At 40.9% G+C, this 144,179-nt stretch overlaps 8 protein-coding genes, 1 long non-coding RNA gene and 1 other non-coding gene across 11 annotated transcripts in view; 6 read left to right on the forward strand and 4 right to left on the reverse strand.

Annotated features, from left to right (window-relative positions):
• LOC145447200 (sodium-coupled monocarboxylate transporter 2-like) overlaps window positions 1-11,413 on the reverse strand; it is a 22,402-nt gene extending 10,989 nt beyond the window's left edge. Inside the window, exons 1-7 of the mRNA XM_080325609.1 lie at window positions 10,491-11,413; window positions 9,478-9,588; window positions 8,429-8,519; window positions 8,025-8,142; window positions 7,896-7,963; window positions 7,215-7,366; window positions 5,337-5,477 (exon numbers count right to left, since the gene is read on the reverse strand). Coding sequence (XP_080181735.1) covers window positions 5,337-5,477; window positions 7,215-7,366; window positions 7,896-7,963; window positions 8,025-8,142; window positions 8,429-8,519; window positions 9,478-9,588; window positions 10,491-10,648 — 839 coding nt within the window. The 5' untranslated portion in view covers window positions 10,649-11,413. The remainder of the gene's footprint in view (window positions 1-5,336; window positions 5,478-7,214; window positions 7,367-7,895; window positions 7,964-8,024; window positions 8,143-8,428; window positions 8,520-9,477; window positions 9,589-10,490) is intronic.
• Window positions 11,414-20,260: 8,847 nt separating this feature from the next.
• On the forward strand, window positions 20,261-28,818 carry LOC145446925 (uncharacterized). The gene is made up of 8 exons (XM_080325299.1): window positions 20,261-20,644; window positions 22,232-22,531; window positions 24,574-24,740; window positions 24,809-24,956; window positions 25,023-25,168; window positions 26,262-26,469; window positions 27,803-27,905; window positions 28,515-28,818. Exons 1-8 carry the CDS (start codon window positions 20,431-20,433, stop codon window positions 28,651-28,653), a joined length of 1,425 nt encoding a protein of 474 aa, XP_080181425.1. The 5' UTR covers window positions 20,261-20,430; the 3' UTR covers window positions 28,654-28,818.
• A 6,657-nt stretch (window positions 28,819-35,475) lies between these two features.
• Trnap-ugg (transfer RNA proline (anticodon UGG)) lies at window positions 35,476-35,547 on the forward strand. Its single transcript has one exon. It is a non-coding gene; the product is annotated as a tRNA-Pro (tRNA).
• A 7,175-nt stretch (window positions 35,548-42,722) lies between these two features.
• On the forward strand, window positions 42,723-56,344 carry LOC145446859 (octopamine receptor beta-2R-like). Its single transcript, XM_080325232.1, has 7 exons — window positions 42,723-43,657; window positions 48,491-48,663; window positions 48,737-48,884; window positions 48,947-49,092; window positions 52,451-52,661; window positions 55,589-55,691; window positions 56,119-56,344. Exons 1-7 carry the CDS (start codon window positions 42,901-42,903, stop codon window positions 56,246-56,248), a joined length of 1,668 nt encoding a protein of 555 aa, XP_080181358.1. The 5' UTR covers window positions 42,723-42,900; the 3' UTR covers window positions 56,249-56,344.
• Window positions 56,345-65,213: 8,869 nt separating this feature from the next.
• On the reverse strand, window positions 65,214-89,381 carry LOC145447202 (TNF receptor-associated factor 4-like). The gene is made up of 9 exons (XM_080325612.1): window positions 88,083-89,381; window positions 80,136-80,187; window positions 74,700-74,804; window positions 72,953-73,108; window positions 72,133-72,300; window positions 71,910-72,065; window positions 67,133-67,246; window positions 66,438-66,725; window positions 65,214-66,108 (listed from the first exon to the last, which is right to left on the reverse strand). Exons 1-9 carry the CDS (start codon window positions 88,295-88,297, stop codon window positions 65,869-65,871), a joined length of 1,494 nt encoding a protein of 497 aa, XP_080181738.1. The 5' UTR covers window positions 88,298-89,381; the 3' UTR covers window positions 65,214-65,868.
• Window positions 89,382-93,780: 4,399 nt separating this feature from the next.
• Window positions 93,781-101,154, reverse strand: LOC145447211 (lysophospholipase D GDPD1-like). The gene is made up of 8 exons (XM_080325627.1): window positions 100,827-101,154; window positions 99,964-100,006; window positions 98,658-98,793; window positions 97,870-98,040; window positions 95,534-95,623; window positions 95,311-95,447; window positions 95,133-95,244; window positions 93,781-94,337 (listed from the first exon to the last, which is right to left on the reverse strand). The coding sequence occupies exons 1-8, from the start codon at window positions 101,083-101,085 to the stop codon at window positions 94,200-94,202; spliced, it is 1,086 nt and encodes a 361-aa protein (XP_080181753.1). The 5' UTR covers window positions 101,086-101,154; the 3' UTR covers window positions 93,781-94,199.
• A 5,567-nt stretch (window positions 101,155-106,721) lies between these two features.
• On the forward strand, window positions 106,722-108,603 carry LOC145446919 (uncharacterized). Its single transcript, XR_013917389.1, has 2 exons — window positions 106,722-107,279; window positions 108,155-108,603. It is a non-coding gene; the product is annotated as an uncharacterized LOC145446919 (long non-coding RNA).
• Window positions 108,604-114,699: 6,096 nt separating this feature from the next.
• On the reverse strand, window positions 114,700-120,598 carry LOC145446446 (uncharacterized). Its single transcript, XM_080324742.1, has 3 exons — window positions 120,313-120,598; window positions 116,147-116,385; window positions 114,700-114,929 (listed from the first exon to the last, which is right to left on the reverse strand). The coding sequence occupies exons 1-3, from the start codon at window positions 120,499-120,501 to the stop codon at window positions 114,881-114,883; spliced, it is 477 nt and encodes a 158-aa protein (XP_080180868.1). The 5' UTR covers window positions 120,502-120,598; the 3' UTR covers window positions 114,700-114,880.
• A 643-nt stretch (window positions 120,599-121,241) lies between these two features.
• Window positions 121,242-128,524, forward strand: LOC145446445 (uncharacterized). 2 transcript variants are annotated; one of them, XM_080324740.1, is made up of 11 exons: window positions 121,242-121,457; window positions 122,629-122,716; window positions 122,782-122,914; window positions 122,980-123,176; window positions 123,240-123,374; window positions 124,272-124,362; window positions 124,424-124,589; window positions 126,608-126,704; window positions 127,232-127,444; window positions 128,028-128,166; window positions 128,235-128,524. In XM_080324740.1, the coding sequence occupies exons 1-11, from the start codon at window positions 121,390-121,392 to the stop codon at window positions 128,477-128,479; spliced, it is 1,572 nt and encodes a 523-aa protein (XP_080180866.1). In that variant the 5' UTR covers window positions 121,242-121,389; the 3' UTR covers window positions 128,480-128,524. The 2 variants fall into 2 exon arrangements, with proteins under 2 accessions (XP_080180866.1, XP_080180867.1); XM_080324741.1 differs by having other exon boundaries at window positions 121,243-121,457; window positions 127,235-127,444.
• Window positions 128,525-138,211: 9,687 nt separating this feature from the next.
• Window positions 138,212-144,179, forward strand: part of LOC145447206 (somatostatin receptor type 2-like) — a 22,546-nt gene continuing 16,578 nt past the window's right edge. The window contains exons 1-3 of the mRNA XM_080325622.1: window positions 138,212-138,777; window positions 140,577-140,799; window positions 143,957-144,109. Coding sequence (XP_080181748.1) covers window positions 140,639-140,799; window positions 143,957-144,109 — 314 coding nt within the window. The 5' untranslated portion in view covers window positions 138,212-138,777; window positions 140,577-140,638. The remainder of the gene's footprint in view (window positions 138,778-140,576; window positions 140,800-143,956; window positions 144,110-144,179) is intronic.

A 144,179-nucleotide genomic window follows, 5' to 3' on the forward strand; every position in this document is an offset into this window, starting at 1 on the left:
TTCAGGCAGCACCTTGAAATCTGAAATCCTGTACTTAGCCCTATCGGCTATCGCACAATAGCTTTTGAAGCCAGATTATAATTTAATGCAGTTGGAATTTAATTTTTTATTGAATACCGGGGGATCGCTGTATCGTTACGTCGGCCTACATCAGGGGTGGTTAACCCACCGCCGTACGGCCGCATGCGGCCGTAGAAGGAAATCTGTGCGGTCGTGGACACGCAATTCAAGTAGTTTGTGTTGGCGGCCGTCGGTATGAAAATTCAATTTACGAATTGACTCCAGAATTTTGAGAGATTCCATTGATCTTGAAATTTTCTTCGCGCTGTACGCGATTCAGCGCGACTTCATTTTTCGATTTTTATGATAACGTATTTTGCAATCTGTGCCCCAGAGTACAGATGCGAACAGCGGAGGAAAATTAAGCACCTCACATAAAAATACCAACTTGGAATCGTGTGCTCCTCACGAATGAAATTTGTTTGTGGTACGTTTGGGAGATTCCAATATCTTACCACTATACCGACAATCCTGATTGGAGGACAAGAAATTACAACATGCAACTAAGTGACTAATAACAATTTGCCGACCCGAATATGCATCATTATTTATAACTTGCCCCAAAATTTCGAAAACACACCCTCGATCAATTCTACCGGTGAATTTGATCACATGAGCCGAGGAAGGATAAATACTGGATAGTAATATGTGACACTACTATTATTCATGACGAATTTCATTCTTGAATCTGAAAAATATTTCGCGATTGGCGGACCAGGACCACTACCAGTAACTATATTCATTACCGGACCACTAGCGATTGCGATGCTTATAGTAAGGCTATGGTTACCATACGTCTTCCTTTAGGAGGATTTGTCCTCCTTTTTCAGGTTTTTGAATATGTCCTCCGACGACTCCTAAATGTCCTCCTTTTTGAGATTTTGTCCTCCTTTTAAAGATTTTGTCCTCTTTTTTGAGAAATGTAGGGCAAATTCGACCGATATACAGTAAATCAGCACTGAAGTAACGCTCCGGCGGCTATTTCGGGAGCTGAGCCGGAAAGTTGACTTTTTTTTTAGTCAAAAACCTAATAATGTGAAAGAAAAACTGTAATTTAGGCACTGAGCAAGAAAGTTGACCTTCTTATTTTAGTCAACCGGCCATTATTTTTGAAAATTTTGAAAAATGTCCTTTCCCGATTCCGAAGTATGGTAACCAGTGGCGGCTCGCGACAATATCGGGTGGTGGGGCAAGGGATGCAAGCGATTTTTTATCAAGATGACGTCACAATGGCGTTTACCAACGTAAACAAGTAACTTAATGATGGTACGGTAACATGAATTTCCCGGCAACAGTGATTTTAACGTATGTGCCACGAGAGGTCCGCCGGTGAGCTGTAACTTGAAGTGTGGTAGCTGCGTAAACGGCGTACGGAACAAAGATTCAACACGGTTCATGTTCGCACTAGACCTGACTAATTATCTGCAGAAATGGAAATGACCATAACTCGAGAGATCGATACGCAATTGTTACCTCATAGATTGGGCCTGTCATATTGAATCCAAAACATCATTCTGAAGAACTAAGAATAGCAGCCTCGGAAATTCGGTCTCGGTACAGCATAGGAGATTTTGGCCTTGAAACTGGAGACTGCAACACGACACATACGGCTTTATTACTGTCTATAGGTCTGCTGCGAAATCGCCTTGGAAAAATATATTACCGAATAAATAGGTGGATGAAAGCCATGAACTTAGTACACTGTTACATGACATCATCGAGAAGTGGCCTCATGGCCCTTTTCGGTATGGTGCACTGTTGAAATTAAAAGCTTCTTGGAGGTACAGAACTTCAATATACAATTAAATAGTATATTCATATTGAAATGAACCCGAATATTTTCGGCTGACACTCGTCAGGGGTAATCGCCAGCAACTAGTAGAGAATTGGAAAGAACATTGTATATCAACAATGTTCTTTCCAATTCTCTACTAGTTGCTGACGATTACCCCTGACGAGTGTCAGCCGAAAATATTCGGGTTCATTTCAATATGAATATACTATTTAATTGTTGAAATTAATGCGAACAGACCAACACCGAATTTTGCGTAAAATTTACTGAGGAATAGGCTGATCAAGTGATCAGCTGTTAGTCGCCATCGAAAACGAAATAGCTATCGCGCTTGACAGGGGGTTGTAAGCAAATGGCTTGAAGGCCACAATTTCACGGTGAAATTGACACTGGAGAATATAATATCAAAGTAAATATTTGAATGCAAACTGAGAATGATATCATCATCTCAGTTAACGTTACCGCAGATACACCGGCTTTTGCGTGAAATCCGCAATGCGTTGTAGGCTAAAGTGTCAGATCGGACCACATCTCTGCCATACTCGACCTTGATAACGAAATTACTGCCCTAATCATTGAGTGTCAACCTTGAGACTTGACACAGCGTTCGATACTAAAATCAAGACATACCGTGCAAAAGCTTAAGACGGATCTAGGTAAGGAGCATCGTTAAATCAATAGAGACCAATACCGGCTTTGCGTATAATCTGTTAGCGATAAATGACGAGTCAGCTCTCACTCGAATTAGGAAACGAAATTACCACTAACACAGTTCAGTGACAAACTTAAAACTTGGCACAGCGTCCGATACTAACATTAAGACTTACCGTGCCAAATGTCATAACCGATCTCAGTATTGAACATCGTCAAAATCAATGGATACCAATACCGGCTTTTGAGTAAAATATGTTTGCAATAGGGGAGATGTGGTACCGATGGATCAAAAATTGGAAAATGATCGCTGGCCCCAAAATGTTCAGCCGAAAACAGCAGGTCTTTTGCTGGCTCAGCACTTTGATACAAGCTCTACCTATCGCGCACATATACATGAATATCCGTCTTTTCAAAAAATATTTATGGACGTTCAAAATTTGTTGCTCGAACGTGTCATCGGTCCCCACCCGGTGGGTCCAATGGCACAGGACCCGGGGACCTATGACACATATACCCTAAATACCTCAGATGTAACAACTTTTCTTGCTCAGTATTATAATCTAAGCTACAGTAAGCCAAAGAAGAATGTTTGATCGCAACCGTCAGGAAATAGAATAAATATTAACTCAAATGTTGTCATAAAATCACGTTTCGATTTAGGCTCGGACTTATAAATTTGAGGGTACATACATATTGCCCGAAAATCGACAGTGTGACTTCCAAACACCTCGTTATAACGATAAAACATCATATGCAATTATTACATAAAGATTTTCTGTTCGTAGGCATGTTTCATTTGTTTTATGATTAGTATGCTTGATTATTTTGCTTGATTTGGCTATTGTATCGTCGGTCCCCACCCTACGAATTTTATACATGAATCGAAAAAAATTCCACTCAAGGAAATTACTGAAAAATATAATAGGTGCCATTATATAACCTGATACAAGCCCTGCACTTCACAATAAAAATGATTGCTGGTTTGTTCGTGTTGAAGGTTACAAAGAAAAATGTATATGTCGATATAAATTTACTTTACACTCCCCAAAACAAAAAACATCTGTGAGAGACCCCATAGCTCGCGCACGTCGAATTTTTTTGTATGTGAGGAAAGATTTTGCCAGCAAGCAATTGTGGACAAGTTCACGGAGTGTAATCATGGAATTATCATAGAGAATTTTCAAAGTATTTTCGGTCCCAGTGATCCATCGGTACCACATCTCCCCTACATGACGGATCAGCACACACTCAACTTCGGAAACGGAATTACTACCCTAAACTTTAAGTAGAAACCCTGAAACTTGGGGCAGTGTTAAATACCACCATCACCACATGACATACCAAGTTTCAAGAGTTTTCATGGTGTGAAACACCATCAAAATCGACCTATACCAGCAAAGGTCGACTAAACGCATATGACGGTAACCGAGTTCAGCTCTAGATACGATTGTTACATCACACCTTAGGGGCACGGAGCTATTGTGCCCCGGTTGCTCGGTAATTTTATGAATAGGAGAGAGTAAATCACCGTTTCTTTATTGTGCGCGGCTTTGAGAGAATAGACAGTGAAAGCTTGTTTTGAGCGCTACCGGGGCATGCCCCGGCTAGGCATTCGCAAAGCGAAAACACAGAAGAGAATTCGATTTTCGCAGAGACTTCGCTAGATATGGGCATTTACAAGCGAAAGGACAAGAAGAATATGATTTTCGCTGTGATTTCGGTATATATAGATTGGTGTGCGTCTATAAATGGTGAAGAATTGTTATTGAACAGAATTTTAGGTGGGGCAATGCCCCAGTTGCCCTATAGGACGAGCCGCCACTGATGGTAACCCTAAGTAAGGCGATATGAAATAGTCGGTTAGTCCGGAGTTCACTGGGAATGGTCATGAACTGAACAGTTTGACACGGGTATTTGGTTTCCCGTTATAGTTCATTGCGACTATATCCTGAAATGCGGTCGTAGGCTACATAAGTAATCGAAATGCGACCGTGAATAGCAAAAAGGTTTAGTGCGTAGCGGATCGACAAACTCTCCGATCCGACTCCGATCCTGTTATTCAATTCTCTGGTCCGGCTCCGGCCGTATCAGGAAAAGTACTGATCCGGCTCCGGTCCATGCTCCGTCCTACACGGTACGGTGATTCCGTGAATTTATAAATATGGCTCGTTTATTTTCGCACTGGCTTGGCGGTTACTTGCGTGAGGCTGGTTGGTAGTTATTTAGTTACAAAAGTCATCAATAAAGATTCTAGCCGGATCAAGAAAGTACTGATCCCACTCCGATCGTGCTCCAGCGGTACCAGAAAAGTACTGATCCGGCTCCGGCCAAAATTGAAAAAATTCGGTCGGATATCCGATCCGGATCCGGTTCAAGCTCCGCATTATTGCCCACCCTTGGCTTACATACACATCCATTGCGATTTCTAACATTCCATGCGGTTGTAGTAAGTATTATGCATTGGCATATCCAAATCAAATTCATTGACCTATACGTGAACCTAATCAAGACAGTCAATGTGTAATCCGTGTTATTCTTAGTATCCCCATTAACACCGGATCAACCACCGAACTGCAGAGAATCAAAATCGAGCTTGTCATTGATTTAGTGATCCGGAAACAATAGTTTAAGTTTACATCACTTCACATCACTAACACAATCTACGTTTTACTCCATTTTGATGGGCTGAGATCCAATTACAACACGTGGACCATTCGGCGGAGTCAAGTTGGTTCGGCACCGCTGGGCTACATGAGCGAATAGACACCGCTCGCATTTTCGTTATTGGAGAAGGCAATGGGTTATGTATCTCAGAATTTTATGTTTGTACATTTTCGCTTCCCTCTGAGTTTTCACGCTCAGCAACCTTTGAACTTGGGCTTGATTCGTTCCGAAAATCCCCACCCAGCTTATGAACATCCCTATCGTAATGCTGGAAAATGTGTAGCGTATTCGTGCATCCGTGTTGTAGCTGCGTAGAGGGATAACAAAAATGTATCTCGTTTAATTGATTAGATATATATGATCACTAGGGTTGTCCAAAATTTGGAAAATCTTACAAATCCTCCGTTGTAATGTCTTATTCTATAGATTATTGATAAAAAACGACACTGGGCCTAAAAGAAGCTCACAGGAAGGCCGTTAAGATTTCGTGCAAAGCGTTTGAAAGTAGCTGCCAAAGAATGGGCGTGCCACCGACCATCGAACGGCGAGAAGACTAGTAATCACGAAACCACGGCTCTTGATTGGCTGATCGGCTATGCTTCAATGACCACGGCTGCTGCAGCTTGCTGATTATGTGATCAAGGAGTCTGCTACCGGCGGCGATTCTGAAAGCGCATTGTATGTAGGTTGACAATTAATGATTTAGGATTGATTCAGGGTATGTTGAGGTACGAAATACATGATGAACAAACAACAGCTGCTTCACAAAAATGTCTAAAGCATGACCGGTTTAATGTGAGGGACTCCGACGTAGCCTATATGCCTTGTTTTCAACGAGGGAAAGCATAGGCGCTTATACAAGTGGCGACGGATTCCAAGTTTCAGAAAGGATCTATCGTTATTGAATACAAATATAAAACTTAACAATGACACTACTTTGTCTGTGTGATCTTATTGGGCTCAGGTTGTAGTACATAGTTGAAGTTTTAAAAGCTCTAAGGATCGGCTGAATCAGCGGGTTATGCTTGGCACTTATCAGATGCTTACATCAAATTGTATTCACTTGCAAGTCTTGTCAAAGTCCTTAATGCTGACGCGGAAAAGGGGTGTAAAAGTAAGCACATACTATGCTTTATATGATATGTCAAAGTCCTTAATAATCGTGCAGAAAAGGAGTGTAAAGGTAAGCACAGACAACGATGCATAGTGCACAGTATCCAGCATAGTTTGTATATCATATCAATCATAGTCTGTGCTTACATTTACACCTCGTTTCTGCGGCATCATTAGGGACTTTGAAAACACTTACAAGTGAATTCAATTTGCTGTTAACATCTGATAAGTGCCAAGCTTAACTGTCTGATTCAGCCGATCCCTAGAGCATTCAAAACTGCAACTATGTACTACAACCTGAGCCCAATAAGATCACACAAATTATATTGTCATTGTTAAGCTTTATATTTGTATTCAATAATGATATATCCTTTCTGAAACCAGGAATCCGTCGCCACTTGGATAAACGCCAATGCTCTCCCTCGTTGAAAACAAGGCATATAGGCTACGGCGGTGTCCTTCACATTAAAGCGGTCATGCTTTAGACGTATTTGTGAAGCAGCTGTTGTTTGTTCATCATGTATTTCGTACCTCAACATACCCTGAATCAATCCTAAATCATTAACTGTCAACCTACATACAATGCGCTTTCAAAATCGCCGCCGGTAGCAGACTCCTTGATCACATAATCAGCAAGCTGCTGCTGCCGTGGTCATTGAAGCATAGCCGATCAGCCAATCAAGAGCCGTGGTTTCGTGATTACTAGTCTTCTCGCCGTTCGATGGTCGGTGGCACGCCCATTCTTTGGCAGCTACTTTCAAACGCTTTGCACGAAATCTTAACGGCCTTCCTGTGAGCTTCTTTTAGGCCCAGTGTCGTTTTTTATCAATAATCTATAGAATAACACATTACAACGGGGGATTTGTAAGATTTTCCAAATTTTGGACAACCCTAATGATCACGGATGATTTAATTGATTATATATACGTACTTGGCATTCGTCCTTCCAGAAGCGGAAGCGACTTCTATCACTTTACCAAATCCCCCTCGTAGTGCACTCCCTTGGATGATCACCGACAACATTCCGATAAGCATAATGGCTCCTTGAAATACATCCGTCCATATTACTCCTCGAAGTCCACCCTTGGTGTACAGGATTCCATGAGTGAGTGTGAGATAATACATAATAACTATATGATTTGGATATTCCAAGTATAAATCGCAGAACAAAATTATATACATTTGGAGAGTTAATGTATTACAGCCGCGTGCGTGGATAGAGTTCACTGTTGGGTCGTCTGCAGGAATTGACAGTGAGTGATGAAGTGCTCACTGTGTGTCACTGTCACACAACATAGGCCTCACGTTTACAGCCGCGTCTCATACTTACTGGCCTAGCTCGCTTGAGACTGGCAGGAATTAATATTGCGTTAAGTTATGGATCCGTCCGTGGGATATAATAACCCCGTTTCAATAATGACCAGTTGACCACGCATAATGGATGAACATTGAACAATCTCTTAAAAGTCCTAGTATAGATTTCAATATCCGCTGTATTATGAAGAACACTCAGACGTGTCGTCGTGACGAATCCTGTTTAATTTATTAGGACAATAAGATTCACAGTATTCTAAGTGTTCTAGTATTTTGGGTTCCCCTCATGTTCACCTACCAATGCAGTATAAATCACACATATTAGTCCAGTAGAAAGCATTGCTGATATAAGATCGATGCCTGTAGCTGTAACAAAAATATACATAACTATGTGCATATGGAGATGGTCAACGTGCAAATTACTTGCCTCCGCTGAGAAATAATGCCGGTCCATAAATATTGATGCCCATATACAGCAAGTTTGTAAACAGGTAGAGGCTAGTCATAAGAAGTCGGATGGATCTGTGAAATCGCATATCCAGATACTGAAAAGAGAAGGCAAAAAAAATTGTAGAACTTTCGGATCTCAGTAGCATTTTAAGAGGTAAATGGGACACATGTTCAAAAACACTGATTTTTTATGGCCCATCGGAAACAATAAGTAATTTAAAATTATGCCTTCCATGTGACGATGATTTTCCAGCAATATGTTTTTCTAGCTATGCATTGCGATGTCGCTAAGTTAATCATGGCGCGATGCCTGTGAATTTCATGCGAAAATGACTCCTTAACTTCCAAACCTATATGTCAACCGAGACATAAATTAATTACCTCGTATGCACTTGAAATCTTCAAGTTATATAGAATTGGAACGAAAACGTAGGATATGACGAAGAATGTTAATGCCATGCTGACAAGCGTCCTGCAAATATACAAAATAAATAGATTTGTCATTGCGAGATTTTTCATTTCGAATAAAGTAATGAATAAATAACGATCGGTGCCCGATTCTAGGAAAATCGATTTACATCGTGGTTGGCGATAATCAGGTAGAAGTTGTTCAGAACCGGGGTCCACCCCCACTCACATTAGTAACGTGACAGTCGTGTTTAGACCATATACTGTTCCACTGGCAATGGCTTATGGCTCGTTATGTGAATGTGAAGCATAATAATGAGTGTATTATCATTGATCTATTTCGACCATAAAGTAAAAAACTTACGAGTTGTGGCGACAACCCTTCGATTACTTGCTTGAATGAGCAGAAGAGGCTTGTTTTTTTATCATGCGATTACTTGAAGACTGCCTATATAATTTGTTTAAAATAAATTGATATTTACTCAGATATATACTCCACAATGTTTGGAGCCCAAACTGAAACTTGATGGAGACCAAATGTATTATTTGGTTAATTTGACGTGGAACTACCCTATAATATAAATTCAAAGTCACGCACATATCTGAAATGAAGGCGAGATAATGTAGTGGAGTGGTATGAGCCACAGCTCCAACACCAATGGATTGCGGGTTCGAGTGGTACCGAGATTGACTCTAGAATCCCATTTCAAGTGTTTGAAGTTTTATCTAGGCTCCTCGTCGTCATCTGATACCCGTAAGCGCAGTCTTAAAAAAATGCATAGCAGTCGATGTGCTACAAGTCGACAAAAACGGATTCATGACGAAGAATATCGATCTGGTGTAAATGACCATAGTCGAAAGAACACCATGAGTACCACAAATAGACAAAAAGGGTGTTCTCTCTGCGCTATAAAAGAGGAATTCTACGCGTCAATAAGGCTGCGAGAGGGATTTGCAACTTTGTTGCATCTGCAAAGCATCAGTAGTTGCTGAGAGAACTATTATTTGGTATACACACGTACCATAGATAGGTGATCCCGTAAAGGTAGACATCATTCGGAACTCCTAGCACTACAATGCTTGATTGAAAACTTACTGCGAGGGACACTCCAGCCGGTATTGCAGACATCGTCCTATAAAAAGTATTCGTAGCTGCTTCAATAATGCTGAAGTTTAATTATTTTCTACAGGGAACCAAAACGTGATTACGCCCGACCAGTATACTGACTGTATATTTAGCACTGGGTGGGCAATCTATGCCCGCTGGTCACATGCGACCCCCGGAGCCCAAAGAAACGTTTTAAATATATTGATAAAATGCTTACTAAAAATCTAATTATTGCAGAGACTTGACTAAACCTTTTGTTAATATGTTTCACCATGACAGTGATAATAGTCTTACTATGATATCTATTCTAGTTTATTTTATTTCTAGCGTGACAGCCTTAACTCAAGACCCACCCATTTTAAATGGTTTCAATCGCTAAACATCACAGAAAGCACATACATGACACTATAGCGCGATTTGAAATTGGCAACTCCATTAGGTTCATCATTTTTAGTGCTGTACTTGGAAAAACCTATTCACATAGTATTACAGTGGCAGAATCAGCAAATCTATGAACAGATCGTTGCCAACAGATTTAACTTTCCATCTTGTACCAAACGGTACAGCCGACTTTCATCCCTAATATTGTCAAATTGGTTATTGCGGGCGACCAGCTTATAAAATCTAGTCAATGTTTCTGACGCGTGTACGTTATCATCAAATCAATGTTATGTTTTGTTACAATATTATGTGCATATATATTATCCCCGTATTTACTCGCTTACGATATAATTAAATAAAAATATTGCGTTTTGGCTAACAATCTCAATTTTATATAGTGCGGTCCGCAAATGGATTTAGATGTTGAATGCGGCCCGCGAACCAAAAAGTTTCCCACATCTGATTTAGCATGTATAATGTACAATGAACTAAGAACAATTTGTACGTAGAGTAGTAACATATTTTGAGGATCTTGTCAGGTTTTACCGTCCCGCCATCAGGTATCCCTCCGTGCCGTTCGACGAACGTCTGTCTTTTATTGCATAGAATATTCCGATCAGTAATGATATCAATAGCATTAGACCAAAGATGACGTAATCGCTTGCCGCGAGCGTCCTATCTACGGTTGGCCGAGTAGTCTCCATTGCGTTACGATTTCTGTAATGGCATTCGATTATTGACAAAGGGAATATCAGAAATATAAATGAATTGTAGCATGAAATGTCTATCCACGTTTCAAATGAGGATCTAAACAGGTCAGATGCCGCATGCAGAATACTATCGAATCTGCGTAGTCGCAATCGAAAGAAATTTATAACAATGGCACTAGCATCAAAGCATTAACAAAAATAATCTTGGCTTAACGGTATACGCGCCAACTGGCATTCCTGGTATCATTCTCCCGAGCTTGACCAGAGCTGCGTCATGCATGCTTCGATAACTCCTGATAAACAAATAAAAAAAAACACTGTGAAATGACTTGCTGTCAAGGCTTCACAGCAAACTCATGTAGGCTACTCTTTATTCAGTATGGTTGTATATATTGGATTTCTACTAGCTACTACCATGTGATGTCATACCTTAACTTGATATCTACAGTACTTAAGAAATTTATAGATCTATTCTTACGGTAACACTTTCATCGATAACGATTGATGAAATAAAATATTCACATGTGCAGAGAGGGTGTTGTTGTGTGACCCAACTATACTCTTAGCTTCATTTCACATCTATTCTCTTCTAATATTTCCTTCCCTTCCTTGAGTAGGCCTGAACAAAACTCTACCAAACATTGAGAACTCCAACTCCTTCCTTCCCACTTGAAACGAGATTTAAGTGGTATAAGGAGATCACTTTGTCCTTGGGTAGATTATTGTAATGAATTAGTGTCGCCATTGGAGCTTACTGACTTACACCTACCGGTATACGCTACATATATGCCCTTGTTACAAGCGACTGTTGTTATTATGATTAGCATGATTATTAACATTGGATTTGCAGTAGGGCTTGTTGCTGTTTCCCACTTTGTGTGCCGCGGAAAATAATAAGTTTTGTTAAAAGTGACCCCCAAATGAATGTAATATTTGTTTTTTGTGCTATGGGCCAGGGAGGATACTTAATTCAAAATATTACAAAGCATAAACTGTCCTGTATTGGGAAAGTCAAATATATTGCACAATAGAAATATAAATTTTGCGTTTTTACATTCGACAAAAATACCAACATGAACAAAGCTGAAAATAATGATTTTTCAGAAATGTAAAATCGGCGATGAAAGACAGACCCTTATTGTAGAATAACCTCTGTAGTTATATGAGACATTTAAATGAGTGACTTCATACTAAACACCACTGTCTGATTAGATTTAAGTTGTTATAGGTTTATAACTGCATACATACGCTTTACATATGGTTATTGGCATAGACGAATATAGTCGTTTTCCGTTCGCCATTCCATGTCGCAACACTTCGGCGCTAACCGTATAGTGTCGTGTTTATCGACACTATTCGCTATATTTTGACTTCGGGATGCGTTCATAGTTACCGAGGCACCGCTTTCGTTTCCAAGGAAGTCAATGATTATCCACATTCTCGCGTTGCAACTAGCTTCACTACCCCCTACCACCCTACAAGAAATTCGCAGTGCGAACGCGTAAATCAAACCTTGTGGCGAACTTATTTTGAAATCTACCGGAGTCTCAGAATCATATTGACCTGACGCCTTTCCTCCATGCACTATACATTCAATTCGATCGCTACTTTGCACGTTAACTAATGCAACGCCGCATGATCGATTTTCCACCTTTCCAACAAAAAGTATGGCGGGGCATAGCGTACGATTCTGGCTATTGAAACCGGGATCAGTTTTCTTACGCAAATTCGTCAGTAACAAAGGCGACGAACGATGTTCTGAAGTCGAACTTCTTGAAGCTAACCCGAGTTACGCATGCACGTGTCCGGTATCCTAAAGACCGCGAGTCAGACGTCTCGCTCAACGATTTGGCCCGTCTTCCTACTGGCAAAGAAACACCGTCGAATGTTCCAGAAACTGAGCCTTTTCAGACAAAATTGATGGCCACGACCAATGTCGCGAAGGCTCGAACGGTGAACTGAAGTCATCTGATGAACCGCCTCAAGAATCTAACCATACAGATGAAGCACCAGATCATTCAAGTATAGAAATTTAGATCTCGAGCTTAGGCGTTCAATTAGTCAGTGTTAGGCGAACGTCCGATCGGTACGATGACCCTGTTCGTCATTGAAGTTTTTGACATTTTTATATGTGAATTTACAAAACGCAAGGGGGTAAGTTATGTGGTGATCCGCAATTGGGCAATAATTACTTTCATCTGATTAGTTCCGTTGCACATTACATTGTCGCCTTATCGTTACCGTGTCATATTATTCTTTCTGTTCTGCTGTCGGTTGTGTTCTATGTTGCTTAAAGCCACATTGGCTACCTTTACTTTAACAAAGTAGACCAACACCACGAGTACACGTAGAGTTGCTTTACTGCTAAAAGTTGCCCACATGCTGGTTGCCTCGAAAAAATCACTATCCATGCAGGTATTACTTGTCAATGCCCAAAACGTAAGCTACTTACCTACCAAAGACGTACCACGCTGTTCACAGAATTACACTGTTATGATCTTTTTATGACCTCACAACGCCGGATTTTGTCTTTCTCCCGGAAATGTACAACATACTCAATTGCATACATTACATCCTGCTATACCGCTGAATATTTCGTGCAAGCATATCGCAATGCCATGACCAATAGGTTACAGACATTAGACACAGAGGAAAATGGAGACACTGTATTGAGATCTCCGAAACTACCCAATTGGATACCCCGGACTCAGCACGAATCTGAATGACTTCGAAGAACAATCAGTCCAGAGATTGGACGGGGGTTGCTCCGGATAAAAGACCACGAGTTATATCATGGAGAATACATACTACCTCTATATGTCTGTCAGGAGTCATGCTAATCTAGCTTGGTTCACGCTGTCAATTGATGCCCAACCACAGTCACGTGATGCCTCGGGCCTATGTTACCTTCGATTCCGTACCATCGTTTTTCAGTGGGATGCTTCAACTAAGCAACAGCTTCATTCGCAAACAATGAAATTGGTCGGTTGGATAGTTATAAATCAGCAAAACAGTGGCTTTAACCTGTGGATCACGACCACAAAGTTGGCATCTTACTCAGCGCCACTCGCATCCCCTAGTTCAGTTGGTGTAATGCAGTGACTCTCAAACGGGAAGCCTCGAACAGTCAAACATCAACAAAACAATCTGCATTTCTAATGTTGGTCTATTGACTGAACGTTCTTAAACTTTCGCCCCCACTTTGGGAACCACTGTTATAAACCTTGATCAATATTGAACCAAGTCACTATCTATGTTCGTGTGAGAGTCCACGTGGTGATTTCCCGGAAGGGCACAGCAAACGCATTGTTTGTACACCATGATGTGTATAAAAGAAATCTCAGAACCAAGAAGGAAAAATAATCTGTCAACTCAAACCAGATAATAAGAATTTGTTTCACTGATGCTTCGAAAGGAAATGTTACCGAACAATATATATTATATTTAAATTGAAGGGAGCGATGCGTACCGCATTCCCGCTTATTGCGCTGCTTGGCGCGAGCTGACATCCACGAATTTCAATTTATGATTTACCGTTAGATGCTGGTAGGGAAAATTGCCAACAGTATGGTAGACTGCCCCAATCTCTGTATGTAAAAGGCTGCCAGTATCCCGACTCTCAACTTCCACGAAAAAATCTCTTTCGACTTCACGTCATATCCCTGAACACCCACTTCGTCTTCAGACGTGGAGCTTTTGTCAATCTCGGACTCTTCCAGGAGGCCCGATCTTCAACGGGTTTTTCCGGGAATAATAATCGGCGTATATGTCCCTGACGTCCTACCGCCAGTGACAAATGAGTCTCTTCAGCAATACAGCATTCTCTCCTAAGGCGATCGTAACCCTAATTTCCGTCCTTGGCTCGAAGCTCAAAGTCTAGTAATGGCTGAGACAGACGGGATGGATTCCAAAATCATTTGATACTCCCGTTATTCAGCGATATTCATCCGCTTCACATATTCCACTTGGAATTTAGTGGTTACGATATAATGTGTCAGTTGGGACATTTTATCGCACGGAAAGATTACCTACTCAAAAATAGCATCTCATTACTATCCACGTAATTACGCATTTCTCCATTTGTGTAGGACAGTAATTACTTTCACAACAATTCGGTGCTTGTGATGTCACAGCGGTGCGTTAGTTGTTTACTGCTTAGTCAAGAGCTGAAACGCATCAGACAAACCCCTTACATAACGTATAATCAGAGCAGAAACATCACTTAGTCAGCCCCTCCCCCCTACCCAAAAAACACGTTAGTCTTGAGCGCCTCATAGAGTGATAAAGCAAATTTCCCCGTGAGGTTTGACCTTTTGATCGCTCTTTCTTTGCGAGATTTGTTGTACTGTTTAGTCAGCTTATATCGCCTAAGCGCGAAAATTGTCTATATTCATGATTGAACCGGTCAATTTATTAGGGAATTGCATATATATTAGGGTTGCCATACGTCCTCTTTCAAAGAGGATTTGTCCTCTTTTTCGACGCCTAAATGTTCTATTTTTTGAGAATTTGTCCTCTTTTTTGAAAACTTGGGTTAAATATATGTGAAAATTGGACTGAGATATAGGAAATCAGCACTCAAGTAACGGTTCGGCAGGTTTTTCGAGAGTTGAGCCAGAAAAACGAGCTTAGTTTTCTTAGTCAACCAACGGAAAACCTTATACAAAGTGGATATTTCAGGAGTCAAGCCGGAAAGATGACCTTTGTTTTTAGTCAACACCACTATATTCAAATAAAAAGTGGGTAACTTTGGAGTTGAATGAAAGTGATGATGATATGGTAACCCTTACCTAATATATATTGCTATCAATTTTTTATCCTCTCTCTGCTCACGTTATCAGATTTACCGGTACAGCTGAGTGAGGTGTTGTCTTGAAAATGCAGGGGTCGTTAAAAATAATTAAACATACTCGGGCGGAACCGTTGGTATAATAACTTCGTTACGTGATGTTATTTCGTGAGCTCATTTCTGCTAGGGTTACCATACGTCCTTCTTTAGGAGGATTTGTCCTCCTTTTTCAGGTTTTTGAAAATGTCCTCCGAGGACGTCTAAATGTCCTCTTTTTTGGCAATTCGTCCTCCTTTACAGCTTTTAGAGCTAAGATGACGGCTATGTGAAAATGGGCATAAATGACGCAAATTCGTGGTTCGAACGTAAGTGAAGGCCTTTTTTTAGTCAACCAACCACAAAGTCAGGAAAAAATTACCATTTTTCCGAATTTTACTCCACAATGCTGCGGCTGAAAATTTGGAAAAAGTGTTCTCGTTTCCCTATTCCAAAATATGGTAACCCTAATGTCTGCTTATGTCCAAAGATATTGAAATCGCTCAAACGTACTAATATAAAAAACGCACACGATTTGACTTTGGTATTTTTTCACTGATGGCAAATAATTTACTGTTCGAGATGGTATTTGTCTTGTTGGGGTTCAGATTGCCATGACAGGAACATTCGGCGTCATCCATTTCGGCGCCATCCATTTCGGCGCCATCCATTTCGGCGACTATGGACAATTAAACATATATGTATTGTACGTCGAAATTTTCAGTCAGCACACGGTCAGTCCTTTTCGGCCAAGGTTTTCTCGCTACCGATTGCTCTGGAACACTTCTCGGAGTCGCATGTTGCATATGGCCTAAAAGTTCATACGTCTTGGTGCGTCATGGCGCGGCAATGTCCGACTCCGAAATGCCCATTCCTATAAATCATGCGTATTTTGCTCGGGGAGGTGTACCAAATAATAAATAGAATTCGCACTATTAAATCGCGCGTAGCGCGAAGAATTTCTGAAAAAGTTGCAAAAATAATCAAAAACTTCTCTACAATTTATGTTAATTCACGAAATAATTTTGGGCCGTCTCCGAGCTCGCCCCCCCACCAACTGTGGGTGTGGGGTACGGCAGTTACGGTCCAGGCCAATACTTCTGGCCAAAACTAAACCTCACGGTCGATGACACTCATCTACTTCGCTGTGCTCATAATGTCGTTACAAGAAAGTGCAGAAAAAGACCCGATCTAGAACCTATTCGAGGCTTTGAATGAAAAAGCGAGGCAGCCAAAAGAATAGAGAGATATAAAGATCGAACACTGCTACATCTGACATTAGAGAGATGTGCCAAATTGAGAGACCGTACATGGTAGTTTCTATATTTTTTATCGACTGTTCATTACATGTTTACTTAGCATTGTACATTATGTGTCCTGAGTGGGTAAAAATAGTATAACCACCGACAATGCCACATTCATAATTTGAATTCCTTTTTTGTTATATATCGACCTTATTTACCACATTTTCCAGCACCACTGAGCAGTCCAATCTGCACGCTAGTGTGCCCCGGTACACCGGTTGAGAATCACTGTTCTAGGCATTGCGCTGTCTAGCTCTAGCCCGGTGGTTCCCAAAGTTGGCGCCAGCGCCCCCTGTGGGCGTTCACTAGCGTAAAGGGGGCGCTGGCGATGAAATGGGCGATTGGGGGATGCTGGTTATAAAATTGGGCGCAAATGGGGCGGTGTAGGCTTAGAAGGCAACTGCTCCGTAGTGTTGAAGCGGTTGATGAATAAAGCAGCTAAATATGCCGTAAAAATTATAAATCAATTCACTCAGAGCACTTTAGCGTTGTCCGTCTCTATTTAATCAGCTGGAAAAGTCCATTATTACTTGACAATGTTGATCCTGCTCGTCAACGGACAAATTTAGCAGTCGGCAGAATCCCTAGAAACCGCGGTTCATTGTGTGCTATGAGAACTACAAAGTATTTGAGCAGTTATTGCTCACTACGAAGTGTGATGGCTTTTTGAGAGAACTGCCTTGTGTGATTTTAATCTTTGCTTCAAATGATTGTAGAATATCCACAGTGTTCCGATCGAAACCTTCAACCCGACGTTCTGGTGGCGAGAACCGATATTCCTTCTAAGGTCTACTTGACGGGCATATTCTCCAAAATTTATGAGTAGAATATTTCCGTTCTTAGTACTAATGAAACCTGATTAAGACGAAAATGGCACTGTCCGGATTCAGTGATAAGACCGTGATATTTCACCGAAATTTTGCGAGACGTGAATTGTACCAATTATCAAGCTTGCATGAGCTACTGGCCCAGCTCGAATACCCGATTTTGACGGAGAAGCATAAATCAATCATCTTAAAAAAATGCACAAGGATATGGTGGTTTGATTCCGGGATATATTCCCATTAGAAATTCCTTACCGGATTATCAATACATTCTGTGAAGTTTCCGAGCATGAAATGAATGGAGAGCTGATTACTTTGTAGTGGAGGTAAAACAATTTTGAGTTCAAACTGAAGTTCAATATCTCGAATCTATCGTCCTGGATACATAATTAAATCAAATAAAAATACTCTCACTGGAGTCGGGTTGTCTTTTTTGTCGTTGCTCTTTCCCGCTCATATTTGATAGATCGTGTCTTCAGAACCACGACAAGGTTTCTGACTCACAGCAGATACCGACTTGATAGCACGGGACGTGGAGACTGGAGATTTCAGAATGAGATTGCTCTTATCCAGAGGTGGTCAGTAACGAAGTACTTCTACTTTTTGGAAGTACTCAAGTAGTTTTCCTCTACTTCTGGTACTTACTCAAGTAGATATGATTTTCTCTACTTCTACTTCTACTTCGTAATATTTTGTGATCTACTTACTTACTTTTCGCTATTTTCAGTTTGTCGTTTGTAGTTTAATCCCTCAATACGAAAGATAGCCTGAGGAATTTCGGGGCTGTTTTAACGGAGTACCAACATTTAATATTCATAAAAGTCCAGTAAAGACCAGAAATTTTTTTGCGCTTCGCGCACAGGAGACAATTATGTTTTCACGAAAGTATCAGTGATATAATTTAGGAACCGGATTGCTTGGTTCCTCTCACACCACATTGTCGCCCATATCAAATATTTCATCACAGTAAATATGGCTCACCATAACCTTTGAAACTACCGTTTCGCAATCTAGCAATTACCTCTCATATCGTAATCTAGTAGCCCATGACGTGTCCTGCTAATCTGGAAGATCGGGCTTTCTTAACGTTACACCTGTTTTAGCAGATCACCTTTGAAGCTTTATGGACAAAAGTTATGAACAATATTTTCATCTTTTTAGAAGTGGTATTTGTATATCAATTTCAATTCCGATTATCATACATTGAGTTCTAATTACTTTCAGTTATTTCGTCTGCAGAACATACATGTTGAAGTATAAAAGCAAGTGCAGCAATGTGTCTATTTTCCGAAAATAAAGGTACACTAAATATAATTTTTACGATCTACATTATTTGTTATTAACGTATACTAATCGCGCAAAGTGTTGAGACCGTATCCGATACAACTTCTCCGTATTGCTCTTCGCCTAAACTGGGGGCCTTATCATATCAGGCAGGGCACCATGCCATGATATTCTCTAAAACTGGGTCTTTTAGTAAACAAACGGTTAGTATTGCATTTTCATATCAATAGCATAATTTGCATCCCATGATGCGGACAAATGCTTATTCTGTCGAAAATTGATACATCCTGGGATGCATCAATATGAATCAGGCTCTCTGCACCTTCCGCATAGCACAGTCCATGCGAACGAGTTAAGACTGTTTCCAAAACTACTTACTTACTTGAGTATATTTAAAGTCAGTCAATTCTACTTCTATATCAAGTAGTTTTAGGTGGCTTATGGAAGAAGTACTTCTACTCGTACTTGAGTAGATTTTTTCGTCGCTACTTCCACTTCTACTTAAGTAGCTTTCTTGACTACTTTGACCACTTCTGCTCTTATCTAGGGTTACCATACGTCCCCCTTTGGGAGGATTTGTCCTCCTTTTTCAGGTTTTTGAAAATGTCCTCCGAGAACGCCTAAATGTCTTCCTTTTTGACAATTCGTTCTCCTTTACTGCTTTTACAGCTAAGATAATGGACAGATTCGTGTGAAAACGGGCATAAATGACGCTAAATATAGCAAAGACGGAAGCTCGAGTGGGAAATTCGTGGTTCGATCGAAACTTCTTTTAAAGTGATCAAATTTCACAGCAAAAAATAGCGATTATCGGATGTTTTCAGTCTTGATCAACGAACTTTTCTGATTTAGTCAAAGTGTCCTCCTTTACCGATTCCAAAATATGGTAACCTTATCTTATCAAAACTCCAACCCAATATGACGAGGATGATGATGATAATAATAATAATACATCAGCTTGAGCTGTAATAATTGCAAAACAGCATGTATTTGATTTAAGCGTGGTGAGCGGGTCGGGGGCGCTGGAACTTTATTCGTTGTCCAGGGGGCGGTGGCTCAAAATAATATGGGAGACACTGCTCGAGCCGATTAAACGTCAATCATTTCACAGGATATGAATCCCAAAGAACTTGCGAATATATTGACAAGGTGCCCTCGAGGTTTTGCTTACGCGTCGCGTATAGGGCCATCACTGCATATGAAGGATTACGACGTAGCGTACAATGAACACTTTCTACGCAATAACATTCCGAATACAGCATCACATATATACATATATAATGTAATGCTTACAGATCACTATAATATATTACAGTCATTGATCGTGATTTTAAAGGTTTAGCAATAACTGCTTTAAGCAACGTCGTGACGCTGATAATAAAAATCACCACATCATCTTCAGACATTATGCCATGACTCAATGCCATAGTAGCAATCGGATGCCATTCCCCAGTCTCACAATTAAGTCAACCGATTTTAGAGTTATTGAAATGTCTTTCAAAATCATCAACACTGAGGAGCTGCGATCGGGCCGTTGACATGCGTGTAAAAGTCGCTATTGCTGTCCTGGCACTGGTTTTATTGGAAGGTGTGGAATGTCAGCAAAAAAGTAAACGTAACAGGGATAACGTAAGATATGTGCGCGGTGAGAAAATCAACGACACCGGAAAAGCGGGCATCTTCCCGATTCGTGAGTCAGACGGAACCCATCAGGGGAAATCATTGTCAAGGTCCAACGAAGACGCGTTGAAAGGTATGCAACACATGTTTTGGACTGGCAGGGATTTCTATTGGCATTCGATAGTAAGTCCTATCCGTAGCGTAGCGAGCTCGTAAGTTAGGAGTCGGTATACATTGTTATCAAGTACAAGTGTAAAAAATCCACCATGTTTGCGATAAAACTGTTTTGTCGTGAATTCGCGACTATATGTGCAAATGGGACGAGTCTTTCCAGAAGCCGTCTCTTCACCTCACAAAGTTAGAAGTTAGTGCATGAATTTCATCCGCGATGTTACTTCATATTCTGTATGGAATAACTTGAACTCAATCTGATTCTGGTGATGTTGAGGACCTATCTATATCGATCGACATTAACTTGATAAGCTAAAACACAAGATCGCCATAATGTGCTAATCGTGGCACTTCTATTACTAGGACTAGTCCATTTCAATCATGCATACATACTAGGGATGGTGTGAACGTGAGATTCACGTTCGCGTTCTGCGTGTGAATCTCGGAGATTTAGAGGTTCACGTTCACAAACGAACCTTGGTAGGTTCTGCACTGTGAACCTTTTTTCATATACTACCATTTTCACGTAATTATAACATCTTTGGTTGAAATTCCTTGCATTTCAACTTCGCACCACTCTGGCATGGCGCTGGCAGCATAAAAAAATCAACACCAAGAGCGAAATACACTACATGTATAGTTAGTCGGCGAATGATGCTTATTCAACCTATCAATGAAAATCTAACAGGTGTACGGGGGTCAATCTTGATTTCATTTGTTTATTGTATCATGAAAACCAAATCCGTGCCATTGGGGTGTTGGCAAATGCTGTATAACTTGTTAATGGTGTAATATCGGTAGCAAGCATAGAAACCCGTTTTACACTCTGCTCAATGTCACGGTAGTAATACTCAGACGGCGAATACATTGCCCGGTCTGGCCTAGACCGTAAAGGCTTAAGTTTATATCCCCTTGCAAGCAATGTTCCCTCTAATTTTTGACGAGTCTGCGCGCACCCACCAACTCACTGCGCGCTCCCTTGGACAACAGTGCGTAACGACTAAAAAAAGGCATCACTTCGTATTTTTTGTGCACAGCTTAGAGAGAACATTGCTTGCAAGTCCTCGACGAAAAGCAAAGCGAGGGATAATATTGATTTTATGGGATTAATATATCATTTGATTGCCCCAGTATAGATACATTTGGCGACGATTGACGGCGTACTTCAGCAAGTGGTATTATATTGCCCGAGTTGTCGCTAGGTATCGTGTACACTGTACATTAATATCGGCTATCATTTCACTGAAATGTAGGGATGGAATTAGAAATATGACCTAACGTGACGTCATGAGGTTCACGTTCACAAAGAACCTTTCTAATAGGTTCGCGTTCACACGAACCTGAACCTTTCAGAGGTTCACACCATCCCTAATACATACATTGCAATTCTGTCAGAAAAACCATCGGTGTCTTTTAGTGCTTGTCCACTTAATTCTTTTAAAGAATGACTTCCCGCGAACATGCATTCAATTGACAGAATACCAACTTGCAACACGACCAATTCATCCGCGGAAATCATAACTTATACCAATTATGATTTTTGTGACAGCATCAATCAACAGATCAGACAATCCACGAAGTCCTTCATCCAACCCATACTTGTGCGACCACGTCAACCGCACTCAACTTTATACGCTATGCGGATATCCAATGTTCTACCGCAAGCAAGGTTGCGCGGCGATTTACTGCGACAAATTACCCTTGAAATATTGCGAAAACGAAGAGGGAATGATAACGTTTGGCACGTTGACGTTTCTAATCGGCTTCGTCATTGTCATTAGTAATCTTCTATTGCCGTACGCTTTGATACGAAGGAGAGAAATGAGGACAAATCCAAACTACATAAAAGGTAGGTGCTGTTTTCTTTCGTATTTATACAGACATTGTCGTGAAATAGCGTTTTCCTCGCACGACTCTGTTAGGCTGCATGATCATGCCCGTTACCAGAATTTTTCAATTTGATTCCAAATAACATGAGGTGCGATATCAATTTTTTTCTTTCAATTTCTCTTTTCACATTATTATCGCCATCAAATTTGCAAAAGCTATTGTTGTCAAACTGTACACGCTGGCGTCGATATCATTAAAATACACAACAATCCGTGGTTGTATTATTTTTATCGGGGCTAGGCACACGATGTACAATGCGATGCAATGAACAAACAGGTGGATGTCGAAACGACCAAGCAAGGTTTTCGGTCTGATGCCCGATGCAACAGTGTTCGGTCTTGATCTAATGGCTTTCTTTCCTTTTATAGGCTTTACCCATGCACTTTCATTGGCTTTTTTGTTTGTCCTTCGCCTTGTTTTGCCTGGAATTTTTGTAAAGATGTCGTAAGAACAGCTACCTAAATGGGGTACTGGGAGGAGTCCAGACACACCTCCATTTCGAAGCGTAGCAACGTGCGGTTGTCACATGGTGCAGAGACTCTTACCAGGGTCTCCTGCGTTGGTGGTGGTGGATTTACCGACCACGCCAATGCCCCACATTTGTACATCTATGCAATTTTGTGCGACAAGCATTCAACAGTTACTTGCACGCAACATCCCTGTTATTATTAGGTCTTTTAACAGTGAATCCCAACTGCAGCTCTCGGAGTCGCATGCGGCTCCAAAGTACCCTTCTTGCGGCTCTGATTGACCTCTAAATATGCCACATAGATATAATAGACGACAGTTGTTGTTTGTTTCTATGAATAGTTACAGTCAATTTCTGTATATTAATGCGAAAATGGGGTATAATGGTTACATCTAAAGCCGTCCAAGGCCGCTTCTAAAAACCGAGAAAGAGAATTCTTGCAGACTACCGTCAAGAGCATGGATAAATAGTTAATACACGTCAAGCAAGGACATATCTCGGAGTTCTGCTAGTCATACCCTGTATATGTCGTCTATAGACTACTCTTGTCGCTTCGACATCTTCCTGTCTTTTCATTGTATCGCATTTTTTGTGGTGTATTGAACTGATAAAATTGCTAATAAACTAATGATGATGATGATGATGTGAAGAGAAAATTTCGACAGTTTTACTAACATTAAAATAAGGGTAATAGTCAACTGTAAATTGCAATAAGTATAATATCCCGCAAATTTGTGCATTGAGTGCTGGAATATACGAAGAGCTATCACATAACGACATTATAATATGTTGTAATAATCGTATGCATTTTCAGTTTATTTCAATGCGTAGCACTCGCCAATCTGCGTCTACCAATGCTAAAATAACCGATATAGAATCTATAGAAGTCTATGGACTGTGCATGCTTTTGAATTAGCTGGATGTTGAGATCCAGAGGTAGGCTAGCTACCTTCAAATTTTCGTTATAAAGATGCCTACTCGAATGGCTTCATGCGGCTCCATACGTAGTCTGAAGTTTGAAAGGCGGTTATCGCATCCAAAAAGGTTGGGAACCACTGCCTTATATCATTTCGGTGGTAGAGTGAAATTTCTAAGGTTTTTGGTGAAGTCCACAAACACTGTTTTTCCTGTTGTGTAAGACGGTTATGCAACCAGATTCATGCGCTGAGTAACGACACGGTGGGTTTCGTCGGCTACATGACTGAATAGAACGTTCATATAGGATCACGTCGTTTTAGCATCAATAATTCAATTCGTATTACTGTATTGTTTGTTATGTTATTTGACTAACTATGCTATTAACAGTTTTCCAGGTACAAGTAACTAGTTATCTCATGACGAAATTTAAAATGGAAAAATGAATGGATTATGTATGTTGTATCAAGCAGCGTTTGCACCGTGTATCACTTGAAGGGTATGAACAGTGTGCGAACTATATACATAATAGTGATTATACAATCCTCAAATTATAAAATGTGTCTTCATTTGCTACATCGCAGGTGTAGTTTTGTACTATACGATATTTGTTTTAGTTTCTCTATCGATCGCCGACATCCTGTGCGGAATAGTCCTGATGATATCCATAATTCCCAATATAATAACGATGCGGAACTCCACAGAGATGGAGATTGTGGAATCCTCCGACGAAGAAAGTCTCTTTTCGACAATTAGTGGCGCTCTGCTTGCGCTATCACTTGAGGTGACATTGACACATGCCAAACATTGGCAAGAGAGACTCCAACCGTGACACGTTTGTTCATTTTACAGGCCTCTCTGCTACATCTGGTATTACTTTCAGTGGAGAGGTACCTCGCGTTGCGGTGGGCCTTACAGCAACGCGGTCTTGATCGAAGAAAGATTCTAATGCTGATTATCATCGTTTGGTGCATTTCCGCGTTTGTTGCGCTAACCGGCGGTATGTGCCACTACCAGCTGACTTCGTATATATCGATTGTTAATTATTGACATTTGGTGTTTGCAGTGATATTTCCTCGCGTTTTCAGCTATAAGATGCTGCCTGTCTTGCTCGTGTCCATTCCAACTGCGTTGCAGAAGGATGGCGAGACGGTATCAGACGGACTCCTCATATACGCCGTTACAACAGTTCTTCTGCCATACGTGTTGATGGTCAGTATAGAAAAGTGATTGTATCATATAATGTATGCAGATCATTTATAACTCGATAAATGAAAACAAAAGTACGGGTAAATAAGTTTATGACAAAAAAAATTTTAAAGCTCCTAATTTCTGTTATTGAAACCTATTTGATCCGTCTCAGATGATAAAATGCTGATCTATCTTAATCAATTAGTTCAGTGGCACATAATCTTATGGAGGGAACCGAACCCCCAATCACCATACACGCTTCATAGTGTCCTGAATAGTGTGGACACAGCTAGGTTGAACTGCTCACTGCATTTGGGTAACGTCACACTTTCCATTTGGCCAAAGGAAATTTTACGGTCATTTTAGGCCTGTTTGCCGAGCGCTAAATTTGATAAAACGGGTATTAATGAAAAGCTGCTGTTATACTGATTACGAAAATATTAAGTTTATTCTGCTCATGGTCCTGGAACCCTCTACAAACAGCCTCGAATTTTATATTGTGATGGAGTGTGCATTGTGACGCAACAATGTTGTCTGCGGTTCTTGCTCCTCGTATGTAATCTCGTTTTGCCCTACAGCCGAACCACAGCGGTTCAATATGTCATGCTAACTCATCAATTTCAGTAGTGAGGTATATGCTTCAGTTCTCTATAAATGCCCCTTATTTCCTTAACATATTTAGCATTTATTGCTGTATGAAGATATTGTTTACTTGAGAGTATTGCTTAAATAAATCTTTCCTTTTGATAGTACAAGCATTCTTTCAATTATTGAGCATTGCATCACAGGTCGTCTCCCGCGGGCCGTATGTTTGACATGCCTAAACAATTATGTGAAACTATAGAAAGCCTGTAGCACGAAATAATTTCCGCGATTCTCAGACATCTAAGCATAAATCCCGGACGCCTATAGTAACCCAAAAGTCCCGGACATGTTCATTTGATTACGGCGTATATGGTTGTTATTTTAGGGTGACAGTAGCCTACTTAAATCTTTACTACCACAATACTCTGCTCTCTCTCTCTCTCTCTCTGCATAATGTAGCTATTCGACGTACTCTAATCCTATTTAAAATAGATGATTTGCGTTTTCTTGACTACACTCCTTCTCTCAGGTTACAGTATGTGCTCTTACATGGTTTGCGGTTAGATCAAGACGCATGAAAACCAATAACCTTCGAGGCGATATGTGGGTACGGCGTGACCAACCGAAAGGAATACTGGAGAAACTGCGTTGGCTCATGAAAATAACTGAACAAAGCCCGGAAGTGATTGTGTTCAAGTCACTGTTATTCATGATTGCTGCCTTCAGCATTACCATACGTAAGGAATTATAGCGTATGAAGTAAATATTACTTTCTATTGTATATTGACCTCTGTAAAATCATGCAGAAGAGGGTATATAACAGGGTGACCAGACCTGCTCCATAGTCGCATATAAAAAGCGCCACAACACAAACGCTCAAAAATACGAATTTATTACGTCACAGTGAAATATAGGCTCTGCATGAAGTTTTGCGATGAGCCGATGATACGGTGCGACCCCACCTGGGCTGCAGGGTGTTTTAAGACAGGCTGATATGGCGGCAAAACATTAACATTGTGGAGCACTTCCTTCTAGTGCTGCTGAGCATTTAAGGAAGATTTCAGCTCGGTAATCATATTACTCCGTAAATCTGTCTTCGTCGGGAAAGTCATTTCAAGTTTCTAGCTTTGTAATTATATAACGAATCTTGACAGATGAAGCATAGTGGCTTACGTCCACAATCACCGAATGCAAACTCGTCCTCCCATGCTGCTTCAAAAGTTATATTTTACTCCTTATACTTACTTTTCTTGTAATTAACTCTCAATGACATTCTCTTGGCCAAACTCGGCAGTTGTTGCTATATCCTTTACAATACAAATCGAAGAGCCGTATTCACTATTGTTAGTTCGGAAATTATCGTGACCTGCGCTTCCGTGATTAGTTTATCAGTTTCATGGTTGAACGCAATGATTTATATATTGATTGATGACCATTGGCCATACACCGTTGTTGAGGGTGGAACGTTTGTGAGAACTCGATTCGGGAGTTCAATTGTCAAGTTCTAACCGTGTGGTGTCACCTTCCCCTCAATTGTACGAACGTAAACGATAAGGAAAGAAACTACACGAAAACAATACGCATATTCTTAAAACGTAATAGAATGAATCAATTTGTAATCCAGTTAAACCTCTCTAGCAAATTGGTAAATATATTTATGACCGTGTGACCCTAAGTGATTTGATAGTGTCGGAGTGCGGTGTCTGATTCTTGGATTACGCGAATGTACACAACAATTATTATACTCTATTTGCGCGGCCTTTATATTTATTTACTTATTTCATTTTTATTTCTTCGGGAGGAGGGGGTTAATGATGTCATATTCTATGATTACTTTAATTCATCGGTTAATAATGGCTAGCCACTACATTGCGTAATACAAAACGCCCGATACTGTCGGGAAATTCAGTATTTCGCAAGATCACATGGTCGTGTGAATGCATTTTTATTGCCTCTTACACAGTTTCGCCACGTTCAGCCTAACATCAGTTTGAAAGCCATTTAAAGGCCTTCTTCTAGGATGAAAGATCGAATAAAGGATGAAGCAAACCTCTATTTTGTTTGTTTCAGTTCCACTGGTCGTAGTCGTTGTTCAATATTATATTGGGTACTACAACTGTGAATCCTACGCAGTTCCATACACCTTGTCGTTTTACGCGGGTGTTTCGAACAGGTAAGCTGCAGATAAGTAAGGAGTGTGACTTAATGTACATGCGCACTGTGCATGTGCACAGTGAGTAGTGTAATTTTACACGCATGAAATATTAGGGTAAATACGGTACTGCATCGTGACGTTACAAAATTCTATTATCCCATGCCGTCCACCAACCAATGATTCCACTATCTCCAAACAAGGTTTCCGTTGGATAATTCAATGTGTTCTTTTGTAATCTTTTCTATACACACAATATAGTCATAAAATTGTTATATAAGACAGTGATTCTTGATCGGGATTCAAATTATAATAATACCCCGGAGGATAAAGGGGATCTTTGATTAACAGATTTCTCCGGGACGTTTTGACTCAGTGCCATATGTTCATTGTATCAAATTGTATAATGTGTGTTGTGCATTGCCTTGTACATTGTGTCTTTTGGACGAGCGAAGATACGAATAAAACTGAGATTGACGAAACCCGAACCTCAGGGGAGAAGATTACGAAAATTCAGTAACTCTAGTGCCTCAACAAGTAATATGGATTATTGTTCGCCGAAAGCTCGCACATCCGATCTTCTCATCACGTTAATAGTAGCTGTTTACAGATTTACTTTTTCTTTTGTAGCTTTGTGAACGTGCTGATCTACACTTTCCGAGATAGACACTTCCGGGCGGCGATAACCTCGAGTTGCTGCTGCGGGCTGGAATCCGGGCGGAATTTCCCAACGAGCAGAGACGTCTTGCAAACTATGTCGGATCTCTAGAGCAGAACTTTACGACGGACTGCTCATGTGAATTTTTATTCAGCCCGGGGGATCCGTCTCCGCAGAGACCCAGTGTATGGATTTGTGAATAGTACGGCTATTCACCCTGTAAAAGACTGTAGAACTAGAAAACTCTGGGAACGAGGGCCTACAAGACAAAGTGGGTTAGAACTTACTCTGAGGTTCCGAGACCTCGGCAATTTATTGGTATGCATAATCTCCTGGAAAATACCATCCAATTAAATACCGGTATTGGTAGATTGATTTTGCCTCTTGATATTTTCTTGCGCAAAGTGAATTGAGAAGTGGCCCTTTCTCTGAATCGCATAAATCGCATTCTTTAGTTGCAATCTGAACGGAATGAATGAATAAATGAATGAACCAAACTTGAAACTGGGAAACGTATGAGCTATAAGTCCTGTGTTGAGAATGCAGCAATTCACTTCGAGGTATAATTTAGAGACTGAAATTAGAATATCGTTGTTTGCGATTGCGCATGTTATTTGTTTTCTATTTGATGTTTTTAGAGGAATCAGTTTTCAATTCAACTGTCCTTATTTCTAGTTGGCTTTATCATTCTAATTGTCTCATTTATTCCTGATTATTTGATTACTGTTCCATCATTCTGATTGTCTGTCTTTAATCCTGATTATTTGATTACTGTTCTAATTTCCTATTCGCTTGCCTATATATTTTCCTTGTTGCTGTTGCATCCTTCTCCATTCCATCGAGCAACGGACGAGCAAGCACTATTACGAATCTCTCTCGATTACGCATCTTCATTCTTCATGTTTCAACCAAAGCCTTGTTCAATTCGAGTGCTTGGTTGTGTAAGATTGAATACAAGACTGATACGTAAGGTTTGCCTAGTCCACGGTAGCAGATTTTAGTGCAGCAGACAGGATCCGACGCCTGCTAAATCGGCACTCATGTCATCGGAGTGTCGCGTCGAAACAGTTCGTAATAGTGCTTGCTCGTCCGTTGCTCGATGGAATGGAGAGCGAGACAACGGTAACGAGGGCTATTTATACACTAGGGAAAAGATAATTAAAGAGTAATCAAACAATCAAATCACTAAAAATCGTACAAATCACTAAAATCGTAAATTTACAATGATTGGAAAAACCGAATACAAATAAGGACAGTTACATCAGCGAGAACTGATTCCTCTAAAAATGTACTCAAATATCAGACTACCAAATAACATGCGCAATCGCAAACACTCCCCCATTTGACTGAACCCAGTCAACAGAATTGCATCAATAAGTAAAACGATCGGAGGAGTCAGTACTCAGATGCGTACACAAATATGTGACCGCACAGGTCCGACGACTGTACAATACAGATATTAATTCGACAATGGCACGATCCCTTGTGGTCACGTAACAACTTCTGAGAACCATGGATTTCGAGTCGAGAGCGCAAATCAAAGGGTAACTAATAATTATATCACGTCCAGTCAACGTTGGCACAGAATAGTTCGATGGATCAGCCGATTAAAGCCATATCAGGATAAGTGACTCGGTCCGAGATCGACTAAATTTGGTCTGAAGGGGCGAACTGATGATTCCATTCCCGACTAATGTTACAGTTACATTTCAATACACTGAGGTTAAATGTCAAATGTCCATCGTATTAGAAGCTATACAACCTTCGATCCCACCGACGTTCAATAAATCACTTCTGAATGGTAGACAGGCGTTCAGCAACTCTACTAGTGATGAGAACCAATCACTTTCAAATTGTAGAGAGGCGTTCGGCAAACTCCATACTAGTGATACTAATAAATCACCGGCAATCGTACGGAGGCGTCCAGCAACTCTACAAGTGACGAGAATAAACCACCTTAAAATGGTAGAGAAGCGTCCAGCAGATCTGCAAGTGCTTTGAACGTTGTAAGACGAAGAATAGTACGTGGCTCCAAGGCGAACGCTTGACCAAAATGCTTGATGACGGTAATCAATGTCGGAAGAATCGTGTCACTGTCGCTAAAACTTCGTTATCATTTGAGAAGTTGAATCCATCGTCGCAATCGTGGAGGCGGCGTTGACAGCATTCAACTTTGTAACGATCATGTAACGATCTTGAATATGTCAATCAATCGAAACACGACCGTTCACCAAACGTTGGAAGACAAAAACGGATGAATCTTGACCCTCGCAACGGTAAACGTAGATTGGAGAATTGGTCACAATCGTCCATTCCGTTCATATAGGTACGAAATCATCCAACTGAATGTAACAAAAGATATAGCAGATTCGGTGCAAGCAGAGTCAACCAATCCTCGATGAGTAGCAGAGTCCTGAATACAGACTAAATGCCTGCGCCCGATTCGAGGGGAGTCTTGAAGAAATCGGCTTGAATGAGTTTTAAGGCGAAACAATTCGTAACAATGCTGGTCTGGAATCAATTCGCCATAGTGAGTCTGGAAGTAATTCGCATTAAAGCTCATTCAAGCCGGTCTCTTCAAGACTCTCTTCGAATCGGGCGCAGGCATTTAGTCTATATTCAGGACCCTGCTGCTCATCGAGGATTGGGCGACTCTCTGCTTGGCACCGAATCTGCTATATCTTTTGTTACATTCAGTTGAATGATGTCGTTTTCTATTTGTACGGAACGGACAATTGCGACCAATTTCCCAATCTACGTTTACCGTTGCGACAATCAAGATTCATTCGTTTTCGTCTTACAACGTTTGGTGAACAGTCGTTTCGATTTGACTGCCATATTCAAGATCGTTACAAAGTTGAATGCTGTCAGCCCCGCCTCCACGATTGCGACGATGAATTCATCTTCTCCAACGGCAACGAAGTTTTTGCGACAGTGACAGGATTCTTTTGACATTGATTACCGCTATCAAGCACTTGGGACAAACGTTCTCGTCGGAGCCCACGTTCTATTCTTCGTCATACAACGTTCCCTACGCTTGCAGATCTGCTGGACGCCTCTCTACCATTTTAAGGTGGTTCATTCTCGTCACTTGTAGAGTTGCTGGACGCCTCCGTACGATTGCAGGTGATTTATTAGTATCACTAGTATAGAGTTTGCTGAACGCCTCTCTACAATTTTAAAGTGATTAGTTGTCATCACTAGTAGAGTTGCTGAACGCCTGTCTACCATTCAGAATTGATTTATTGAACGTCGATATGATCGAAGATTGTACTGTATATAGCTTCTAATACGATGGACATTTGTCATTCAACTTCTTGTGTATTGAAATGTAACTGTAACAGTCGGGGATTGAATCATCTGTTAGCCCCTTCAGACCAATTCAGTCGATCTGGGATTGAGTCACTTATCCTGATGGCTTTAATCGGCTGATCCACCGAACGATATTTTTGTATCGACGTTGACTGGATGTGATTATAAGTATTACTTGCCCTTTGTTTTGCGCTTTAAAATCCCCATGGTTCTCAGAAGTTGTGACGTGACCCAAAGGAACGTGCCATTTCGAATTGACATTTGTATTGTACAGACGTCGTACCTGTGCGGTTACAGATTTGTGTACGCTTTTGAGTACTGACTCATCCGATCGTTTACATATTGAAGCGATTCTGTTGACTGGGTTCAGTCAAATGGGGGAGTGTTTGCGATTGCGCATGTTATTTGTTTTCTATTTGATGTTTTTAGAGGAATCAGTTTTCAATTCAACTGTCCTTATTTCTAGTTGGCTTTATCATTCTAATTGTCTCATTTATTCCTGATTATTTGATTACTGTTCCATCATTCTGATTGTCTGTCTTTAATCCTGATTATTTGATTACTGTTCTAATTTCCTATTCGCTTGCCTATATATTTTCCTTGTTGCTGTTGCATCCTTCTCCATTCCATCGAGCAACGGACGAGCAAGCACTATTACGAATCTCTCTCGATTACGCATCTTCATTCTTCATGTTTCAACCAAAGCCTTGTTCAATTCGAGTGCTTGGTTGTGTAAGATTGAATACAAGACTGATACGCAAGGTTTGCCTAGTCCACGGTAGCAGATTTTAGTGCAGCAGACAGGATCAGACGCCTGCTAAATCGGCACTCATGTCATCGGAGTGTCGCGTCGAAACAATCGTCATCAATTTCTATATCCCTGGTCCGCATTTGCTTTCAAGTTACGACAATGCCGAAAACTCTCTCATATACGTAGGCTATGTGTAGTTCCAAATATGAAAATAATGAATGAATATGAATATTCGTTTGCCAATGAAAAACGAAGTTTTTTGAGTATCAAATCCGAGGATGGATGGTGGGCATTTGATTTTGCAAACCGTGATAATATCCAGTCGGATTGTTGCGGACCAGGTGCGTTCGGGAATATGTTCTGGGTATCATTAGGCCTGGTTACATGATCGACTCGACTTGAACTTTAAGCCGTCTCCGGTGACGTCACGCGACATCTCCGAACTGACTCGCAAAAGTGCCCCGTTTACATGATCTTTCGCTAAGTTGTATTGTGGACGATCGACCGAGTTTTGCTGTTACCCCGGCCTTAATACAATATGTATTCGCAGTATGTCTGGTGATTGATAGTGGGCAATAAGCAAGGTACCACGAAAATGTGTTTCGTCTCACTCTGAAACGTTTCTTATCCTCGAAATTGACGAGGAGGTACTGTCGAGAAAAACGATATTGTTCATACATTCACACTTAAGTCACCCGCTTATAAACCGCATATGGCCCTTTGGTCCAAAAGGTTGCAGGCAACCTTGTGCAGAAAAAACTTCCTCGTGTAGCTAATAACTTTGATACAGCCAATACTGCAGAGACTTTATTAGAGCGCCTATGGTCGCCAAGGCGGCACGGTAGCAATGAGAAACTTAATCCTACGAGGAATTTATATTATAACGATCATAAAAGGCCGTAGAGTACTACGCCCCACCAATTAAACTCGAGAAGTGCCTATAGAAGCACTCTCACAACAGACACATATGCTACGTTCCATGAACACAATCTAAAGAAAACAGCAACCGCAAAACCAGGAAGCTCAAAATCGTGAACACTCGCACGACCACATCACATCTACAGATCACTAACCCAAAATTAAAAACAAAGCAATAATTCCTAGACCAGTGGTTCTCCGCCTTTTTGGGAACCAGTGAAACAGTCTCTATGAAGTGAAGCAATCCGTCATGTCTTCAAACTTCCCATGTCGATGCACAGCACAGCCGCTTCTTTAATCGGTTCACGCGAGGTTCAGGCGACCATAATGCATGCCACAGTCAAATTCCGACCCATTTTCACACACCGGTAGGCCTACATCCCGAAATTCTCCTGAACTGTAGTCTGAAAAGTAGAAAGAGAAGTAACGTTTACAACGTGCTCGCAATTGTAAGAGACCATCTTATATACCTGATGACTCGCGATACAACAACTGCTGCAGACACTTTATTAAAGCCTCGCGATAAGACCAAAGAATAGGTTAACAACAAGGGAATTATTCACGAATATATCACTACTATTCACAGTGTTTGACTTATATTCTCGGCACATCCAAAATACTTCGCAACCGAATCGCGTTGCGAACTGATACAGTTGCCGTCGATATGTGTAGTGTGGACTGGGCTGACAGGTCGTCACGTACTTATTCATCGTCGGTTGTCTGGTCTTTAGGGGTATGATTCTCACTTTGGGGGTGAAAGGTCCTGGGTTCAAATCCCGGACGAGCCCTTTATGAAATTCTTCGATTCCAAAATCTAACTCATTAGGCCTGCTATCCCTAAGATCTTTATCTTGATCCAAATTATCGATCATAGAGAAGTTTCAAGTAACACTGGATAAGCTGAATCAGGCATTGAACCTATTGCTGATAGTAAATGTAATGCTTAGTTTTCTTTCCATCTCCAGCAGTTTGCATCAAATACGTGTCTGAAATATCTTCGGCTGATTGCATCCTAAAACCAAAAATGGGTGAAAGCATCGTCCGAGATCGATACCAGGACCTTTTTATCTTAGTAATTAAATTGATCCCTTGGCTATATAACTTTTTATATGATGAAAGTGTGGATTTCTATGTGGTATGGAAAAGTAATATGGCGAAATTCGTGAAAATTTGAATATTTTGGGCATATGTCGTAGCGCAAAAACTTGACGCGATAAAACAAAACCAGCGGAATTTTTGGAATCAGCACGCTCAAATTAGCCTAAATCAAATACAAAATAAAAGTCAACACATTTTTCGTTCCAACTTGTTGCCCAGTGTTATCTTTACCATCATCATGAATACATGTTTTCACTATATCTGGAATATGAAAGTTGATTTGAAGAATCTCGACTGCCTATCCATTTATGTACTGTAGGCATTCGTGGAAAATATTGAAATTATGGATTTTTCAACTTCAGCATTATTTTAGCTCAGTAGTAATGGTGCCAAAAGACCTAATTGAACCCAACACGGGTCAAGGAGGATTTACAGTAGTTGCTGAAGACTCGTTACGTTTTGAAACACAATAGTCTGCAACGCGTCGGCTGTGACTCCAGCCTTCGTCCTTTTAATTTTAAATTCCATAGAATTTTCACTAATCCATTTCGACTCCTTCGATTTTTCATCATAACTTGGGGATGTTCTGAAACTATGCAATTTTTAAATAATACGTAGGCCTACACAAAGCCTTCGCTCTACGTTACACCGATATTATACCTCAAGTCTATCCGTATTACCGATAGGTTGAATCCGGATCAAACCTATTCTGGTCAATGGTTACCTGATCGCTAGCATACTAGACTACACAGAATACCTTCAGTTTAATGTTGTGAATATTGTATTTATAAACTCGATAATTACCATCCATAAATCCAGTGTCGTGACTACTCGTGACAAGCTAAGCTCTCGTCGGCTCGTTGGTCTAGGGGTATGATTCTCGCTTTGGGTGCGAGAGGTCCCGGGTTCAAATCCCGGACGAGCCCTTTGTGAAATTTTTCAGCGCCTTTGCATTTAGTTTGCAATAATCAGTTTTCATCCCAAATATTATACATGATAAATACATGTAATAAATATATGTCTACTCGTTCATTCGAAGACTCATTCATAAATAATATTAAATTTCTATTCTTCAACTATTTCAATTTCAATTTTAATTGATCCCGAGGTAATTTATGAGGAGGATTGATGACTCATATAGTTCTCTACTGGTCTGCAGCGAATCAGATATGTGTACAATCTTCGATCTTTTAATTTTAGATTCCACGTTATCATCCTTCATAGTATAATGTATGCACGACTCATTGGTGTTGAGCTCGAGGCGTATATCAATGAATTTCAACCTTTTTTCTATTTACGAACTCCTTTCAGGGAATTGTCAAGCTCGGGGACCCTGAATCACCGAAATTCACGATTAGTTTTACTAATCTAGTACTGAAAACAATGAGCGATTGTGCGTCCTTGGCATGCAAAATGATGATATCTTTAAGATCAGGACTTCTATAAGTTTCTTTTGCGTTGCGACTCCATTAAACCAGCTGCGGTAGTAACTAGTCGGAAAATGTTACCGTATTATCGGTGGTTTAACATCAGAAAGTCGTCATGCAACTCTCTAGCTCAGCCTGTTTTGTGTACCCCTTAGGGTGGATTTCCGCGGTTGGGTACCATGGGGAAGGACAAAAGACTCCCCGCACAATTTTGATACTGATGGACAAGTCTTCTAAAGCTAAGAAGAAGAGAGAGCCGAGCTCAAGAAAGTCGGTAGCAGAGACCCGAAAAAGGATGCAAGAAAGCGAGAGTATATATATAGAGTGGCAGCATAGTGTCCTATATGGTGTCGACACAAGCAAATCGCACGGTTCAATGAAATTGTATCACGTCACAGTTTCCATTTGGCTACGGGCAATTTGACGGTGATTTTTGACCGACTTGCCGAGCATTAAATTTGATGAATCGGGTGTCAATCGAAAGCTGACGCTGTACTGCTGGCGAAAATATAAATTTTATTCCACTCATGGCCCTGGAACCCCCACAATCTGACCCAAATTATTCATTGTCGAGTAGATTGGCAGTGTGACGCAACAATGCTGTCTGGCGAAACGAGAGACTAGCTCAAGAGCAAGGATGCGGCCGAGCGGCGAGAGTGCTGCGCTGTTGATTCTTTTTCTATGCGTTTCGGTACAAGCAAGCACACACCAGCCCTTCCTTGACTTGTAAGGGTAGAACTGGGTCCACAGTATGTATTAGGGCCCTACCAGTTTTCGCGCAATATCCTTCAGCTGATAGAGATATGTAGGCTACGTCTAAGTAGTCTACATTGGATATGTCAGATTATTATGATATCGATTGCCTTAGCCCGCTTGTTGCGTAGGGCTCCAGAGATGCGTGGCGCTGTTGAGACTTTTTCTATGCGCTTCGCTAAAAGCGAGCACCCACCAGCCTTTCCTTGACTTGTAATGGTAGAACTGGGTCCACAGAATGTATTTGGTCCCTACCAATTTTCGCGCAATCCTCCAGCTGTTAGAGATATTTCTAGTAAGAAAAATATACTTTCAAGTAATAACATTCACTCAAGACAGCAAATTTAGATAATGCAAATATATCATATTGTAGTAATACAACTACAGTGTTGAGTTTTCACTCTAGTCCCCATAAGCACCACGTCGGTGACCTTGCCAAATTCCGAGAAGGCGAAAAAGTGCAAACTCTGTTGGGCCGAATGGACAATGGACATTCAGTTATTCACAGATGCGAAAAAATACTGCAAATCCGTTTTACGTAAGTTACATTAGGAATATATATACAGGCTACAGAATGAATATAATTTAAATATCTGTGATAGCCTACCACTGTATTACTTTTGACGCAAAAGGTCCCCGGCATTCAAAAAAACTATTTGGTGATTGAAAAATGCTAAACCAAATTCCAACGTCAACGTTTATAGTGATATCAGATATATTCCAGTGAAAAACAAAGGTATGAATTTGGTGGTAACATTTTGGAATCATTTGGCAGGTATGGCCCGCAAGCTTTCTAGTAACGGATTGAATCCGGACAGCGATACCAGTTTAATTCGACACTCCTGCTGATAAACTTTATTCAACAATCAACATTTTACCTGCTGCATTCGCGGACCAAGTCCTACCCATACGGATCAAATAAAAGCTTGTAATGTATGCTCATGCTCAATGCTCCTTGCTCACACTTAAACCATAAAAGCGACTATAGAAAGTATCGACACCCGCCATCAACAGCGCGACGTGTCTCTGGAGCCCTACGCAACAAGCGGGCTAAGGCAATCGATATCATAATAATCTGACATATCCAATGTAGACTACTTAGACGTAGCCTACATATCTTTATCAGCTGAAGGATATTGCGCGAAAATTGGTAGGGCCCTAATACATTCTGTGGACCCAGTTCTACCCTTACAAGTCAAGGAAAGGCTGGTGTATGCTCGCTTGTACCGAAACGCATAGAAAAGTATCAACAGCGCAGCGTTTCTCTGTGGCGCGTTTGCACATCGCTATTGCCGCGACGTCAGCTGATCCCACTCCCGCCGCTCGGCCGCATCCTTGCTCTTGAGCTAGTCTCTCGTTTCGCCAGACAGCATTGTTGCGTCACACTGCCAATCTACTCGACAATGAATAATTGGGGGCTGATTGTGGGGGTTCCAGGGCCGCGAGCGGAATAAAATTTATATTTTCGTAATCAGTGCAGAGTCAGTTTTCGATTGATACCCGATTCATCAAATTTAATGCCCGGCAAGCCGGTCAAAAATCACCGTCAAATTGCCTGTAGCCAAATGGAAACTGTGACGTGATACAATTTCATTGAACCGTGCGATTTGCTTGTGTCGACACCATATAGGACACTATGGTGGCAGTGTGCGAGAATGACTTTGTCCGTGAAAGCAAAACCACTGAGCTTTATCAAACGCATTGTCGTGGGGCACAAGGCCTGAATAGACGATAAGCGCCACTGTCGTCGTCGTCGTATAAAACAATAATAATAAGACGAAATGCCCTAAATACTATGCCTTATGTTGATTTACGAAATAATATTCGGGGTCTTCGAGCTCAATGATCCAATTGGGCGGCTTAGGCGCGTAAGTTTCGGCCCTGCTCTATTCCTTTCTGTATACCGTACGCCGTACCCGAGTATGCCCTATTACCCGCGCAAGAGTGATACCAATGTATGTCAAATCTTCTAATGACATCAAACCGACTTCTATAAATCAATGGTCGGTCCATTTTTTTCAGGATCGAACTCATATTGTCGTAACAACTTTTCTGCGTTGTGTCACGTATTGGCTATCGCTGTTAACTCGGAAATAACCAAAGCATACACACAAGATCACGAGAAGCGCCACTAAATTATGTGCATGAATTTCAGAACGTTTATCTGCATATCGATTTACTTGCAGCGGGACCGTTTGCTCGTTGGTAGGGCTGGGCACAATGATTCGAGTACTCGAATCTGAATCGAGTATTAATTTTAATGATTCGAGTCGAGTAGTAAAAGACGATTTTTTTCGAGTACTGTAATTACGCGGTTCTCGCAACTGAAAGTTAAGTTACTGACGATAATTATAGTTTTGATACTATTTTCTACTGAGGAAGCCTTGAAACCTTGGTTGGCCGTATCGCAACATACGAGACATGGTACAAATCTTCGAACGTTACTGGAAATAACACATTTCCGAAGTAATGATCATTTCACAACATTGTCAAGGCGTGCAATGAAATCGGTAGGGTCGAAAGCATACCAAAGTATCTTTAATGTGACGGATAACAGAAAATATATTCTTTGTGGCGGCATAAAAGGTACATATATTTGAACTTTTGCATAGTATATTCTGTTGTGACGTCATAATAAGTGATACTCGAGTACTCGACTCGACTCGAAGCGTAATACGTGATTCAGAATCCAATCACTCCGGTACTCGATTTTGCCTAGCCCTACTCGTTGGTCTAGGGCAGGCGATGGCAACATACACAGACCCGGGCCGTGACAAGATTTTCCGCGGTCTGCAGGCAGTTTTCGGTCGTACACGATAATGTGGCCGCAATCCCCCACTACCTGCTAACTAAATCAAATTATAGTGGCTATGCTTGTTATTCTTTAGTTTGGTTTGTGTTACCTTGTGTTCTTTCATTCTGATGTTCACGTACAGTCCTTACGAGGGATGGTTTGAACGTGAGGTTCGCGTTCGCGTTTTTGTGTGAACCTCAGAAATTTGGAGGTTCGCGCTCATTACACCATCTTTGGTTGAAATTCTTTCCACTTCAACTTCGAACGACTCTCTGTATAGTGGTATAATTCAGCACTATAGTTTATAAACGAGCATACACCCAGCCTTTTTCTACAATTTTAGTTGCTATAGATTAGAAACGTTTGCTCAATATATTCACCTTTCCGTTCGTGGATATTTAGTGACTCTATTGTGAGTTTTGCCCGCAATAACGTCATGGATTCACATTCGAGTTCACTTAGAACCTTTCAAAAAGGGTCGTGTTCATACGAACCAGAACCTTATACAGAGGTTCACAACCACCCCTAGACTAGGGTCTTATTCATCTGGCATGCAGCCAGAGTTCAATAAACTTGTTGACAACTTTGATCGATCACCGATGCCAGATTGACTTCAACAGCTGTTAAAGTTCATTACGTTAATGAATTCATTGAATACTGTATTTGGTATCTATGCTTTAACTTGAAATTGACATTAATGTGATTTATTCCTTGTATAGGTGGATAAATACGCGAATAATGTAGCGATTCAGGAATCCGTCCCGCCAAGTGCTTCATTTTCCCATATCAGGCCCGCCGACCGGAAAAGTTGGCCACCCCTGGTTAAAAGGTATATGATTCTCGCTTCGGGTGCTAGAGGTCACGGTGTAAAATCCCGGGCGAGCCCTCTCCATTTATAGACTAGTTTTCGTCTTTATTCTTCTTTAGCAGTTTATTACTTCTCCCATGTAATTCCTATAGGTTTTGGTTCAACTTTGAGCGTATATTAGTTCGGGATCATTTTTACGACTCTAGTCTAACCCATGAAGCCAATGCAGACTATTATTCGAGATCAGATCTGGTTCGTTCTAACATTTGGTTGCACTAATTCGTGGTCAAACTAATGACAGAACCTTGAACAATTATATGATCTATCACCAGGCATCGTCCTGACGTAGATGCGTCTCGCTTTACCCTCATAAAGCTTATATGCTCGCAACATAATAGTGCGTGATTCGCCTTGCGTATAACGTGCACGTTGTTTCATTTGCATGCTCGCCACCGCCACGACATGGCTTCTGCTTGCCACGAATCCAGAGCTCCAGATTTATGTTTAATATTAGCTTGTGAGTACGTTGTGACTGGAATCATGTAGCAGCTGATGTCGCCAAAATTAGTTTCGCGAAACAAATCTTGGTTCATTTTCGTTGAAGAGAAGTTGCGATTCACGCAATTCAATTAAGTTTTGATTTTCTCCATTCTGTATAACTATCCAGAAGTATTGCAAGACTCATGAAGTATTGGAATAGTTCTGGAATTGTCGGCTCATATAGTCGGCAAAATGCATGAGATCGAAATCACGCATTTAAAACTAACGGTGTTTTAAACCAGGGCTGGCCAACCTTTTCAGCCAAAGGGCCACATTCGATTGACGAACTATTACGCGGGCCACTAGCCGCGCGAAGCGCGAAAAATTTTTGTAGCTCATAGGTCAATAATATTGTCATTTGACTATATTGCAGGCATGTTGTATATCGCTGGGCTAAGTTTGGGAGGACTGGGCTATTCGGCGCATGGACATATCGATATCGAAAGCTGCGACCAACATGCGTCAATCATTTCGTGCCTAGGTTTTATAGTCGACGGTCTTACTGCGAGCGCAAACGCAATGTCGCATATGTTGAACGACACTTTGTCTCGTAATATAGTTCGACTCAATCTGATACATTAGGTATTCTTCCATTTTCACAAAAGGGCAACAATATTAAAAACAAGAAATCGAGTGACAACATGTTGCGCCAAGCTTGAAGAAAATTTTTACCTTTGATAAATCTATCGCAAATTATCCTGCTTTAGTGTACGAAGATATACCAATATGTGAATGGCTGATGGATCTGTCAATGCGTCGGAACTGATATTTTAGTCATCACATCTCAAGTGTTGCGGCCAGACTAATCAAAATTTTGGTTTGCCTTGCAAGTTCACAATCTGTGCAATCCATTTTTGATGATATTAGAAATTTCGGAAATTACCTCGCGGGCCACTCAAAACCTTCTCGCGGGCCACATGTGGCCCGCGGGCCACGGGTTGGCCGGCCCTGTTTTAAACAAATGCCTTTTTTAAAAACGGAATTGTGTTTTTTTCAAACGTTGTCTCAGTCTGCCATAATCGTGAAAATACTCTCGGAAAACATGGAGCATGAGCCTAGTATGCACCCACTATAGTCGACATATACGATGTGGGGTGGCTGGACCCTAAAAATCGTCGTCCGGTCAACAGTTATAGCGTATAGATATAGATCATTGGTAAGGAATGAGTGTTCTGACGACCGCAAAATGCTGCATAACGATGTAATCCTGGTTAAAGATATTTTTGGTCTGTTACGACAGTGGTCGGAAGTTTTTTTCGTAGGAGTCATATTTACGCTGTATTGTCAATTGTCAATTTCAATCCACTGTGACGTCACAAGTAAATATTCGTGACGTCATGGCTAAAAAACTGTAAAAAGCATTTTTCCAACAATGGCCTTGTTTTAAACATGTTCGTTTTGAATTGATTTTTGTTTTAAATGCAACCGTAATTGTGGTACATTTTTATTGTTAAGACTCGGCAAAATCTAGAGTTCCGCGAAGGCTTGTTGATTAGTGTAAGTTTTCGCAGGTTAGTAAAGGTCAAGAACCACCGGTTTAGCTGCTTTAGCTATAGCATACCCAACAGACAGGTAGCACTCATAAAACGTATCAAAGCCACACTTCACGATAATCGACGAAGGTCATGACGAATATGCGTCACTAGAAACCAAATAATATAACCTGTACTGTGAATGAGTGGTGATTACTTGTAAATTTGGGAACATCGTTAAATTAGTCAGATTAGTCATCGATAGATAACTAATATATTATACATCATTTCTCCACTTATTGAAAAGTATGTTCTGATCATGTATATATACTCGATCCATAGCGTGGATAGCGGTATATTAATAGTTCAGTGATATCCTATATGCTGCTATAATATAGACCTGCAACAAGATTTATCGCTCTATCTCAATCCGACACTTGCAACAGTAGCCTAGTGTCCTGGATAACGAGAACAAGTCAAAAAATATGCAATTGGCTGCTTCAGTATTACTGATATTAATAAGTGCAACTGCCGAAAGTCAGAGCCAGGAAAACCAGACGTCGAAAGTTTTCATATACGTGCGCGCAGAAGGAGGGGATGATGGTACCAGAAAGTATGGAATCCACCCAATCCGCCAAATGGGAAAGAATAATGTCGTAAATGCATTGAAACGCGACAATAGCAACAACGCATTCGATTCAAGTCGCCTCAATGCGAGCGATCAGCTGACGACGTCTGCTACCGGAACGAAGAGAGCGGCCGCTCGTCCATCAAGGAAACGTACTATCCCTTATGCGTTTGATTTACAGCGCTTTTTAGTCGAGCCCCTCTCCGCTATCGACCAAGACTCTCATACTACAACAGCTTACGGTGGATTCACAGATACCACCGACTCTTACGAGTTTACATCATCTTGGCAAAGCACCGATGAGACGAATGCGGGCAATGAAAATTCGACCGTGTTTCAAATGACAGGTGGAACAGGATTTAAATACGAATCCTGTCCAGGGGAAGATGAGACGCTCGCATTATGTGGTTACCCGATGTTTTACCGTCAGAGCGATTGCGAAAGTATTTACTGTGACGGGAGTCCTATGAAATATTGCGAAAATGAAGAAGGCATGATATCTTTCGCATTCCTGTTGACTTTGTTGGGGTTAATGATCACTGCCAGCAATCTTCTACTTCCATACGCGGTGGCACGCTGTAGAGAAATGCGGAGTAATCCAAATTACATAAAAGGTGAGAATATCAGTTCGTTGCTAATATATTCAGTGTGCGCTGTGCACTCAGTAAATTCCACATCGACCATATTCTCCAGTTGACAGTATTTTCTTTCTTGGCAAGATTGATCGTTGATCCACTAGACCAGGGGCGGGCAACTTCTCCATCCGGCAGGCCGGATAGCAGGACATGAACATAAGGCGGGTCGGACTTCTGAAATCTTAATGAGTTTAGGGGAAGTCCCCAATAGGAACGCGCCACAGACCCGTCCATCCGACCCTGCACGACCCTTTGCACATGCAATTCAGAGACGCACACATTCTTGCAGTTGAGAACTATATCTGGATTGGGCCACTGGCGTAGCCAGGGGGGGGCGAAAGGGGCGGTCGCCCCCCCCCCCCCCAAATTTTTGGAAAATTTTCGTAAAATCAATAGATATTAGAGTATTTTGGGGCAAATGTATGCAACCTAAAATTTTTCTTCGCGCTTCGCGCGATTTAGTGACCGTTCATGTCTTGATTTGGTTATCGGTATCACGAAAAAAATTTATTCCGCAAATACCTATTATTGAATTTAGCTGCATTCTCAATTATGAGAATACAACAGTACCAGCAGTAGATACACGAGAGTAACCCGAGGTCGTTGGGTTGATTGAGTCTGTAGGAGTGTCAGTTCAGTATGGGGTTGGGGACTGTTAGCTCCGGCAACTTCCGTTCCGGGACACACGAAGATATATAAAGTATGCTACATGCTACTCCGCAAAGTGCGCTCCCAAAATGATTGACCACCATAAAACCGACACATGTATTCCGAAGCCTTCGATATAGATTTTCGGGTGCTTAAATGGCTGGCGCCGAATGATCCTGTCCCTGCAATCAGACCCCTCCAACATAAACGCAACTGGCACAGGAAAATATCACCACTTCCCGTTAAAAATTGCTAATTTGAAATTGAACGAGTCTGATCAAAGGTGTTTTTTAATTTGGTCTGGTATGTATCAGCGATTTCAATCTTTAAAGTAGCGTCAATCTCTACCAGAGGTTACGAACAAACCGTGCTTCAACGAAGTAATAAGAATGGACACCACTTGCTCATATAGACGTACCAATATTATTGATCAAATTCTTTCATTTATTCAAAAAAAAAATTTCCGCTCCGCGCGACTAGGGCCGAAATTCACACTGATTGTTCATCACTTTATGTCAGCGATTTGGGCTCATCCGTGCAACGACCACCTAATAAGCTATAGTTGGCAACTTGAAGCTTCCATTGGGTATGTGTGTGTGTGCGTCTAAGAATCGTATGTATAAAGGGTAGTGATGAAATTGCCTATGGCAGGATGTACGGTTCTGCGAGATGTTCCCACGAGAGAGCTCCCCTAAAGTCATAATCCCCCACCCCACCCCAAACAAAATAAAAATAAATTGTTTTTCTGGCTACGACCTTGCGTGTGCTCAATCAAGTGGTGACAGCTTTCTACGCAAGTCATGAAGTAACAGCAATAAATGACAACTGTCACGTCCGGCGTCCACCCTCTAGAACAGGGGCGGCCAACCCGTGGCCCGCGAGAAGGTTAGAGAGGCCCGCGGGTTACTTCTCGAAATTACTAGTATTATCAAAAAATAAATTACCAAAACCGAATAACTAAAATTTGATTAGCCTGACCGCGAAATTTGGGATTTTGCCGACTAAAATATAAGTTCTGAGTTCCGACGCATTGGCGTAGCCAGGGGCCAGCCACATTTTTCGCAGATCGTCGTATATGACTATATAATGTACAATATTTCGCGCGGCTAGGTTGGGGATCCACACCAAGTCTTCATGTCATAATTGTTATTGATTTTGATGCGTATTAATATAAGTATTGTTTTCAACGTTACCTATTATCCGGTACCATTCCATCGGAAGACTAAAAAAGGTCATCAACATTCAAGTGGCCCGCGCAATGGTTCGTAAGTCTCATGTGGCCCTTTGGCCACCCTGCTCTAGAAACTAGTCTTGCCGTGTGGTATGAACATATAGCTCAAGATGTAGGCCTATAATTAATTGTCCCCTGAATGTTTGATGACATCACTTTTATCAGCCCCGCCGGCAAATCTGATAATGAAAACGTATTTACAATATGCAAAGACCAATATAATGAACCAATTTCATTCATTAACCATAAAAAATTTTTCGCGCTTCGCGCGAAAGTGTTGTCGTCCTGGTTTTCCACAGTCATCGTTTGATGACATCCGTCTGTGGAATATATATAACTATCGCCCCAGATGTTGTGTTAATCATCCAATAAGCGCCCAAGTCCATCGATTTTACCTATTATTTTCCTTATCTTTAAGGGGGGGGGCATTTACGTCATCGAATTTTTCGCCCCCCCCAAATATTTTTTCTGGCTACGCCCTTGGATTGGGCTACCGATTCACGGGCGAGCCAAAATCGGTATTATGGATGTGATAAAAAAAATCAGAGTCCATTTGGCTTCTAGTCGCACGAAGCGCGAAATTTTTTGAATAAATGAATTTGATCAATGATATTAGTGAGTGTATGACAAAGTGGTTTCTTCAAAGATTTACGGCACGTATAATTATAATTTTGAACATTGATCACGCCATAACTATATGTATTCATAACCTTGTCGCATATTATTCACTTCGGGTGGGTTCATTCTTATTAATAACTTCGTTGAAAACTCCTGCAACCCAACGGCCTCGGGCTATTCTAGTGTATTTATGATACTGTATTCTCATAATCAAGACACGTACCTAGAGACACTAAATCGCTCAAAGCGCGCGAAATTTTTCTAGTTTGAATCAAACGACCCGAAAATATTCTACTATTTATAGATATTACGAATATTCTCGAAAAATTTGGGAATGGCATGGCCCATCGCCCCTGGCCGCGTCAATACGGTGAACATCAGTTGTATTGAAACGTCGCTTTGTCTTGCTAATGTTCATGCTCGAAAATGTTTGCGCCAAAATGCCTGTGGACGGCGACGCGGGACACATCATCACACACGACCGCAAACTGTCGCCGGGCCGCGCAAAATCCCGTCACGGGCCGTATGTTCCCCGCCCCTGCACTAGACTTTTGTTTCGACGCGGCACTGGGATTCCAATGAGTGCCGATTTATCAGGCGTCGAATCCTGTCTGCTGTAGGCTACTACATCTGGTAATGTGTACTAGGCAAGCGTTGCGTATCGGTCTTCTATTCTCAAATATAAACAAGCGTTCCAATTAATCGATACGGAATAGCTCATCTGAATTGTAGATGCGTTAAGCGAGGATTCGTAATAGTGGTTGCTCGTCCGATAGTTGAAGAGAGAGAGAGTAAGAAACAGTAACTAAGAAAATATATGAAGACCACAGACGGGCTCAAGCAATTAAATTAACCAATCAATCAAACCAAAACAGAACAATCAAGAGATGTCGATGAGAAAAACGAAATACAAATAAAGAACTGAGTTGAATTAAACTGATTCACTACAAAACATGACTCGTCAAAACAACTTTTAAGTCGACAATAACGACTATAAGCACGGTGATATAATTACTTATGACGTCTACAAAAAGAGAGAAGGCTAACCTGAAATAGTTTTTTCGACAGCCACAAATGTCCCTATCCCATCATTATCGTTTGTCATGTAAAAATGTATGATAATCGGGGACGAAACAGCACTTCGTCAGCCCCATAAAAACGCTCATCTTGTCCCCACCCCATACTGTTCTAACTAAACTTCTGGGGGCTTTATCCCTAGGACCCCCTTTTAATAAGGGCCTTTTCCCCACCTCTCCGAAAGATAGGATTTTATTTTATGTATGGGTGTTGGTTGTCTAGTCACGCTGAGCGCGCAAAACATTTAAAACTCATGACTTAATTTTGTCAATAAAATAGAGTAGTTTCATATATTACCTTCGATTTTTGATCCTCTCTCTGCCCACGAGATTCGGTTATCGGTACATATATATATGCTATGCTATAGCTGAGGGAAGTGGTGCCATCGAAAATTTAGGCACATATTTAATAAGTATCCATCTTCGGGATACCTTTTTGGCAGCACACTTCTCATAGTAACATATTGACTGAAACTTCATGCCATAGTGTGTCATAACGCGGTAATGACCGACGCCGAAATTGCTATTCCGATAAATTATGTGTATTTTTACTTGGGGAAGGCACCCATAATGAAATCAAGACCCTGGTGACAGTAAATCGCGCGAATCGCGAAGAAAATTATCAAGTTTAATAAATCTCCCACAGAATATTCTATATGTTGATGTATACGGAATAATTCTGGGCCCCTTCGAGCGAGCCACCCCCAATTGGCGGGTTTGGGGTGCGGCAGTTACTGCTCTGATGATAGTATGAGATATATAAATATAAATTCTTATTCAAGGCATTGCAGTGACAATTATATAGATGTTTTGCGCCTTTTGCACCACGACATCAATATTTGTATATTTTCATTACCTTTGTCTTGTGTTCTTCTTCACCGAACAAAATTCAATTAGGCCTACTCTCTCCTACTCTTCAGACACCCTATCTTTTGCATGTGACCGACTTCCGATCTCTGCTGCCAACTTTGTTACGCGGTTGAATTCGTCTATGGGCATTTCAAGACACTGTAATTGTAGCGGGATCGATGATGAGGAGGTCAGATTAACCACCGCATAGCCGTGGTTCGGCCGACTTCCACTGAAGGTGTCGAGTCGGTGTTGTTTGCTACACTGTTGCAGTCCCGTCCCAAAATTCTAATGTAATCCAAACGAGTTCAGGATCACTCATCATGCGAAAGATTCTAATAACTTTCATCGCCTTACGGATGATTTAATGAAATTTTCAATTTTATTTAGTTTCTTTGTCGTTTGCCGACCTTTTGTGCGGTATCGTCTTACTAACAAGCATTCTTCCAAACCTGCTCTCGTTTCGAAGCACTTCGGAACGACGTTTTGCCGAATCAGCTGCGAAAGATAACGTCAGTGCATTTGATATGGTGACAGGTGCTTTATCTGCGTTATCGCTGGAGGTAATGACCAACTGCATGCAACGTCAAACCTTATTGGACACAATATATACGATTTTCGTCAAAATTTATGCAGGCATCATTGCTTCATTTGCTGTTATTATCGGTCGAGAGATATTTCACCATCAGATGGGCTGTCAATGGATGCGTTTTCCAACGTAGAACTATTTTGATATCGATTGCGGCGGTCTGGTGTGCTTCTGTGGTCTTCGCAATCCTCCCAAGTAAGCAATCCTTCAATGAATTCGAGCCGTTTTTATTCTAATCACTGTTATTCTATGTTTAGTATTTTGGCCGGCCGGATACAGCTACCAGATGTTACCTGTTCTATTTTTATCATTTCCGACAGCGAAACCAAACGACGACGGAACGGTATCAAAGGGGCTTATGATTTCCGCATGTGTCGCGATGCTACTGCCATACACTATTATGGTTCGTTAGATTTTATTGTATGCTGACAAGCAGGGCTTTGGAGCCGGAGCCGGAGCCCGGAGCCGGAGCCCCGGAGCCGTGGATTTTCACCGGAGCTGGAGCCGGAGCCGGAGCTCTATATAAAATTCAGCCGGAGCCGGAGCCGGAGCTGGAGCCCGTTCTTTGAGGAGTAGCTCCGGCTCCGACCTATTTCATAAGATGCAATTATATATATGCAACAACCACATCTGCTGATTTATCATAATTGAACAACAGGTCTGGATTTTAATGCTGTGCACAGCAATGGCATAGAGTAAAGTGCAATCTAGTGCAACTATGATGTTGTCGACAATTGACAAGTATTCAGTATGACGTCACAAGCCGGCACGGTGGCACCTATATGTCTTCGTTGCGCTACATCGGATGTTACTGACGGCTGACAGACTCTAGATTACTATAGATAACTAACCTATGGGTAAATTAGTAATCTATATAGACCAGGAATGGCCAACCTTTTCGGCTAAAGTGGCACATGCAATTGACGAACGAGTGTGCGGTCCACTAGCCGCGACAAGCGGGTAAAATTTTCTAAGTCTATAAATAAACTAGGTCAATAATATTATTACTTGAGTATTGCGGATCTATAAATACCGCCCGCTAGGCTCAGTTTGCAAGGACGCGACTATTCGGCGTCTGGTCACATCGATATCGAAGGTCTCCGATAATATGCGACAATCATGTTGTGCCTACATTTCACCGTCGACGATCTTTATGTGAGCGCAAACGCGAAAAGCCTTTCTCCCGTAATTACGAATACAGTTAGACTCAATCGGGTAAATTAGGCGTTTTTTTCACTTTCAGTAGGAGGTAGGCTACCAAGCAAGAAATCGTGTGACAAATAAACACGCGAAGCGTGAAGAAAAATTTCGCTACTATTTTAGTTTATTGTAATGTACGACGATTTACTGAAAATGTGACTGGACCCTGGATCTGCCAATGCGTCGGAAGTCGGAAAGGATATTTTAGTCATCAACATCCCAAGTGTCGCAGCCAGAATTGTAATTTTTGTTTGGCATTGCAAGTTCACAATCTGAGCAATTCATTTTCGATAATACAATAGGAAATTACCTCGCGGGCCACGCAAAACCTCTCCCGAGCCACATTTGGCCCGCGGGTTGGCCACCCCTGATATAGACAGGCCATTCGATAATTTCAGAGCCGGAGCCGGAGCTGGAGCCGGAGCAGTGGTGATAATGCGGCTCCGGAGCTGGAGCCGGAGCTAATGTATGATAGAAGAGAGCTCCGGAGCCGGAGCTGGAGCAGTTTAAATTTACGGCTGCTCCAAAGCCCTGCTGACAAGACCTTGTAAGCATGTTTCCAGTATGTATCAGAGTAATGGCCAAATTCATGATTGAATTCCTTTAATAGTAATTACTAGGGCGGTTTTTTTTACCTGAAAAAAAGTAAATTTTGACCTAAAAATTCAAAATTTTGACTTTTTTTGACCTAAAAAAACTGAATTTTGACCAAATTTTGACCTAACGTATGCAAATTAGGTGTTTTCCCAAATAATGTCACAATTGTACCAGTTATCTACATTTCCGGTTGTAACTGGCTGTCCCAACGTAGTAGTTTGGCCTGAAAAAACGCCTTTGGCTTAGAAACAGGCAACGTTGTACATATAAAAAACAATATTTTAACGAAATCTGGCTCTATGAAGAATTCCAGTGGTTGCAATACGTATTATGGTGGAAATAATTTTAAAAAATTGTAGTACAACGAGAGATACTTTCCTATATTCTTGGGTAAAAAATGCATGTCCTTACTTGCCAAGGACGTTCAACAGCAGCAGTTGTTGGCTTACAACACTCAAGTTGTGCAATGTGCATACACTACTGGTGACGCACCATGTTGCTTCATTCTGTCAATGTTGTCTATTACAATTTTTCATCATGCGCTTCTCAATGTAAGAATGATGCCCCAGTTAGGATATTGCGGTACGTTGACCATTGACCGTTGATGATTCAGTATGAGCAGACAATGCGCCGTTTACAACAGTAGGTCTATAAAGTAGACTACAAGCTGTAAAATATCAAATGATACGTTCACAGACAGTGCAAAATCTACGATACAAAGGAAATAAAGACGTCAAAAAAATTTTGACTTTATGAACAATTTTGACAAATTTTGACCTAACGCTACAATTTTGACAAAATTTTGACAAATTTTGACATGTCAAAAAAAAACGCCCTAGTAATTACATTCCACTACACTCAAATAAATCTATAGTAATTGGAATCGCAATCAATTATTTTATATATCCCATCAATTTCTTTATAAAGGCGCGATAACTCTTTACCTTTCCGTAGTATGACATACGCCTAACATTTTGCGAACATGGCATAGTGCGCTGTGTCAATTTATTGATGGATTTGTAAACTACACTGCTCATTAAAATGAGAACACAAATAATAGTTATGCTCGTCGCTCATGAACTAATCTCATCACTGTCCTTATACTGTCTTAGAACATGTGTCGAAGACTCAAGTTCAAGGAAGCAAAATCGTGATTTCTTTATTATATTATCGTAATCGCTCCATTCAGAAGTAATCGTAATCGTAACAGAATACATGGACGCAGTAATCGCCCTTATATGTATGTTTACGGGCCTCATTTTACGACACATACAATGCTTGACGTCCTGATGTGTGGTATGAGATCGCCAGATGTCGCCAACGATCCTGTATCAGGATCAGTACAGACTTTTATTATATACTGAAGCGAGAATTGACATGCCGCTCAAGGGCCCAACCGCCCAACCGCCCAACCCGATAAAAAAGTAATCGACGGCTCGCAGATAATGAACGCTAACGTCGCGGTAGGGAGGATCATTACAATTATAGCCTAGTTAGAGATGGGAGATCGTCATTTAGGCCTTAGCTGTGAAATGGTTCCAAATTGGTGATATCCAGCTTCTAACATATACCTCGGTAGGACCTCACAAAAAACAGCTGCAACATGAATGGGTTGCGGATTCGAGTCCGACCGAGGTCGACTCCATAATTCGTATACAAGTGTAGGAGGTTTATCTGGGCTCCTCCTCTCCATATCATCAGTGTAAGGAGGGTAAGCGGTGTCTAATCAAAAGCCTAGAAGTGGTCTGTGCTACAAGTCGTCAGCTACGGAATAGAAAAAAAAAAGAAAATTGGCCTGGTGTAAATGACCGTAGTAGTCGACAAACACCATGATTACCTCAAAACTAACCAATATAGCTGCGATCCTGGAAGCGCATGGAACAGATATTCATGAGTAGGCTACTTCGCCGTAAACACACAGAATATACCCTTACCCAGTAATACGGTATCTGTCAATGATTCAGGTCGCGGTATGCTTTCTGACGTGGTCAATGGTGCGGCAGAGGCGAATGAAAACACGGGAGTGGAGGAGCGAAGTTGGGAAATTTCAGATGAAATCAAAGGGTGTCGTGAATGGTTTTCTGATGTTCGTGCAAGCCATCAATTACCCGTCGTGGGAGATGACCGCGTTCAAGTCACTCTTGATCATGGTGGCAGCTTTCAGCGTAACATTACGTAAGACGCCATTGATGACTTCTTTGACAATATGAGTCGGAACTGCGATTCGCATAGTTATTCCCTACGTGATCTGTCTAGTGCTAAAATTTTCTCAGCATTCATGGACTATGCACGTTAATGTTATTTACGTACGATGAGTCAGTTGCGTCTAAATCACTCGCATAACGACTTGAACCGGCTATTCCAGCGGTTCCCAAAATTATATAAATAAATTGCCTGCATGGTAGACTCATTGAAAATATAATGGTATTTCGCGGGCCCTATAAAACTCGGAAAATGTTATACGAAACATGCAACTACCATGCAAATGAGAGGAAAAGCAAAAACGATCTAATATACCATTGGACCTGTGCACAGTGTGCACCTACAGTCCTACACCTACTTTGCTGCAATTAAGTCATCAGTGTTTCATTTGGTTTTAGATTAGGTAACTCTCGTGTAGGCTACGAAAACCAGTCGGTTTCGGTATTCGTTTTTCTCATAGAATAAATTACGGACTCTCTCAAACCTCTATACCAGCGGTTCTCAACCGGTTCTATACCAATACCGAGAAAACCATTACCGAGAATGGACATTACCGAGAATACCATTACCGAGAATGGACATTATCGAGAATGGACATTACCGAGAATGGTCATTACCGAGAATAGACACCACCGAGAATGGACATTACCGAGAATGGTCAATGTCAAGAATATAGCTTACTGGGACTGACGTTGTCGAGAAATTTATACCTGAGCATCGATACCGAATGTGGCAACGCCGTGATGCACTCACACGACCTGCGCATATGCATAACATGCCTGCATTTCATATATTGCATTCTCGGTAATGTCCATTCTCGGTGGTGTCCATTCTCGGTAATGTTCATTCTCTGTGGTGTCCATTCTCGGTAATGTCCATTCTCGGTGGTGTCCATTCTCGGTAATGGCATTCTCGGTAATGGTTTTCTCGGTATTGACCGGACACCTTCTCAACCGGGGGTCCGCGAAGCAATTTCAGGGGGTCCGCGAGATCTCTAAATTTTTTAAATGGTTGATAACCTAATCTTTATTTTATTTTTTAATTTGAGAAAGCATGAGGCAGTTTCGCACCACGACTGCTAAAACCTCATGACTCATATCATCATCATAATTGTCTGACATAAACTATCGTACTGTGGAAAATCATTTTCATTGCCAATTTTTCAATAACATGCTGATACAAACATATTGCTGTTTGAAGACGTTTTGTTGGGGTTTGTGGAAAAAATAAAAATATGGAGATAACGTCAATCAGGGGGATTTCGTAATGTCTGTGAAACCTTCTCGATGCGGAGTTGTCAGTCTCATAAAATTAGTGAACAGTCGTTTGAAATAAAAAATTCCGAGGTATTTCGCTAATTTGTCCCAGTGCGGGGACTGAAACCTCGCCACGAAATCCATTTTATCCTGTGATATACATAACCACTATTTAAACAGCTTCTTGGATGTACAGAACTTCAATATACAATTGAATAGTATATTCATATTGAAATGAACCCGAGTATTTTCGGCTGACACTCGTCATAAATTAAACAATGATATACCTGCCCTTAAAGCTCGGCTATCAGATTTGGCACATTCTTATTGGGGATTCCCTATCGATAAGGCTGGTTTTTTTATGAACAAGGGGTGGTTCGTTGCTATCAAAGCATTACGCTCCAACCCTGAAATTCATATCACCAGTTATATTGGTATGTTCAATTGTTCCTGGTCAAAAATGTTTGCTCGTAAATATATATGTAAACCCGAACATAACAAGTCGTTTCCTGACAGTCTTTCTCAGGTTGGAAAACTTGGATCAATTCTTTGGCGCTTAAAATTTGTCTATATACTTTTAGATTAGGATTTCACTTTGACGGTAGAAACTCTCTGCGGCTCGCGATCAGTATGTTGCCCGTCCCTGCGATAGATGCTGGACGTGATATGCTCATAAAATATATGTTTCCTCATTTTGGTGCCATAAATGTTGCGATCGCACCAAAAGTATCGTCGGAAGCGTTATGCGTTAATATTGCATTAGCCTCCATCTATCTTTGCGGAACTGGTTTTCGGCACTCCTCGTTCATATCAAAACGAAGACACGGATTTTCAAGACACGACCTAGTACTTCAAGAAATACAGCAGCAAAATTAGCTTTGAAATAATAAAAGTATACCAATTTCTACATAAATCGAATGAGATTATTTTCAAGAAAAATCATTATTTTGCTGTTTATCATAAGCCTACAGTTCATATTTGCACAAGACAGATGAAGGTTGCACCATAATAGAGCTAAAATTGAACTAAAACTTGAGGGGGTCCGCGAGGGTCCGTGACGGTCAAGAGGGGTCCGCGAAGCCAAAAAGGTTGAGAACCACTGCTCTATACGGACCACACTTGGCCCGCGAACCCCAGTTTCGAAACCGTTGCTCCATGGCCTACTTTCTATTTAAAATCCCCATACTCTGATTCTACCACTAACCTAAGCCAGAAGACTTATCGTTAATCCTGATCTTGCAACTACCAACGCCGACCGTGATATTCAACATTGTATCGGCTGTACTGTTATTGATTATGAAGACACTTTCTTGAATCACTAGTCACTGCTCACTGTTAGATGAAATTCGTTATTAAATGACCGAGTCTCCTGGTATACTGGTCAGGGAAAGCCAATTAAACTTTTTATCAATAAATCATAAGACCCGTCAATTCACGTACATTAGCACATTAATGGAAGAACACGAGAGACTCCATAAGTAATCGAAGGGACGCTAGAATACTTGCTTGAATCAAGCCATCTATTTATATTTTAGTGAAATGTTGGCGTTCCGAGGCCCAGCCTCGCTCGCGTGGGCCTATTTAGTTAACCTGGAAACAAGAAACATTGGCAAGTCTATTGATAACTTTCTGTTCCATTAACAGTGCCGATGCCGATAGTTGCTCTGCAGTATTCCGCTGGATATTACACCTGCGACAGTTACGTTGTCCCCTATACATTGGCATTTTACGCAAGCTTTTCTAACAGGTGAATTTTTTTTCTTCCATCTTTTCCACACATTTCCATATACACAGTATCAGGCGAAGGATTATGCAAAGTGCTTGATGAGTACGCCTAAAATTTAGAATACACTTGGTAGTTGGTAGTTGGTACTGCAATTCTCGCCTTTACTTCGCACGCATTTTGATGTTATTCCATTTGGGAATGTTGATATCCTTGTAGTGCAGACCCGTCCAATGTGAAAATGTTAGCTTGACAACTGCCTGAAAACTGTTTTAGTGTGAGGGGTGTAAACAGAGAGTGGATGGAATGATTGCGATGACATTACATGACCAAATCCAATCCTGTAATGCACGGCGGACGCGCTACACTCATATTACGGAGAAAGCGGTTCCGCCGTACCATTGTTAAAATACTGCAATGTTGCCCATTGTGATATCAACTTGTCTTTCAGCTTCGTAAATCCACTGATCTATGCATTTCGCGACCGACAATTTAGAAATGCTATATTGCCGTCGATCTGTCGCAAATCGGACTCAACGAGGGGATCTCAAAAACACCGAAAGCCTTTATCGGGTGTATAGTAGGCTACTCAAAATTTGTAATTTATAATTATCATGGTTGCATAATTTATTATTATTCATTTTCAATACATTTCTCGTTCAATTGCAACAAATAAATTGTATTTAGCGAGTACCCACAGAAAAGAGTATAGTTGTCGCCAGTAGGGCTGGGCAAAATCGAGTACCTGAGTGATTCGAATCTGAATCACACAAAATACTTCGAGTCGAGTCGAGTATTCGGGTATCACTCATTATGACGTCATAACAGAATGTAATATGTCAAGGATCAAATGAGTACTTTCTATGCCCCCACACAGAATAATGTCTGTTATCCATCACATTAAAGATACTTTGGTATTTTTTCGACCATACGGGTTTCAATGCACGTTGTGACAAATGTTGATGGATGATCATGACTTCGGAAATGTGTTATTTTCACTAATGTGCGTAGTTTTGTACTACGTTTCGTATGTTGCGATACGGCGAATCGGGGTTTCAAGGCTTCCACAGTACAAAATAATATCGAAACTATAATTCTCGTTGATAAATTACCTTTCAGTGGCGTGGAGCGCATAATCTCAGTACTCGAAAAAATCGTATTTTACTACTCGACTCGAATCATTAAAATTAATACTCGATTCAGATTCGAGTACTCGAATCATTGTGCCCAGCCCTAGTCGCCAGTAGGGCTGGGCAAAATCGAGTATACCTGATTGATTCGATTCTGAATCACGTATGATGCTTCGAGTCGAATAGAGTATTCGAGTATTACTCATTATGACGTCACAACAGAAGGTGATACGTCAAAGTTCAAATATGTACCTTTTATGCCACCACAAAGACTATAATGCCTCTTATCCATCACATTAAAGATACTTTAATGTTTTTTCGACCGTACCGATCTCATTGTACTTTGTGACAATGTTGTGGGTTGATCATGACTTCAGAAATGTGTTATTTCCAGTAAAAATTGTAGCATTGTACTATGTCTTGTATGCTACGATACGGCTAATCAAGGTTTCAAGGCTTCCACAGGGGAAATTGTATCGTAACTATAATTTTCGTAGATAAATTAACTTTCAGTGCTGAGGATTGAGGAGCGTATAATTTCAGTACTCGAAAAAAATCGTTTACTACTCGACTCGAATCATTAAAATTAATACTCGATTCAGATTCGAGTATTCGAATCATTATGCCCGGCCCTAGTCGCCAGGTGCGATTTCACCCCAAGAGACCAATTTTACAATACAGGTGACGAAACAACGAAGAGAATGATAGGGGCCGAAACTGTTAATACTTTCAGTTAGTTGTATTTAATTTACTGTTTGGTATCTTGTTAAGTTCATTTTATAATCGATGTCGATAGATTCGCGTCACTCATCTGAGCCGGCTAGTGGCGACAGAGGATCAAACCGCGAAAATTTCTTAACGTTCCGGCAGTGGTTCCCAAACCTTTTCGGCGTGTGACACACTAGAAAAGTGATAAGAATCTCACGGCAGACTTACAAAAAAGTTGCCTAAAAATCTATTCAAATGGTAATGCGATGGCTATACTTGTTTGTACGAACACATATTCGATCGAAACGGAGTTACATTGTTGACAAACATACCCGCATTTCGTCATTTTCCAGGCAGTGTTTCCAAGCGCTGTTACAGAGCCCTTAATTTCAGTCAAACCAAAACAAATATGTTCACATAGGCCTACCTATTAACGACCCACCTATACTTTACATCAAGCCCTAAAAATGACATTATTGGTTTCATGGACATGGTCACCTACGCTTATCTATCAGCTATTGAAGCAGTTTGGCCGATTTGAAAAAGGATATGCTTGTCTGCATGCCTTATCTTCAATATGTTTAATATTATACAGTCATTTCCAAAATTCAAGAAAGACTCACTCGGGTCACACTTGAGAATCTGTGGCGGCACACAACTTTGCCGCGGCACTCAGTTTTGGAATCACTGCGTTAGGGAGTTCCGAGCCTTCCGTCCCCCCATTGAAAAAATTTAAAATCAGTGTCCCCTTTTTTTAATCCATGAAAAAAGTAAGAAATAGGAAATTCAAAATGAAAACTGTTCTAAGCAGTATCAGAGGACTAGATTTAGATGATAAATTTGAAAAATAGTAATTTCATGGCTTCCTGGAAAGGGCAGATATCCCCCTTGGTGTCCATGGCCCACAGGTTGGGAACCCCTGATTTAAACCAATTGAACTTGTTTATGAATTTTTCGCAACTTCGTAGCAACACGTCGTTGGATAAATGGATAATTCTGATAAGCTTTCATTATTCCCAGTGAAAATACCATTATATTGTGTCATAATGAAAATATCAGTTTTTTCAGCATGGGCGAATTTTCTTTTGGCGCCAAAAGAAAATCCGCCCATGCTGAAAAAAACTGATATTTGTCATGGCCATGGCCACCAAGGGGGATATCAGCCCTTTCCCGGAATTCATGAAATGATTATTTTTCAAATTTATCGTCCAACTCTAAAGGGGTGACTGATTTTAAATTTTTTCAATGGGGTGACGGAAGGCTCGCATACAGACCCGTCCATTGTGAAAATGTGAGCTTGACAACTGCCTGAAAACTCTTTTAGTGTGAGAAGTGTAAACAAACAGTGGATGGAATGATTGCGATGACATTATGGCCAAATCCAATCCTGTATGCGCGGTGGACGCGCTATACTCATATTACGGAGAAAGCGGATCCGCTGTACCATTGTTAAAATACTGCACTGTTGGGCTATAGAGATACAGAGCAGAGTTGGATCAATTGTAATTTGTAATTGTAATTGAATGTAATTAATTACAGTTTTCAATGTAATTGTAATGTAATTGTAATTGAAGCATTTTTATTTTGTGTAATTGTAATTGTAATTGTAATTTGACAAAAATTTTGCTCAATTACAATTTCAATTACATTAAATTGCTATTGAGACCTGACAAGCACAACATAAAATAATTGACTTATAATGCATTCTCTTTAAATGTCGACAAGGAATTTGGTGGATTATTATTATCATTCACATCAGTGGTGCTTACTGCTTATAGCCTGTTTTAAGGCTTTGTGCTCCACGGCATTACAAGTTATACAGAACAATGAATATGCATTTCTTCGTCTCTTGAATGTTCGTTCTTGCACTCTCTCATGCACTCTCTACAGGCAGTCTCTGTCACGCGCGCTTTATCATCGTCTCGTTTTTGCTGCCGACTTATGGCTCGGCCCACTCGGTCTGGGCTTTTTCAAGGCACTGCGACTGCAGTGATGTCGGCGATGAGGAGCCCATAGAACCTCCGACACATAGTAATTAGTCCGAACCGGGATTCGAACCACTACCATTGGTGTCGTGACACTGGCGCTTAACCAACTGCGCCACTCGCTTCCCAATTTGGTGGATCCATTCGCGGAAGCCCTTGACTGCGCCCTTGCGGGCGAAGTTTTTTTTATTTTTACCGCTATGCTGGCCTCGGCTGCCATTGTATACAATTTTTAGATTACTAACCAACGGATGGATTCGCAACACGTGACTCACGATTGAATACGCCGAGAAGCGAACTGGTGAGCCGGCTAAAAGCAGCAGAATTGATAGTCCCATAGCTGGCGATCCAAGCGTCGAAATTTGATATGTATGGTCCTAATCGAAAGCTAGTGTCGCACTGATTCCGCAATAAAAGTATATTTCCAGGCAATGGTACCATCCCAAAATAGTCGTGAAAGTCTGGGAATCGGCATTGTTCTGAACAATCGCTGGGCGTAATTGGTAATTGTTGTGGTCATGCTGGTGCAGCGCTCTCACTTTTCAGAACAGTCGGCCTTAAACGGCTATTTTGGAGCAGTTACATTGCCCTGACGAGATTTTATTTTGTATTTTCGGAATTAGTACATCAATAGCTTACGATAAAGACCAGATGCATCAAATTTGGACGCATGGATCGCCAGCTCTAGGACTACAAAGTTTGCTGCTTTTAGCCGGCTCGGCAGTACGTTTGTCGGTGCATTTATCTGTGACTCACATCTTGCGCATCTATCCGCGGGTTGGCAATCTACAATACGATTTCAGATAACGATGCTGCATCGTTACTTCGTCTAGCTAACTAACCAGACCACTGGATATTATATAACGTCTAATCTGACAAAGCACGGTTTTGTTTTTACTCCTCATCCTAATTCCTACGTCCCTCGATAAAAATAATATTATTTCTTTCATTATATACTATATACGCAAATCCTACACGTGCATATCAGAGTTGGATCAATTGTAATTTGTAATTGTAATTGAATGTAATTAATTACATTTTTCAATGTAATTGTAATGTAATTGTAATTGAAGCAATTTTATTTTGTGTAATTGTAATTGTAATTGTAATTTGACAAAAATTTTGCTCAATTACAATTTCAATTACATTCAATTGCTATTGAGACCTGACAAGCACATATAAAATAATTGACTTATAATGCATTCTCTTTAAATGTCGACAAGGAATTTGGTGGATCCATACGCGGAAGCCCTTGACTGCGCCCTTGCGGGCGAAGTTTTTTTCTATTTTTACCGCTATGCTGGCCTAGGCTGCCATTGTATACAATTTTTAGATTACTAACCAACGGATGGATTCGCAACACGTGACTCACGATTGAATACGCCGAGAAGCGAACTGCTGAGCCGGCTAAAAGTAGCAGAATTGATATTCCCATAGCTGGCGATCCAAGCGTCGAAATTTGATATGTATGGACCTAATCGAAAGCTAGTGTCGCACTGATTCCGCAATAAAAGTATATTTCCAGGAAATGGTACCATCCCAAAATAGTCGTGAAAGTCTGGGAATCGGCATTGCTCTGAACAATCGCTAGGCGTAATTGGTAATTGTTGTGGTCATGCTGCTGCAGCGCTCTCACTTTTCAGAACAGTCGGTCTTAAACGGCTATTTTGGAGCAGTTACATTGCCCTTATTTTGTATTTTCGGAATTAATACATCAATAGCTTACGATAAAGAACAGATGCATCAAATTTGGACGCATGGATCGCCAGCTCTAGGACCACAAAGTTTGCTGCTTTTAGCCGGCTCTGCAGTACGTTTGTCGGTGCATTCATCCGTGACTCACATCTTGGGCATCTATCCGTGGGTTGGCAATCTACAATACGATTTCAGATCACGATGCTGCATCGTTATTTCGTCTGGCTAACTAACCAGACCACTGGATATTATATAACGTCTTATCTGATAAAGCACGGTTTTGTTTTCACTCCTCATCCTAATTCCTACGTCCCTCGATAAAAATAATATTATTTCTTTAATTATATACTATATACGCAAATCCAACACGTGCATATGTAATAATACTTTTTCAACGACATACTGCACCCTATCCTTAATCCTAACCCATAGGAAATTAGGTAAATAACATTTTACATTTCCAATTACGTGAGCCATAATTACCAAGCATACAAAACACGCTTATATTACGTCACAATGACATCTCACATAGCATACTATGTACGCACATAAACGCATTTATTACCACACAATCTGAACTAGACTTGAATTGTTGTTAAATACGACGCTACGGTTGTCAAGGAGCACGGTTGAATTTATGATTATTCAATTACATGTTCAACAGCAGCAATTGTAATTGTAATTGTAATGTAATTGAAGCATGCAAGGAGTAATTGTAATTGTAATTGTAATTTGATATTTTTAGCATGAAGTAATTGTAATTGTAATGTAATTGAAACATTCATGAAAGTAATTGTAATTATAATTGTAATTGAACTGAAATAATGTAATTGATCCAACTCTGGTGCATATATTATAATACTTTTTCAACGACATACTGCACCCTATCCTTAATCCTAACCCATAGGAAATTAGGTAAATAACATTTTACAGTTCCAATTACGTGAGCCATAATTACCGAGCATACAAAACACGCTTATATTACGTCACAATGACATCTTACATAGCATACTATGTACGCACATAAACGCATTTATTACTACACAATCTGAACTAGACTTGAATTGTTGTTAAATACGACGCTACGGTTGTCAAGGAGCACGGTTGAATTTATGATTATTCAATTACATGTTCAACAGCAGCAATTGTAATTGTAATTGTAATGTAATTGAAGCATGCAAGGAGTAATTGTAATTGTAATTGTAATTTGATATTTTTAGCATGGAGTAATTGTAATTGTAATGTAATTGAAACATGCATGAAAGTAATTGTAATTGTAATTGTAATTGAACTGAAATAATGTAATTGATCCAACTCTGATACAGAGTAGGCTATAAGCCAACAAGCCAGATTACCTGCTGATACAACTGCTAACTACTGTGTCGTTTCCAGTACAGAGCGCCTGATTATTCTCCAGGATTTCATAAATAAAATTTCTTTGACTTCGAGATGTCAACAGCGGAACAGAATTTGCGCCAAGGTACGGATGGCAGGTGCTCGCAAGACTGTTCAAAACAGATTGGCCACACCTTGTATCTCAACTAAATAGCCTAATGAGACCTCTTCAAGTCGTTATACTGATTCATTCACTCACAGATTCAAATATTTCCAAAGACTACTTTTCCCTTGAGCAGTGTGAAGAAGTTGCCTACATATTTCAGCATAAACAATGTGGAAGTAGTACACAAACAAAACTGTACTTGAGTAAGTAAGTAATACAAGTATAAAATACAACCTACAAGAGTAGTCTACTGATGACATGAGACTTTTATGACATATAAAGGTATGTCGAGCTCGACAAGGGCGCAAGCCACAGATTTAGCCACAGTTCGCATGTACAGCAATGTCCACTGTTTACAGGTTAGTAACAGGTTATGCTGGTGTGTAGTTCTATATACTGCGCCATTGTTGACCGATGACAAATAAAGAACAACTGAATCATCAAAGTTCAATGCCTGTGGCGAGCATTTTATCTAACTTCAAGTTAGAATGTAGGCCTAGATATATAACTTGGTGGAAGTTGAAGAGCAACATTCGAAAATTCGCGACAATATCCAAGAACACTTATAATTAGTACGATAATTTCTGGGGTAATATAGGCGTACATAACGCAGTCACTAACACACTGCGGGGACGTGATGACAATTTATTTGTATAGGTCAGATGTAGCGTGGTATTATTCGCTATTTCCAGAACGTGCAACCGTAATTTCATCCTTTATTTACAATAATACCTTGCTGGGCATGTATGTTAAGCCAGACCAAACATGACCGATGGCGGCGCAGTAGTAACTAGTATTCAATGTTCCCGGACCGGCATACGAGTGGTGAATACTGAATACTCAAGTGATAACTTTGTCTCCGCAGTAGAAATGGTCAGTTACCATATCTCCTATACCTGTCGGAGAGTGTCGCCATTCGGTATGCAGTCCAGGTAACGAGCATTCCCAGCTATCAGTACCGGTGTATCCAACAGACCGAAAGCCCCTGTATTGACTACCTCGCACTGGTTCGGTGACTTCACATCATAGTTACGCAATGTCGCGACCGCAAATATCCAGCCAACAATTCTTATACAGTGATAGCCAGGCCGTGTTATTTTTGGCATTTCAGGAGCTAGATGCCAAAACTGCCAAAAATAAAAATTTGGAAATGCCAAACATAAGCAATTTTTGGCATATGCCAAAAATAACACGGCCTTCCAAATAGTGTATTTCGTTCATGGTGTTGTGGTAACAGGACCGCGTTACAAGCGAGAAGAACGTTTGTGAAAGCCAGGTTTCTTAATCTGGGTCCAGCCCACCCATTAGGTGTGAAAGCATGGTGTCCTAAATGGTGTGGGCACAGCGAGATTGAACGGCTGACTGCATTTGGATTACGTCATACTTTCCATTTGTCCAAGGGCAATTTTACGACCATTTTTGACCGGCTTGTCGAGCACTAAATTTGATAAAACGGGTATCAATGAGAAGCTGCCGCAGTACTGATTATCAAAATATAAATTATATTCCGCTCATGGAACTGGAACCCCCAAAATCAACCACGATTTTTGCATTGTGATCGAGTTGAACATTGTGACGCAACAAAATGTCTGGCTATTTCTGAGCTGCATAGTCTCGTTTTGCCTGACAGTCTTGTTGCGTCAATGTTCTTAAACAAGCTAACCTTCTCAGGACTCTTCCATGCGAGTTGGTAATATTAAAGCCACCTGAAGTGACGAAAGTCGTCCGAAAATATATCGGTACACTGAAGGAGAAATGATAGTCGGGCTACTAAATAGAATGTGATAAGAGACAACACAGGAAACTCCTGGAAAAGGATCGGGAAGAAAACTCCTTCCGCGATGAGATCGATTGCACTGGCGAAGTGATCTCTTTTCATGATGCCTGGAAGCCGGTTCGGCCATCCAAAGATTTTGAAGCTCTGAAAACCTTTTGTGGATGACTGGCAACATTCTTTCCCTTAACGGCTACTGTTGAAGCCGACATTTCCCATATTCGCTGTGCGAGAAATGAATTTAGGAGAAACTTAGCTGACCTGGGTTTGGATGCACTGTTACAGTGCAAACGATTTAAGTCTATTCAACAGCTGTAACAATCAGCTATTGAGCTTGTTTGTTAGGCTTTTCTTTTTTTTTTCTTATTGGCACCGATTCCGACGGATACTGCACATTTTGTGGTTTCGTTTGATATTATTAACCTATGAAGTCGTTAGGTTTTTTCTTCTTCTTATTGTTTGTTGGCACTGATTATACGTGGATGCTGCACATTTTGTGGTGTCCTTTGACAAACTAGCCCAAATAAAGCGTTTTTGTGACTAATTCGAGGCTGAAACTATCTATTTAGAGGACGATGCCAAAACTGCCAAAAATAAAAATCGAAAAATGCCAAAAATAAGTTATTTTTGGCAGTTTTGGCATATGCCAAAAATAACACGGCCTGGTGATAGCCATTCTATTATGCTACAACTTGAATCACTTGACAATATCAAGATGTCAAAATCCTTACTCCTCGGAACAAGTAGAACCCGTTTCTATACGGTCTCAATATATATTTATGAAAACGGCGATAGCCAGACAATACACAAATATGCAGAAGCCAAGAATAAAAAAAACAGGAAGTATAGCCGAATAAAAAAACACAAGTGTACTACGAAGATCACGATACCTGCACCGTGACTGTTGTACCAGAACGTACAGTGCAGCGAAGAAGAGTTGTTGCAGAGTAAGAAAAACCTCAACAATGCAAATTACAGGTAAGCCTCAATAATGCATGATATTATCCCCAACGCCTTTCCGCTCAACAGAAGAGACTTGGGGCCCCATCCACGTATTGCACAAATAAAGCTGCAATCACATAAAACATTCAATGCAAAATGTCTCAGGTTTTGCAGGGATCACAGACAGCAAGCGAGTCATATACCTCTTGAAATATGTCACGTATAAGGTGTAAAACAGTTTTACCACTTTAAACGGGTGAAAATGATATACCGCGTATAAGGTGTAAAGGAGTTACAACTCTCGAAACGAGTGCGCTAAATCCAAGCCGTCGTAACGCTTGCTGAAAGGCGTAGACGCTTGTTGCTTTCTTCAGGCTTTTGTGGTACAAGCAATCGCCCATGGATTCCCTCCATAATCAAAGAAATCCATTACTCAGCAATATATGGTCAGCGTCGCTAGAAGCATTCATTGTATGACTATCCGCGAAGTGTCCACCGACGCTTTGATGAAGAGGGTATTGTTTTTTAAATAATTGTTGTCCTTCAGTTCTTTGTGGGACACGAATTTCGGGTAACCGAAGCCGAGATTCGACCCGTCCGCGTCGGAATCGTTCTTCCGGATCTCCGGATCTTGAAAGTTCTTCCAGTTCGGATCCGGCGTGAACGTGACGTTGATGTGACTGCGTTTCGAACTGAGCGGGTCTCCCTAAATAACGAAATCGCGTTATCACAAGTAACATATACAGTATACAAGATTAGTCGATTAATATAACCATAGGCACATGACAAACCATTATTAACTGGAGATCAAATACATAAACCCATGACTGCTGTCTTCAGCAATTACAGAAAGCATACGCAGCGAGTGCCCACCCAATTATGACATAGCCGTGTCCACGATTGCGCAATTTTACAAATAAGAAACTTAATAGCTTCCTGAGTACGGCACTCAAGAGTCAATGTTGATATATACATACTCCGTGCCGCCCATGAGTCTAGCAAGGGCAAAGTGAAAGTCCGCTATTGAACCCTTACCTGATCCAGTATAGAAAATGTGATATCGTGAGAAAAAGGCCATTCCAACAGCCCATCGTAATCTCCGTTTAGCACGCGAATGTACAGAGATAAGTGAGTTCCGTGCCCGCTTCCGTTTCCGTTGAGGAACGCCGACAATTGCAATTTGTATCCGTACTTGTGCGTGTAGAACGGCGGACTGATTAGCTCGGCTTCCGCGTGCTCTTTTTGAGCAGTCTGTAGCGATTTGGAATACTCCGGGATCCTCCACAGAAGCACACCATTTTGGCTCACAGTGAGGTCGCTTATCTAGAAATAGGAAGGATACCATGATGGTCGATGGTCGATAATATGACGGGAATGATGTACATACAGGAATGCTAAACATTGACGTTCTCAGACGTGTTATAATCACTGGGTTTTCGACGATTCCACCAATCGTCTTTTACTGATACATTTCTATTTCTATTAACACATACTGCATGCGCTTCCAGCGGTCTGGTGGCTAAAATGATGAGATTCGGAATGCCAATAGCGTCGTGATAATAAAACATTACCACCAAAAAGCACTGGTTTTCACCCTTTAAATTACAATCCCGAGTTATATCACGTTTCAGTATGAGGATATGTATTTATTGCTGAAACTTCAAAATGAAAATAGCGACAAGCCTAATGAGGGGCTCTTCTCACAGATGATGTCAAAACGAGTAGCTAACCTGTTTTTGCAATTGTTCAATTTGCTTCTTTTGATTCCTCGTCAACTCGAACATCGACCGCATGTGTATTTGTTGATTCTCTTGCAAGTGACGATCAAGGTGATATCGCGGGCACTGAAATAAAACGAATTCACGTTTAATTCTAAGTCAACGTATCTATCATCAGTATAATAATGAACGGCAAATAAAGCCAGTAACGTTGACACGAATACCTTGTGAATAATTCATTGCGCGACTGATAATAACAATTTGGAAAATTCCTTAATGCTGTAGTTTGGGCGTTCCGGTCACGATTAGCGATGCTGGTACAAAGGTCTACGAAGCAGTTAAGTTAAGCGAATTACACAATGTCTGTCTGGAAAAAAACTACTTATTGGGTTGGTTTGATGAAATATTACATTAATGGGAAGCAAGACAGCAGGAAACCTTCAGATGGCCACATACAACGATTTTAAAGCCTTAGCAGACCACAGTTAGACGGACATAATCGTTTAAGTAGGTCTACTTTTAATACGATACCGCTGACTGTATCTGGTAATACGCAATCAGCTGAAGTGTTTGTTTTGTGAAATGGCCGAAACCTTAAAAATACCCATAATTTGACGGATTTTTGGAATTTCAGAGTCGGCCTTGTAGCAACGCCTAAAGCGTAAGCACGAAATATTCTAGTCTAATTGCATTGAATTTGTTTCCTAATCGGGCGAGCGTCGTGGTGTAATACAATTCTACGGTAGTTGTCATACATCACAACTTTCACACGGTCTGTAAACGGATAAGTTCAACGCGGGCATGGTCTTCTAGATGTAATCGCGTGTCAGCTTTGATTACATAAAATACCTCCAATCAAATAAGTTTCGTGAGAGACGCGTTTATCGGCTACTGCGATCGTAAACGCATAATACGATATCATAATAAAAGTTTAGATAACTCGGATACGAGTCGCACGCGTCTCGTAAGGAGGACCAGGTCGAATGAAATCGGAATTTTTCCCACGGTCAACGTCAAAGATAGCCGACACGGCAACAATCCAACTAACACGTCCTAGACGCGCTGACACAGAGTTCCAAAGGGCAAAGGGATTTAATCTATGAGCTTCCAACAAGAAGGTATAGAGCTGTGGGATGTCTTGGGCACCATTCACGTGATATGGCTACATAAAATGGAAAATATCATACGGTAAATAATTTAAAACTATAGTAGTTTGTTTGATTGACCGTAGTGAATCTACGCGCTGAAACGTATACACCTGTAATTGTTGGGGTAGGCAAATTTTATTTGCACATTTGCCAATAACAAGACACAATTCATCAGTGCAAGTGAGGATAATCTAGACGAGGTCGGCGCGGCTTCATTTGATTAGGTAATAATCCTTTCGACAAGGGTGTCAATGTCACGTGATAATCAGCACCTTTTCTCACGGGGTCAGAGGCCACACCTAGTCCGACACGTGTTGCACTATTAAACACGTGGCTACTAACTAGTAGTAGTGCGGCATTATCGGGCTGGGAAACATTGCTATGGGTTGAGACGTGCGTTTTGCGCGTACGCTCTGATTTAGAAACACCTCACATCCGATACAATGTTCATTGAGCGATAAGTGCGAATATCCATTTATATACTTTAATCCGATTAGGTAATGGACAGAGAAAAACAACTTGAAAACTATATCAATTATGTTACATACATTTCCATTATGGTATTTCCATTAAGGGCGTACAACGGGTTTCAGCTACAATGGGGTGGAATGTAATTTACGATTACTTCGCGATTAACAATAGCAAACCAACCAATAGCATCATAAAAACCACAAAAACCACAAAATCCATTCACCACCACCGGCACGGGACTTTCGTGGTTAATTGATGCGTTACTAATAGGTTTTCCACATATAGATGCCCCCGATATCAATGAGTACTGAGTAGCTGTAACAGTCGTTATAAAATGATTCCGGATGTTTAGCCAGCAAACTGGTAGGAAATGGATGTAAATTAAATGACATTGCACGACACTGTTAGCATTCCCCGGACGGTAGCAAATACTACGAGGTGGAATATCATAGAAATCCACCAAATAGCGGCTGACTTTTTACCATTGAAACCTTCATGTTGGTGCTCTGGTGCAATGTGTTTTAGTTTACCAGTAGTGCTAACTAGTTATACCAAAGACAAAGCATCTCTATATCTTCAAGCAGAGGCAATGTCAAAGGGCCTGCATCATCATTAAAATAGATGTGACACTGTGCGCTAACATAAGCAACACAGGTGGCGAACGACGGCTATTACGGTATATAACCAGGTATCAGTATGACATTGGCACGTTTGCAATCTGTCAACAAATCACACATAGTAAAACAAGATCCAGTATCTAACAAAACGATCTTTCGGCTAAGTGATAACAAATCGTTTCTGAAGTTGTGGCGATGCGAAGATATGAAAATCTTTTGTATTTCACCAGACAAAATATTGTCGTTTTAGTTCGTGATCGAGTAGATGTTTTTCCATCTCATTCTCTCGCCATGCGTTGGCATTTCGGATGGTGACCGGTACGAGATCTTTTAACGAGCTTTGTTCAAAGGTGTCATGATTTCATGAATGTTTGAGACTGCCAATTTACGGAATCGCATACCGCAAATCGTCACCGATGTATCGACGTAAGTGTCCCGTAGAATTCAATCAAGATGATATCGCTGCGGGTATGTCGTTACGTTCCAGAATGATTTTTATTGGGAACGTTGAAGCTCACGCTTACACCACCATGTGTAGGTTATAAGATTTTATTACCACGAATCCGAAATTTGTTGCAGAACGAAATAACACGAATGCCAGAAAAGGAAAAGGCATCGTTCAGTGTTGTGATAACGTGATAACCGGTGGCCGGCGGCAACGTCGCTTCTGGTCATTGAAATTTGGCTATTTTATCATTGGTATATATTTATAATAAATTTCCTTAGAAGCAGCCAACATTGAGCAAAGGTTGCCGATATAATCTGTCTAAAGTGCGGCGGAATATTCGATTCCTGTCAAATATTTATGACCGTAATCAATACCGGGTATGAAGTTCAAGTCTTGCGCATTATCCCTTCACGGAATGTCTGGCGTCGGATTATTATGCCGTACTATTTCATAGAACAAAGTTTTGCTTATATCGTTAAATAAAATGATGGAAGATGGCTCAAACAAAAACATAAAGTATTAGACTCTGATCGAAAACCCATTTCTAACGATTCATACCATATAAATATTGGTGACATGAATATCGACATGATTTGGAGTCGATTTTGAATCTTTTCATATCATATATCCAAAAGACGCCATACTAGAATTACGAAGGTGATTCGTTGTTGAAGATGTAGTTTTTTTTATGTCTTCAGTCACATCCCGCAGAACATTAAGTGTGAGCGGTTCCAATCATATCCTCGACCTACAGCGTGCTACGTATTATTGACGAACACAATGCGAAATCGACAGTGTTACACGCGAGCCCTTTGCGATACTCAAAATGGGTCATTGGGCCGCATTACAGCTGGACCGCATATAATTCAGGTTAGGATTTTCCGTGGCAACAGCCCTCGAAGTCGCTTTTGAACAGTTATCCGTAAGCGATGGGCGTTCAAGAGCCGAGAAGTGCGAATCGAGTGGTGTTATCATCATTTATCGCGCGTGATCGGCGCTGTAAATCCCGGCGCTCTTTCATGAATAGCTCGCGACACTTGGAGTGACGTGCGGCGTCGTTCAAGGGTCTCCTCGTGTAAATAATCTCACGGGGCTCGCAACATCGACAATTACTGAAGTAATTGCCGAACGTTTTGATTGGTGCTAAGCGCTCGTTTGCAAACATACTCCGTCGGCAGTGCGTGGACTTTCGCTGGGCCCAGCGCTGCTCAGCGTCGTGGCATCTAATTGCCATTGACAAGGAAATCTCTATCAAGTTGTGGCGGGCTTTTATCTACTGCCAGCATAGGTGGCGAGAAACGAAGTACTTCCACGTTTTCGGAATACTCAAGTAGATTTGCCTTCTTGCATTACTTACTCATTAGGCCAGGCCGTCTTGTAGTCTGCTTCAACTTCTACTTAAGTACTCGATGGCTCCATTGACGATTTCTGGCTACCAGTACCTTCCATTAATTTTATTCTTTGGAGCCAACGACAGACTAAGAGCCGTTTATTATACATTATCTCATAATATTGTGTTGCATTGCATACATTCGCACGTGCAAATAGCGACTTCATCACGGTTGCTGGATGTGTTTCACGCATACTGTGTTTTGTGAGAGTTAGCGCAATCATAGCTGCGTACCAAACACCAGCACTGACATGACTATTAAAAACCTACCATAATAGCATACATCTAGGGTTGAATTTAAAACAAATGGTTGATTAAAACACTTTGTTGTGAATGTCGTGAAGTTGTGATGATGACGACCGCCGACCGTAAAAATGCTGCATGACGATGTAGTCCTGGCTTAAGATATTTTTGGTCCGTGTATATCATGACATGGGTTGGAAGCCTATATTTCATCAAAGGAGCTATATTAACTCTATATTTTCAATTATAAATGTAAATCCACCATGAGGTCACAATTGAGTATTCGTGACGTCATGGCTTAAAAAAAACTTGAAAATATCAGTAAAATACATGTTTTACACAAGGGCATTGTTTTAAACATGTCTGGTTTAAATTGATTTTTGCTTTAAATGCAACCCTACAATGCACACCCCGCATAACCTATCAAAGCATAGATCTCCCATCAGCCTCGGCACCAAATCACGGGTCTTACTTTGTGTTTACAGCCGGCTTCCTTAAACGGACAATTAGTAAGCGCCGCTTTGCACTGTTCTTTCATATGCATCTCAAGATCTTCCCGTGGTATCTTCAACACGTCACAGCGATTCGGACAGCCGATTGGATAACGGGGACAGTTTCCGAAATGTGTCTGTAGCGAAGCGAAGAATCGCGTTATCTTAACTGATGGAGATCGATATATGGGTAAGGCTCCTTACTTTTAGTATGTCGCAATTGAAGTCATTGTCGCAGTGCGGACACTTGGCAGCCCGCTTCGGGCAGTCCCCGTTCATGTGTCGCGAGAGGTATTTCCGCAGCATTTTCGCCCCGCACTTGTTCTCGCAATGCACGCTTTCCATCGGACAGTTACCTTCGTGGTCTTCAAGCTGTGACGAAGCAACGGATTTATGACCGCAGCCAGAAACTAGAGTAGGAAAGTGATTATAAGATGGATAATACATACTAAAATTATATATAGTAAGCCAATAACTTCGTCGTAAGACAGTAAAGTCAGACTGACAGCCGATTTCACATTCATTTTTTTTTATTTTCCATTCTAACTTTTCACTATTATTAAAAACTATGATTTATCAACCATATGGATATAAAGCGACTATAACACGAAAAAAGAAGCGACACCAACGTCTCACCAACAAACAACGCTAACATATACAGTTAATCAACAGTTTTATCAACACCAGTCCGCATACCGGCCATACATCACTCGGCATTGCAAACAGAATTATATTCCGTCACGCTACTTTAGCGTGTACGGTCTGCACGCGGTACTAATCAGATTATCTACCAGTGATATCAGTCAAACCGCAGCAAGTACATGGCGCGGCGTGTGGACACAGCTAATATCGACACGCTTTTCCAGTCACCGATCCGTCTCCCGTACGTCCCGAAGACGCCAGAGGGATTTTTACCAAAATCATACGATCTCGACTATCTGCGCGAATTATGACGGATCCGTCGCCGGCCAAAATCAAAATAATTCGCACTCAGCAGCATAAAAATCGCTAATCAGCATCACACCTGCTCTCCCGAAAAGTCTTTGCTGCAAAATTCGCACTTGACGCGTCGCTTCAGGCACTCGTACTCCAGATGGTCGGCTAGTTTCGAAGCCTTCATTCTGATACCGCAACGGTTCGGACAATCCACCTCGCTGTGACTGCACTTCGTCAAATGCGTCTGAAAGACAATGCACGCCGTTAAGGCATAACTGAACCGACAGAAAACAATCGGAGCGCTAAACCACAAACCGGACGATGCGTAACGCAACGAAAAGTCGCGACGGCGAAGACAAGACATTATGACATCACAGTGCTGGATCTTGGGTGTTGTCCGCTGTCTACAAATTCATTCAATCGGCGGTCACGTAGGAGAAATTTCGCGTGTATTTATGGGAAATTAGGAGGATATGCGTCTTAATAATTAACACGACACTTTCCGAATACAGTATACTGTCTATGGACATTTCTCATTATGAATGTGCCGTAACCGAATCATGGACATGATGTTAGACACCAAGGGAGAAATCACGGAGTGCCTTGGAATAGAAAATCAATCATCAGCCCGCGAACAAATCACAGCTCGACACATTTCCAAGTGATAGCTCAAAGATACAACAGTACCCGGCAAAACATATGTCCAAAACAATGTATTATTCACCGAATTATTATTAACTTGATGATTCGTCAATAAAAATCGTCAACGCGTCGCCGACAGAATAATTGATCCCATTGTGCTGACCTCCTTTTCACGAGCAAGCCAACAATTCGCCACCTCATACATATTTTATGAGCGGGCAGGTGCTTCACGTCAGCCCGTGGCATTAATTTCAAACGCGGCCCCAATCGTTTGAAGCTACGGCACGGGGAAATGTCGCGTCGGATTTGAGCCACTGATATATTGGAGTTTGCTTGAAAATTATGATTTCCTATACTTAAAACCTCTGATGCACCAGTAAAACTAGTATATACACTATACAGTGTCATTGAAGCGAGGCTCCTGTAAGTATTACCGCTGGTGACTTGTTGAAAACTACATGTATTAGCCCTAGTGAAATCGAATCATTTTGCTGGCATTGGTTTAACACAGCTGTTGTACAAGATGACCCATCGTATATATTGTGGGTGACGTAACGAGACCAGATAATGCCCAAATGAGATCATTACAGAAACCACAAAATCACTTGTAAGGTCCACAAATCTCATGTTACACGTAATAGTCGGATATACGCCGGAATGACGGTTTTCACGCGAAACGCAAGAGTTGTAAGCCCCCGTCGACACAGCCACATGAAACGGGATATCGCGACGCGTATAGAGTGACTTGAGTCCTACTTGGGTTACAAATAATGGCTCAAAGCCACTGCTCGATCCTAAATTAGGGTGGAAAATAGACACAGAAAATTCGATAGCGCATGTCAACAATAGGTCACGAACGAAAACTCACGCTATTCCCACCACTTCAACGGGATACGAATAGGTGCAAAAAACGAAAGCCGAATTTTCAATTCAGTTGCTTTTACAGCTGTGAACGCGACAGTGTGAACCTGAGACAATGCGAGCAATATTTCTTTAAGCACCGTGACCCAGGTCAGATCATGTACATGTAAATGTTTAACCTTTGTGCCTCAACCTTATCTGGATGTATCGGGTCTCCTGTCACGGAGTGTCACCCACAAACTTAATCTGTCGCAGAGCATTCTCGAAGCCTTGGAAGGTCAAGCGATAACAATGCCAGGTGGGTGAAATGCATGGACCATGCCTAATTTTACCTTGAGGCTGTGTAGTTTCCCAGTCCATTTGCACCCGACCGAGTAATTCGAGCAGTGGGTTGTTAGATTCATCACTTCCCCTTCGAGGTCAGGATCGGGATAAATCTGTTAAAAGATCGCGCCGTTGAAGAATGAGCAATGCACTCCAAACTTGAGAACACTCACACTAGCAGACTTGTGATCATCGACTACGAAGCGACTCATCATAGGGCCCATACCAACAACAGCATTCATGGGTTACTATATTAGGCTATCCAATAACAGTCGAGTACGTTTCGTGAATATTTTTTGCTACCGTCATACGACAATACGTAAGACCAGTGTGAAGGGCTATCGCGCAGTCTTCATGAAACATGAGCTGAACATGCCAAGATAACTTCAAGATTATTCTCATATTTCTCATTTTCATATATTATCGCAACCCAACTGGCAGAATATAGGTGGTTATGGTCTGAAGATCTAGTTCTGAGCTCAATATTGCATCAATTTCTATACCAACGCCTACGAGTGTCCATGTCCAGGTAAAATCCGTACGCACGTAAGGAAATAATACCTCCGTAGCGACTAACAACGTATTCGACCATGACAATCATAATGCTGCGCTTCTTTAGGTTGCTAGTTTTCACGAATGGTCAATACTGTGATAGCAGCATTCTTGCCTATAACGACAACGGATCTACGAATCATTTCTAATAGAATCAAGACGATGATTCACCAACTAACTATACGAGAAGCCCCTTCAGCCATATGCCTCTCCCTATTGCGGGCAAGGGACGTGAAAACGGGTCCAAGAACGCACAATCACCCTTCCACTCGAAATTCGACACATCTCGTAACCATAACCAAAATCTATATTTCGTGATAACAACGCCTACCATATGCTGCCACTGCACGTCTGCTACGTGGGGTTTCGTCACACTAATCAGATCTCTGCCTGCAGTGATGTGCTGAACATGTACTCCCGCGAGACCTCGAAAATCCTTGGCAATAACTTCCCAGCGGTGAAAATTAACAAGCCAGGTATAGGTACAGGGCATATGGCATCCGCGACAATCATATCTGCCCGAGATACCGTATCGTCAGTGACCTTCTGTTCGAGTCATGCACCGCAAATTCTGATTGATAACGTGGTATTTAGGACCTAATACTGTTCAAACCCCGGAAAACCGCTAAACAAGGTCGGGAAACGGCGTCGTGAAATTGGAAGGTAAACCATCGACTTCGTTGGAATACATTGTAGCTTTCGGTGCTCAACAAGTGCCGTAGTATGTTATTAAAGGTATGCATACCTGCCTGATGATAGCCAACAGTTCCGTCTTACCCATTGACATTGATAGCTTACATTTACATACAAAATTAATTTCAAACCAGGGTCAGACCTAATATAGCTAATAGCCAATTATGCGCATATTCCATAATTATTTTGCAACGGACTATTCGCTACTACACGCTAAGATGGATGGGCTGTAGTTTTATGATGATTGATATTATAGGCAGCATTTCGGGCCAATGTATCTTATTTTACAAATCTTTCTCGATCGAGGGCAAAGGTTCCGCAAACGAATGGCAGTAAACGCCTGAGTCGTTCAAGTTCACGAAGCAATCCGCCGCAGTGTTTCATCACAGCAGTGACGTTCGAATGGCGCGTGACTCACGTAAAAAATATTCGCGTGTCTACCTACATAACTTGCATAGCTGTATAGATAGAGTGATAGACTAACCGATTTTTCCGGTTGTTAGTGACCGACTGCACAAGTCCGAGAAGAGAATTAACCTTCGCGTCTTCGAACTGGGATGTAAACAGTGAGTCACTAATCTACAGGTATCGGAAATGTCAGATGCATTTTCGACCAACTTTCAAACGATCGTCATTCGATCACGCTAATGAACTTTGGTACAAACAATACCGGTAAAGAGAAACTTGAAATATGTGGACACGAGCTCTTTGAACGGATGTAGATTTTAGATAAGTCACCCAGGGTTGCGTACAGAAAATTCAACGTCACAGTGAGCCATATTATGGAAGTTACGTACGGCTATGTGTCCGGCCAATCTATTTTTAGAAGCATGTCGTACAAAAAACCCGGTATCTGTTAGCATGTCGCGCCTTGTAAGACACGCTACTAAGCGGTATAACGAGAAACGTAGACAAAAACCGTGACATTTGCCGACGGCAGGCCCACTTTGATCGCGAATGCGCCGGCGGCTCTACAGAGAGTACAGTCACATTTCAGGAAATCTCATCACGGTAACTAAAACACGACCTCGTATGCCACCTTTCGAGAACCTGTGGGCGGATGCTATTAATAGTAACATGCTTGAATCTAGCCCCCGTGAACACTCAAGATATCTCGGAGGAAGAGATCAGTTGCCTACCCCATCACACGTATGAAGCAGTGGGAAAAGATAGGTTATTCCACTGTATCCTTTGTATGACATCACTATAAGGGTTAGAAAGTTACATTGTCACATCACAAAACATGAGTAATACTGGTCTCACGTAACTATTGTAAACCCCTTGAGGCCGTTAATAGCACAAACTGTACTGTCGATTGACGGTAATCCGGAAGCTAGGGTCACAGGCATCAGTACGACCTGACACAACCATGGCAACGTTATTCTTCAGCACCAGTCATTAAGCGCGACCTACGTCAAAGCTATTGTATTTTTTCGCACTTTATTCTCACGAGAGTCTTCAGAGTGCCATACAACATTTGGGCGTTGAGAGACGCAACTTAAGATACATATTGAGTACAACAGCTACATTTCTGAGGGGTTGGGCCCTTCCAATGTGTGCGCATCGAGATCACTTTTAACCGGACAGTCAAAAGTATTGGGTGGGATGCGTGCATCAACTCGTCATTTCGAAGTCTCAATATTTTAAGCTGTGATTAAATTCTATCACGCCGTGATTAACATCTCACTAGTCTAGTTTAGGCATTAAAATAGTGAAATATTTTTCGAAACACGTTGCACTCCTGGTGATATCGCACGATGCAGACACATATATAGTCGAACAGAGGCAATAAACCGTGATTAACCGACACCTCGCGGATTAAAGCAGCGCCACTTTCTACGAACAGGGCGAAAACTGCCTCGATAGACAACCGCTAAGCCACGAGCTGATGCTGATCCGGCACCGACTAGTCGCCTGCCATAGACACTTGGTCGAGGATATTTCGGATGATAATCACAATATTTATACGCGTTTCATGACCGCGAATCGCCCCACGCCAGCGAAAATTCTTGACGTGCACAAATATAGAACATATTACTTATGAAACAGAGAGTATTTGAGGGGGACACCCAATCGAGATTTGTGGCAGTGTGACGTCACCATGTTACTACGTTGGCTTCAAACATTCCTGCGCGAAATAAAGAGATCGTATATCACAATAGAATCGTAAATCACAGAAAATACGTCACGTAGTGGGAATGAAAAACGCCACAAATTCGGAAACGCGGCATTATCGCGACACCCAAGGGAAAGCAGTACGTCACACGCCTCGATTCCGTGAAATGTCACGTAAAAAAACGTAAGCGATATCATTTACCGGCGGTTTATCTGAAATGATATCTCCATCATATCGAAATGATGGGCGATAATTGCCCGCCGGTCGAGAAGCGTCAATGGTACACTACGTATGCTGAAGGCGGGGTTTCTTCGATTACATTTCGGTGGTTTGATATCGACAACGATTAACTATACCAAAGTGCCATATAATTACGGTGATGAACGACTCGTAATATCACATCGACTGCAAGGTGTTCGCAAATTCTTCGCAAATTAGCGGAGCGGTCGTAAACCGACCTTGATTACTCTATTCGGGTGCAATTACCATTGCGGCCGGCACGTGTGAGGCAGGCGAAGGCACATTCCATCGCGCGAACACTTCCAAAAGCCAGCCTAGTAAAGTCAACTGTACAGTGTACAACATCTGTACCGGTATTTAATGATAACAGTAGGGCGCGCTTGATCGCACCGGTACAGCATGCGCGATTGAACGCGATGTATGCATTGGCCAAGTGAAATTTGGTTTGTACGCGGTATTGAGTCATCCATATGTGAATATGTGAACGCGTCTGAATAAATTAACTTTTCACGAGCACTTGGGCACAGCCTATAAATATGATGAGTGACAGGCCCTGATGACTCACGTTGATGATAGACCGGATAAAATCCGTAAGACTCACTGAAAACTATCCCGGAGTCATATCAGATAATATTTCGACGTCCGACTTTTGAACCAGTCAACGTCAAGGAACTTTGTTACGTCACACCCGTCACCAGCGTACCGTGTAATACAGTGACTAATCGTTCCCTCGATGATTTCTAAGCATCGCGACTAGGTGATTACTTCGTAAGAACTCTCGTAAGGCCAATTATATCACCAGCCGGTGATGGTGTTTGGAAAGGGGTGAGATTCAAAGTTTGGGGATGGTGGGCGATTTAGCACACGATAAAGTTTTTAGTACCCTATCCATATTGATCTTCAGTTGTCTTTAGTTTGCACCTACGAATAACGTATTCCATGACATTCTGCAGTATTGCATCAGCTACATTGTTACTCGCTAATCACGAGGTTGGCGAGATTACCGGTGAATGCTAAGAAGAGCTTAATCTTATTGCTCATAGTTTCGCGACAATATACGGGCGGTAGACTGCGGTACCTAGAACCCAGGTTCGCCCGAGCGCATGATCCGAGTGGAGTCTACTTATACTAGAAGCAACTTAACGATTAAATCCTCATAGAAATTGATACTTTCGCCGCAGATTACAAACAAAACACAGCGACGATTCAATACCGCACGGTGCGCGGCGTGGTAATTTGACTAGCCGAGGATAAGGCCGTGCTAAATTGTTAGATATCGCATCATACGCTTGATCGCGGCCTATCAATATCAATTACGTTTTAGTTAACAGACACGAGCCTGGAGACATTCCGTCAAATAGCTGAATATCACGGATATAGGAACCGGACACAGGATACACGTCAGCGGGCGGTGACACGATATTTATGATTTCCAGCGATATTACACGTCACAGTGTCGTTGTGGTATATAATATCTGTTTAAAATTCGAGCTTTCCCTCCTTGCCGCCTCTGAGTAACTCAAATCTGGAGAAAACTGTATGTCCTTCGTGGGGCCAGGCAATACAGATACTATTCGCGATCTGGGCGTGAGCTTGCTACGTTAGCACTTTAAATCGACCTCAAATCTGATGTCAGCGACAGCGGGAGATGGCGGTGACATCGGAACGTGTAATTAAACCTCACAAGACACAAGATGACAATATAACATTACGTTGGAACAATGCATATTAACATTACATCAGTGGATGGTACGCGGTAATATTGCCTACTACAGTTATATACACCCACGGCATGATTTGAAGTTAGAAGGCCTAAGGCCTATAGACCAGCAGAAATACACACCTTTGCGAAGTCCAAGGACAGGTGATCCACCGGACAATTGAATATACCTCGCCTGCAAAAATAAAGAAAAACATTTTAGCAATTGTAGTATGCAGTAACTTCTTGTTAAATTGAGTGAAAATTTCTGAAATTAAATACGAATTGAGAAATTAGCATGCATATTGTATATTCTTGATATATGTCGCTACGTGAATCTGAAATTACAAAGCCTGGAAAGGACGCTAATAAAGTAATGAGGCTCCTCATTTATTCCGCAACTCGTGACGGAGAAATTCCCATAACATGAAAAATTAATGACAAAATACCCAAAATTTGCGAATGAAACTGAAAATGAGAAGCGTTTGAATAGCCTAAGTGTATGGATATTGGATACGAATCGAGCAATCGAGGTATATTGATTCACAAATAACAAAACACTGACACGCCTGTAAATGAACCGCTCTACACAAAGGTTTTGCGGGGTCCTAAGTTTAACCAATTCAATCTAATAATCCTCAAATATATAGAGGATATTGTGTGTTGAAGGTCACTTATTTCTGTCTGAGAATAGTCAAATATTTAGTAAAGCTCGTTCGCATTGACCACCAAATACGTCAGCATCTTTCAACGCTTGTTAGATCCCTTGACCCATCGCAGACCTGCGATAATTCAACAGTTCCGAAATCGATTTTCAGCCGGATTATACGATGTGCATCCCCCAACACGACAGATGTATTGAGACTAGGTTAAATTCAAAGTCTTAAAACGCAATGCAGTTCGCGGTAATGTCTTTACACGAAGCGTAAAATGGGATTTATTTAACTGTATCGACTCCCAAGGCTACGAAATATCTAAAATCGTATAAACCGCCAATTCAAGGTAATCGTTCTGCTTCCGATACCTGCAATGTGCCGCAAACAACAACAACATATTTTTCGAAAATCGAGTGAGCAACGCTAATTGCATTGAAAAATATAGCAACGCAAAACATTTTAAAGATTTTAACGCAATACGCTCACGGATGACACACTTTTATGACGAAGACATCGTAATCTCGTCAGCACCATCAATCTCGCGGACCTCGTAAGGTATCATGGAGTAGAACTGTTGTTATTCGTTAAACAGTAGGCATGTTAACTGCGGTAAAGAAGATGAGCAAGTGTTTTGGAACACGCCTACCAATTTATTCACTCGAGGCTTCAATTTAAACTCGATAAAGCCTAAACCGCGGTTAAATCCGGTAATTTGTTGCATGTATACATTAACCAGCCGGAACTATGTTATATGTTATAACTAGGGCAATTTTTTTTGACCTAAAAAACGGAAGATTTTGACCTAAAAAATCTAAATTTTGACTTTTTTTGACCTAAAAAAATGAAATTTGACCAAATTTTGACCTCACGTATGCAAATTAGGTGTTTTCGCATATATTGTTAAAATTGTACTACTTATCTTCATTTCTGGTTGGAACTGTCTGTCCTTACAAAGTAGATTGGCCTAAAAAAACGTTTTTGACTCAAAAACTGACAGATTTTTACATGAAAAACTAGTATTTTAACGAAATCTGGCCCTATGAAGAATTCCAGTAGTTACATTACGTATTCTGGTGGAAATAATTAAAATTTTGTTGTAGTACAACGAAAGATCCTTTCCTACATTCTCGGGTAGAAAGTGTCTGTCCTTACTACGTAGCATGCCAAGAACGGAGAAAGAACGTTCAACAGCAGCATTTGTTGGCTGACAACACTCAAGTTGTGTGCACACTGCTGGTGACAAACCGTGTTGCTTCATTCTGACAATGTTGTCTATATCACAATTTTTCAGCTTGCGCTTCTTGATATAAGAACCATGCAATGTCCAAGCAGTCTTGCTGCAGCTAGGATATTGCGGTACGTTGACCATAAAACCATGTCACAATTTGTTTCATTTGACCATTTATGATTCACAATGAGCAGACGATGGTCCGTTTACAACGGTAGGCCTATAAAGTAGGCTACAAGCTGTAAAATATCAAATGATAAGTTCATCGACAGCGCAAAATCTACGATACAAACGAAATGCAGAGGTCAAAAAATGTTTGACTTTGTAAAAAATTTTGACAAATTTTGACCTAACGCTACAATTTTGACCTAATTTTGACTTTTTTTGACATGTCAAAAAAAAATTGCCCTAGTTATAACCCTTGCTTATTACTGTGTAACCTTGGACAATTATGGAATTAGTCTGATATGTCTGCGAGCTCTCTTTGGCCTTAACTAACATTGTATTGATGTGTTTCATACATCATCCACTCTATGATAGTTTAGTTTTGTTTGTACCAAACGGTCAGTTATAAGCAGCCGGCATGATACCTGCCAACATTTTTAGAATACAGATATACTTCACCTCAATACGCTGCCTCGATTCCGCTACAATTGCCCGTTAAGTAACGTGTCTCAAGTCAGATTAGGGAATTTGTATTGAGATTTTTACGATGTAAAAACACGATGTAAAAATCTTCCCACACGCTGCGGAATAACGCATATGACAAGGACCATTTGAAAAAACGAAGTCGCTTGCAATATTAAACGGAAAATGCAGGGTCCATGTATTTATTCGAATGACTGAACTCGGAGAATTCGTCCTCACGCCAGAGGATCATTCAACGATTAGATAGATATCTATAAATACGTCAGTCTACCGGCAAAAAACCGCACACTGCAGTATCACCACAAATAATGGTTTGACATCATTTATGCTGATAACTATGTGATCGAAACACCTTAGTATGTTTGCTACAACAGAAATTCATCTAGTGACGTTTTCATCCATTTAAACGCATGCCTATCCGATTATTGCCAAAAGTTTTGCTATGTTTGAATCTGACCACTATATCAAAAGTACCGTAGTACCATATATCCTATATCTATATCCAAAAAATACATGTACGTTTTGTCGAAATAATTTCCATGAAAACATTCGACGTCAGTGCATTCCGTTGTTCTCATTATTCAGCTTTGTCACGAAATAAAGAGTTTGGGATTAATGATCCTGTGTCGCTATAACGTGGCCTGGAAGAAATTAAGGTTGTCTGGTCGTCTAGCACGATGGAGGATTTCCAGTGACATGGCGAATTAAAACTACGTGATATTATGTATTTTTTGCGATATTACTCACAGTCAATAGTTTCATGACCGATCGGTATCTTGAGAATGGTTGTGCGCTATTTATACAAAAATACCAGATAAGTAACGAACGATTCATCGAACCAGTCAATTATGTCGTAACAATACTGACAATACGTTATCATAGAATCTTCGAGCATTTCACTTATGGCTCTCAAATGGCAAGCACAGATATCATATTTCTCTCAAGATATGGATAATATTGACCAGACGACGTTACATATTTACTTTATGGAAATAATTTGAATAACTCATGAATAACTAGGCTAAAATTGAAAATGGAAATTGAGTATTCCGGCCGTGAAGAGTATAGGCTCGTATACTGGGTTTTAGCAACCAATAGCGCGAATCTAGGTTGACAACAATAACACGGCAGTGTGACATTTCTGTTTTGGTGAAAATGAAATTCGATGCCCTGATAACAGATTTTGACTTTCATCGTAGGTGCGTATCCAGCAAAACACCGCGGAATATCGCTTCACACCGTTACAATCAACTGGCCGATTTGCATGGCGTGATGACAGTATTTACTTGACAGAAGCAACATACCAAATCCACTAATTTTGACAGCAAAACAGGTTGCTCAATTTTCGCCTTGTTTATGAATAGCGAGTGGTCGCTTGGTTGCCCAGATCTCTTTCTAAATGCGCCACGGTTGGTTAGCACATCGCCTATAGTACGTAATCACGGATAACTCCATGCGAACGATGCCGATGTACCCGGGCCAATACACCCATGCAGGTACAATTTTTCACTGAATAATATGAAAAATTGGAATCAAGAATCAACGTAATGACAATTCGAGGGCATCTGCAATTGAATTGCCAAGTTACTCATGTTGCGGTGGCGGCTGAAGTATGGCCATTGGCCATTGACCATGCCCAATGGTCGTCGTAGCCAAGATACTCCTAACATTTACTGTTATATTGACGTACAAGATTCGCAAGCAGTGCGTATAGTGAATACCAAGCACCGAATACTTGAATACCATTCGGTTCAATCAAGTGCGCGTGGTGCTGTTTTTTCGCCTCGTATTATTCCAGAGTGTCGCGAGGGGATTTAATTCAATGTGCGGTCTCACTACAAAGGGCGTCGAAAATGTATGCTTGTATCGAGAAAATACCCAACCCATTGTTTTATACCAACCGATGTTTGATATACAACCCGGTGACAGCCGCGTAAAGACGAAAAGCTTTTGGATTCTTGTCATGTCTTAAATATTTTGATCTTGTTTACGGGATATAGATTAAGAATGCTCGAATGTCGTCGGTCCCGCAATATAGCGCCCAATGTATAACTTCTTGAAAATTTATCCCCTGAAGAACATTCAAGTTCGAATACGACTGCTTTAGTTGAGCATATTTTGTAGATATTCGGTATTAACATTATGGGTATTGCAATATAAAATGATGGGGGCTGCAGATCTCGCCATCACTTCGGGGTTTAATCATGCAACTAGTGTGTAACGATAACCATGACCTTATAAACTTAAAGGTTGGATCAGCTGTAGGAGAAGTATCGCGAGCAACGCCCACTATGCGAAATTGGAAGCGTGGGCTTAGGAATGCCCAATGGAATTTCGCGGGTGACTTGCCGGCAAAAGGTTAAGCACGAATTTTACCGTAAAGTAACGTAAAAGAGTGGCGCGTTGGAATCGGAAATGAAGAGTAACAAAAATACCTAATATCACTTAACAGCAGAAACAGTTGCAATAAGTACTGGTAGGTAAGCGACGGAAATCCTCACACAACCGCTGCAAAAACGGTAGGACATATAGGTAAAACGAAGCCATTGTAACGCGCGACGGAACAGGACAATATATAGCCTGGCTATGAATATAACAAATAGAATAGAATACCAATGCCATTCATGTACTATATCTACATATGAAACAAACGCAACACATGAGTAACAATTTATTACGTACATTGACAATAGCGCTATGCTCCGCACTGGCGTAAATGCGTGGGAGGGATGTCATTATTAAGGACCCGATGTCTGTCATTGTACCTGTGAAGCGTGGGAGATTTTTGATCGGGTATACGGTTGCAGAAGACCACCGATACAGGCACTGTAGCCAAGTAAGGCATTTGATTTGTGACTTACAACTGGTGTATTATGGTCCAGGTATTATGATGGGTCTGCTTGTCTGCTTACTGACACAGCATCATGAAAGTTCTGTTAGGTTCACTCAAGAAGCTAGATAAGAAAGCGAAACCTTGCATAGTCTATAACTTGACATGTAATACAAAAGTACTATCAGTCTTAATAGTAGCGGAGTTCGGAGTGCACGACATAGTACACGACTGAATAGTGCAATATTGTAACAGTAAACTAACGGATTTGCGTTGGATACCGCGAAGCAAAGCATTGGGAGATTACCGCATCCTGCGACAATGCCATCCATAATTTGTCGCGGGTCAAACTCTTAATCGCAATAATGACAGTGCGTCATAATACGCACTCTGGAAATAGACTTTGAAATTGCAACGGCCGGCAGATTACTCTATTTCGGCGTGATATATCCGACCTTTTATATACAACACATCCGTTTGGTTATATCAACAATAGAATACGAACGACTAAAATTAACTAACAACCCGATCCAATCGAAGATATCGATCGCAAGATTGCCGGGCGAGGAAACGGTCGATTTGGACAATCTAATCTCGGCCGATAACGAGACGCATTCAAAAGCAGGTATGTAGTTAATGGCATTTCTGTGAGCGGCCGAGGTGCAATTTTGTGGAAACGTAGACTAATCGTGCCAAAGATATCAGATTTTAGCAGAGGCAATCTGCCGGCGGCTCACGATCGCGTATTGAAATCTGGAGCGTGATGTGTACCGGTATTTACACCTACAAAGGCGCGACACACGTTTAGATTGCCCCGTGCTCGTGCCTAACCGTGAAATAACAAAAGAATGCGAAATTTACAATATATCAACACCTCTTGATTGAATAGATTATTGAATACCCATAGGTCGAACGTGGTATCCCAGAAATCCTCGGTAACACAACAGAACGGTCGATGAATTCAACACGAACAGGGTGGAATTGTTTACTCAAATGTTTGTACAGACGTCCTTTCCCATCCTTGACAGATAAAGTCGATATACGGTGGCGATCATCATAACTCAGAGGACACGGAATTCCGATCGTATTTGGAATGCGACACAATATCGGTATTTGTCATTCTCATCCGACCTCATTGTTTTGCAAATTAGCATTAGGGCTGATATGACACAATAATGAATGCCTCGCAGATTGATAGAGACACAATGCCGTACAAATCTAAAAGCGATATGGTTTCATCGCCAAGTGGTCTATATTATATCATGATTTGATGCTACCTTTTTTGGCTTTTTATACAGAGGTTCACATTAGACCGATTACAGACTTGATTAAGCGTTGCGTTTCCAAGACCGATGGATTTTATGCACGACAGAAGTTCGTTGAACAAACGTGACATCGTATATTATTGTCTGTATTGAGATCGCACTTGGCTTGAAATACGGATATTACTCATGGTCTTCTATTGTATACAAAAATTGCCAAGTAAGTTGTAATTAACAATCATCGCTCAACGCTTCGTGTGATTTACCTGCGACGGTTTACAGGTCAAATTAGGTTTGTTCGAAGTAGCGATTAACACCCTTCTAACATGTTATCCACATGATTAGTGTTAATCCGTATAGATTGATTTCTAACCGACAATGTCGAACGTCAGTGTGGAATCGCACATCCGAGCTTCGCGGCTAGCGTAAACAAGAATCGCCAGTGTATCTTAAATTCGAAACGCCATTCTTGTCCGTATGTCATCATAATGTAAATCCAGATGACGTGCAAGATAACATTGTCATCAATCAATCACATCAATTTGGGATATCAAACACGATTGATACGCGAACGAACATATCAAACACAACGGCATGACATGTGACACGGCATGTAACATGATTTTCCACACAGGCCCGATAATATTATAAATTTCAGGCTATATAATATTGATACACCTTACGTTGAGATTGTCCAAAGTATCAACGCATGACATTGGAAAGTGATAGTAGACAGCCATGTGATACAAATACGATCATATCAGACATTCATAACTACCAGGATAAAGACTTCAATAAATGTGTTGCTGTATGCTGTTAGACGCATTTTGGTCAATTTTTCGACAATATGGTGTACGACTTTGCAAAAGTTTTTAGATTCACAACACGTAGTAAATAGCGTGAATGAAACTTCGGACAAAGAGATAAACACCGGCAATTGCACAAAGCGTAGTAGGCATCAACTCGAATGCACGAGACGTAGTATTTTGGGCAGGTCTATGCAAGCCCAACGCTCGAAGCGATAGAAAACGGTGACATCATTAACAAAAGTTTTCAAATAAAATGGAACTATGGCGACGGCGGAGACCAGGAGTCGCATGCCAAACCAACTGTGCGGGGGTGGAAAGCGTCGGATGTACTCAGTAAATTGACATTGTCGGAACTATGAAGTAACGCCCGAAACAGGTAACCAACACCCACATAGTTAAATAGGATTACACCGTTGAAAGCGCGGAAACGCTAGTAAATCATTGACAATTGATTTGGTGTACCCGAGAGCCGTGGTTCGAACCATGTTCAACTACAACATGGCCACTGTAGAATATGATACACTTATGTGTGCGGCTGCTAATGCCAAATTCACCCAACTAGGAAAACGTAATGGGTTCGAAAGTATTGAGCTAGTAAAAGGTTCAAAGTCTTTGTCTGTTGTACCAACGGACAGGATATCACAAACGTCGTACTTACCCAAGGAAGTCTTGTAAACAGGCATCGCAGAAACGGTGCTTGCATGTGGTGATCTGTACCGGATCTCTAACGGGCAGATGACACAACGGACACTGGTGTCGCTTGCGTACTTTGTCGACAAATTTCAATCCGTAACCGGGCATTTTCAAATTCCGCGACTGATCAACGGCAGAGATAGGAATTTTGTCTGGCAGGTTACACTTACGGCGATACATCCAATAGTTATGATCTAAGAAGACAGGCGACAATTCAGATTAAAGCCAGTCTCACACCGACCGGGGTATTCAAAATCTAATCTACGATCCGCTACACAGCCACGACCATCCACCCGAAATTCCTTCGGCTGTGTTTTGATCGCGCAGCGGGAAATTGGCACGTTCACAACAGCTGGTAATGGTGTAACTCTGCCGAGCGTTTATCACCTTGCGCCTTTTCCAGGCCGGCCGATGTACACACGCACTCCCACAACTAGGTTAATTCTAAACCAGTATTGAATGAGGATTTACACGATGCAATTAGGATTACGAGTCAGCAACCCGTCCTACTTATATGCGACCGTAATACTACGAACAGCCTGGCAGCTACTGCCTTCACTTCATACGCTTTCTGCAACATAACCATAAAGTTTAATGATTTATACCCTGCTAGTACGAATTGCTTGACAACTGACACAGATTGGTCAAACTACTACAAAAAATCTCTGAATGTCTTCAAACCACCACCTGTTCATAACGGTTGCTCTTTACGTTGGATCGACAACCCTTCAAGCCAACGAAATCCAACACGACCGTATATCAAATACTCGACTTGGCCTCAACCACCTACTTCTCAGCCCTACTTACAACGAAATTATCCACAGAAACGGCGCAATTAAGAAGGCAGATAAAATATAACTAGCAGAATTCGTATGAATAACGCACTTGGTGACTCACAGCTCCAGTGTCATTGCCATTGGCAACGAACACCCCCACGCGTTTAACCGCAAATAAAGATTGAGATACGGCACTGGATTTAACACCTTCCGTAGTCCTACTAAGTCACACGGAATGAAATACCTTATGTTTGGCACCGTTGCTGTAATACATTGCAACATGGGATTAGGCGAAATTCAATCAACTACATGATGTTTATTGCTAAAGCCTTGCCCAATGAGAGAAGTTGAGACATTGCGCTGAATCTTGCAAAGTCACAACAAGGCAGTTCTCAGCAACAAAGCACAGCTCCGGCAAAGGTGTATAGCGACGCCGACAACGCACCCGAACGTGTGAGTGTTTCACCACGATCCGGTAACTTTTGACAAAGGCGACCTTACTCGAGCGTTCCGTATGTCGGCGTAGGCGTCGTATGTTTGCCTTCGGGCGTCCGTCAATCGTAGCGATCCAGAAAGGCCTAGTCATGCGAAGCGACCGAAGCCGGCTGCAGTAGTGTTAGCAACGAAAAACAGCTGATTTCTGCACGCGTTGCTGGATTACCGGAGTGCTCTAACCATTAAGAAGCCATGTTGAGAAATTGTTGTTTTACGAGACGTTGGCAGCAATTCCGTACTGCGCTCTTTAAGCTTTCTCGTGATCTAAAAGTGCCATACATATCAATATCTATTAATCCTCTTATTCAAAAGGAGGGTGCACTGATCCTGATCAATCTTCAGTGCTCTGTACCGCAGGCTATCACTTTTAGCTAGTCGACATATGCAAGGTTTTCTGACTGACTGAATCGCTGGACAGTGGACACATCCCCTTTATTCAATTCATACAGTGTAGTCTTACCCATTGCTAATGGATAAAATTGTTTTATATCTATCAATATTTCTCGTTGTGGACATTATCTGGGGTCTCTAGACTAGGTATTTTTACTCAGCATTCTTCAATACTTATTGTTCTCGTGATGTCAAAATTACCGCATTACTTATTCTTGTTTACAATAATAAATTTAGCCTACCCCTTCTCCAGAGTAGGTTTTTCAGGATACACGTGTGTACCGGAAATTGATATAACGGTGTGGCTTGTGCATAACATTTTCTCTTAAATACAGCCTTAATCATCCCCGCATGTACTTTTAATGACGACATTACTTTCGCATCACCACTAACCCCCATGAATTTCTATAATAAATCGTTAGCGGGCCTCTATCAGAAATGACATGTCGGGCACATATAAACGTAAGGAACATGTTCTCAAAAGAACGTAATCAATGACCTCAATCGCATGGCTGCAGGTCCCGGGAGAACGAACATGTTACTTGAGAAAGTCCTAATTGGCTAAGTCATTCTCAGCCAGATAGGAGTATTCAGGAATTCTAGCTGCTATAAAATATGGTAAGCTGGAAGACTTATAGTCCTACACTTATATGAGCAACAGCCCGCTGTCTGGATGGCTATAGCCATCAATCGAATATGCCAGTTCTAACTGCATTGCACAGACTTGAGATCTTTTGGGGGTGCAAGAGGAAAAAATTGCATACTCTTAAAGGGAAAATTAGTTCGTGGCACCCTATAACACTTCGAGTACCCTGAGTGGTGTAATGTAGTGTTGTGGTACGTTGCACCGCTGGAACAAAAATAGGCCGCGGGTTCGAGTCCAGATTCCTTTCCTGACCTTTGCAGCTAGACTCCTCCTCGTCATACGATCTGCATAAGCGGTGTCTTACAGAACCTCTGGAGTCTGCTATGAATTGGCATCTCAGGAATCCCCATAATAAGCAACATCGGCCTGGTTAAAATTACCATAGATGTCGAAGATTTGACAAGATGATGACTAAAAAAGAAACAGAAAAAGGTCGTCAACCTGCGTCATCTCGTTATTGCTCAGCCCCCGGTGCTGATGCGGTTGTAGGTTGTATTCAATTACTCATGTTGTTTTACTTGTATGCTAATTCTACTTATTTTGGCCCTCGTATCTCACAATCGCCCACTTTGGGAGGAGCCACTGCTTTAGACACCTCCCTCGCTCTTCTCATTCGCTTGTTTGTACTCGGCCTTCCTTTGGTTCTGTTTCTGAACATTGTTTGTTAGACGCCGTAAATACGAGCGACACAGGAGAGGAGAAGCTTAGACCAACCTCTGACGATTCCGACGGAAGCACGTCATAGAAGTTGATTTTCATTTGAAACTTTCGGCTCATCTAAGAAGGAAGAAAGGACGTAGATCTAGCCTAATGTAGGCTACCGATCTAAAGAGCAGAGCACTATAGAGTTCTAATATTGGACAATAACGCTGGATGAGTGGATCTCGATTTCTTAGAATCCTAATCCGCCCAACACATTGAGTTTCTGAGGAACAATCCGTCCGAATCCGAAAAATCTCATCCAAAGAGACATCTGAATCCGAAAAATCTCGTCCATAATCCGAAAAATGCGAATTGCAAAACTTTTTTCCGAAGAATTCTAACTGTCGCATGAATGAAGATGCAGTTAGGGCCATATAACCTCAACAGAGACAATTGTGACAACTGATTTATATCTGCTTGGACCTTTGCCAGAACAACTTTTTTAGAGTGCTACTATAGTCCTATCACAGGAGGTTCAAGTTCACTGTCCGTGTTTGGTTGTCGCGCTGACGATTTATTCTTTTGTCTTGAACTGAAAAGTCACGCCTGGGTCAAACTATATAAAAATATAGTATGTATACTAGGCTTACCATATTAAACCGGAGTAAAATTCTCAAAATCCGGTTAATTTTACCCACTTTGTGATCGGTTGACTAAAAAAAAAAAAAAAAAGGTCATCACTTCTGCTCAGAGCTCAAAATAACTCCACATTGCCAGGTGGATGACTAAAAAAAAAAAAAAAAGGTCATCTTTTCGCTCAGAGCTAAAATCACCGTTTTTCACTCCGAAATACCCGCCGGAGCTTCACTTCTGTGCTGATATGCGGCATATCACTCGCAATTTGCTTGAAATCTGCTCGAAATCTCAAAAAAGAGGACAAAAGGGCGTCCTCCGAGGACACTTTCAAAAAAGTCAAAAAAGAGGACAAAAAAGAGAACGTATGGTAAGCCTAATGTATACGAAAACAAAATCTGCAATAGAATCCGAATCCGATCCGACCGTCACAACATTTTGCCAAATCAAGTCCGAATACAATCCGAGTCAGTACGATGCTCATCACTGCAGGATAGCCCACACTTTAGAAATAGAAATCGTACTAGCAGCGTCGCCTAGCGTGATTTCTTATCGAAGAAGCGTAACGCTAGGAGCCCGATCGCAACGATATAATCATAATGTCCTATGATATAATATATGATTATTGCGTTCTTTCTAACCCGCTCTCAAAATCGATGAAATCGGGGACAGTCACTTCCCTAACTAGTAACTACATCGTAGGCCAGGGGTGTCAAACATACGGCCGGCCAGACGATTTCATCCGTCCCGCGAAGCAATTCTGAGTAGATTGCAAAATTGTTATATTTTCCGGCACATTTGTAACAAATGTTGAGATTTTTTTGCAGAAAATACTCCCATTTTCATGGGTCCCATTATAACCACCCGACTACGGCGCTGTGGTTTCACTGTAGTCGCCACTAGAAACACGTCGGTGAAATTGATATTCTATTTCAAGAAGGCAATAATGCACACTAAGTTCAGCCGAGTTTGATACAAATAAGGACCAAAAAGAAGTCATTCACAGAAGCGACAACGCCAATGCAGCACCGTTATATGCAGTTTACAAGGAAAATATATTAGTTGCACAAATATATAATTGAAATATCTATGATCGCATTGCTGTTGCACTTTCCACTCACTAGATACCCAGACACGAGAAACCGCGGACTCGCAGTTAAAATAATAATAAACCAAATTCCCACTTCAAATTCAATATCTGGTTGAGGTATTCAAGTGAAGAGCAAGAGCACGAGGTAACATTTTTGTATCAGTTGACTGGTCAGGCCCGCGAGCGATTTGAAGACTCGTATCTTGCCCACGACGCAATATGAGTTGACACCCCTATCTTCTGGTGATAAAAATCGATGATCTGTCCTTTTTATTATTTCGTAGCAGATACTACTCAAAGTCGTTTCGACACCCTCCTGTATCTTTTAATTCTCTCGCAATCTTGTGGTGTTTGGATGAAAATTTTAATTAGGATAATGATGAGCTTACCTGATAACGTTTATGCTAACCCAAACAAGTTTTGTTCGTCGCTGTAATTGACAATAGAAACCTATCCTTGACCAGAGGTGGTCAAATTATATATGGTCATATATACTGTGATGAAATATTTCATATGGTTGACAATGCGGTATGAACGGAACCACGCAACCCGCTAACCTAATTATGTTCACCGGTACTTTCGTGAAATCGTGTTGGTCACTCCATAACCACTATGCGCGACGAAAATTCTCGCTTTACTCAACTTTTATGAAAATTGAAGGTTGATACTTCGTGAAAACAGCCCCGAAATTTCTTAGGCTGTGTTCCTGATTGGAGGATTGAACTACTTCTAGACCAACTAAAAACGGCGAAGAATATTTGAAAAAAGTACTTCGATACTGACCGCTTGTGTCCTTGACACACAAAGCGAACCGATCTTACGTCAAACAGCCTAGGATTACCAAAATACAGTAACAGAATAGCCCTACAGCTGCACCTATCCATATTGTCGACGTTCCCGCAGCATTCTCTCCTATCGGTCATTCGGAAACACTCGCAAATATATCCTATTTATAAAGCAATCCCGCCCAAAACACAGGAACGCTATAACCTTCCATAAAATATATGATCTTTAATTTCGCCAAAAAACGGTACGGAACTTGACATTTCATGAAGTAATCGCTTTGATGTTCACAGGGTTCACCCCCATCGAAACAAAGCACAGTGAATACTGAAGGCAACGGTCAGAGCCCTGGACAGAACTAGACGCAGGCAGCATTATCATATGACGCTGCATTGCTGCACGCCAAGTGCAGAAGACCTCTGGAACGAGTGTACGGTCTACGAACCGACAGCGCCAATTCCTACCAGGCAGTCGCAGTGGCTTGGCGCGTCTCGTACACGTACAAATACTGGGACTATACCGCGGAATGCGTAGTCAAATGGTTGCAGGTAAATTGCATACGAAATATCAATTAAAAATCGATTGCTAATACAAAAATGTGCATTCTATCCTCGCAGTTTTTGACCGTCAGTCGTCCGTCTTGTATTTCGGATTGGCGTCAAGCCAGTCCCGTAGTTTGCTGGGATTGTCTGTCATCACCCCGGTGACGCCCAGCTTGAAGGCGCGCTTAAAATCTTCTTCGTCGTTCAGCACCCATAGGTAGACCTACAAAGACAAAGATGTAGCTTATTAACCAAGATGCTGCAATGAGCAATGTGGAAATGACGTTACAATGCCGTCACTACGACAGCACTTTTCTGTCCCACACTTACAACGCACAGAGACGTTAAAAGCATGGCACCCCGATACCATTTGGCTCTTACTCTACAAATACACGAGTGAAAAATCGATGTATTTATCAAATCTCCACCATAGCCTAGGACCCGATACCATTTGGCTCCTACTCTGTAAATACATGTGTGGGAAATCGGTGTATTTATCAGATCTCCACCATAGCGTAGGGTGCAAGTAAGGTCATCGGCATCTAGTGGTACATCTGGCAACTGACGGCTAAGTCGCATTCATATCTCGATCGAACCAAGTACTGTTTTTGAAATTATACCGACAGCATCAATCTCATGTCTTTTGATGTGACATTTACTTAGAGCTAATACGATAACAATAGCGAGTGGAACACGACCTAACAATGTGAGTTTGGAATACGAGGTTAGTCCAACTCTCTTTTGAATATCTGTGTACGATCGATAATCATATTTGTTAGGGGATTAAGAATTTTTCAACAATCCGTTCACGCCGCAAATTCATTGCGATGCGCGCCACTCCAAATTTTAGCTATACTAGCATAGTTGGACTAGAAAATTCTCAGCTATTCGGCATTTCGCTTGAATCAGTACAATTATACAACTAGAATTATCCAGGTGTCAAATTATGGCTACAACATCTTACACAAAGAGAGCATCGACGACCAGTGCCGGCCCAAGCTCGCAAATAACAACTTACATTAATCCCTCGCGCCTTTAGGTGATAGAACAGGATTTTACTCATCAACAAAAAATCCAAAACCGAAGCCAGCACACGCATTCCCCTACTCCCAGCGAAGTTTGGTCCGAACCTGCGAACAAGCGGGCAATAAAGTCGCGTTCTCATCTCGCGTTCGAGGAAAATAACGGTAACGCACGCTTTCTTTGCGGTGCTCGGCATCAAAATAGCCAGCGAAGATTCCTTGATAGGCAGAAACGGCAGAAGTCCGAAATAAAACGACAGGATCGTGAGAGCCACCCTCTTCATAGAGAAGGTGAGAGGTATATCGGGATTCTGAAATATAGGAAATGTAACCGTTTGCGAGCGACCGTGATCCGCCTGGCACGTGTGATGTCGTCGCCACAATCAGAATAGCTCACCGTTTTATATAACTTTGTGGTGACCTTGTCAGAGAAATTTCCCCACGGTGTTATACTTTCCCGGCCGTACTTTCTTATCATATCGTTGGCCTGAACAATGGTGTCGAGATTAGAGCCCGACCGACTTTATATTCGCCGATAATATCGAGTCGATATCACACTTTCAAAGAATTATTGGTATCTGCCATTGGAGGTGAAAAAATATCGGTAATTTTCGTGACGTCACAACATGGTGGCAGGAAGTCTTGAGTATAATCCTTGACCGCTAGACTGGGAATATTGCTGTATTTCCTATAGCTTACACTCCCAAGGTGTCCAGATGCAGCTTTTCCAGTTTATTTCGCGTTAGAGTATGACAATGGCTGTAAATAGGGTTGCAATTGAAACAAAAATCAATTCAAAACAGACATGTCAAAACAGGGCCCTCGTTTATTTTTTATTCAAGCCATGACGTCACGAATATTTAATTGTGGCGTCAAAGTGGATTGACATTGACAATTGAGAATACAGGGTCAATATAGCTCCTTGACGAAATATTTGTACTATTGCTGTTAAACAGACTATTTTGAGGGTTGTAACCATCCTATATCGACATACGTCGGCCATATCGAGTGGTAATTGTCCGTAGGCTCATACAACATGTTTTTTGGGAATATTTACACAATTATGGCATAATTTTTCAACTTAAATTTACACAATTGTTTTTTTTTAAATGCCTTTGTTTAAAACATGTTTGTTTTAAACATCGTTTGTTTTAAATGCAAACCTAGCTGTAAAGCTGTTGAAAAAATTGCTATGAAGTTTTGAAAATGCACCTTTTGAGGTAGATCCCACCTTATTTGAATATTGGCTGAATATATGTTAACGGTAAAGGTGTTACATATCGATTTTATCGATATCGATCCAAAAATCCAATATCGGTTGGGCTCTAATCGAGATGGTACAATTCGAGCACGAAATAGCAGCAACACCAGGATAGCAGTGTTTGTGGTGTTATTCAGAGGTTGTCAGCTATGAAAAGTTCTACTTTTTCGGAGTACTGAAGTACGTTTTGTGTACGTTCACAACTGGCTCGATTGGTGGTGTTTTCATATTACTTGCACTTCTACTAAAAATTTAAAAGGTACCCCAGCCCGATTTACTACTACTTTTCACGCTACCGGTACTGTACTTGATTTAGTACTTTCCAGATCTTTCATTTTGTACTTCGTCTACAGCTGTTCTTAAGCGGGGTTCCGGGGAGGTCAAAACACACTCAACTCATACATGTGATTTGTGAAGATCCATCAATCTTTGACCATCATTGGTTGCAGGCAATTATGCAGGCTCGATCAGAAGTCTAATTGTGAATGCTGTGGTGGCACGTCGTGTGCAGTGCCAAACACATGGGGGTTTGAGTTCAAAATCCAAACCCAGTGTATTTGAAATGCCGATTCCATCTCCAATAAATATTCACTAAAATATGTTTGCTTGCTGTGACAATCATACTATAATAGTTTTGTTCTTTCACAGCGTTGTTTAAGCACAGTTCAATTTGCGCATGAGGGCAGGGTTGTAACCAAGTCACAAGGCTCCGAGTCTCAAGTCAATCTCACTTTTATAGTTTTGACGAGTCAAGTGGAGTGATTTTTAATTCACCACCGAGTCAAGTCCGACTCCAAGACAGCGAGCAGAGGGTCGAGTCAGAGTCATGATATTACGACACGAGTCCAAGTCATTGCGTTGACCGCTCAGTTTCGAGTTGAAGTCTTGTTAAAACCACTTTTTATAACTCTGTTTGATGACATTGAATGGTTCGCATTTAAAATATACCAATTTTCCTCACTTTCAACAGTTTCTGGTCCTATTTTGAAGTACCAGTACCAATAGGCGAAATACCAACAGTTTGGTTAATTTACCATTCTCGGAAAATACAATGAAATGTCGGTCTTGGCCGTCTGAAACTCGAGTCATATGACTTGGTCCGAGTCATGCACAGTGACTCCAGTCCAAGTCGAGTCAATACACAGAATCGAGTCGAGTCGAGTCAAGTCATTTCCGTATTTTGAGAAAATGAATCGAGTCATTACAACCCTGCATGAGGGCACGAGTATTCTTCAGTAGTGTATTAGATGGGTTCCACGAAGGCTTGTAGATTAACGTAACTGTTCCGCAGATTAGTATGGGTTAAGAACCATTGTTCTACTCCTTGTTTTGGCCCGTCTTGGTAATCGAATACTTCTATTTGTAATTTCGTACAAATTCAAGACATTACTCCTACCTCTACTTGAGTAGTAATGCTGACGAATTTTACCACTTCTGGCGTTATTAAGAGCGTCTCGCCGAAACCATCTCACCATATCAATCAACTCCTCATCGTACGTCTTGATATCCAAATGAATCGGCACGCCCGGGAATTCATCGAACACGTCTTCCAATTTCTCTATCCGGAGGCGATCTCCAGTGTGATGACACGTGGTTCCGTATTGGAAAGTCACCGACAGATTGTTTTGCAACAGAGGAAGGTCCTGGGTACAAAAGACATCTCGCATATCATGAATAAACGATATCGGGGATCAGTTAGCATTATATAATAGTTAGTTGAATACTATGATCATATTTATGACCAGAAGCTCTTCGAACTGACACTTATCAGAATTTATAGTCACCAAGGTATGTACGAAAATTCAAAAACTTTGCTTACCAACAACTGGTGTTGTTAATTATGACATCACACAGACTAAAACTTCAAATTCAATATAAATGTCGGTGGGATATGTCAAGATTGCTACAACACAAAACAAGTTGATGTTACAATGCTAAATACATTAATCTTGTAACTATATTAGAAATGTCTAACATTTTTCAGGAAAATGGTATCACTCGTATCAGCACCGAAGAGTTCTATTGAGTGTGATGGCATACCAGATACCAGGTAAGTTATCACACTCCAGCCTCTTAGAAGACTATCAATAATTTTTTAAGTCAAAGAATTTTTCACTGTCAGGCAAGAGCATCTAATTTTAGTACCATCGTCAACAGATGGCTTATTCGTGATTTATTCTGTCAGTGATGTAAAAGCTAATTTGTCCCTCTGGGTGAGAAATTTCATGTACGAAATGGCAGAGCACATTCAAAACCCTACCTCATAGCAAGTGTCTTTGATGTGAATATCCTCGCCAGTTGTGCGTTCCAGATGATCGTCATGCGACACAACTATCACTTTGTCTGCTGTCAAATGAACATCGAGCTCTAACATTTGTGTTCCACATTGCACTGCACTGGAAGGCACAGGAAACATGAGATTCCAGAGATTTCAATACTAAATTTAGAGAAATCCAAGTATGCCAAGCGTTAACTGCGGCCAGCTAGTCAGCCAGCTGTTTTAAGAGACTGTGATACAGGTGCTTTAGTGGACAGCGAAATTCTCTAATAAAGATCAAGAGGATCTCCATTACTACATGGGCAAATTTGTAATGCTTCTTTGGGTCTGAAACGTGTTGCAGTATAATTCAAGTTATTATAAAAAGTAAACACTCAAATATTACCAGAGGGGGTTTGATCAATAAGCCTATACTGTAAACATTAGTTTAGTAGGCCTACTGACAAATATATAATAATTGAAAGTCCGATCTCCACATAATCCATCCATATACTGTCAAGTTGCAATGCAACTGCGAGTGTCTTCATTTTCATATCAAGGCTAAGGATAAGGGCATTTTTTAAAATATCTTTGCCCTTGATGTTTTTGAGATATATACACCAACTCGTGATATACAGACACACGATCTGTGCATATGCATACCATGAGTGCACAATGTGCATATGCCGCTGGACAAGGAAGGTGCAGATACAGCCTTTGTAAGGCTTTGTAAGTCTTGCAACAGCCCTCCGTAGCTCAGCATTGTATTTTCCACGAAGTCTGCTTGATGAGCAGGTTATTTACAGAAAGGCTTCTAGAAATGGGCAAGTCATTTCACAGTTAATTATTTACATGTAAAATCAATTCAACCTCTCTTGCATTTCATCAAGAACTAATACTTCTGATTGATATGCAGATATCTTGTGAAACAAAATTAGAATTAATATCAGGCCATTCAATAGGCATGCTTAGCGGGTTGTCCGAAGAAACCGTATAACTAGATGGGCCTAACTTCGAATTAAAAAACTTGCGCAGCTCACCTCTTTCACTGTTGTATTCTCAAAGCGAAATCTTAAAGTCTTGAATGATTTGATGCTCAAAAATTGAGATACAATTACAATTGAATGGAAGTATAAAAATTGATACTGTTTCGAAAAGGGTGAATTAAATGATAGATTTTAGAACCTATGATGACATGCACGATGACTGAATCACATCCTGCTACACCGATAAGGCTTTTTTCATGTCCTTAAATTCATTAGAAAAGAGAGATGCGCACCATACGGGATTGAAAGCAGTGATAACTTACTGCCGATATGCTTCTCTTGTATTTTCGGGCTTTTCGGCAGCACCTAAAGAAAGAATACATTAAGCGAGATCATGTCACATAAGAATTGATAAAGTAAAGGTGGAAAATACAGGAAACTGTACTAACAATATGAAGCAGTTTATCCACTCATGAATGTTCTGCAGAACCTGTGCAGTGCACATACAAATGATTGCAGTTACTATATAAGGAAGCCTGCAGGCCTACGTGGTAACCAATATTGGGCATATGGCACAAACGAAACAGAATTACTCCTCATGTCCAATCCACAGTTATTAAGTATTCGGTATAGTGTAAATTTACCAGCATACAGCCAGTTTTGCTTGTCGGACATATTCCTCTGTGGGGCCGGGAGTTCAGTCAGATCAGAATAATGACAATACATGGCTCGGTGATTGACAGATGTAATCAAACTTTTGGTAATCTTTTTACAGACACCCAGACAGATTCTGTGCTCTCACCAATCAGCAATCAACATGGATCCATGCCCATGGGCCATGGCTATGTATATGAGGACTTTTTTTAGATAGTTCAAAGAACCGTAAGCCTACGATGTTGTCATGTTCGAATGAATAATTCAAATTTGGGCATCACCCAATTCAACATGGGCAAAATGCCTTCAAAACACCTCAACAGAAGATTGTACATTGTAGCAATGCAGGCTTCTATGTGCTGTATCACTAGCAGAAATCTAGACGAGCTGCAAAATATTTGCGAAGACAGCTGAGTGACACTAGTTCGGAAGTTCAATGGAAATCATGGTAGCAGAAAATAACAATACATGGCGGTTCAATGATATTGAGATACATCGTCCACGACATCATGCAAATAAAATGAAAACTTACCGCCTCGATGACTAATATGTGCACATTTGAACGCCAATTGTTTTTTTTTGTAGATAACCGGCCATTTTAGGAAGAATACTGATGTTATAATGTATGTCCCAATAGCTCCAACGACGAAATACCAAGCCTCCACCATCCTCGTCCCTTGTAACCCTGGTGTCATTGAATAGCTCGGTTTATTTATCATCCTCCGTATTTTAACTATGGAATAGCATCGATCCAGAAATCGCTTCGTCATGCTGACAAATACTTTGACCATATTGAGCCCTGCAAACGCTTTCTCCTTTGCAACGTAGAATCGCGACTGGTGTGAGAGACAGCCACCGGCGACCTATATCAAAATACAGCGGCCAGCCAGCAGAGATGAGCACGGATTAGGATTAGGTTTTGTAAAAACAGGATTTGTGAAATTTTGTCGGATTTGGATTGGATTTGGATTAGACATTTTTTTCAGAACGGATTAGGATTTGGATTGGATTTATCTATTTTCTGGGAGATTGAAATGTCGTGTGGCGAATGGCGACAAACTTTATTCAGATCAGTTATTATTGTACTTATGGTTACCAAGTTATCTTGAATCAAGTGAATCGTTGGTTGTGAAAGAAATTTTTCAAATCCCTCCATTGCATAAATTAGTATTTTTTCTGAATTTCCAGGTGGAATCGGATTAGGATTGGACATGGACTTGAATAGAAAAAAGTTATGGATTATGATTTGGATTTGGATTTTAAGGTTCGGATTTGGATTGGATTAGGACATCGAAATTTCAAATCCGCTCATCTCTGCCAGCCAGCGATATCTCATAGTTCTCTAAACGCAATGGACTGTGTCGCTGTGCTAGTGCTCAATCATGAATGAATCTGAATGCGATCGGCCGAATGGGCCGATATGCCAATAGCGACATTTTCTATGATATCAGTGAGGGCCGGGTCCATCTATTTTGTGCAAGTCGATAAGACGTAGCTATGTCGACCATACAGCATAGCAGCAGCTCTGCTTTGTCGCAATGAAATCAACTTCGTAAACTACGTTGTAAATTGCTATGCTTTGAAAAAGCAAAAACATAAACATGGCCAAGATATGGCCGAAAAAGATAAAAATTGGTTTTCTCAGAATTTCAAAAATGGATCTCAAAATTGAAATAAACGGACATATGCTATAACTAAGGTACTTTGATTCCACAACGACGATATGCGACGCGTCACTATGTCACAACTACGTCCATTCGTATCTGCTATCTGTCCATCATTATTTCCAACACTGCTAACGGTAGGAGACGAGTCACACACAATGCTGTCGAATAATCGGCGAGATCAGCCGAATCTAAACAAGACAGACAAGCTGAATCTGAACTGGAATTTCTGCGTCAGAAAAAAGATGCACGAATCAAACGCGGTAGGATATCATGAGCTTTCGCCCCAGCCATATCCTCACAGCGTTATTAAAACTGGGAGGTATTACGCTAATCTTAAAGGGAACAAGGTGGGAAAAAGAGTGTCATGACATGGATATGCCATGAAAGGATCGAGGACAAAAATGCGCCCCCAGTAGCTCTTGTGGAGTATAAAGGTGAGCCGAAGGAATGCACTGCTCATGGAAATTGTAGAGGAAAAGAGCAAACCTATATTCGAACGAAACCCAATATTGTGGATGAAATAAAAGAGAAGTGCTCCTACATGTCTGAAAGAAGACTTTACGGCAATTTGCCAACCGAGACGACAGACATCACGGACATGCCACAAAACTCTCATCAAATCCACTAAACCAACTATAAGATAAAGCATGAACATCTGCAATCTGGTCTGAATATTCATGCGGGGGGAGGGTTTGCTGACGAAATGCTGCAAATAATTAAAATGGGAAAGACATCTAATTTCGATATAAAAATCATCCATTCTCTGGACAATTCTCCAATCGTAATTTTGTACACTAACAAACAAATCTTAGATCTGAAACATCAGTGCCCAACAGGCCAGCGGTTCTTGGCTTCGATACAATAGCCTACACAATTTAGGAAACGTCTTTGTGACTGCGGCAGTATTCAAAAGCAAGAAACTGATCCGTGTTGCTTAGGGTTACCATGTTTTGGAAATCTGAAAAGTTTGGAAATCTGAAAAGAGGAGACTTATTTTTCAAAATTTTCAAATTCGCAAAACCGGTGGAAAATCCTGAAAAAATGGTAAATTTTTCCCACTTCGTGGTCGGTTGACTAAAAAAGGTCAACTTTCCGGCTCAGCTCCCGAAATACTACTTCGTTGCTGATTTACGACATCTGAGTCGAATTTGGCCGTAAATTTGACCAAAATTCTCAAAAAAGAGGACAAAAGGGCGTCCTCCGAGGACACTTTCAAAAAAGTCAAAAAAGAGGACAAATCCTCTTAAAAAAACCCTAGTGTTGCTACCAACGAAAACCCTATCTTTATCGGTCCATTGTATTTGCATCACAAATCTGACACTGGAACGTAAAAAGACTTTTTTTAGCCAGCTGGCATCTGCTCTCGGATCAGACTTCACCCGATTAATCGTTGGTACAAATGACGATACAGCTCTTCATACAGCAATCGAGAGCTCGTTTCCAAAATGCACACCTATTCTTCGTTTGAAACATTTGAAGGACAATCATAGTAAGCAGCTGCAAAAGGGAAAGAGTTTACTCAACAATATTCTTGGACTTCTTGGCAGTGTCATGGAATCTGAGTTCGAGCAACGTCAAAATCAAATTATTGCGCTCTGTACTGAGGCATGCCCTCGGCTGATTCCCTACCTTGAGACTCGAATGTTTAATTTGCTAAAAACTAAAGTCTGGAAAATCGGTAAAATATCTTCTGGAAACCGATTTTGAACCAATAATAACAGCAGGAGTATTAACCATGCATTAAAACAACTAACTAATTGGATACCGGAAAAGATTCCTCAACTTATTGATACCTTGCACGGAGCAGTTTCTTCACAATATGTTGATGCTCGACGAAGTATAACTAGAACCGGGCCCTATCGAGTGATCAGTTGCTGCGATAAATTTGTTGTCAACCTGTGGGATTGGACAGTAATGACCGAAGACCAACAGGAAAGGATTTACCATGATTTCGTGTCGTGTAATCCTTGAGAATATTTGCTATGTAATAAAAAGAATTGTATTTCCAGCGATTCCATGCTGATCACAAATAAAAATCAGCAAAGCACCATTGGAGTAAACCAGGCCAATAACAGCGATCTGCCATCAAAGCAGAATAAATGTCTTGGTTTTTGTAAAGATTGCTATTTGATGTACGCTGGGAAATAGAGTCAGCTTCATTCGTCTTTACGTACGTACTCAATATTTCGGAGAGGGTTCATATACACGAGGTGTAGCAATTTAGAGAAGGAGATTGTGCATTACTTGGTTGGTGTTTCATTGTAAGACTAATAACTTGAACTTAGTTCGTCATACCGAGAGTGTTTCACTTACGCTCTCGTATTCGAAATTTCTTGCAGGTGTCGTCATATTTTGTGATGCGATTGTTGATATACGATGTTCTTTTCCATTCTCTACTATAGTTGCTGATGATTACCCCTGACGAGTGTCAGCCGAAAATATCCGGGTTCATTTCAGTTACTCTCATTGTGCATGGTTTTACTGGTTTTACTTTAAAGATTTATCAGGCGCCGAATTCAGACCACCTCAACTCGATCTGATTTGACCAAGTTTCAACTTGATGTGCATCTGTAATCTTGCAACATCCTGATTCAGCACGATCCAGTAACCTCGAACCAAATATATAACCAAAGCACAAATAAGGAGGTAAGGAAACAGCTACTGTTAGTTCAGGGGTTCCCAACCGGGGGGGGGGGGGGATTCCCCCCTTGAGGCAATTTTGAAATTTTTAGGGGGGATCTAGCTTTAATTATTTTAGCGGAAATCTAGCTTTGGCATTGTATCGGAAGATACACTGGGTTGTGTTAGTTGGAAGATATCGGATTCACAACAATCTTTGACAGAGAGAGAGAGAGAGAGATATGATATTCTTTTTCGCCTGCACCATCGAGATGCTTTGACGACGGAGTTGCGATACGGCCCCATGAGGTCATCTAGTCTGCGCCCCCGTTTTTTTTTCTCCTCCATGCTATCCGTGATCGCTGAGCGCCTAGCAGGAGAGCTGTGGATACCAATTTTCGAGTCTTTGGTATGACCCGGCCGGGGATCGAACCCACGACCTACCGCTCGAGAAGCCGGACGCATAACCATTACACTATCTCGCTCGTTGCCGAACGATGAGAACGAGCGGAATCGATGAATGGATCAAGTGCTGAAACATGATCAAGTAAGTGCACAAATCAATTCAGCGAGAAAATAGGATGGAACGCTTGCAGTAATACACTTGTACCGGAGTAGACTTAAAGCAGTACTTCTTGGATACTGATTAGTGCGACGGGCAATGAGTTACTCTCGTCGCTTATCCGTGCTCAGTTGGATTTCATCACCTAGCTAGATATTCAGAGCACTGAGCATGGTTTCCAGCAGTGGAAACAATTGCTTTCAAAGGTATCTTTAAATTACTAATAATAACTATGATAGGATTTTTATGTACCATCATCAATCACTGCTATTAGTAACGATACAGACCAGGGGCGGCCAAACCGTGCTCCCCAGGCCCAATGTGGCCCCCGAGAAGGTTTTGTGTGGCCTGCGAGGGGATTCTCGAAATTAGATATAACATCAGGTAAATTGCAAGGCCAACCAAAATTTGATTAGCCTGACCGCGAAATTTGATGATGACTGAAACATCTGTTTCGACGCATTGACATAACCAGTGGCCAGCCACATTCATCGCAAATCTTCGTATATGACCATAAAGTAGAATATTCCGTAGCAGATTTATTTGAATTGAAAATTTTCTTAGCACTTCGCATGATTTATTGTCACATTGGTTGCATTTAGTATTGGAACCTCTCCTGGAAATTAAAAATACGCGTAATTTAGAGAATTGAGTCCAACTATACTCGCAATTAGGAGATAACGAATCGTCCAACATGCGACTTCGCTTGTGCGCTCGAAGCGAGATCGTCGGCGATGAAACCAGGGATATCTAGAACTTCTAGATATCCCTGGATGAAACATATGTACAAAATGACTGGCATGTTCACCGAAACCATCGATATTGCTATGTCTAAAACGCCTATTAATCCTGTCCTTGCCAAATGAGCCCATTGCTATACAGAGGCGACCCCCAATATATGCAACTAATATATTTATTGACCGAATTCATTCCTTACCTTTGAAAAAGTTTCGTGCTTCGCGCGACCAGGGCATGACTTCACAGTGCACACTGTACAGTTGCACACGGAGTTTTCATGACATAATTGTTATTAATTTTAAAGCGTAGTCATATATAAGTCTTGTTTTCAATGTTACCTCATTTGGTTCGTTCCAATCGAACGATTAAAAAAGGTTAACAACATTCAAGTTGCCCGCGCAATGGTTCGTAAATCTCATGTGGCCCTTTGGTCGAAACGGTTGGCCACCCCTGACATAGATGGAATTGAACATTATTTGCAAATTACAATTCAGTTGCATAGAGGAAAGAAGAAGCAATATGCATCTTCGCGATGCAGTCACCAATTGATGCAATTTTTGGAATTATGCCGTGATATTGTGCCCGAGCAATGTATATAAAATTGATGTAAATATAACCAAACGCTCCTTCCCAGCGTATAGAGTAGCTTAGCTGCTTGGGTCGAACAAATTGTTAGGAAAGACTGCAAGTCCTAGTCCTTGATTACTTGACTAAGTGCATGTAGACTAGACATATGCTTTTTGACTACTTCCTAAATTTCGTATCTATATGACCAATGTCTGTTAGTAGTGAGTGTGTGTGCTTGTAATCAGTACAGTGTGTAACGAGAAAATTAGTAAGATCATGGAAAACTGAATGGGATAGAACGGTAACTGCGTGGCCTGTCAATCATTTCCGGTCGGGTAACAGTGACCTCACGAGTTGAGCAAATTTGCGCCAGTCACAAAACCTTAGCATTGAGAAAGTGTCTGTTTTCTGTTAGTGATCTTTTGGGGCATTTGACCTTATAGTAGGTGTTTTGCAGATATGTATTAGTGATTAATTACAACTATCGAATATTGGAAATGCCTGCAAACAGTTGTGCCTTCCCTGGTTGTAATACTAGTCGGTAAAATAGTAATTCAGTACTGTCATGGGATCTGTCTTATTATTATCATTAATATTTTAATGAATACTCATTTATACAGTATATCTATTGAAATTATGGCCTCGAAAGTCAGTGATGTTGTTGAGGAATGGTACGATATTCCTCCGGAAATTGTCCATGAACTGCTCTTCAACGACTTTGACGAAAGCAAGGACACCATGTATGTTCCAAATATCATACAGCAACCTGTTGATCTTGCACCGCTGCTGCGCTCATTAGATTTCAAGGACCCGCCAGTACTCTCTGAAAAAGGTATTGCACTAGCTACGGGTTGGATTATCAGTATGAACTCCAACGGAAATCCTGATGATCTTGTGATGAGTTACAGTAAGGTTTGCGGTGATCCAATATCATTCACAAAATCAAAGGACAGGCTTCTCTCTGCCAAATTTTTACTTGAGCTCATGGAAAGAATTATTGATAATGGAATAAAGGCACCGCAGCCTGAGTCATTAGTGTCTGCCAGTATTTCTGAAAGGGAGAGTGATATTTTGGAATACATGGCTGGTTTTACTTTGAGAAAGGCGATTCGAAAATTCAATGACCAGTTGGACCAATCTTTGCTTGAATATATTACAAATAACACTGGTAAGCCCTTTGGCAAGTTGATCCCCCTAATGGAGCGAAAGGCCGGGGCACTTATTTATCCAAGCTCAGAGCTGCTCTTTCTTCTTAGGAGAGTCTACAGGGAGTTTACAAGGGAATGCAGCAAATCCCCAAAGTTAATGAACTTTTCAATTTTGCAGGACAGAGTTATCGAAAGTTCGTACGTCTTCAACTTCAGAAGCAGCATCAACAGAGCGACATGTTCTGATGTCCATTCCAAACTAGTTATAGATTATATCATTGGCTTATTTCTCAGAGTGTTGGGTCACTCCTTCACGAAAAAGCTAGTTAGTAAACTTGGAAAAGGAAGAGAATCGAATAAAGGAAGCCAGGGTACTCGTGGTGATTTGAAGGGAAAACCAATCTTGAGTAAAGAATGATGAATTGTTTTGTTTGCAATTTCATAGTTATTAGCATGTAACTCGCCTTTTAATTACTTCCCATCTAGTTTCTATGAATATGACCTAAGATTAGCACCAGTGGCATTTATGCTTTCTAATACGCTATGCATTATTTTTCAGGTTACACATTCTGCCTGCACCGCTGACTCTCTCTCTCGTGCTAACATTTTACATCGCAGGTCATTAAGAAAGGTTATTACAAGTATGACGGTTCAATGACGATGCGTATATCAGCTAACCCTCTACCATATGAAATGGAGGGCACAATATTACTATATTCCGGCTATGTAGTCATAAGGCATTGTTAACTGCTATCTCACTTCATGCAATCTTTTCAAGAAATGAACACATTTCAACAGTTATTTGTGGTATTGTGTATTGACCATCATCGACCATTTGCTAGATGTTAGCCAGTTATGCAAAACTATCCGGGGCACAACTGGAAGTGACTGCTTGGTGCATGAAGACACCGTGGAGACCAAAGTGTAAACCCGGTTAAAATGAAAGATCTCCGGGTCGCCATGACCCTTTCATATCTAGCAAATGGGTTTCATGTCAGTGACAGTTTGAACTAGTGTTGGGATCAAGTCACTACCTTCGAGTCACGAGTCATTTCGAGTCATTGCACATTTTGACTCGAGTCAAGTCAAGTCAATCGATTTTCAAAGGTGACTCGAGTCAAGTCAAGTCACTCGATTTTTGGAAGTGACTCGAGTCAAGTCGAGTCAAGTCAAGTCAAGTCACGAGTCAAGTCACATTTCAAGTCAAGTTGCCTTTTCGACGTATGATGCATTATAACGTCATTGCAATTTGCTAGCTGTCTGAAATACAGATTGAGTGGTTATTACTTCCGAACCGATGAATGAATACAAACCAATGACGATGAGTTAAATATACTCGCAAGAAGACGCTGTATCGCTCACATATACGTAGACCTGTTAAACTACGCATTTGCATAGCCTCAGTTTATAGTTACCATCCAAAATAGAGAATAGACAAACATAATTATAAGATGCAACACATTACCCATTTACAAATTGATGATACAATTCGAGCCTGCGCCAATGATTGAGAACTATATAAACTATATTCGATTTCAAGAAGGTTTGGTTTGGTTAAGGTGAGAACAGAAATAGACATTTCGCTGTTTTATTAATTTAGTACGCAAACGAAGTGATTGAAGCTTACATCTTCAATCACTTCGTTTGCGGTCAATTTATTTGTGAGAGAACAATCGAGACTTGGTGAAACGCACAATATATGAATGATTATTCGCCCTCACGGGTTGCACCAGCGTTTCGCGAACAATCCGAATATGCCAGATACAGTGATTTTTATCCACACCGATTACTTGATGACTTGAAATTGACTCGTGAATTTTGGTCCGAGTCACGAGTCAATCCACATTTCTGATACGCCGAGTCAAGTCAAGTCAAGTCATTTTAGCAAAGTGACTCGAGTCAAGTCAAGTCATGCGAAAAAGGTGACTCAAGTCTGACTCGAGTCAAGTCATGACTCGAGTCATCCCAACACTGGTTTGAAGATATTCATCCGATTTCATCATCCATTGTTGCATGGTCCGTGGTGTCGCGGCTTGTCAATATTGACTGTTTCCAACTGCATCTGAAAAATAAATATCTACGGCAGCATATGGTGTGGTTGTAAATCAGTGGACTGGACAAGGGTTAGGATCGGAGCAAGCCATAAGACAACGTTGAACTGGGTGGAACATAGGGCGTGGGGATTACAGTTTTACTAATATATGTTGAAAAAAATTAAAGTACCTTAGATTGACAGCCCCCTGCACCTTCATCCAAGATGATCATCTATCATGGCTACTGTGACAATCCTTGGTCTAAAAATGATCAAATTTATGCATATGCAATGCTCTGCGTGGAAAAGGGAGTAAATATTATGTATGCATGCGTGGAAAAGGGAGTAAATATTGTGTATGCATATCTCGCTCTGTGCTAGTATTAATGAGTCTACAACTATCTCACCCTGTGTTGGAATGATTATGAACTGACCTAATTTTAGGTTGAATATGACCAGCTTCCTCCAAATCAAGATGAAGCTCTCCTTTCTTCTCATATGATACCCAGCCACCTATTGAAGAGTGATTGAATCACAAATTAGCATTCAACTTTATTTTAAATTTGACCTACCTTGAATATGAGATGCGTCCTTTTTTAACTGTGCAACATTTTGATAATATAGTTTTTTATCAACTGTGTTTCTGGGCGCTGGCTCTTTCCTTGGCGGGGAAGAGAATGATGCAGACTTTTTAGGCAAATTGAGGCAAGGTGTCGCTCCCAATTTCAGCCGACGTTTCCCAGAAGCACCTGCCGCTATAATATCTTCTGGCCGGAAATGTCGATCACATATTTGGGCTCTTGAAAACACAATAAATCGTCCATAAAAGAATCATAGCATGATGCCAGTAACAACGTAGCCTATCAGTCACAGGATTGCAGCTACCAGCTTTGATATCATGCCTGCAATATAGCCGTACACCTCCCATACCACCAATACATATATGTAGATCATTTTCTGTTACAACAATGTAAATACCGTAACTCACGATTCTCTATCGAGCTGACTGATTATATTATCTCTTCTATCAGTAGAATCGCGCATGGACAATATAAAACGACGTAGTTGCGATCGGTGCTGCCTTCCCTGTTCGTTCTTCGCGAGATCCACCCTGTAAATGACAAAGAGTGCTGAATTACTATTCTTCCGACTAGAATTACAACCAGGGACGGCACAACGGTTTGTAGGCATTTCCGATATTCAATTGTTGTAATTAATCACCAATACAGATCTGCAAAACACATAGATATATGGTCAAATGGAGTGCAGCAACGGTGCAAGATCAACAGGTTGCTGTATAATATTTGGAACAGATATGAGCTTGCTTCGATTAAAGTCGTTGAAGAGAAGTTCATTGACAATTTCCGGAGGAATATCGTACCATTCCTCAACAACATCACTGACTTTCGAGGCCATAATTTCAATAGATATACTGTATAAATGAGTATTCATTAAAATATTAATGATAATAATAAGACAGATCCCATGACAGTACTGAATTACTATTTTACCGACTAGTATTACAACCAGGGAAGGCACAACTGTTTGCAGGCATTTCCAATATTCGATAGTTGTAATTAATCACTAATACATATCTGCAAAACACCTACTACAAGGTCAAATGCCCCAAAAGATCACTAACAGAAAACAGACACTTTCTCAATGCTGAGGTTTTGTGACTGGCGCAAATTTGCTCAACTCGTGAGGTCACTGTTACCCGACCGGAAATGATTGACAGGCCACGCAGTTACCGTTCTATCCCATTCAGTTTTCCATGGTAAGATGCATCTCTGTATTATAGTTGCTGACTCATACATAAGAGAAACACTTCGACTGTTTTATCTACATTTTAATTATACGGGAGAGGATATATGTGGTGTTTGAATGATTCATACATATTAGGTTATAAAGAGTCCATGTTATAAAAACTGATAAAATATGAAAAAGGAAGGATATTTAGAAAGGCAATCTTTCATGCATAGTGAATAATTCGACTTGTGCCACAATGAAACAATTTTGCATGCCATTGTTATTCATATGTTTGCATATGTTTATTGGTTATATGATAGGCTTACCATACGTCCTCTTTTAAGAGGATTTGTCCTCTTTTTTGACTTTTTTGAAAGTGTCCTCGTAGGACACCCTTTTGTCCTCTTTTTTGAGATTTTGTCCTCTTTTTTGAAAATTTAGGTCAGATTTAGAGGAAATTGCGAGTGATATGCCGCAAATTAGCGCAGAAGTGAAGCTCCGGCGGGTATTTCGGAGGGAAAAGTGGTGATTTCAGCTCTGAGCGAAAAGAAGACCTTTTTTTTTTAGTCATCCACCTAGCAATGTGGAGTGAAAAACGTGTTTTTGAGCTCTGAGCGGAAGTGATGACCTTTTTTTTTAGTCATCCGCCTAGCAATGTGGAGTGAAAAACGTGTTTTTGAGCTCTGAGCGGAAGTGATGACCTTTTTTTGTTTTTTTTTAGTCATCCGCCTAGCAATGTGGAGTGAAAAACAACGTGTTTTTGAGCTCTGAGCGGAAGTGATGACCTTTTCTTTTTTTTTAGTCATCCGCCTAGCAATGTGGAGTGAAAAACAACGTGTTTTTGAGCTCTGAGCGGAAGTGATGACCTTTTTTTTTTTTTTTTAGTCAACCGATCATGAAGCGGGTAAAATTTACCTGTTTTTGAGAGTTCTTCTCCAGTTTTGCTTGTCTGAAATTTCTGAAAAAGTGTCCTCTTCTTTCATTTCCGAAATATGGTAAGCCTATTATATGATAGTCATTAAACCGTCACTGTGGCATATAATTTTCGAAGTAAATTGGTAATACTGTTGGAGTCGGGGCTGGAGTCGGAGTCGGAGTCGGTAGGTCTAAAGGCTCAGGAGTCGGAGTCGGAGCCGGAGTCGAAGTCGGAGTCGGTATGTTTAAAGACTCTGGAGTCGGAGTCGGAGTCGGAGTCGGTCCATTGAAAATGTGTGGAGTCGGAGTTGGAGTTGGAGTCGGTAGTAAAATTTACCGACTCCACAGCCCTGGTTTCACCCCTTACCAAGAACAGATTACGCTCAATCACTGGGACTCACACTGCACTGCGCGCCGAAGCGCCAATCTCTGCATCGAGACTCGAGAATATTAAGTAGATTCCCGTTAAAAGCTTCGCGTAGGCCAGTGGTTCCCAACCGGGGAGGAATTCCCCCCTTGGGGGGAATTTTGCAATTTTTAGGGAGGAATTCCACTTCAGAATTGGATTTCCTAAATTGTTCATGTCCGAACTGTCATGTAGTCAACCAGTAATATCCGAACGTATGCTCCTTATGTTTTTTTTGTTTTCTGAAAGTATGTTCGAATGCTATTTGAAATCTCTTTTTCACATACAACCCCCCCCCCCCATTTTTTAAAATTAGTTCAGATGTGCTGCAGTTCGCAAGATAATTTTGTAGGCCAGCGACGGCCTCTCAATCAAATATATCCTAAGCGAGCAATGTCGTGCCGTATCTATCACAACAAGGCCTCTAGTGAAAGTATTTATCTTATATTTTCAAGTCAACATTTTCAGACAGTGACAAAATATTCCAACGTCATCGATTCAAGTCAAAGAGGTCTCTAGCCTTGCTTTATTTTTAGTGAACAGCTACCCGACCGAAAAAAGACATGGTAAACTTGGTGCAATGTGGCCGGAACGTAATGGGTGTCCTAAATTTCAATGAGCTCCAGCAGGGAATATTTATCAAGGCTGTAACCAAATCACGAGGCTCCGAGTCACAAGTCAATCTCACTTTCATAGTTTTTACTCGAGTCAAGTCGAGTCATTTTCAATTCACCATTCATTGAGTCAAGTCCGAGTCCAAGTCACCGAGCAGAGAGTCGAGTCCGAGTCACGGTATTATTTCTCGAGTACGAGTCCAAGTCACACTCAAGTCAACACTGTTTGGTGATATTGAATGATTTGGATTTATGATATACTAATTAATTTTTCTCACTTTGAGCAGTTTCTTGTCGCATAGTCAAATACCAGGATCAATAGACGAAATTCCAATAGGGTGGTCATTTTACTGTTCTTCGAAATTACAATGAAATGTCGGTCTTGGCCGTCTTATAGTCTCAAATCATATGGCTTGGTTCGAGTCATGAACAATGACTCTAGTCCAAGTCGAGTCAATACCCAGATTGTCTCGAGTCGAGTCGAGACGCTTCCGTATTTTGAGAAAATGACTCGAGTCAAGTCGAGTCATCAGAAAATAGTGACTCGAGTCAAACTCTAGTCTAGTCAACCCTCCTATATGTGAAAGTACCAATATTATTGACCAAATGCATACGCAAACCTGAGAAAAAAATCGCGAGACCAGTAAATTTATGCATAGTGATTTTTCACAACAGTTATATTAGCGATTGGTGAATGGTAAGCCGAAAACACAAATGGAAGTGTGGGGGTCTGTTGAGTCAAGCCTTCCAGAATTTGTTTGATTGGGACCAAGACCATTGTTTTTGGAGGTCTACAAAGTGTTATTACAGCACTGCTAGAAACAAACACTAGGTACCGCCCGTCTTATTCTCTCAGTCAACAGGTGTTTGCGCGGTAAAAATGACCTTTTTTAATCATCGGGCAGATTTATCATAAGGGGGAAATTTTGGCTTAAATTTCGGCCAAGGGAGGCACGAGATGAAAAAGGTTGGGAACCACTGGCGTAGGCGAAGACGAGCAACGCCCCGATCGAAAACTGCGTTCAGTAGAGTCGACTGACCCATGTTCAACTGCTATTCATATGGAACCCTTCTCCGCTTCGACTTTCAAATCTCTCACTTAAATATAGTTGCTACTGCGACCGCGGGCGACTCATATGTTTCTCGCGGGCGACTAGTCGCCCGCGGGCATCTCGTTGGTGACCCCTGATTTAAAGCATGACGTCCTAATACTTATTATAAGTACCATCCATGAACGCTCTAATAATGCTTCTGTGCATGCATCGAGAACCATCTCGTCTTGTCCTACGTAGCTTATCTGGGCTCGCTGCATATCCTTACGCCTATATATATAATTAGATATATTTAGAAATTAGTCGAAATTGCAAGAGGAATAAAGTACAGCAGGGTTCATTCGGTCTGCTCATGAATACAGCATGTAGTTTATTAAGCACCAAAACACCATATATTTGTATAGTCTACCAATAATATATTTACATCTATATATTTATAATTTGCTCTCTAGGTAAGACGGGCAGTATCTCGTCAAGCTCCTCGTTGTGCAATAAATACAGAGAATATTGAAAAATATTAGTACATTTTAAACTGTCGATGTTTCCAATTCATGTCATCCACGTACCTGCAAAATTAGAACATGAAATAACTACATCGCCAATGATTTTCGGTTGGTTTAACCATGTCTTTAGTAGGCCATGGTTTAACTAACCAGAAATAATAACTATGACCTTATCTGTTTACAGTGAAAAGTATGATCTGCTCTTTCATATACACCTACTTAGCTATCTATCTCGAACAGCTGGAGATTATTCAGGCACATTTTCCGTTGGACAGTATGTGAAAGCCAGTGAACTGACTGGGTCGTGTGTACCGTTTTGTGAAGGCCTAGAAGGCCTTGACATTCCGCCTCGAATAATAGGCTACTGAACAAGCACTAATATTTCAACACCTCTGGAGGCTTTTCCGAGCCGGTAAGTACGACACTTGACGCTAATTTCACAATCACGAGGAGCAGTAAGTGAAATCATAATGTGTGGAAAGAATGTATTCTTCTGGCAATTTGTAGAACTTGTTATATTGAGCGTGGACGCAGATTGTAATCGCTGCAATAGCCAAATAGCTTAGAAATATAATAAATTCAGGATTGTTATCTTTTGCGCCAACAGTTAACCTTAAGCACGTCATACAGCCGTATAGCCCACGTTTACGACTTTCCTTGCTTGCTATTGTTAGCCTAGTGATTTAGTTCATTTTCATAGGCGTGAAACGTGGCCTACGGAGATAATAAACATTATTAATAGCACCATGTATCCGAAACGTGTAACGACAACCCAGTATATCCTTATAATGACGTACATGGTTATTGTTTCATTCAAAGAATGATGGCATGTGGATGATGTCATAATCCAAATTTGAGAGCATGAGTCCATGAGAAGGCTACCATTTTTTGTTTCGCTGTGCACGGCTGTACGAGTGTAGGCCATACGTCAAATCGTTCATGTGGATGTGTAGCCTCGGGTCACCCGACTTGGGTGTATAGTAGCCTACGTCTCGAAAAATTTATTAGATGTTCTGTTACTGGAGCGCGCATTGAGTAGATTTCCTTATATAGTTCTTTGCAAAGGATAAGATTTCGATCAAGACTACTTCTACCGCTAGTCGCATATAATACATGCGTTAACTTGCCTACCATAATACATTATTACAGCTGCCTTCATCTTAAGCCATCATGTCTATAGCAAAGTGGACAAGGGTAGATTATTGTCATTTGAATTAAGTATATGAAGCCTGCATCGTGGAGAAGGTATCTGGTCAATATGAACGAAGATTCGCACTCACTTCGACATTGCACTATCTATTGTCGGGTGTCTCGTTGGATGATCGGGTACTAATACCGGTGGATCGGTCATTGACGTGCCCCAATTTTCGGCAGGGACCTTCACAGGCCTCCCGGTGGAAGGAAGCATTTCTCGAAGGGTGGACCAATCCTCACATCTCGTAATCCTGTAGGATGGATACGTATGTTTCTCCTCATTTCTTCTGTTGATATCTCTTAGTGACCTTTGATGAGGCGGTAACTAAATAAATGGTGAAGGTAACCATTATAGCAACAACGAAATGCACGGTCTGGCGAAATGATCCCTTTCAAAGGTCTAACAACGTGAGTGAAAAAGTTCTGGAACCGTATCAACACCCATAGTCCAATCCAGCACTTCCTTTTTGCCCAGTTAATACGCCTATTTTCTATCCGACTTAGCATAGAGGCCTTTATAGGTTGAACCTACGGGTGGCTAAAGTAGTCATAGTCAATGAAGCTGTATTTCAAGGTCAAGGTAGAAGTAATAACGACAATATTCGGTATAGCGAAAAACCGCTATTCGCAAGATATATCAAATTGATTACAACTTGCAATAAAAAACGAATGGTTGGATTATTACCCATAGTAAATTACTGAAATAGCAGCAGTAATGCTATGACTCTCCCATTTCAATGCAGACCGCAGCGATTTTCAAAGTTAAACAATTCATTTCCACGACTATATATCAATAATTATTATATTAATAATTGATATTCAGCGCCAACGATTACACTGGCGAATTTGTTGCAAGTATGTATATTTTGTTTTTGATTTTGTTTGGTATCCATGGTATTTCGACTACATTGTTCATTTTACAACAGGCCGATATTCCTCATCAATTTTTATCATGGCTCCCGATCTGCCGACTTATAGGACAGACCAGCGCTCTCGTTCTGGGCTTTTTGTAATTGTCGTGCTGTGATTGCCGATATGGAAAGAGTGCGTCGAGGATTACATATCCTTACATACCAGCTATCTCTAGCGCAAGTAGCCTCAATCTCACGCTAAATGGTCTTTCGAAAATATTTAAACAATTTTTGACAAATAATACCTGCTTTGAAAAAAAATACTTTCGTGTTATATTGATAATAAATTTTGGTGCGTTTTCCAACGCCTCGTTTTGAATGCAACCCTATTGCACAGTACCATTTTCGGCAAGGCCTATAGTCGAATCATGATACGGTTGGAATACAACGTCAGAATTTTGATTGAACCACGACAAAACATACATCCTCATATCCACTATCGTTCAAGATGAAATGACGGTAAAGTCACTAGGGATGGTGTGAACCTCTGCAAGGTTCAGGTTCGTGCGAACGCGAACCTATTTGAAAGGTTCGGTGTGAACGCGAACGTGAACCCCATGACGTCACGTGATGTCATATTGCTAATTCCAACCCCATATTTCTGTGAAGTGATATATATTAATGTACAAGATACCTAGCGACGACTCGAGCCACAATGCTGAAGTACATATACTGAATTTTTAAATGTTGCCAAATGTATCAACTCGAGCAATCAAATGATGTAATGGGGTAAAACCCGTTTTACACTCTGCTCAATATCAACGTAGCAACAATCAGACGCCCAATACATTGTTCGGTCTGGCCTGTAGACCGTTCAGCCGTAAGGTTATATTCCCTTCCAAGTCCTCGTCGAAATTGCTGGCTAAGCGACGAAAGATATTGATTTTTTTGGGTTATCAACAAGTTATACAGCAGTCGCCAACACCACAACAAACAAATGAATTTTTTTTTACATCAGACAACGCGATATCAATTTCATTTATTGGTTGAATAAGCATCATTCGCTGACTACCTACATGTAGCGTATTTCGCTCTTGATGTTGTGTGAGTGCGGGTCAAGCTCACAGCAGAGAGTCACTCAATATTCACAAACAGAAGGCTGGATATTTCGAGCAAAGTTTTGTAACAAAGCTGGATAAATTTTTGTGATTGTCAAGGTGCATGCTCGTTTAGTGTTGATTTTTTATGCTACCATCGCCATGCATAGAGTAACCCGCAGTTGAAATGCTATAAATTTCAACCAAAGATGATATAATGACGTGAAAATTGTAATATATGAAAAAGGTTCACAGTGCAGAACCTACCCAGGTTCGTTTGTGAACGTGAACCTCTAAATTTCCGAGGTTCACACACAGAACGCGAACGTGAACCTCACGTTCGCACCATCCCAAGAAGTCACCCCTAGGGATGGTGTGAACGCGAGGTTCACGTTCGCGTTCTGTTTCTGAACCTCAAATTTAGAGGTTCACGTTCACAAACGAACGTTGGTAGGTTCTGCACTGTGAACCTTTTACTATACGTTACATTTTGCACGTCATTATAACATCTTTGGTTGAAATTCTTTGCATTTCACCTTCGGACCACTCTATGCATGTCACTAGAAGCATAATCAAATGAACATTAAACGAACATGCACATTGCCAATCTCAAAAACTTTATTTGCTTTGTTACAAAAGTTTGCTCCAAATAATCACCTTTCCGTTTGTGAATAATTAGTGAGTCTCTACTGTGATTTTGACCCGCAACCACACAACATCAAGAACGAAATACACATGGTATTGTCAGCAAATGAGGTTTATCACACCAATCAATCATAATTATAATATAAAGAATACATCGTTGTCTAATGTAAGGAATCTAGCAGGTGTACGGGATCCATCTTGATCTAATGTGTTTATTGTATCATAGAAATCAAGTCCGTACGATTGGGGTGTTGGCTACTGCTGTATAACTTGTTTATGGGGGTGGGGGGATATCTGTAGCAAGTAGGGGAGATATGGTACCGATGGATCAAAAATCGGAAAATGATCGCTGACCCTGAAATGTTCAGCCAAAAACAGCAGATCTTTTGCTGGCTCAGCACTTTGATACAAGCTCTACCTATCGTGCACATATACATGAATATCCGTCTTCTCAAAAAATATTAATGGACGTTCAAAATTTGTTGCTCGAACGTGTCATCGGTCCCCACCCGGTGGGTCCAACGACACACGACCCGGGGACCTATGACACATATACCCTAAAAAACTCAAATGTGACTACTTTTCTTTCTCAGTATTATAATCTAAGCCACAGCAAGCCAAAGAAGAATGTTAGGTCACAACTGTCAAAAAATAGAATAAATATTAATTCAAATGTTGTCATAAAATCACGTTTCGATTTAGGCTCGGACTTATAAATTTGCGGGTACATACATATTGCCTGAAAATCGACAGTGTGACTTCCAAATACCTCGTTATAGCGATAAAACATCATATGCAATTATTACATAAAGATTTTCTATACGAAGGCATGTTTCATTTGTTTCGTGATTAGTATGCTCGATTATTTTGCTTGATTTGGCTATTGTATCATCGGTCCCCACCCTACGAATTTTATACATAAATCGAAAAAAATTCCACTCAAGGAAAGAACTGAAAAAAATAATAGGTGCCATTATATAGCCTGATACAAGCCCTACACTTCACAATAAAAATGATTGCTGGTTTGTTCGTGTTGAAGGTTACAAAGAAAAATGTATATGTCGATCTAAATTTAGTTTACACCCCCTAAAACAAAAATCATCTGTGAGAGACCCTATTGCTCGCGCACGTCGAATTTTTTTGTATGTGAGGAAAGATTTTGCCAGCATGCAATTGTAGACAAGTTCACGGAGTGCAATCATGGAATTATCATAGAGAATTTTCAAAGTATTTTCGCTCCCAGTGATCCATCGGTACCACATCTCCCCTACCTGTTCTACTCTCTGCTCAAAATCGATGTAGCAATAGTCAGACGACGAATACATTGTCCGGTCTGGCCTAGACCGCGTGCAGGCGTAAGCTTATATTCCCTTGGAAGTCTTCGTCGAATATGTTGGCAAAACCACAGACAATATTGATTTTATAGGACTATTATCGCATTTGGTTGCTCCAGTTGATAGATTTGGTGACGTTTAAAACGTCAGCATGTACTTCAGCATCGTGGCATAATGTGGTCTGAGTCATCGCCATAGATATCTTGTATATCTCTTAACTGAAATTAAATTATGTCAATGAGCTGCACTTATAATTTTCACTGTACGGCGTACATGAACAGCGAACACTCTGGATATGTATACTATATATTCCTATTTAACTCACCCATTCTGGTGGCAGTTCGCTCACGGGCTTGTCAGATAACACCGGTTTATGTCTCGGCACTGGTGCCGTACTCCTTTCATCAACGGGGTTATAAGGTTTTGACACCCATACCGTTTCCAGCGATGGTGGCTGTTTCGGCCCGTTGCTGTATTTATACTTGTAATCGCCGAATATTCCTATTGCACTCATGTCGAATTATCCCGATTCTACAACAAGATAGGTATTGCCTCTCCGGACGAACTATTATACTTATGTTAGCTTGCGAGATATTGGATTTATCCTTTCCATAAACTACGCATACGGCGTCGTCTTACAGTCTCTCACAATAAGGCTATTGTTGAAGTGTATGAATAGGCAAGGTACAACAAATAGGAGGGAGGGCGTTGTTAAAATCATGTAAGGACTTTAAAGTGGAGTTACGTTTCTCTGCGGAATACGAACGAATGTGGCGAATCCCATATGATCAATATAGGCCGACGAAGACCAACTAACTGGCGTGAAGTGCTTACTAATCGCTTCACTGTGCTTAAACCTCTCAACAACTTGAACCGAACGTTGACTAAGCAAATCTGTGACGTAGCTGAAGTTGTGCGAGCAATGAAAATAACCTTCAATCGAGCAACATTTACTGAAACACACTTGAGAATTGTTGACTTTCTTCGCGGGAGATGCTATTTAATAATCGGCCGATGGTCGTGGCAAACTGATTACAACCATTAGATCCTGAGTATTGTTTGTTGCTCCCTCGCATACGCCGAGGGTATTTAGCCTTTTGTTACCCTGCCGCTTTGTATCGTTAACATTTATAACACAATGGGAGATTGATTATCTCATTCTGTTATGGTTTATCGAATGCTTCTGTTAACACCCTTTGTGAGACGTGTTACCGCTAGCGACGACCTCACGTTATAGCGAGGTTGTCTTGTATCTGACTTATCTACATCGTATGGGAGTATGCCGGTCATGTACCGAGGAGTTTTGTAAATATAAGGAAACATCGGTTTTGCGAATAATCTCAGGTTTTGATGCGAGTTGACCTGTCCTGCCACGTGTGAGTTGTCTTTTGTGTAAACAAATATGGCGAAACTCAGTAAGGAAGCAGTTGGACAATATAACTATCTAGTTGGAGATGATGCCGTGAAGCGGTAAGTACAGATGACCGAGATTTTCTGACAGAAACCGCATCTACAAATTACCATGTACCACAAAATAGTTTTTACCGTTAGAGCTGGTGAGTAATCAGTTCAGATCCGTCCGCTCTAATTAGGCTATCCAATGTCGCATTATTATGTAGACTCGAATCGAGTTTATCGAACATAATCATGTTCGGAGCTGTCAGATGCCTTTTGCGTCTTATGAATCATATGTGTCGATTTACACTACCGTATCACAATCGAGCTATGATGTATAATATTCCTTATTACAATCTCTCTGCTCCGCCTCCAAATCTCAGTATTCAATTGAAAATGGATATAGCTGACCCATCCACTTAAATCCTCTCAAACTGACTTCTTCGGTTGGTAATTTAAAAGACATTATAAATGCACCCCTTCTGGAAGCTTCCAATTGTCTGATAACAAACACTGTTGGACTTGGAAGATACGATCACAATGCTGACCTGCAATAACTAGTATTACATATGCATAACACACATCAATAACTACACCTGTCTTTGTTTTGAACCACATCGTCAACAGACAGTTAGATAATTTACAATAGTAGCTTAATTTTTCGCAATGAGTTACATATTAAACAATATTAGACACTGGAAAATGAAGCCAGTGCATGACCTACTAAAGATGTGTTAATATTCGCCATCACCCCTGTATCCCGATTACGGAATACACTATCTAAATCAGCAGTTTCTAACCTTTTTATAGCCGTGGCCCACCTCCCAAAGTTTTGCGCAAAATATAAATTTGACTGCATGTGACGTATATAGTGACAAATAAATGGCTTATGTGACATACTACGGATATGTCCGGCGAGATGATACGTTGTTGTTCTGTTGGTTTCGCATTCAAGATTCAACCTGTTGCTGCTAATCGAACCGCTGGTTGTCATGCGTCACTCATGAGCCAGGTTATATAACCTATACGTGTCATTATTACTACCTTCCAGCGACGACAATCTTTCTATATTTTTAATTCAGCTCAACGCATTTACTTACTAGAGTCAGCCGAAAACCTAGAAGTATAATTTAAAATATTGGCTACGTTTTGCTGATATAATCAGCTGATATAATCACTCTAAATGGTCCGCATATTGGTAGCATCATCTCCCATTTCATGTTGCCCTTCACACCACTTGTTACAGATCACCGCAACCAGCTCAAAGCACTTTGCAGTACGACGCAAGCGTTGATCTCGTCGCCAGACACCCGCGACATACCCAGTTAATCAGGGTGAGAATATTCTGACCGTCACAAATCATTCGTATTTGCACATTTAAAAGTATCGATTCTTTCAGCTCGAACCGCCAAAGCTGTTCGAAACCGCTTACCACTCCGATTTCAGACCCCCGCCTCAGGAAAATCTAGTGGCTCACAAGTCAAGCCGACGGGACAGACATCCGTCCAAATCAACCCGGGCGAAACTAAAGAGTACGCGTGTGATGATTTGTTATTTCCTTGCCACGTTTAATCTATTAATGTTCTGATTTTGATAGGCGCTCCTACCGTAGATCGAGGTCCTAAGGGCCCGACCAGAAACGATATTCTGAAAGAATCTTTGGAAAGGAAAAATCGGGCGTTGCGCAGTCTCCTTGAGAAGTCCAAAGTTCCGGAACCAAGAGCAAAAACCGCAGACCCGACGGTAGCCCGGTATTCCGACAAACCGAAGAATGAACAAAGAAAAACAGCGGATGTAGGGATCGTATTAAAGCGTTTTAAACAATAATTGAGTCTGACTTCCTGAGTACTGTTGTAGTTTCAGCGAGCGATCGTTCAAGCCAGATCGGAATGGAAGCACGTGGAGCCGAAGAGCTACGACATTCTGAACCCGGATAAACCAAACCAACTGCGAGAAACTAACCCCTACGGGTCAAAGCTGGAAAACATGCAGGTAAAGTGTGTCGATATGGAAAGACTTGGACAACTAGTAAATTGTAGCTGTCTGATAGACTGATTAGAACGAAATGCTGGTAATCTAATTCTAATCTAATTTATAAAATTTGTCTATGCCATAATTAAATTCTAATCCAATTTCTAGTTTTCCTGAAAATGCTACATGGGACATGCATAGTGCGAAACGAGCAAAGCTTGCTGTACTGACATTTACATTTCTCATGGTTATGATAATGAACTATGATTTGATATGAACTGAATTTATACCAATTGCCATGTTTTCGCGAATTGAGTTTTATTAATTATAATTCCCATAATTTGAATAATCTGGACATTTTCTGGTTGTCCAACCGTTTGAATAAGTAGTACAAGCATAGACAAAGTAAAAGTACTTACTTACTGACCTACTTTTGCATTTAACACAATTCCGGCAGTGATCACTGATTATGAGGCGGCGAGCATGGAAGCTTCACGAAGTCTTCAAAACCAATAACCAAGAATGGATGAATTCAAAACCCTTATCAATAGGGATTAGTCCCCAGAAACTATACTATGGTCTCCGGAATTTCTGCAAGCGACAGTGATGCGCTTTTTGACTTCCCGACAACTGTGTGATGACGTTTAGGTATAGGGCGGAAGAATGTATGAATGATTTAATTCTTGGCTATTATGATTTTAAATGGTATTTTGGGATATAAACCCATAGCATATCGTATATTTAGAAATGTGCGAGTGGCCTCTACTCTACTGCTCCGTACACATTCTACATTCTATTCCTTATTGTATTGTACGAACACATACACTTTCATCCTGATTGTAATGGGATTCATTACCCTCTAACCGAAGAGCAATAAAACTGGTGAATAAATGTTACCAAAAGTGAATAACATTTCAGGAAACTGTTGCTCAAAAGTACATGGACGACGACGCATCTTCAATGCGAACGGAAAGCTCCATGTCAATTCTTAGCAACAGAACATACGCAGGTAACCGTAACTGCGATTGGATAATAACAATTGCCTAAGCCTCCTTCGTGATAAATCTAAGAAAGCCGGGTGCAAACGCAACAAACTGGTCGATCGACGCGGAGAAGTGCCGCGACAGCGCAAACCGAGAAAGGTTGCAATACAGATATCAACGCCCTTCATCTTTTGGAAACTATCGACGAGGAGGAAGATGACGCGGTCCCGATGAATTCCAGAACTATCGGCAGGTATGAAGCGATTTCCAATTATACTAGAACAGTGGTTCCCAACCTTTTTCATCTCGTGCCTCCCTTGGCCGAAATTTAAGCCAAAATTCCCCCCTTATGATAAATCTGCCCGATGATTAAAAAAGGTCATTTTTACCGCGCAAACACCTGTTGACTGAGAGAATAAGACGGGCGGTACCTAGTGTTTGTTTCTAGCAGTGCTGTAATAACACTTTGTAGACCTCCAAAAACAATGGTCTTGGTCCCAATCAAACAAATTCTGGAAGGCTTGACTCAACAGACCCCCACACTTCCATTTGTGTTTTCGGCTTACCATTCACCAATCGCTAATATAACTGTTGTGAAAAATCACTATGCATAAATTTACTGGTCTCGCGATTTTTTTCTCAGGTTTGCGTATGCATTTGGCCAATAATATTGGTACTTTCACATATAGGAGGGTTGACCAGACTAGAGTTTGACTCGAGTCACTATTTTCTGATGACTCGACTTGACTCGAGTCATTTTCTCAAAATACGGAAGCGTCTCGACTCGACTCGAGACAATCTGGGTATTGACTCGACTTGGACTAGAGTCATTGTTCATGACTCGAACCAAGCCATATGATTTGAGACTATAAGACGGCCAAGACCGACATTTCATTGTAATTTCGAAGAACAGTAAAGTGACCACCCTATTGGAATTTCGTCTATTGATCCTGGTATTTGACTATGCGACAAGAAACTGCTCAAAGTGAGGAAAATTAATTAGTATATCATAAATCCAAATCATTCAATATCACCAAACAGTGTTGACTTGAGTGTGACTTGGACTCGTACTCGAGAAATAATACAGTGACTCGGACTCGACTCTCTGCTCGGTGACTTGGACTCGGACTTGACTCAATGAATGGTGAATTGAAAATGACTCGACTTGACTCGAGTAAAAACTATGAAAGTGAGATTGACTTGTGACTCGGAGCCTCGTGATTTGGTTACAGCCTTGATAAATATTCCCTGCTGGAGCTCATTGAAATTTAGGACACCCATTACGTTCCGGCCACATTGCACCAAGTTTACCATGTCTTTTTTCGGTCGGGTAGCTGTTCACTAAAAATAAAGCAAGGCTAGAGACCTCTTTGACTTGAATCGATGACGTTGGAATATTTTGTCACTGTCTGAAAATGTTGACTTGAAAATATAAGATAAATACTTTCACTAGAGGCCTTGTTGTGATAGATACGGCACGACATTGCTCGCTTAGGATATATTTGATTGAGAGGCCGTCGCTGGCCTACAAAATTATCTTGCGAACTGCAGCACATCTGAACTAATTTTAAAAAATGGGGGGGGGGGGTTGTATGTGAAAAAGAGATTTCAAATAGCATTCGAACATACTTTCAGAAAACAAAAAAAACATAAGGAGCATACGTTCGGATATAACTGGTTGACTACATGACAGTTCGGACATGAACAATTTAGGAAATCCAATTGTGAAGTGGAATTCCTCCCTAAAAATTGCAAAATTCCCCCCAAGGGGGGAATTCCTCCCCGGTTGGGAACCACTGTACTAGAACAATTACAATAATCTCCGCTTTTTCATTGAATGTTCAATTGCTATATGCAAGCCTTGTCCGGCGATAGTACTTCATTTGATATAGTTTATTATTGCATAGGGTAAGCATTGGCCATAAATGGACAGCTCAAAACTTTAGTCCACGGACTACCAAGGGGTCCGAAGATCCACCCTATAATGTATACAACTTTATTCTATCAGAACTCATATACCTAAGTGTTGGAGGTTTATTTAGGCTCCTCCTCGCAATCTCATCCGCGTAAGCGGTGTCATTACAAAAGCCTAGAAGTGGGCCGTGCTACAAGTCGGTAAATACGGAATCAGATATAAGTACCGTAATATCGGCCTGGTGTAATTGACCATTGTAGTCGACAAACACCATGGATATCACAAACAACAACAACAACAACTTTATTCTACTTAGCCAACAACATTTCCTGTTTAATGACAACGCGTTTTTGCAGGGAATCTCGCAAATCCAATTTTTCTGTTTACGGAAAAACAGCTCAGCGAGATCCGGAACAAGTCAAACAAATACAAGCAATTCGTCAGCTGGGCAAGGTAAACGACCATATTGCTCATTGTAATCGCACTATAGATATACTATACCAGCACTAGCAGCACTGGCTACGGCTTCGTAAAAATGAGACTGCTGTTCTAAGCTAACACACTATAGTTCGCGCATAATCAGTTAATTCCGAAGATATTTGCTTCATAATGTCAACAGAAGTAGAATAAAAGTTATATTGAACGAAATACACGTATGCGATTTTATCGCGAGTCACGCCAATCTTTCGTTGCGGATTTCATCAAACGAACTACCAATGTAGCACCATTCCGATCAAATTGATATATTGATGTATCCTTTTAAGCAGAATGAATGAGATTTACAAAAGCTTGCAAAAACAAAGCAACAAAGAAATGTTTTAATCAAAGACTTTAATTCAAATATTTCTTCAATTCATCTTACATTTCAAATGTTACATGCATCTGTTTAATCATTTGTACACAGTAGTCAAGCGATTTGATCGACTTATCATTTATCAGCAATATACCGACTTTCGAACCTGTTCTTCATTACTTTCAAGCAGGTCAAAGCGAAGAAGGTCAACTTATTCGAAAGAAAAGCGCCAGACAAAAGATTTTACAAGCCGCATCGCATGCGCCAGACGCCGAATGAGATGAATCGCTACAAAAAGATGAGGAATCGGACGTTTTTCAAGCCGTTGGAACAAGCCATCCACGAAAAGGATTTTATCGACCACGAAGTCAAATACCAGCCAGAAAGGCAACTGCTAATGGTTTGCAATTTGACTTGTGATCCATCTTAGTCATAAATCATATATGATTTTTGGTGTTGATGAACATTGTAAATCATCCAAGGATTTCGTCAATATGATGTTGATTTGTGTTTTCCACAAGTATGGTGGAATGCTTACACTCTCGAATGTGGTAGAAAAGTTTTCCACCCATCCGTTCAGCCCCTTTTCCAACATATTTGATGAATTTATACTCACTGAAGATAGTTACGCAATAGCAGATCGAACAGAATGAATCAAACTACACGTATTGCTGCTAGAGGCTATTTGTGAATAAATCGACGAGATTTTGGTAACGTCGTCGAAATTATGACGCATCGATATCATTTGTATAGATTCATTTATACATAAATATATCATGACAATTGTCTATCGCGTAGGTTTTCTATATTCACCAATTCTTCTGGGGAAAGATTTGCGGCTCAGTGATTATAAGACACAGATATCAAACATAACAATCGATCCAGAAATAGAGTAGCATCTCACCATACATATACAGAATAATGCAATACATCCATCTCATTCTTTTACAATAGTTCAACCTCACCTTAATTCGCATCCACAGGACGCCAGAGCCCACATTCGACAGGACTTGAAAAACGTCAGAACCAAAAACATCAACAGCTTGGTCGATAGATTCGCTCAGCGCGCCGAGCTGAAAAAAGAAGAAAAACGCGGCCGGCTCGGCCTCCCAACATACGCAGGTGTGAAGATCGTCCGCCATATCATCAATGTTCACTTTAATCAATCAACACGTTCAATTTCCACTCAGGTCGTGAGCCCGTGAGCATTTACAAGCTGAACGACACGATTCCAGAAAACAATTTGCCCAGAACGGACATAAAAGTGAAGCTTCCCGTCAGGCGACGAATCACTCCGTCCATCGGCTCGGTTCAAAGGGCGCGCAATTTGAGTACTTACGCGAACGTATGGAACCAGCCCGCGGCCCCACCGTATTGGGGTCCGCAGAAAGTGGATCACGGTTTATATCTGCCTCCGATGGCCGTTAATTCCTGATTATGTCGTCGATTAATCTAAAATATATTTGTCTATTCTCGTTCACAGACCATGTCTCTCATTGGGAATAGTTTAACCAGGTTTTGCCAAGAGTTATCTAGCAGCATTCCGTAAGTTATGAGGAAAGCTCTATGGTGCTCGAAGTCTTTTGATCAGTATAAACTCTCCAATAGAGATCTAGGCTGTAAACATCTCACTTTATGTGTTGAAGCATAGCCTGACAATCGTCAGGGGTAATCGTCAGCAACTAGTAGAGAATTGGAAAGAACATTGTATATCAACAATCGTATCACAAAATATGACGTCACCAGCATGAAATTTCGTGAATGGGAGAGCGTTCAATGTACTAATTTTAGGTGGTACAAGAACTCCTTTTGTTGACATAGTTTTGGTTGGTGTATTTTGATAAAAGTCGTCTCCAAGGCACACAAATGGAATCGGTCGTCTCGATAATTACTCGCACGAATCGGATTATCTAACAGATGTTTGCCGATGGCAGAATTAATGGCCTTTGATCGATCAGCATCAATCTTAAGCGGATGAGTTAAGGGGTGAGCTTTTCACTGAGCGTGATGCATCGATTTCTGCGAATAATTATCGAGACGACCGATTTTGAATCGTTGGGCGAGGCCGCTCACAATTCCATTTGTGTGCCTTGGAGTCGACTTTCATCAAACTACACCAACCAAAACTGTCAACAAAAGGAGTTCGTGTACCACCTAAAAATATTACATTGAACGCTCTCTCATTCACGAAGTTTCACGCTGGTGACGTCATATTTTGTGATACGATTGTTGATATACAATGTTCTTTCAAATTCTCTACTAGTTGCTGACGATTACCCCTGACGAGTGTCAGCCGAAAATATTCGGGTTCATTTCAATATGAATATACCAGTGGTCGGGAACCTATGGCTCGCGAGCCATATATGGCTTTTTTGGGTATAACATATGGCTCTTTGAGAATTTCTTAATTCTGTACTTTATTTATCAATATTGCAGCAACTTGTTAGTAAATTTTCATGACGGCAAGAGTAATCATCCTCGTGGCAGCGCAAAGATGTCTTAGATAGATCAAGACAGTGGGGTATCAAGGGTTAGGGGCTCGAACCACCCTCTTTTCAAAATCCCCAAATTTAAGTTACTGTCGCACCGGCGACTAACGCCACGCGCGAATTCGATCTACTAACCATCGCGCGCCTAGAAATATTGGATTGAACGATACCTTGATTGGCGAAAGAAAATGGCAGACATGGCAACACTTGTAGGACAATGCAGTTTTCAAATACACAATGTCTTCCTGATCCACACCGAAAAATAAAATGCCTTGGAATGAAATTCACAATTACAAATTCAAACTAAAAACAACGCCATCATCATCATTGGTTTATTAGCAATTATTATCAGTTCAATACCAGTGTTGGGATCAAGTCACTACCTTCGAGTCACGAGTCATTTCGAGTCATTTCACATTTTGACTCGAGTCATTGCACATTTTGACTCGAGTCAAGTCAAGTCAATCGATTTTCAAAGGTGACTCGAGTCAAGTCAAGTCACTCGATTTTTGGAGGTGACTCGAGTCAAGTCGAGTCAAGTCAAGTCAAGTCAAGTCACGAGTCAAGTCACAATTCAAAAGTCAAACTGCCTTTTCGAAATATGAGGCATGATAACGTCATTGCATTTTGCTAGCTGTCAAAAATACAGATTGAGTGGTCATTGATTTTGAACCGATGAACGAATATAGAGTTAAATATACACGCAAGAAGGCGCTGTATCGCTCACATATACGTAGAACTGCTAAAGCTCAGTTTATAGTTACCAGCCAAGATAAAGAATAGATACGAATTGATAAGATGCAATACATTACGCATTTATAAATCGATATGATACAATTCGAGCTTGCGCCAATAATTGTGGACTATATAATAGGGCAGTGGTTCTCAACCTTTTTGGATTCGCGGACCCCTTTTCATCGTGACGGACCTTCGCGGACCCCCTAAAGTTTTAGTTCAAATTTGGCACAATTATGGTGTGACCGTCATACGTCTTGTGCAAATATGAACTGTAGGCTTGTGATAAACAGCAACAAAATGACTTTTCTTGAAAATAACATCGTACTATTTATGTAGAAATTGGGTAGACTTTTATTATTTCGAAGCTAATTTTGCAGCTGTATTTCTTGAAGTAAGTGGTGATATGAACGAGTGCCGAGAATCCCTTTCCACAAAGATAGATGGAGGCTAATGTAGGCTAGTATTAACGAGTAACGCTTCCGACGACACTTTTGGTGTGCTCGCAACATTTATGGTATCATGATGAAGAAACAAAATTTTAATGAAAATATCATGTCCACTTTGTCCAGCCTACTCATTTTTATCTAGCACAGTGCTTTTCAACCTTTTTGAGCTTCATTCGCACTTTTATTGTAAAATAAATTTCATTCGCACAAACTAATCGAAAATTTTTCTACAAAAAGAAGATGAAAAAACTTAACATTTTGTTCAGATGTGCAACAAATTGGCTACTATGTAGCTCAGTGGTTCTCAACCTCTTTGACCTCGCGGCGCCCTTTGAAAATGAAAAATAGTTCGCGGCACACTAGCACAGTGGTTCTCAACTTTTTTAGGCTTGCGGCACCTGCAAACTACCAGAATATTTAGCAGGACCCACAGTCGTACAGAGATGGGGGGATGTCGGCTTTTCTCTGCGATCAATCAACGAATACAGCCTTCAAGGCACGCGATCTGTCGGGTAAAGCGAATTCGTGGGGGATGTTGATTGCGAGTAATTTTGTTTTGTCAAATGTACAAACTTCACATCGAGCCCGATTTAGGTTATTGATCGTTTGCTAGACTATAATTATTGTGCGCATAATTTCAAAATTTCGAAGAAGTCACTCGCGCCACCCTTGCGAGACTTAAATGGCACACTAGTGTGCCGCGGCACACCGGTTGAGAACCACTGATGAAGCTTAAGCTATCAAGTGCCTCGTTAAAAAGGCAACTTTTTTCGCTCGTTTTGCTTTCAACTATTTCACTAAAACCCTTCTCGGCCAAACAATGTTGTTGGGTTTTGTACAAGAACGTCTACTAGTGCTTGGATGGCCAGATCTGAAAATCTGTTCCGCACTCCTATCCAAACTACAGCGTATTTTTCGCGAGTGAAAAATGCTTGCTGTCAGAAATCGGTTTTGAGAGCTGACACAAATGTTCCGGAGGCTTCAGTTTGTCGAAAGGATGAAAAACCCACATGTTTGTGATGAGACTTTTGCCTTATTTCTTGGAACATAAGGTGCAAAACGATCGAGGAGAGTCGGTACATTAGAGCTCGATACCTTATGAACCGTTGCTTCAACTTCTGTCTCGGGAGTATATGAGAAGAGCAAATAAACTCACGATACTGTGTATTCTACTCTTTAGCTCATTCTAACTTGAGAATTCATAACAGTTTAATAACGGTAAAGCAGCTTTTAGGCTACCATCAAAATCTGAGTCTTTGTGACATCTCGCGACCCGAGCCTCACCCATGAAAAGGAATTCATTTTTAATATTACAGTTGCATGCTACGATTTTACGGGCATGTATGACATACAGAACGCGCACACCACAATGTTACCCAACACAGCTCTACAGAACATGCCTGACGCACGCGATTTCAAATTAGGGCGAATTAAATTCCTCTGCGTGTCGCAGTTGTTCTACTGTCTACTCAGATCGCAAGAACGGGACTATTCCGTGCCGAAAATGGAGCATATCCAATATTTCTCGAAAGCTTTGACCATCCAGCATGGGTCATTTTTAGACCAAGGTTTTGTCACCGCTTATGTTTTTGGCACCGCATTTAATCAGCGGTTTGTTGGCCAAAACTACACGACTTCATGTGCCTCGACGCAGAAGGGGTCGGCCTCGAAATGTATGAGTCTCATGGGTTTGAACTCGCTCGTTGCACACCCCTACACTAGTTCACCCCAACGGTCTTCGACCATGTTTTCCAGAAAAAAAACAGTCGGACAAATCTTATCATGAATTCTCATGATAAAGCCATATTTTCTGCGTGTCTCGCTTATTAGCTACAGTACCCAACTCAGGAACCTGGGATATGTACAAACTATCGCAGGATTTTTTTGCAATAAATTCAACAAGTATTACATACATATTAACAGATAGCTCTGGCACCGTGTTGACTGTCGACCCAAAATGATACCCTTTGCGGCCTATACTTTTATAATCCTTGAAGGGTTAAAATTTGCGTTACAGTAACTCGCAAATGTGAATCTGTAATGATGGTATTTACTACTATCCTCGTGCCTCGCGCTAATCGAACAGTTATTACGAAAATATGATGATTGTTTAGCGAAAGAAAGCAGTAAGTCAATTTGACGTCATCTTCCCAGCCTGTCGCAGGCTCGGGCGAGCTGATATACTGATGCCTGCCACTACACCAGCTTCCAAACCAGGCTTTTGGTTACGTAATAATTACAGTTCGAATATAGTAATTTACTACGGCTTGTGAGAGCTACGATTAGTGGTGCGTCGTATTAAGTTTTTACAATTGCGTCGCAACTACTAAAGTTACACTGACCTTAAATTTCCTATTAGGTTAATTTGAATTATTTTACGTCAGAAAAATTAACAATTAATCACGATTTTCATTCGCACTTGATCCGGATTTTCATTCGCCCCTTCGTCATTCGCACTGCAATTTTTTTCATTCGCACAAGTGCGAACCGTCACACAGGTTGAAAAGCACTGATCTAGCATATCATTTTGAAATTATTCTGGAATGGTGGTTATGTTAAGATTATTAATCTTATTACAACACACAACGTTGGTGCTTATAGCCTATTTTAGGGCTTTGAGCTCTACGATGGGATTATTTCACACAGTTCTATGTATTTTTTCATGGTCTAAATTCCTTCCAATCTCTCAGTCTATTATTTATCATCCAGGCTTTCATCGGTTCTTTTGCCGTAAACTTTCAGCTCGACCCACTGTCATTTCTGGGCTTCTTAAGTCACTGCAAGTGGTTATGTATGTCACAGGATAAATGTATTTCGTGGCGAGGTTTCAATCCCTTCATTGGACAAAAATAGTAAAACTACTTCTGGAGTTTTTATTTTATACGACTGTTCACTAATTTGATGACACCGACAACTTTAAATCGAAAAGGTTTCTCAAACATTTACGAAGTCAACCTGGTTGACATTATACTATCTCCATATTTTTTCCCCACAAACCCCAACAAAACGTCTCTAAACAGCAATATGTTTGTATCAGTAGGTTATGGGCAATTTGGCAATGAAAATGAATGTTCACAGAAAGATATTTCATGTCAGAAGAGGATTCTGATGATGTGAGTAATGAGGTTTTACCAGTTGTAGAGGAAAACTGCCTTATGCTTTTTCTAATTTAAAAACAAAATAAAAATTCGGTTATCAATCATTTTGTAAATTTAGAGGTCTCGCGGACCCCCTGAAATTGCTTCGCGGACCCCCGGTTGAGAACCACTGTAATAGGGTTACCATATTTTGGAAATGTGAAAAGAGGACACTTTTTCAGAATTTTCAGACTTGCAAAACCGGAGAAGAATTCTCAAAAAATGGTAAATTTTTCCCACTTTGTGGTCGGTTGACTAAAAAAAGTCAACTTTCCGCTCAGCTCCCGAAATACCCGCTCGAGCGTCACTTCGGTGCTGATTTACGGCATCTCAGTCAAATTTTGCTTTGAATATGACCAAAATTCTCAAAAAGAGAGGACAAAATCTAAAAAAAGGACAAAAGGCCGTCCTCGAGGACACTTTCAAAAAAGTCAAAAAAGAGGACAAATCCTCTTAAAAGAGGACGTATAGTAACCCTACTATATAGACTTTATTCGAATTCAGTTTCAATAAAACAAGAGGTTTGGTTAAGATGAAAATAGAGAACAGAAATTATTTTACTATACTAGTTTACGACAACGTAAGCTGTAAGCTTCGATCACTTCGTTTGCGCTCAATTTATTCGTGAGAGAACAATGGAGGCTCAGTAAAGCGCACGGTCATTAAATGATTGGTGGCTCTCACGAGTTACACCAGCGTTTCGCGAACAACCCGAGCATATGCAAGATACAGTGATTTTGATCGACACCGATTACTTGATGACTTGAAATTGACTCGTGAATTTTGCTCCGAGTCACGAGTCAATCCACATTTCTGATACGCCGAGTCAAGTCAAGTCAAGTCATTTTAGCAAAGTGACTCGAGTCAAGTCAAGTCATACGAAAAAGGCGACTCGAGTCATCCCAACACATACACCACAAAATGCGATACAATGAAACGATAGGAAGGTGTCGAAGCGACTTGGAGTACCGCCATACCTATACATTTTTTGGTTGGTTATTAGCTTTTTAGCACCGCCGTAAAATGTAGGTGTGTAACGCAACGTTACGTTACGCCGAATATTTTAGGAGTCGATCAATACTTGGATTTTCAGAATCAACGCGACACTTACATTTGATTAATATAAGTTATTATAGATTCTAAGCTATATTTACAATGAGTTGCGCTCTCACAGGTGAGGCTTGGCCCGTCTGTGCCTCATCTGAATCTTACCTCTACTTTCCCGCTTTATTTTCGAACGATAAATATGAAAATTTCGTTATTTTGGGAATAAAAATGTTCAGAATCTACTCATTCATAAACATCGACAGAAGATATCAATAACATCTGAGGCACTGCCTCACTTGCCTCCTCTAAACCCCCGTCACCGATGTATCACACGCGGTGGATATGTACTGCTGTAGTGACCATGTTTGGCTCCACCTATACCCATGTGGACAGAAAAATATGGTGCACACTACGAATCCCATATATTAGTGCTACCAATACGTCACTGATGCTCAATTGTGACGTAACAGTTGAATGTCATGTATGGCTCTTTGGGAGTTACAATTGAAAATACTGGGCGAATATGGCTTTTCGGTCGAAAAGGGTTCCCGAGCACTGGAATATACTATTCAATTGTATATTGAAGTTCTGTACCTCCAAGAAGCTCTTCAAGTATACGTATATGCACAGAAGAAAATCCACATATTTTTAGCCGTGCCATGACTCTTATATAGTTTTGCTTCGAACATTTTCCTTCTTCTGCATGTCTCCCTCAATAAACTATCGCATAATGAAAAAAAATTGGAGCATGATGAACATGGCCTGGAAAGTATCGAAAATGATACGCTATGAAAATAGAATAGCTTTTCGTAAACTTTTAGCAAGTTCAAATTATTTTCATAACTTGATATCATTACCAAATACCACTTCCACCGAGTCGCGGGCGTGCGAGAAGAAGGGCGCAATTCCAGAATGTTATTGACGGGTAGTGGAGATGAAAGTGGAACTTCCTGTCAGAAGTTCAGTTCAGTTCAAACTAAGCGGATTCTCTGATACTCGCACGGAATCTATGAAATAAACCTACCGCACCACCACTGTTGTTATTGGGATATTTTCGAAAAGTTGATGATGTCAAGGACCGACAATTTCAGATTTGTAGTTGAACTGAGATGCTTGTCTGAATCTTTCTGTCGGTGCGTCGTGAACGTTGGCATTATTTGACTCGCTTATACTGTGAGAATGCAGATTGCACACATATTGACGAGTCATAGTTTTATTCTTTGCATTTAGGGATCAACTTGCTTACCTCATATGGAAAATTGACACAAAATCCATTGTTCCGATTTGGGCAAAATATTTTGATGTAATATGTAAACTGTGAAAACACTTCGACTACGGAATAGCCACTATTTAGTAGTTAGGAGGCAACTGAAAATAAATCATCGAAATCTAATATCTGTCCGTCTGCTGTATATCAGCCCAAGTGCAAATTGGTCCATTGCTGTTGTTGTTATCACGAGCTAAATACGCCTGTTGCTCGTATATGACATTATATGAGGACCAGTCCCAGGAATGCATATTTTGTACATTCACCCTGAAATATGTAATGTAGGAACAATCGAACATACGCCTCAGCTTACGCGAACCAGCAAATGTATTCATCACATAAAATTGTCCGGAAGGAAATCTCATTAAGGTGAATTCACCCTTCATGGAATTCCATACGATAGCGGCGTCATTTCAAAACCTTCCCTTCCTTGTAGAAACGGTGTCTGAATCAGTAACACATACAATAGGAATAGAAGAACAATCTCACGCCGGTAATTCCACAACGATTAATATAGCAGTATTGAGTTTAACATTATTACACGTACCAGCAATAAGCAATTATACCTATCACTCGATTACATTCGCTTTCGATGCCGGAGAGAACCTTAATTCGCAGTTACGCGAATGTAATTGAAAAATTGTTACCAGCGACTCAGACAAATAACCCAAATTCATAACTGGCATGTATATTCTATAGAGCTTGAAGTCGATAAAGGATGACCGTGCCGGTACGTTAATCCCACTGCCAGACGTTGCCACCTGGTCGTTTTTGCAGTTGTTACGTATATCTTCATCTCTTTACTTGATGATTGATATGACTGTAAATAGCAGACCACCGGCTAACCTCTCGTTGCATAGTATACGAAATGTTTTGGCAGGCGTAGATTGTAGGCAGAGTGAAGAGAACTGATTACATGCAACGTTAAATATACGGCGTGAGTGACTTACGCGCTCGTTTGAAGTTCAACACCGCAGATTGTCTGCGTAAAGTTACGTATCGGATTTACTGTAATTAAATGCATTATCCGATTGTGTATTTTTGGAAGTTTTTCGCACCTTTTGTGCTAAGTATTGCGCGACTTGTATTTGAGAATGAAGTCAGACTATACCAGATGTATTGTAAATCCGATCAGGATTTTATATTTTGTGAATCAAACAGATCGTCAACCATTGAAGACTTAGAGACGATGGGCCGATCTCAGGGTCCGGTGACACAGGCATCACCGGGTGTATTATCACTCATCAGTCTCTTTACCAAGATGTATATAACCGACATGACAATTCGGGGAATATATAGCGCTTACAGCGGTAAAGTTATTATCATGAGTTCTTGGGGCATTAATATATTTGGATACATTTAAAGATATATCGTGATTCAAGCAAATTAAAGATCTATATTCTATAGTGATACGGTGACCAACAGTATGACTGTATTTTATGCAGTCAGACAGCAAAATTCTGCAAGCATATGGACCGATTGGAATTTTCGCTCCGTTGTAAATATGGGATGGATTATATGTTGAGCAAAGTCGACATGCGGTCCTAGTGCGGATTTGACGCTATATAATAGTCCCCCATGTCATATCTAGACAATGCAATATGGCACCGACTTGACAGTTGACAAATCGATTGTTTCTTAAAAAAAACTGCCTAATTCGATCCAAGGAATATGCAAATAAGAGTCCGGAATTAGTATCCTTTTGTTCTATTACAGTGCTTTCTACTGTGAACTTGATCGGGTATGGATGTGACACTTATAAAATCGTGACAAGTAAAGCCTGGTAAACGTAACCGGAGTAGGAATTACAGAAAACGTGTTGAATTACCACCATAAATGTATTCAAAGCGGAGCCTATTACGCCGCGAATGACTCATTTAGCCACTGAAGTCTATTTCCCCCGATTGTGAGCTGGTGAATCGTACGCATGCAAGTCATTAAAAAATCGTGTCACTGCAGCGTCCGCAAAATGCTGCCAAACGGTTCAGATATTCACCCTTTTCCTGTCGAAAACACATTTTACCTGGGATACTGATGTCCTTTGACACGAGGCGCGGCCATTCACTGTACCTTAAGTGAATACGCGGAAACGAAGCACGCCATGTCTAAAGCGAAAATATGTCGACCTATTTAATGGTAACCTCAGCCGCTCACAGCTTGATATCCTTTCGATAATGACGAAATCCCGTGGAAGCCTATTTTACGGAGGGAAGATTATACATCCCCTTCACGCCAGCAAGGTCAGTGCGTCATCGAGAAGTATGTGGTGCGTCAAAAGACAGGAAATATCGAACATGGCCGTTTCGATTCGTAACCTTTTACAAGTTAACCCGCTTTCTTATGTTGAAACTGTATTCCGGTCGGCCGACCAGCAATTGAATAGAAATTACCCGAATTAAGGTTGACAAGCGTACCTGGTCAATACTGTTCAGTATCATAATGCATCATTATACATCGTAAATTGTAGTAATCGCAACCCGCTTCAGCATTGCGTATTATATAAGCGACTGCAGGTTAAGTGGAGTAGCGCGGCTTGCTTGTACTGCAATTAATATAATTATTCTGTTGCCACGAACCGTATCGGAATCAAATCCACACAGGCAGAGCAGGTAACTTAAAGTGTAGAATTTAAAGACTATCGTAGCGTGCAGGCATTGCATATTATTGCGTGTTATGGAAGTTTGAACGTTAATGAGTTGTTATCAGGATTGAGAATAAGCTATCTTCTTTCTAATCTATTCAGTTAAGAGGGCAAGAAGATAAATTGGACCACAACGCCAACGATGTTTTGGTTTGTTGTAGTTGATTCATTGTGTCAGGAATAGTGGATTGCTACAGTCGACGTGTCGCGGAGATGAGCATGTGTTCAAATTTTAACCAATCTGATTTGTCACCTAACGATTCTTATGAAGCCTGTATTTGGACAATAATTGTGGACTTTTCAAAGGCTTGAGGCATTATGATTTGTCAAATGCCAGAATTTTAAGCTGATTATAATATCGAACATGAATTAGCTAACCATAAATAAGATGCATGGTAAGCAACCACCCTTACAGTCTTCAAAAGGGATGGAAATGAATACAAACAAGGTGGCTTGTATAGTTAACAAATCGTTTTCACAAATGCAGCTGTCGAGACGAAAACTTGCATTCTTGTGTTACAATGCAGTTTGCATTTCTGGTCGCGGCACTGGGTTTATTTATGATATTCTTTTAGCCAGGGCTTCCTAAACCGCGGGTCGCCACCCGTAACGAACTTCGTGGTTGCAGAGAGCATACCCATTTTACGCAATGTAGACTATACCGAATATTATGCCATTGAGCATTCAAGTAGGAGAGTCTATATACGCGATGATCAATGATAAACAATTGAACATATTGCAGTGTAGTCTTACTCTGAATCTTGTTCTGTGGAACATAAATATCACGGTGTAATGATACTTCTGGTAACACTGACGTTCGGTGTAAGTAATCTTCTGTGAACTGATTTTGATTATTTTATTCAATATCCTACAATGCCATACGATCAACACCATTGAAAGAGTTTGGAGTGAAGGCTAGCTAAATACTGAAAAGTTAAAACTTACTATAGGTATGGTGCGAACAACGTGTTTGTGTTCGGTGGCCTAAGCAATTCAGCGCTTCGCTTTCGCAAACGAACCCTCAGTAGGTTTTATCTTTTTTTGCGATTTTAGGGTCCGGATTAAACTGAAATCATTTAATATTTGATCAAAATTCCTTGAGTTTTAACTTCCCGTCACTCGCTGCATCAAGTTGGCGGAAAATTCAACACAAAACAAGATAAATCTCGTAATGCCAAAAAAGCATAATGATTCATGAGAATTTTGCCTGAAAAATCACGTTACGTCGGTTGTAAATAATGAATTGACTCTCTCCCTTCATTGTTACGTGCTTGGTTCAAACACGGAATATACAAATTTAAATATACCCTATGCAAACACGAATGATATAGGCTAATTGTATCCAGTGCGGTGCGAAATCTTTCCTGGGCTCCAAAGATGCTTAGCGCAGCCCATGTGATCAAAATTAGGAATTAAATCCTGTGCAGGCCAGATCCGTAAAATCGTGATAGGACGCGTCGATCCAGCTGCAGTCACCACGCACAGGCCTACTCAAATTAATGACAATTATGTTCCCGGTATTCCGCAACAGGCGAGGATATAGAAAGTAAGGAAATTAGTTGATTTGTACTTAAATTTGTCTGAGATCACACTTTCGCTGTTATTATGCCCCACTCTGCTAATATTTTATAGGCTCGTAGCTGGATAGGATTTAGATGTAAATCACGGTTTGTTCAGTGTACTTCATTATTGATTACTTAGAGAGCATGATGCACTCTGCTATATCTAAAAGAATCGAACAGTAATAATGCATCATGTTCCTTGCAGGATAAACGACATCTGAAAAGTTAACCACCGACTGTATGCTGGCATAATATATATTGACCGCGATGAGTGGTGTGCCGGATTTTTGGGATATAGAGAACTCGACTTACGAAGATCCAAACGACTGTACTTCGGAGCATTTCGCCATTCCGATTTTGTATACCATCATTGCTACGGTTGGGATTATAGCGAATTGCGTCGTAATATTTATCATCACAGTTCTCAAGTGAGTGGCTCATGTTTGTATAGTAGGGTTCTTCACAAATGACTCTTTTCTCAAATCGTACTGGCTACTTGATAAAATGGTTAGGTTACCTGATCTAAGCCTACACACAAAATTTGGCTCAATTCCAACCAGTGGAAGCGGAGTTATTGCCGTCGAAAAATTTGGATTTGAATAAAATAGTATTTACGGTGCCCGATTCTTTGTTTATTTATTATAGTTGTGCTCACCGTAAATACTATTTTATTCAAATCCAAATTTTTCGACGGCAATAACTCGTTTCTATAGACAGCCTAACACTTTCATGGGGTGAACAGTAATTTTCAAATTTTTTATTATTTATTTTTATATAATAAATAGAAACTTTCTTCTCCTGTAGCAAAGCGGTTACTGGCTGGAATCGAACCAAATTTTGTGTGTAGGCTTAGATTAGGTAACCTAACAATTTTATCAAGTAGCCAGAACGATTTGAGAAAAAAAGTCATTTTTGAAAAGCCCTATAATGTATAGGCCAGGGGTCGCTAACTCAAAGCGTGTCTCAGGTATAGGTCTGGGCATAATGATTTGAGTGCTCGAATGAGAATAGAGTGTTAATGCTATGATTCGAGTAGAATCATAGATACTGTTTTAGACTATGATATAGGCTGTAACATTCGAATATTTGTATAGCAGCATACGAAACACGTAGTACAAAGCTACGCAGTATACGCACGTATAGTGGAAATGACATATTTGTGAAGTCGTGGCTCGTGATCAACCCACACGATCGTCACGAAGTTCAATGATATGGGTATGGCTGAAAAATATGAAATCATCGATAATGTGATGCGTGCCACTTTTCAAATCTCTTTGTTATATGGCGCTGGCCACAAGAATGCAACTAAGCAGGCCACACAGTTTAGCAACCACGTTTTTAAAAAACTTTACGTCAGTACTGCTGTGCTCTCTAACACGGTCATAGTTACCGCAAGAGAAGTAATACAAATACAACAAAAATATCTACAGGCTGTGTGTTGCTGGACCCTGGTTTACAACATGTTTTAGACAAGGGTCTTTTAAAACAGCATATGTTTTGAATGCAACTGTGCTAGTAGCACAGTCCAGTTTTAGGTGCTATTTTAAGACACGGAAACCTCCAACACTTGTACACCGGTAATCCATAACAATATATTAGCATAGATGTGTAGCTACTAGCTATATATATGTCTATTGTGACACAGCGACATTCTGGTGTTCTGCGAAGGCTTGCAGAGTGGAAGTGTTCTGCACGTTAGTAAAGTTTAAGAACCACTGCTCTAGCACAGTGGTTCCCAACCTTTTTGTCTTCATTCCCCACTTCAGATTTATTCCGAGCCTTCATTCCCCACCAGGACCGCAACAGCACTTCGTCAGCCCCCCTAAAAAACGTTGGTCTTGGGCCCTCCGCAGGGTGATAAACCCAACTTCTGGGGTCTTCCCCCTCAGCCTGTACACTTTTTCCCCGCTACTTATCATCTACATTGGTCTACTGTTTAGTGCGTCGCCTTATTTCGACTAAACGCGCGAAGCGCGAAAAATTTATAAAATTCTTGTTTGAATCGGTCAATATGATCGGGAATCGCATATGTTTTGCTATCAATATTTTATCCCCTCTCCATGCTCACGTAATCAGATTTACCGGCAGAGCTGAGTAAGGTGTGTTGGAAAAGGTAGGACCCCTAAATATAATTAAACATCTTCGGTCGGACCCGCTGGTTTATTGACTTCATTACATTATGCTATTTGTTTCTCTGGGCTCCTCATCGCCGACCTCACTGCAACTGCAGTGCATTGAAAAAGCCCAGACTGAAAGTGAGCCGTGCTACAAGTCGGCAGCAACGACCTCGATGGGAACGCTTGGGAGCGAGAGAGAAAGAAGGATGACTGCGAGAGAGATTGAAAGACGTTCCCAAGAATACTAAAAGCAAAGACCTATGAACTTTATGAAATTTCGTGTCGTGGAGCACAAGGCCTAAACGGCGATAAGCTCCACTGTGTTGTACCCATTAATACATACATACATTATGCTATTTCATGACCTCCTATATCTCCTATGTCAAAAGATATGGAAATCACCAAAACTAAAAATCCCGCGCGATTTCAAATTGGTGTTGCTTTGGCAAATAATTTTTCCCTGCGTGATGGCATTTGTCCTGTGGGTTTCAGATCGCAAGGACAGGAACATTCGGCGCAGGCCATACAGCCGCCTTATGAACAATTAAACATATATGTATATTGGATATATATCGAAATTTTCGGTCACCACACGGGCATTCCTTCTCGGCCAAGGTCTTCTCGCTGCTGATCGTTCTGGCACACTTCTCGGAGTCGCATGTTACATGGCCTATAACTTTATATGTCTTGGTGCGTCGGGGCGCAGTAATGGCCGACGCCGAAGTCTACATTTCTATATATTCTACGTATTTTAGCGGGGGAAGGGTACCCAATAATCAAGCTATTCGGCAATATTAAATCGCCCACTCAGCGCGAACATTTTTAAATTTCCCAAAAAATACTCTATAATTTATATTAATTCACGAACTAATTTTGGGACCCTTCGAACTCACCCCCTCCCCAATTGGGGGTGGGTGGGTCGGCAGTTAGGGTCCTGTTCCCCACTACCAACACTTATGTCATCACAGAGCAGCAATTTGCTGGTTTGACTACACAAGACACATAACCACCAGTACGCAAGACAATCGCCTATAACTGCAACATATAACGTATTGTGAACCGATACCAATAACGCTCAAAATTTCGCGAAAGCCTTATTTCACGTCAAACTAGTCGTGCTGGATGCGATTGTGACGCCATCATTGGTCATCCAGAGTTAAAAATGAGGTTTTGTGAACAACACGCAATATAATTTTCGATACATACATTCCAGAGCAGTTAACTGGTAACGGTAATTGCGCATGTGACTCCGTGAATATGTAGACTGTCCTGTAAATAATTTTGAACAAATGCGTCTATTCCCCACCAGAAACCATTGAATTCCCCACCAGTGGGGAATTCCTCACCGTTTGGGAACCACTGCTCTAGCAGGTTGTCCGCCAAAATCATGAAATTCGCTAGCGATCGCTACTTTCCGATAGCCTGTCGATCAAGAATCAGTTGAATTTATTCAAACATCTATTTGCAGGGAATATGAGAAGTCAGTGACGAACATATATATATTGCAACTGGCCATTGCAGACTTCATCTTCCTATTTCAAGTCTTTTTCCAAGCTCGAACAATGTTGCTTGGTCGATGGACATACGGGATTGCTTGGTGCAAGATATCAGAGGCAATAAAGTAAGCCTGATTACGTTGTGAAAAGTCAAGTTACCGGGATGACGCTGTACTGATTTGCTCGGCTGCGGCT

Source organism: Botryllus schlosseri, chromosome 9 (genome assembly GCF_051294905.1).
Source record: "Botryllus schlosseri isolate E-star chromosome 9, Bs_hap1, whole genome shotgun sequence".
In the NCBI taxonomy this organism is placed as follows: Eukaryota; Metazoa; Chordata; class Ascidiacea; order Stolidobranchia; family Styelidae; genus Botryllus; species Botryllus schlosseri.

Excerpts from the sequence above, each read along its gene's own strand:
- LOC145446859 (XM_080325232.1), top strand. The coding sequence starts at position 42,901 with ATGCAATTGGCTGCTTCAGTATTACTGATATTAATAAGTGCAACTGCC. Across the intron at positions 43,658-48,490 it reads TAATCCAAATTACATAAAAG|TTTCTTTGTCGTTTGCCGAC; the intron begins GTGAGAATATCA and ends AATTTTATTTAG. Across the intron at positions 49,093-52,450 it reads TACTGCCATACACTATTATG|GTCGCGGTATGCTTTCTGAC; the intron begins GTTCGTTAGATT and ends TCAATGATTCAG.
- LOC145447202 (XM_080325612.1), bottom strand. The coding sequence starts at position 88,297 with ATGTATCGCCGTAAGTGTAACCTGCCAGACAAAATTCCTATCTCTGCC. Across the intron at positions 66,726-67,132 it reads TTGAACAATTGCAAAAACAG|ATAAGCGACCTCACTGTGAG; the intron begins GTTAGCTACTCG and ends TCCTATTTCTAG. Across the intron at positions 66,109-66,437 it reads CATTTTCTATACTGGATCAG|GGAGACCCGCTCAGTTCGAA; the intron begins GTAAGGGTTCAA and ends TTCGTTATTTAG.
- LOC145446445 (XM_080324740.1), top strand. The coding sequence starts at position 121,390 with ATGGCGAAACTCAGTAAGGAAGCAGTTGGACAATATAACTATCTAGTT. Across the intron at positions 121,458-122,628 it reads GGAGATGATGCCGTGAAGCG|ATCACCGCAACCAGCTCAAA; the intron begins GTAAGTACAGAT and ends CACTTGTTACAG. Across the intron at positions 124,590-126,607 it reads AATTCCAGAACTATCGGCAG|GGAATCTCGCAAATCCAATT; the intron begins GTATGAAGCGAT and ends GCGTTTTTGCAG.
- LOC145446925 (XM_080325299.1), top strand. The coding sequence starts at position 20,431 with ATGCGTGTAAAAGTCGCTATTGCTGTCCTGGCACTGGTTTTATTGGAA. Across the intron at positions 20,645-22,231 it reads CAACGAAGACGCGTTGAAAG|CATCAATCAACAGATCAGAC; the intron begins GTATGCAACACA and ends TTTTTGTGACAG. Across the intron at positions 26,470-27,802 it reads TGCCTTCAGCATTACCATAC|TTCCACTGGTCGTAGTCGTT; the intron begins GTAAGGAATTAT and ends TGTTTGTTTCAG.
- LOC145446446 (XM_080324742.1), bottom strand. The coding sequence starts at position 120,501 with ATGAGTGCAATAGGAATATTCGGCGATTACAAGTATAAATACAGCAAC. Across the intron at positions 116,386-120,312 it reads GCGAACTGCCACCAGAATGG|TTACCGCCTCATCAAAGGTC; the intron begins GTGAGTTAAATA and ends CCATTTATTTAG. Across the intron at positions 114,930-116,146 it reads ATAGATAGTGCAATGTCGAA|GTACGTGGATGACATGAATT; the intron begins GTGAGTGCGAAT and ends CTAATTTTGCAG.
- LOC145447211 (XM_080325627.1), bottom strand. The coding sequence starts at position 101,085 with ATGGTCAAAGTATTTGTCAGCATGACGAAGCGATTTCTGGATCGATGC. Across the intron at positions 98,794-99,963 it reads ACAAGAGAAGCATATCGGCA|TGCAGTGCAATGTGGAACAC; the intron begins GTAAGTTATCAC and ends TGTGCCTTCCAG. Across the intron at positions 95,624-97,869 it reads ATGAGGAGTTGATTGATATG|GCCAACGATATGATAAGAAA; the intron begins GTGAGATGGTTT and ends ACCATTGTTCAG.